The sequence below is a fragment of the Amia ocellicauda genome, chromosome 2 (genome assembly GCF_036373705.1).
Source record: "Amia ocellicauda isolate fAmiCal2 chromosome 2, fAmiCal2.hap1, whole genome shotgun sequence".
Lineage (NCBI taxonomy): Eukaryota > Metazoa > Chordata > Actinopteri > Amiiformes > Amiidae > Amia > Amia ocellicauda.
In genome coordinates this window covers 11,830,008-11,964,434 of record NC_089851.1, presented here as the reverse complement: position 1 = coordinate 11,964,434, position 134,427 = coordinate 11,830,008, and the positions used below count along the sequence as shown (strand labels likewise).

The 134,427-nt window shown below is 35.7% G+C and overlaps 2 protein-coding genes across 8 annotated transcripts; both read left to right on the top strand.

The window, feature by feature from the left end:
- Positions 1–17,695: 17,695 nt before the first annotated feature.
- Positions 17,696–112,325, top strand: l3mbtl4 (L3MBTL histone methyl-lysine binding protein 4). 6 transcript variants are annotated; one of them, XM_066718703.1, is made up of 20 exons: positions 17,696–17,781; positions 31,029–31,149; positions 32,200–32,293; positions 35,466–35,520; positions 36,771–36,856; positions 38,385–38,489; positions 38,681–38,816; positions 40,107–40,198; positions 40,458–40,609; positions 44,007–44,083; positions 48,649–48,734; positions 49,040–49,150; positions 52,548–52,662; positions 54,915–55,017; positions 72,473–72,643; positions 73,584–73,772; positions 82,958–83,031; positions 105,302–105,471; positions 110,061–110,123; positions 110,642–112,325. In XM_066718703.1, the coding sequence occupies exons 3-20, from the start codon at positions 32,219–32,221 to the stop codon at positions 110,795–110,797; spliced, it is 2,016 nt and encodes a 671-aa protein (XP_066574800.1). In that variant the 5' UTR covers positions 17,696–17,781; positions 31,029–31,149; positions 32,200–32,218; the 3' UTR covers positions 110,798–112,325. The 6 variants fall into 6 exon arrangements, with proteins under 6 accessions (XP_066574800.1, XP_066574809.1, XP_066574791.1 ...); XM_066718712.1 differs by having other exon boundaries at positions 36,768–36,856; positions 73,605–73,772; XM_066718694.1 differs by having other exon boundaries at positions 36,768–36,856.
- A 4,435-nt stretch (positions 112,326–116,760) lies between these two features.
- Positions 116,761–133,189, top strand: tmem200ca (transmembrane protein 200C, genome duplicate a). 2 transcript variants are annotated; one of them, XM_066718682.1, is made up of 2 exons: positions 116,761–116,824; positions 127,366–133,189. In XM_066718682.1, the coding sequence occupies exon 2, from the start codon at positions 127,399–127,401 to the stop codon at positions 129,049–129,051; it is 1,653 nt and encodes a 550-aa protein (XP_066574779.1). In that variant the 5' UTR covers positions 116,761–116,824; positions 127,366–127,398; the 3' UTR covers positions 129,052–133,189. The 2 variants fall into 2 exon arrangements, with proteins under 2 accessions (XP_066574779.1, XP_066574770.1); XM_066718673.1 differs by lacking the exon at positions 116,761–116,824 and adding an exon at positions 116,835–117,796.
- The last annotated feature ends 1,238 nt before the right edge of the window (positions 133,190–134,427 follow it).

Below are 134,427 nucleotides of genomic sequence, written 5' to 3'. Positions count from 1 at the left end.
TGTTCGGATGTAAGATTGGATCCAAGGTTTCGCCGCATGTTACACCAAGAGATGACTAAGTACCATCTCCACAATCTTTTGTGATTTTTTCCCTCTAACTGATTAATGTATTCTCATCGCAACAAAAAGCCTGCCATATTCCCAATCTATGAAAAGCTTTCAGAAGCCCCAAATTCATGCTTGTCTGATATCAATTTGTCCTCAAGCCTCTTCACAGGATTAAAAGTTTGCCCTTTGCTTTGACCCCGTGTGTACAGTTCTACATTTAGTTAATTGTTATCTGACCTTGCGTTCTCTCACACTCACACATACAGTACTTTCTTTGTTCAAGTGCTTATCCGGCCACAGCTTCAAGACTTAGTATAACACAGAGTACAACACACACAAAAATTTAAATGAAGTATTTGCTTTTCTTCTGGATTTAATAATAAAAAGTGCACACACTTAAAAAAAAAAATTAATAAAAAAGTTAACTTGTTAACTACATTCAGCAATTACTATATAGTTTCTGTATAACAGGAGGTTGCACGACTTACAGGATACCTGACACATAAAAACAACCAGGTTTACAAAGCAAAGGTGACTATTTTTTTTGTTTGTTTTTTATGACTTGTTTGTAAATACCTCTACAGGAAGGAAAAACTATAAGGGTGTTTGTGAATGAGGTTTTCTTTCCATTGCAAAATAGTTTGCTTTGGGCAGATATAATCATTGGGATATATGCATCACATTCCTTGTTTAAGCTGACTGAAATCAAAGGACTTAGTAAGAATGAGTTCTCTGTGGCCTAGCTTGATTAAGTGAGCAACAAAATAACTAAAATAAAAAAAAACATAAGAAACCTCACTCCCACTTTAGTTTCAATGTGATGTAAATCCTTCTGGCTTCTGTCTCTAAATCCTGAGTAATTTACTTCGACTTGTGCAAGGCTCTGCTTTTGGTCAAATTACTGGTTTCAATTACCACTCAAAATATACAACATTTAATATAAAATTGCCAAAACAGACAAAGCAACATTCCCTAACCATTTAAAATGTATTATTGTAATAATGAATTTGTCATGTATGTGTCTCATCCTATTACACGTGTGATGTTTTCATTTTACATCAACAAGGAAATGAAAATATGAAAATATTTGGATTTTGGTTAATGATTTAAGAGGTTAGCAATGGAATGGAGATTGATTCTACTCAGATGTTATGTCATCTTCATTGATAGATAAATGAACTACGATTGTTTCCAAAATAGAGGAAGTTTGATACACTTGATAATAAATCAAGGTGCGGGGGAAATTTGGCGGAACAGCTGTGATAATACAGAGACATGACACCCAGACTGCAGTGGATGTCTGTCTAGTTTTCAAAACAATCTTATATTTACAATGTATGTGGATCAGTTCAAGAGGAGTGGCTTTATTTAAGTCTTGAAAATCTCTGAAATGAAAGAAGCCATTTTCATATTGGCACCATTAGGGCCTATACTCCATCTTGACAGCTTTACTGTTTCAGCATTGTGTAGAAGCAGCTTGGCTGTACAGGGCAGATACAAGAACAGCTAATACATATTGTTTGTAAAGCAGCAAGGGGAAAGATAAAGACTACATCTCTGATTTCATTTCTCCCCTGCAACCAGTAATCAGGGAAGTGTAATGGCAGAACATAATGAATGACCTTGACTGAGCTGTCAGAGGATTTTCAGGTCAGGTCGTATGTTTGATTTTTTTTTTGTTTAAATGCCTAGGGTTACTGCAATCACACAAAGAAATCTCTGAGGATATTAATCAGTCCAACATAAATATATACATACCAACCATAGAACCCCCCCAGGCCTCGTATGTTTGTCATCTTCTGCACTGGAATCCTGCACTGTATATATGGAGGAAGAGGTACCAAATGTATAGAGGGGGTATCTGTTTCAGAAGTCACTCAGGTCCATCTGTAGTTGATTAATTTGACTGCAAGTGCAACATGGTTTAATAAGGCTCCAGATGTACGGAGTTAAATTACAGAAAACACAACCTTACCATCTCTTACATGCAACAACTTCCAAATGTTTATAGCCCCCTCTAAGTAGGGAAAGGGCACAGACAGAGCCTTGGAATTAACCCTTTGGGCTGCGCAGGGCAGTTTCCATGCAGGTGAAAATGTTTCAAGGGTTTTACAAAGTGTGTGCCTTGATGTACAACAGTTGTACTGACCCACAATCTGTCACATCCACTCAACTGTAAAATGACCTCCAGGCTGGTCAGCCGGCATTAAATATTAAAGATGAATATAAAACTATAAGAGAAATGACAGCCTTGGTTGAGACACAGACACCATCTGCTCACAGCCATGATATATCCATACAGAAAAGCATGAAGGGCATTAAGGAAGTCAGAGAGAATCTGCACAATGACTTACAAAATGTTGCTGAACGTGCTTTCTCACCCTTATCTTATTGTGAAGACTTGTGTTGAATAATTTTGACTGCATTTTACATGTCAATCTATTCAAATGTGTTACAAATACAAACCCTCAGGAACACATCCTTGTGTGGAAGCATACACATGATGGAAAGTGAATAAAAACTAGTATCAGAAACTCAGACAAACATGTCAACACCTGTTGTGCGGATGGATAAGTGCTTATTTTAATAGCCGAAACATGAAACCTCAGTTTGTTTCATACATGTTTGATTATTTTATTTCAATACATTCTAAAGCAAGTATAAAATATACAGTGAAAGATAATACATATGAGTTGTATTGCTTGGAAATATTGGATGATGACACCGATATGGTTGGGTTGGTTCATAGTAATTACAAAAGAGAACTGCATTTCTTATCAAAACAGAATACAAAAAAGTATTCACACAGGCATTTAATCTTGTCTGTGTGCATAGTTTAAATACTCTAAGATGCCCTTTCATTCAATGTTTATGTTTATTCAATCTATCATTTAAATCACAATTCACTCATGAAAGAAGTCTAATATTTGAATAGTTGATATATTGTTTCATCCAGACACTGTATTTTACTGACATTGGGTGCATAGGGAAATCTTGCAATTAGTTTAGTGCCTTTAAACAAATGGCTCGTGAAGCTGAAAAATAACTTGCTGTAATTTTACCCCGGCCTTGCTAGTGTCCCTGAAAGCTGATCCCCTAGATCCCCATTAATGTGTCTCTGGGGAGTTAGAAATTTAATTCTGTGCCAATGCCATCCCTTTGAGGTAGGCCAGAGCAAATTCTCACTACGGCATTGAAGCCACCGTATCCTCACTTCCCCATGTGAGATCCCCAGCAGTCAAAACAGCGCTCGGCCAGTCTCCTTCTCAAGGTTACCGTGCAGATTTCCTCTCCTGCACCGAGCAGGATGTGGGGCTGTGGAGCTCAGGCAGGTTGCCACATCACGCTTATCTCTCCAAATGGAAAAATCACATACAGTTCGAAGCCTAAGAATGTTATGAATTATTTTCTCAAACTCTAAATGGTTGGAGAATGGGGTCTTCTTGAACCACAGAAAGAAAACATGTAATGTCTGAAGTCAAAGTATGTTACTCTTAAAGCTTTCCTGGTCACGTTTACCTTTTCTTGGGTTTACAGGACTTGTATTATTATTATTATTATTATTATTATTATTATTATTATTATTATTTTATTTACCAATAGCAGTTGTATTCTATGTTGTTCCATGCAACAGCTTATGTTTAGACAAGAATACGATTGTGTTTTGTTAAGTTTTAAATATGGAGTTTCACTTCACTACAATCAAGTGAAATAAATGCCATGTTTTGAAGGTTTCATAAGGCTTTGCTGGGATCCTGCTGTTTGTGTAAGCTTTTCATTTTGAACATTGTGTTGCGCGGAACATATCAAATGCCTTTATTGTGGAACATTGCATCCTGTTTCAGAAAAAAACATTCATAGCATTACTAGCATTATTGTTTTCAAATGCTCGCTGCAAAAGTCACCATTGTGCCACTGTGTTTGTTTGGTTATGGTTTATTTTCTCAAGCAAGCAAACACACCGTATCAGCCAGGCAGACATGGGCTGTATTTGAGGGATTATGGAGAGCAGTTTTAGTTATTACTGTAACATATGGCAGCAATGAGATTTTATCTTTTTTTTCCAGTATAAAATATCACCTTCTCTGCCAGGTCTTAATCATGAAAGAGATTTTTTTATCTCACCATGGATCTACTTGTTGGATCTGAAAATACATTACATTTACATTTAAATGTATAGTTTTATTTGAGAGTTTTTTTCTTGGTTTGTTTATTTCTCTTTTTAAGAATTGTAGACTTGCAATGTACTATATATAGATAATAGCTTGTGACCATAAAATTGTGTGAGGAAACACACTAAAGATATATTTTAAACTAGGAATATCAAAGTTTAGAAGAGTTTTATTATTCTTGTAATCCAACAAGGAAATAATTCACATGCAAATGGGATAAAAGGGTCATTTTCCCTTTGCTCAAGATGCTAGTATAATTTTAATCGTCCGTTTTCTTTGCCAGGAAGAACAAAAACAAAATAAAAATAAAAACAAACTGATGCAAGACCAACTGCTTGCCAAAAAACTAAGATTCAACCAAAGATTTAACTGCTTTCACAGAATGAGCATTTCCAAACTCAAATGACGAGATATGTGTTACTCTTTAAACCCATAATCAATATAGTCTCCTCCTGTGTATTCACCACTGGCTGTCCTCAACTGATGAAATTAGGTTTCTTATGTGTAAGCTTGGGAATCACCAAGATCATTGATCAGGCATTCCTCCAGAAGGTCAGAAATCTGAAATAATGGCATTGCTCTGTCTGACGGTCTGGGTTCAAAATATGGATGTATTGCATTGCTCTCAGTTCTTACATTTTTTATCCATATGATCATTGCACATGCAGTGAGTATTTGGGGAAATAGTTAATATTCATGTGAAATATTCTGAAAAGAAAGATATGCACAACAATTAGGTCAACACTTAGGTAGACTGTAAGATTAAGTCATTTATGTATGTCTTGAAGACACAAACTCATCTACCTCCATTAAAACACTGTCCTCAAATGAACTGTCGCTTAAGTGATTTTTTTTCACAGGCAATCAATACCAGGACTTAGTATATAAAGGTCAATGGGTCACACTTTGTCTCCTAATGAGGGGGATAAAAGGAAGTTTGTTGCAATATGTCAAAAGGTCAAACTATGACAGGTCTACTTGCCTCATGGTTAATGGTCCCTCAGTGGCAATGCCAGATTTTTACCCTCTCTATTCAATGTGTATCCAGAAAACAGAAAGGATTTTAAAATGCAAAAATGGAAGCCCTATACCCTCATGTCCTTGAATTGATGACACGTTTAAATTAACTGCCTTTTCTACTAGTCTTTGATATTTCTACCTGTGGTTCGTCTCAGTGGAATAAGCTCTATGTCTCTTCAGCCTGGGAAAGAGCAGGTCATTTGATTGATGTATTCAAATTTCTTGAGTTAACTCAAAAGCTACTTCAAGCCCAACAAGAAAACCATGACTAGAGGCACAGAGAATTGTGTTTGAAGTTATGTTCTGTGCTCGGCTGTTACACATTGAAATAAAGTGAGACATTTATTTTTACACAAAAAAGAAATACAGATAAAATAAATGAGGATTCAAAAAGGTCAGCTGTTTCACCAAAGATTAAATGGAAGACTTAATTCAGACCTACATTTTTCATGGAAAGCAAAATCCATTACCATCACTTCATCCTTTTTTCTGCATCCCCAAGAGACTGAGTAAGCTATTTTGTAGACCTCACAATCAATTTGCCATTCCCTCCGGATATTTTCTTTTAGGCTCCCCAATGTTAGCATGGAAATGACCAGTACAGATGCAATGCAACTCAAACGAGGATTACATTTGTATTCATACACTTTGTATAACAGAAACCTTACCAACATAAATCAGAAATCAATCATTCAATTTGCAACTCTGTAATGGTCATTACTTAGAAACAAACTGTTATCCAAAGAATAGAACACTATAAACTATTACAAATAATTTAAAAAAATACATCAGATGTTTTTAGATGTTACAATGCATCAATACAGCAACATACATCACCACATACCAGAAAATACATACAAGTCAGAGAAGTGCAGTCACTGTACATGCATGTTTGAAACAACATTAACAATATTAATAAGACTGAAAAATATATTTCAGTGTCTTCTTTGTGCAGTTTTTACTTCATTCTGTCACCACTGCAGCAATATAAAATACTACTTGAAAAGATTCCACAACAGGCAGTTAAGGACAAACCCAATTATAGCTTTTATTTAATTTAATTCCCTTAATTTTTAAGGGAAAATAAGAATGGTAGTGAGAGCAGAGTTTTATTTAATGCTTCTCTTCCTGCAGAAGATGTGTAATTTGCAGCTGGAAAAATTGATGCCCACCGGACTCTGCATCACTGTATGTCCTGCTGTCACTCTCAGGAAGCCCCGACTCAGCACTAAACAATGTTTCATGTTTATCCCAAGCTTCTCCTATCGCTTGCTTTCAATGTTGCCCTGTTTGCTGATTCTGGAAGGAGAAATTACTGCTATCTGCTATCCAAAGTCTGATTTTTTGATTTGCAACTGAAACACTTTGTTATGTTTACACTGAGGTTGTCAAAAAAACTACTTGACCAGACAAGTCTTTGGGTTTAAAAGATATATCACAGTATTGAAAACGTTATGCTGTGAAGAACTGCAGAATTCCTGTCAGTCCTAACCGGATTCCAGCTCCTCAAGGGCGCATACTTCAGGAACATAAACAATCCACATTTGACATAAATCTCTCAACATATCAGTAGGCTGTTGTGGTCAGGAATAAAGCCCAAATCCTAAATATTTTGACTCATCTATATCAAAGTATTAAACTGTGACAGCTCTACTGATAGAAGCTGAACATTAAAGAAAACAAAAATGCCCAATGCCAAAAAAGGTCTCCAGCATAGACATTTCCAGACACTTTGCACAAGTAAATGGAATAAAAAGACAGTTGTTTTTGGCAAGGAAGCACAGCTACAGGTTCTCATATGAGAACAAAAGACACACGTGACTTTGGACCTCGAAGTTCATCTGGAATAAACATTAATAAGACTTTTTTTTTTTTAAGGATTTTTTCCCCCATACAGATTTTCACAATAAACACTTCAATGCCTGTAATTAAGAAAAGCTTCACAAGGGGCTGGTAAAGTTTCTTTACCCATGATTGTCATGTCACTGATGAATGCAGGAGGAACAGCTGAGGAGAAACTCATGCCAATGTAGATTTTAAATAATGAATTACTGGTTCGTATTTAATCGTGCATTGGACTGGATGTGAAGGGGTTTTTGAGAATTAAATGAAATCTTCAGAATTTAAAAGTCAGTCACATTGTTAACCAATATGGGATAATTTTATCTACAACTTAAATATTCACGATAAAGAAATAATATGTATAGATATTTTTTACCACTTTTATCAACATAAAAAGTAACTGTGATTTGCTTTGCTGCAATCAAGACTGTATCAATATCAACAAACATGGATATTGTTTAAAGTGTCATATCCACTTTTATATTTTCTTTTCAATAAAATGTAATTGTTTTTTCAAAAGCCACATATAACTATTATTTTATGCTATATTTAATAAAGAAAATCAATTACGGTTCCCCATTTGCACTTTCCACGGATTTGTGTGCTTATCTCTTATTAATATGAGGCTCTCTCTAATGATCTGTCTGGAAGGTGCTGGACATGTGACCATTCTGCACTACTGTGAACCTTATTAGAATTTAATAAGAGGTGATTCTTTGCTTTCTTCTTCCTATACTTTTATTAATCAGCACATGCTTAATTGTGTAATAATTCTGAATACCACTATTGAAGAATCCTTTGGTAGGGTTACCACACATTACACTAAAACTATGATCAACCCACATTTATACGTATGGATACTATGTGACACACTGCACTCTCTGCCAGAGCTTTCAGATATATATATATATATGTCATCCTTTTCGCAGCAGTATTTGTGCAGGGATCACCTGCTGCCATGGACAGTTAAACACATGACTAGTATCATGTATCAGTGTCTATTTTAATTAACTGAAAACCCTATTTTACTGAGCTTATAGTAGATTTTATTTTTCCAAAGCGTGTGGCTCTGAATACTGTACTTGGTCAGAACAATAAAGGTATGCAATGACACACCATGGATAATTTATGACAACATGTTAATGTATGTGTGCCCAATAGGCATGTGGTACTACCAGTCCTCCAGCTTTTTGTCATTGTACCACAGGCTCTGCATGCCTGACTGAGTGACTCACTCATGTTACAAGATGTGTCCAGGACTGCTCTCTTGTTACCTTGCTGCACAGTTGCTAGATCCTCATTAAACAGCCGCTTTTAATGCACAGTATCCCTTAGTAGCTGCTGTTTAGACTTGACAAGCCAGCACGTTGCGAAGTAAACACACACAGTAAACACACACAGAGAATGGGAATTGTGTAAGACTGTCCAGTGCTCTGAAAGGTGATGACATGATCATTATCAGCCCCTTCTTCAAGGAGGTGAGGACCCCATCAACATCAAAGAAACGTACAAATTAAGAACCGGGCAACATCTCAGTGCAGTGCAAACAAAAGGGGTATCATGACTGTCATAATCTGATCTGCCGAAGTCATAATGCAATGCACATGTCAGTTTTTACACAACAATATAATAGGCGCCATGGCTAGAAAAGGTTCTATTTATATCCTTAGCTAAAAATAAACTATTTTGGATTGACAGGTTTTGTGTATAGAGTTCAAGGTTTCTAAACCAGCTTAATTGATGTGTCACAGTAAAAATGCATGGTCTATATGAGTCAGTCTGTACATTCCTGTTCAGTAGGGCATGCAGGTCAGGAAAAACTGTCAAAGAACCCCATCATTCCTGGGACAAGTGATCTAAACTATTTCTTAAATACCATGAGACAACATGACAGCCTATTCATAATTTTAAATGTTTAAAATAATCAAATGTATTATTATTATTATTATTATTATTATTATTATTATTATTATTATTATTATTATTATTATTATTATGTGTGTGAATTTAATATGTCCAGGTTCAGGTTTCAGATTTGAATGAAAAGGATTAAATATTAAGTACGAAATAACTAATACATATTGTCTTAAAATACACATTGAGAGAAATTGTTTTTGGTTGTGTGAGAAATAACATTATTAGTGGTATATACCCCCCACACTGTAATATTTTTGATTGATTTCAATTATTTAAAAAAAAAAAAAAAGAAATGTAAAGCATTTACGTACGTAGACATTTTATCATAGCAGCGCCATCTGCTGGTGTGTTGTTGACAAAGCCCTACAGGTGAATTGTTTATATCATGGATTTGGTCATAAATAAATTATATATAAATACAAAAGTTTAACTTGGGAAAAGTACAAAAAAAAAAAAAATGAAAATAATGACTTTGAAATTTAAATAAAAATAATTGTCTTTAAATCTTGCTTTGTTGCATTATTAACCTGGTCTCTAGTGTATGTATTTAATGTATGTTCTGCAACAACCACAAAATAATAGTTTTGGTTGCCTGCCACCTTTTAATTACAACAGAAATTAGATTGTTTACTAAATATATACCAACATATCTTTAAACATACTGAACACTGATTTCATAAGAATACAACGGTAGATATTGAATATGACTAAATATGAGTAACTGAGATTGCTACAGAATCATTAAATAAACTTTGTTGTTTTTGTTTTAATAAAGGGCTTTTATTTTAAAACATTACAACTTGAAGTTAAATGTATTCTCACATATGTAATTTCCAATTTCCATACTGCCACCTACTGGTTGCTGATCTCTTCCCTTCAACCTCCAAAATGTATGTACAAGTATAGCAAAGTCCACAATCTGCAGACAGCTGGAGAAACCTATGTAATATTATAATGTTCTTTAATAGCTGAATTTTTTATGCCAGCTAACAATCCCATTGAATTAAGCACTTTATAGGGCAATCAAGCCTTATAAGAAGTTTCATGCGGAACTGAAGACGTGTTAAGTTGTGTAATTTCACTTAACTTGGTTACAAATGGCAAACATTGCATTTTAAACTAGGCATATTTTTATTATTTCAGTACTGGAAAGTGTAATAGAACATAAGAACATAAGAAAGTTTATGAACGAGAGCAGGCCATTCGACCCATCGTGCTCATTTGGTATCCATTAATAACTGAGTGATCCAAGGATCCTATCCAGTCTGACACTTTTTTAAATGTTTCAAAATTTTCAGCTTCAGCAACATCGCTGGGGAGTTTGTTCAGATTGTGACGCCTCTCTGTGTGAAGAAGTGTCTCCTGTTTTCCGTCTTGAATGCCTTGAAGCCCAATTTCCATTTGTGTCCCCGGGTCCGTGTGTCCCTGCTGATCTGGAAAAGCTCCTCTGGTTTGATGTGGTCGATGTCTTTCATGATTTGGAAGACTTGGATCAAGTCCCCATGTAGTCTCCTCTGGTTCAGTTCCCTCAGTCTCTCCGAGTAGGACATTCCCTTCAGAATTATGAAGAAGTCTATTCTTGTAATTTGATTGTTTCACTACTACTACACAGAACTGTTAACATGTCGTGAGCCTAGGTGAAAGTGTTTAGGAAAGCTTGGACAGTGTTTGGTGGTTAAACACATTACCTAAACTGTTCTGCTCTCTACTCCTATTTTGCCTGGACTTTTGTATTATTCCAGAATAAGTATGATTCCACAATTGGGACTACAATACATACATAACAAATACAGTCAGTTCATATATATACAGCTTCAAACCGCATCACCTTCCACTCATAACGTTTCCAATGTGAAATAATCAGTCAATGAGCAAACAAATGTAATGTTTCTTTATTTAAAGAATCACAAGTATCTGTTACTAATAGTACAGTACATTGCAGCATGGGTCTCCAGACCTGGGCCACTGGATAATTTAAACCAAATTGATGCAAACTCTGTCACTCTCCTTCATTGAGTTGGAAAACTCCATACTGCCCATAGGCTTTGATTGACAGCTGCATTTTTGTCACATTTTTGTAAAATGAAATAGTGAACAAACATTGAAATGAAAAAGTAAAGTCGGAAAAGAAATACAGAAGTAAGAATGCAAATAACAAAGTATATAAGAAAATGTATAAACGTATAAATATAAAAGGCAAAGTGGCAATATAAACACTGCATGTAACAACAAGTTAACATTTATATAGTTCTTGTTTTAGGAGTGGGATTTATTCTCACCGAAGATGGACGACTGAAATCTCACAGTAAAGGGAGGCAGATAAGAGCTCCATGAATTTGGCCCCTCCAGAAACGGCACAAATGATGAATTTTATATCATAGGATTGGGCCTGTGTGTGCTGTTGAAATGAACATGAACTGGAGTAAAAGAAGGCTCACGCTAAAAATAAACAAGCGTCATGGCATTAAAGAGGATTTATTGTTGACACAATAGTCTGAGCACACAGACAACATAAGAACAATACAGCTTAAAAAGTGGCACCAAAGAAAATTCTATGTAAAGTTCTATTAAACCCCCTAGCATCCCAACTCCAACTGCCCTCCCAAAATCTTGAGCCGTCTGTAGTAAAATGGCGGAGACATGCATAAAAGATAGTGGGAGCATAACTGTAGTATATTGGTTCACTACTGTACTAATATCCTACTTTGTTGAATGTTTTGTACAGTATTTCTCCGATCATAGGTTATGTAACTCCTTATATGTAATGTCTCCATGTACTGTTTCAAAATCTCCTGTTCAACACAAAATTAACCTGAACTTCAATTAAGTTATTATAGGTCTACCATTATGTATACACATTGAAGTACACTGACTTTTGAAGAATTATAAAGAACATAAGAACTTAAGAGAGGAGGCCATTCGACCCACCGTGCTTAATTACTTAATTATGAGTTAATTAAGTAATTAAGAGTCAATTACTTTCGAGAAATATTATGGCATAATAATTCTCTATACACATTCAGTTGCATAACATAACAAAGTAACTTCAATAAGTGAATGTATCATAATGTCTTGGTGTAACACTATGTGATTTCTTAATGTTTTTAAACAATTCTATATTTACTTCCAGCACTTCCAATATAATGTTTGATAATTGCTTGTTTTTTATGATACATTTTGTCTAATTTCCCTGTGCATATTATATTCTTTATTTGACTGTTATTTTTCAAAGCAATGTGTTTTTGTAAAAGCAATGTCTATTCGTTGATTAGATCTATGGATTTAGCCTTATATATAAAATAATCCCTGAGTGTATTTGGATGGTATTTAACCACATGGCTAGGGACTACAAAGCAGTTGTGGCTGGCACCACTTGCGAATTATAATTACGGACTGAAGTATCAACCAGGGTGACAGAATGCGAACGCCAACATCTTGTCCCAACTGCCTGGAGAACAGGAGGGGGCTGGGACTAATCTGGTGCAGGTCACAGTAGTATTTTGGGCGGTAGTGCCCCCTGTGTAAGGGGAGGCTGAGTTCCCCTGGGTGCAGTGGCTAAAGCAGGTACGACAGTGGGTGAGCTGGGGCAGTTACCATCTTCCCCAATCCAGCAGGCAATGCTCCTGGAAGCCAGACAGATCCTGAAGGAATGGCCTTGCTTGTGCCTGGTACGGGATACGGGATACAGGGAAAGGGAGACATGAAAGAGATATATGTAATTACTGAACCACAGTCTACTATAACAGTATTACCATGATTTCACTAGCATTTAATCCAGGGGGAATCTTCAATTCCATCTGTTTGAGTAGAAACCAGGAATAAGCATTGGCTCGAGATAGGATTAGCTTTCTTTTAGCTACTAGAGTAAACACACGTTAGAATCTTTTACTGTGGTATATCTCGCTGTTCCTATGATCATATAATGGCCTAGTTAAGTACAGTGAAGGCATGTTGAATAACTGCTGTTGATTTGACTGTGCTGCATATACAAACATTTTATTGGTAATTCATATCTATAAAATATATACATTCACTTAATCAACATGATCTATTGCAGTTGCATTTTCAAGTTCATTACTACACTTTTGAAATTTATAATTTAAAGTATCCGAAGATGATTTGTGTGCATGTGACAGTACCTTTTACATAATATATTATTGAAATTGTTTCAGTGATAATATGTGATAGTTACTTGTTGTACTTAAGTTAGTATAATTATGTCAGACACAGTGATACTACAGCATGTAAGTTAGAAGTCACAATTGTAGTTTCTAACATACTTTCTAATGTTTTAAAACCAAAGCTTATAGGGCTTCTGTATAATCTTGTGAATTATATGTCTCTTTGGTGTCTTGTTACCGGGCTTGAAGGCCACTCAGGGCAAGATGCTCCTAAAATAATAGTAAATTGGAGACGGATGTGTTTTGACTTTAAACAAGTTAACAACTAGAGATAGGACTGGGCTGGGGTTAACAAGGTTAACAAGGTTGGGGCTACGACTCAGCAGACATGGTCAGCAAGAACACAAGGTCGATGTGCACGTAATACATGCTGCAATGCTTGTAACAAATTGATGAATGTTTTCAGAAATGCATTGCACAGTCCACTCTGCTGTTGCCCAGTGTGGGGGGGCTCTGTGTCCCTTTATCTTTATTACTCTGATTCTGTACAAGCAATGTCATGTAAAGTATTCTGTTTGAACTGGCTGAACCTGATGGAAGCAAGCAGCAGCATTTCTGTACTGTAGGTTCATAGTAGTTCTAGTGTATGTATATTATGTATTTGACTGAACAGAATGGTGGGAGAGTGTGCTGACTTCTGCTTTGTGAATTACGTTTTTAAGAATTTTAAATGGTAATTCATCATTCATTTTGTATGATATCACGAACAAAAGCACAAGCATTTTTACCAGGGTGCATCACACTACATTTCACTGTTTTTACTGTTGAACGGAATAAAATACAAAATACAATAATAATAATAATAATAATAATAATAATAATAATAATAATAATAATATGGATGCTGCAAGAGAACAAGTACACATGATAAGCTACAGAAACAATGTCCTTTGAAGGAAAACAATCAGGGAACAAACATCTATACTATCTTATTCAGCAATTTACTCATGTCAAAAGAAGATAAAAAAAGGTAAAGAAAAATAAAGCTTCCAGTTCTTGTAGATCCAAACTCGTTGTTACTATTTGTCCTTCTCTACAGAATGCTCCAGGCACCATGTGTAGCACAGATGCTCTGATTCCGCTGCTTAGAGAAACATCAATCTGTGTCTCAAGGTTAAAAAATAGCTTAACGTTAAGGTAACCAACTTATCTGGTTTAATGTCAGATGCTGCTTTCAAGCTGCTCCCAGACACATGTTAATTTTAAAGATGTCAGTTTTGGAGATGACATATTTAACACTGCAGCTGGTGGCATTTAATATTCCCTGATGATGCCTTTTTATTATTTTTTTAATCATTATTTTTTCAATCATTGGTATTCCAGGAACCTAGAACGTGGGAAATAAATGAATTTCCCAGTGGGCGCAGGGCAATCAAGGCTTACAATTAAATTAAAACAATTAAGTGATTATGTACATTATGCATGGGAAATGATCATTACAAATTTGCGATTGTTATGGTCCTAACTTCTGCTTAAATATTCTATCTAGAAAATAAATACAAATCACAAGGGAAGAAATAATGTCATTTTGAAGATGATCCAAATGTTTAGGGTGTTTCAATATATTATTCTTATTTACCATACATAATTATCTGCAAAACAAGTGAATGAAGAAATCAAAGAAATAAAGCAAATGTTAACAATTACATTTCCATTTCCAGTTAAAACTACATACAGGTGATATAGAAACTTGAAAGACAACTGTGATTAATATTGTATTTAGAATGTACTAAAACTTTAAGATTCAACCTGATTAGAAGATCATGAAATTACTTTAACAAATTAATTACTGACAGACAGAGCCATTAATCCAATAATGAATAATCTCCAGGCATAGGACTGTAGTGGGTCATATGTGAATAGTCAGGCCAGTCAGGTGACAGCTACATCCAATAATGGGCTTTGAGAATATAAGTATTGGATACAAAATAAGAGCTAAACGCTATAAAATTTGATTAAGTTACTCAAGGCATGACATGACTCAAGTCATTTACTATCTGCATTCTCACACACAAATGACAAGAATTACATTTGTTTCATAAATGTCGTGAAATTGTGGAAATTGTATTCTATTGCTAATGAGGGTCAGAATGTTAGTCCTCGATGTGAAAGGCATGAATGCACTGCATTAAAATGAGCGCAAATGCAGTATATGTTGAAAGAGAAATGATCCTGTGGTCTGTGCCGAAGCTAAAATATTCATGCAAACTGTAGTTGGAAACAAGGTGGCAATTACAGTTGTTATAAGAAGACAAGTGTCAGTAAGGTGGCTATGACACAAAATTAAATCTAGATTAAATGATCAAAGGGTTAACATGATCAGACACCACCCCCACATTTGGCCATTCCTTTACTTTGGTTGAAATCAAGCAAGACTCAATTAAAATATTTTTATAGTTTCCTTTAATTCCTTCATATCAGTTTGAAATGCTAGTATGTACAATTATTAATATTTTTAAATATGTATTTTATTTTAGCAAAATGGTTGTATATCATGTTTAAAATATGTCTGTTAATAGCAATAACAATTCAGTTAATTATTGTGATAAAAGGTAGAATATCATATTCAAAGTTGCTTCATTGCAGTGGCCTAAAAAGTAACAAACACTGATGCAATCTACAGTCAACCCGTACTCTGACAGACATGCAGAGATTTAATTCCACACATTGGATTATGTGACATTCATGGAGTGAAGGGGAGAGATGTAAGGACCCTAGCCAAGGTCTGGAAAGAGGGATAGGATCCATCACACTGGGTAATAGTTCCTTGAAGACAGCTGGGCATATGGCAAGGATGAAATGATTAGCTGACAGAGAAAGATTCTCCTGGATTGCTGCACCTTCCCTTATTATATAAAGCACAGCAGGATCAAGCATTGCACTACAATACATACTGTAAAAATGCATTATAGCAGGCACCGAATTCCAGAGCTCACATGTAATATTTATATGTTTCACAGTGACTGCTAACATTTGCTCCTAGGTGGCCCCTTAAATAATTTGATCTTTTATGAAGGGGTCCTAGTTTGATGTTAGACAGCCTGAAGAATGTGTTTGATCAAAGGAGGAAAAATATAAGGTTTTACAAAAGAGAATAGAATAGAATCTGCATTTTGGAATGCCTTCACTTGCAGTGACAAATATACAGATGTAGAATGTAAAAGGCTTAGTAGATCTCTCTCTCTCTCTCTCTCTCTCTCTCTCTCTATATATATATATAATCAGATTTTGAGATTTTAAACAGCAAATTCAAATCAACTGCCTTTCTGTAAAGTCACAAAATGTAGTAGTAGGATAATAATTTATAGTAGTCTTTTGAAAATTGTATTTGAATACACACAATTATTAATGGTTTTACTCTGGCTACAGTAAGTATTACTTTTAAAGTCACAAACATGTTCTTTGTCCCAAGTCTTGAATAAAATACATTACAAGCAATTCATATTATTCAGTCTACTGTTTAATTTCCAGAATAACTAATTTTAGACCTGGTAGCCTACTTAAACAGTTCCTAGAGCCACTGTTGATGTTGCTGCCACTAACATTGTTCTGTCTATTGACTAAAGTTGTATTTGCCTCAGAAAAAATGAAAGATTATACAGAGTAAAGCCAGGATTAAATAAAACCTTTGACCCATCTGGCAAACGCAAAATACAAAACCAAGACTTTGTTGGTTTTGTATTTGCCACTGGCTCCTTGTTGAATGGAGACTGGCCAACACGTTCTGCGTCTGCAATGTGAAATGAAACCAATATTTTAAATACATAAATCTGGGCCTAATTCTGATCCACTTACATTGTATCCCTTGTAAATGGTCTACCTGCAATTCAGTGTATGTGCTAAATGTGGATCAGAAATATATTTCAAAATTGAAACACAGTTTTAGTATATTAAACATAAAACGGGTTAGTTCTGCAATATGTACCAATGTCACAAATAAATGCTGTTGCTACGTGCTGGAAGGTATGCAGCCTATACCAAACTTGCACGTTTATTATGAATAATGTAGATTGTAAAAATATGTTTTACAGTGTAGAAACATTTATTTAAAAGGTATAGGTAACACATTAAAGACAAATACACTTTTTTTACATATAGTATATTAACAACTTTTGGAGGACCCTGTTGAACTGGTGTCACAGCAGGACTAATCTAGCTTGACTTACTAATGGAGCCAGGAAGAAATCAATCATTTCAAATCTATTCTGAAAACAAGTGGAAAAACCCTGCAGAAATTAAAAGCTATATAGGAGGAAAAAAAAAAAAAAAAAAAAAAGCAAGCACCAGTCATTTCTAGTTAGTGAAAGGAAAAGTGTTACAGAATAGCCAGCACACTAATATGCACCAGATATTAGTCATTATATGTAACCTAACTTAAAATGTAATACAACACACAGGAAATGAAGTGAAATACAACGTTTTTAAGTGATTGCATGGTTATTATAGACCATATCCGACACGCCGCTCTCCCACCTGTTCCGAAACGAGCCGCTGCCGAGCGTCGCCTCCGATAGAGGGCACCCCCCCGCGCATGCGCACTCGGCGCCGAGGACCTCCGCTTCTGCTGTCACAACGAAGGGGGCAAACTGTCTGCCGTGTGGGTAAGAAATTAATAACATTACTTACGACCGCAGGGATAGTGCGCTTTATTTCACAGGGGGAGAAAGTCAATACGGGAGAATAGCGACAATAACATAGCCAGGCGGACAGACGGACATAGTTCTGGGGAAGATGTTGTTGCTGTGCTTTTCCTACGGCGTGCAAATCCGTTTTGAGATTATCTCATGTTTTCTTGTTATCCTAACATATTTATAAGGTGTTCCCCCCCCCCCACCCCCCATACCCGGTGTTGTGCCATTATAAAATAACCAGAAAAACCAGAGAGCAAATATAGTGTTATCGGCGCACAGCATGCTTTTGCCAACCCTTTACATATTAAAGTGTGAGCAAGAGCCTAAAGTGAAACTATTATTTTTTGGTTCTCGGAAATGTTTCCTTTCTATTTGGTCTTTCTGAAACATTTTTGGTACTGAGCAACTCTTCCTGAAAGTGTGTCTTTGCTCTGACAACTGTTTACATCATCATTTATGAAAAGAGATCTGTCTCTTCTGGGACTGGACCTCAGTTGTTCTTCAATATGTGGTGCTTGTGCTAGTAGTAGTAGTGGCGTTGTTGCCAGTTTCCTCTCGCAGTTTAATTTTAATTAGTTTCTTATTCTTTGCTTTACATACCTCCGCCATTTTGATTGTAAATGTGTTTTCTTTTTTAATTTGGGATGAGGTTTATGAGCATCTATCGGAAAGCTAGTTTCTACTCCCGAAATAAGTGACTGATGTGGCTTACACCGAGCATGCAGTATGTTTTCCTCGGCAGTTTTGTCTGTTTCTGTTGGTCGTGTGTGAAAATCAATTCAATTAGGCTCAAGTTTATCCTCAAAAAGTCTGCCAGAGAAATGCAATTAACTGGCTTTCTTTTGTATGTGTGGAAACTCCGTTGATTCCTCTTGATGGGTTGACTGGTTGGAGCTCACGCTGTTGTGACGTTGCGACCTTTAGCTGATTTTTGTTCTTGTGAATTGGAAAGAAAAGTGATATTGTGATAGAAATCCAGAATCCAGAAGTCAATAATTCAGTTAGATAAAACTGAAATAATGTTTGAACTCCAACTTGTTGATATAATCAATCTGAGTTATGCAATATCTTGTTTGCTTTAATACTATCTTACATATCCAAGTTGTGCAATGATGTATTTTTCTTGACCTAACACTGCTTATAAAACATTATTTTTATTTTAGGGCAAAGGTGTCTTATTTGTATTGGATCCTTGTGACACTTACTCTATCATATACTTAAACCAAACATTTCAATTTTAACTTTAGGTTTTTACTTTTTACAGTATTCCCAAAATTAGCATTAGCAATTTCATTTTTATTCTTAAAAGGAATGTGTATTATGCTTAATTATAAATTGCTTACATTGAAAACAAAGTTTTAAGTTATTTTAAGCATGGGAGTTTTAATTCAGTCTTCCTTTAATGCCTTACAGATCACATAAGTTACTTGTTAGTAGCCAGCCATTGGAGGGTTGTGCAGTAGAGTTAACCTTTTAAATGACAGTTTGGGCTTTTCTTTTTCCAACCTATATTTTAGATAAGTCATCAGTTAAAAAAAAACATTTGACTGCATGATTAAATCACTACTGATTATTGATTTTAATTCCAAAACGCATTACTTTATATTAGTGGAAGCTTGAACAAGGTCATTGTCTTAGAAATTATGTTACAAAGGTATTGATAATAAGTTCCCTCAGCACTGAGTTGCCAACCTGAGACAAAAGACAACTTATTTACTGAGGGTAGGCACTACCCTGACTCTGAATAATGGCAGCGTTTTCAGATCCCCTGTAGGTCAGCATCTTCAACACAATATATTATAAAATTGGATATAAAATCGTTTGAAATCTTAGAGGTTCAAAACATGTGAGCTACATTTAATCATAACAGAATCTTTTTGGAATGTGTTTTGTAGCCAATTACAAAATTAAAAATAAATAAATAAATAAATAAATAATATAAGAAACAAATTTAAGATGTTTTGTGACTTTTATTAACCCATTTAGATGGTGTTGTTGGTGGTGTATATAGGAATGTAAAATGTAGCCATGTTGTTTTTCTGTTACTCATAGAGAAGGAATGTAGTGAGAAACATTTGAACTTGTTTAAAGTTATTTTCTTAATAGATCTACATCTAAGGAAAAGATTCAGTAACACCCTTGAAAGTGTTGGTACTATTTAACATTTGTACTTCAGGATTAAACATGTACTTGTTATTATCTCTCTATATCACTAATGAATCTCAGTATTTTCTTTTTTCAGTTTTCTTTGTGTAAATATTTTAACACATTTATTTTGGAGATTTCAGTTATAGAAGCATATCTTTTCAGAAAGCTGTATGCTTCTGAAAGGTTCTAGCACGATTATAAAGCCCTTAAATTGTGATTTTGGATACATGGGATAGATTTTGAACCATTAGTATGGTGTAAATTTCTGATCCAATTTACATGGAATAATGTTAATATAAAACATCCCAGTCATTAGCCATTGTTGATTTAAGGATCACTCTGTTGGACAGTTGCTGTAGCACAAAGGAGCATATTAGCACCAATACACAAAGGGGCATATTTAAAGCTGCTGTACTACACCAGCACACAGTAAAATAAGATGAATTACGTTTATCTTAATGTTTTCTTCAAATATGACATGGCACTAGCAGTTCTAAATTTGAATATGTAAACAGTAAGTTATTGTCCACAAAAAGTAAGTTGCTTAAAACTCAGGATTCAGTGTAGCTGAACATACAATTTGATGATATTATTATTATTATTATTATTATTATTATTATTATTATTATTATTATTATTATTATTCAGTGTCCTTATCCAGCGACAGTGCTCAAGTTTTTCATACTTGGACAGCTCTGATTTGTGTAGGGTTAGATTTTGATTGGTACAAATTAAAGTGTTTTGTTTAGTACATTTGCTGCTTGGTCAGCAATTTGATTAATGTGATAAAGTCCAACAGAGATTAGAATGTACTGTTGTAGAACATCATGCATGAGGATTTAAACATATTTTGAAGATTAAGACATTTCACAGTTGTTAAATGTTAATTCTGGCAAAGTTTTTTAAATTCCAATTCCAGTTCCACCTCAGTTCAGTCTGGTCTGTTACACCCATACATAATCAATTACAATTCAATTACATTTCCAATCCATGAAACAATAGATTGTATTTTTAATTTTAATATAATAACTCAAATTCATATGATATATACATATCTTTTATTGCTTCTTTCCTCCTGAAATATTAATTCTTGGTCCTTAACATTATGATTTACACTCATATTATTGTACTAAAAAACTACGAACTTAATGTTGTCTACAGATGTACATGTGATACATAATTAGTATGAAACAAGTTATTTAACAGCTGAGGTGTTAACTTGACACTATTACTCCAGGCTTCACCAGACATACCACCACACCTAGGCCCAAACCTTTCATAATCAAAGTACACAATGCTTTGCCAATGTAGCAGCGATGCTTTTTTAAGTTTAATATAGACTATATTAAATATATAGGTTGGCCTATTTATAGAATTCAGTACAATGGAAACATGTAACCATTCTACAGAGCTGTAAGGGAATGTGCATTCCTTATCATTATTATTATTGTGGTTGGAAGAAAGTTTAACAAAATGTTTTATTGTAAACCTTTGTTTGATCTATGCCAAAGGTCACAAGGTCACTTCTTATGATGCAGTTGGTACATTAAGGAAGATGTGACAGGCACAGATTTTCTTTTATAACCTGTTTAAAAATGCCCCTAGAATGTAACTTGAGGAAAATGATCTAATCATAAGCAAAGTTTTTGTTTTGCTGTGTTCATATTAAACCTTTCTGTTGAAATCGGTGAAACTGATGTACATTATTTCAGGCAATGCAGTGCAAACTGTTTGTGCAAAAGTGGGTGGAGTTTAATGGAATTGAAAGCTCCAGCTGCAATTCTGTAACTCAGATTGTTCCAATACAATCCCTTCTAGAATTAAATTGGAATTGGACAATTACAATTTAGTTTAGGAATTGATTCCAACTCTATAAAACACATTTCTTTTGAAGCATTGGTATTACCATAACAAGATACACACATTTTAGAATTAATTTTGTTTAGTCCAGCTTTAGCACCAGTTAATTGCAGTTTTAGGTCTAGCTGGGGGATCTGAAACCAATCCTGTTGCTGTTTATTTTTATTTTCTGCTTAATTAAATGCTGTCAGTCCTTCAATTACAATGGTTTGTATCAGTTTTAGTTAATAAGGGTGAGAGACATATCTTTGGCTGATATGCCGTTACGTTAGTACAGTATTCAGTTTGATTCTTGTATTGTCTGATTTATCTGGCGGCATAACCCAAAGTGGCAGAGCTGTGAGCCTTCACAAATTGTGCCTGTGCTGAGCTTTACAGTGGTTAAATGAATTATTAGCCATTTCTGTTGCTTAAAAATAAGCTTGTAAGCTTAAACATAACCTTAAATTAATTCCCTCATTTAAAGCCCTCTTTTGTTTTGCTGTTATTGTAATCATCTTTGGTTACATTGCCCAGGATCAGGAAGGGAAATGGATTGCTTGCAATAGCAAATTGGTGCACAAAGCATGTTATCTGGGATGCAAATTCATTTTTTTTCATTACAGTAATTAGAGAGAAGAATGTTTCTTGTTAATATCAGATCTACATGCAGAGAACAAGACAAATGTGAGTTAAAATGTGATTATGATGCATTCTTTCTATTTTTTTCTAGTCTATTTTCAGGGTATTTAAATAGCAAATCTTGATTGTCTTATTAAATGTGTACAATAGAAACATAATTTGAAATGAATAGCCTGTTTTGTAAGTTTGTTACCTATATTGTTATCTAGCTAAATAGTTGAGTAGAAACATGTTAACACACTACACCTTTGATACTAGGAAAATGAAGAATAGGTCAAAGATAAAACAACTGTACAAAACAAATATTACACCATATTGTTCATTGCTAGTGAATACTTTTATTTTCTATCACTACAATTACTGAACATTTTCACAGCTCATTCTTTCTACATTTATTTAGAATCACTAAAACTTCCTTTTTTCTCTTTAAATACATATGTAATATAGACTACATCAAAAGCATTTTTGGCTGATAGCCAGAGTTAAAACAAAATGTAATAACATTAGATATTATGCAAATATTTACAGATGAGAGTACTTTTTCTTATCAGATGTACACTCACCTAAAGGATTATTAGGAACACCATACTAATACTGTGTTTGACCCCTTTTGCCTTCAGAACTGCCTTAATTCTACGTGGCATTGATTCAACAAGGTCCTGAAAGCATTCTTTAGAAATGTTGGCCCATATTGATAGGATAGCATCTTGCAGTTGATGGAGATTTGTGGGATGCACATCCAGGGCACGAAGCTCCCGTTCCACCACATCCCAAAGATGCTCTATTGGGTTGAGATCTGGTGACTGTGGGGGCCAGTTTAGTACAGTGAACTCATTGTCATGTTCAAGAAACCAATTTGAAATGATTCGACCTTTGTGACATGGTGCATTATCCTGCTGGAAGTAGCCATCAGAGGATGGGTACATGGTGGTCATAAAGGGATGGACATGGTCAGAAACAATGCTCAGGTAGGCCGTGGCATTTAAACGATGCCCAATTGGCACTAAGGGGCCTAAAGTGTGCCAAGAAAACATCCCCCACACCATTACACCACCACCACCAGCCTGCACAGTGGTAACAAGGCATGATGGATCCATGTTCTCCTTCTGTTTACGCCAAATTCTGACTCTACCATCTGAATGTCTCAACAGAAATCGAGACTCATCAGACCAGGCAACATTTTTCCAGTCTTCAACTGTCCAATTTTGGTGAGCTTGTTCAAATTGTAGCCTCTTTTTCCTATTTGTAGTGGAGATGAGTGGTACCCGGTGGGGTCTTCTGCTGTTGTAGCCCATCCGCCTCAAGGTTGTACGTGTTGTGGCTTCACAAATGCTTTGCTGCATACCTCGGTTGTAACGAGTGGTTATTTCAGTCAAAGTTGCTCTTCTATCAGCTTGAATCAGTCGGCCCATTCTCCTCTGACCTCTAGCATCAACAAGGCATTTTCGCCCACAGGACTGCCGCATACTGGATGTTTTTCCCTTTTCACACCATTCTTTGTAAACCCTAGAAATGGTTGTGCGTGAAAATCCCAGTAACTGAGCAGACTGCCATGTGATTGGTTGGTTAGATAATTGCATTAATGAGAAATTGAACAGGTGTTCCTAATAATCCTTTAGGTGAGTGTATAGTCTTATTTGTATAAAAAACATCAAGTGCCTAGAATGATGCATCCTCAGCATGACATGACAGGTTGTTACAAGCAAATACAACACTGTGTGTGAATAAATGCTTTGTATGTTCATGTCATCAGTGTTTGTCATTAATGTGTGGTACATCATTTAGTACTGAAGAAAAATAAGGAAGTAGAGGCCATTGCACCTACCATGCTTGATTACTCCACTCCAAGAAAATGGTACTCCTCTTATAACCTTTGTTCACCCACATACTTACTACTTTATTGCTTTGCATATAGGAAACATACACCAGCTTAGTTCTTAATATTGATTTCATAACTTTGCAAGTAATAGATACAAGGCTAACTCATCAGTATGATTGTCATTCCCTTGCAAAAAGTCAATTGGATTTTGCCATTATTAGTTTAATCTCTAATGAGTACTATTGTGCAGAAGATGGCTTTTGTGACATTATTAATATGCCTGTAAATTATATGAAATCTACAAATGTAGTGGCACTTTATGAATGGGTTCCTTCATTAACAATTATAATGAAACAGGACTTACTAATTTATCTTTAAAGCCATGGATCTTTAACAGCGTCTTTTTGAGTCACGTGCTTGCACTGTTTACTGCGGGTTCCAATTGCAATAAGATAGCTCCTCTTGTCCACCTTTGAATACGTAGGGTTATTGTATGGATGAATATGAGGAAATTGTATTAGAGACAAAGGGGATTGTTATTTTGGTGCACAGAAAATGCGAACAACTAAAAGAGCCAACATACACACTCGCTTAAAACAAAGTGCAGAATCTCTGAATTTAACTGAGCTGTAGATGCATATCAACTTCCATCCTTCACAGTTTCACCGACACAGTAAAGAACAAAGCATGCAACACAGTTAATTTATTCTTTCACTTTTCCTTTGAGTGGCATTAGGGGATTTCACATAGAATTACCAAAATATTTAGCCTACTCATCATAAATTGTATTTTCTACTTGTTCAGAACAATACAAGACTAATGTGAAATGTACAGAGTATACATTGATTTAACCAAAGGAAAAACTAGACTTGAATAGCAAATCTGTAGTGGAAACAAGATATAGAAGCATGAAATGTGGTTGTGATCTGCTCTTTTGTTGTGGATTTGTTCAGTAGCCCAGAGCAGGTGGTAACAGTTTATGTGCTGCAGAGCAGAGAGTCCGCATGTGCAGTCAGAGATGGTAGTCCTTTGAAGGTGCTAGAAGGTTTTACATTGCAGGATTACAGCATTTGAATATAAAACCGATAAGCCTTCAAAGTGAGACATTCAGTAATATAGAATGGGGTACTTCATGAAGCACTACAGTGTATTGTCTTAACTGTGTACGTTATTCATTTAAGCTGAAGAAACAGATGCATTTTTTTTTAAAACAGCTGGGTTGTGTCTAATGGTTTTTCTTTATCCGTAAGTATACAACACTGTAAGATTGATGTGTTGGTATACAGTGAGAGAGGATTTCCATTAGGATTTTCTTTGTTTTATGAAGAAATCGGTACCACTTAACAATTTCGCTGACATATAATTTGTCTATCTCAAAGAAATGAAAATGGTTTAAACTGGAAGCCAACGCAGCTTGTGTGTATGTCAGTTGTATGACTTGCATCAATAAGAATTCTGCTGGGATACAAGGATAGTTACAAACCTTTTATCTCTGGGCTACGAAACTTGCCCTGCTCTCTGAGTAGATGTTTTCATAAGGTGACCTGCTGAGGAGCTGTAGCTGAAAAAGACAAGAATGTTTTCTAACCCAGAACGTATTATACACATTACACATGAACACTTTTAAACTCACTGATAGCAGTTTGAATTGTACTCAGCATGTGAATTAAGGCATTATTACAAATATTGAAATATTTTTATTTAATTAAAACACTAAAGATATTAAGTCATTAGAGAACAATGCAGATCATTGTTACACATTTAGGTCATACACCTTATGCTTCTTAATTTATTACTGTCCTTCATTTTCTGGCATAAGGCTTATTTTTCGAATAAAAACTACTGTTCATATTTTGGCATCTAAATCGGCTATAAATACCACATTCTGCATTTTCCCTGAAAGTCATCGCAGTTCTGTGGAATGCCGTGTGTGAATATTTGTTGAGACGACTTCTGGCATATTAATTTATCATGAGCTTTATAAAATTAATATTGTATTACAGTGGGCGGTGCAGGAATAATAAACCAGTACATTGGCAAGAAGGTTGAATGAGGAGTAAGGAGAGAAGCATAACCTCAGGGAGACTTATGTAATATACAAATGGTTTTCTAAAGTAATGCCTTTCAGTAAAAGACATTTACTGTATTATCTTGTAATACTGTGCAATGGAGATAGACGGCTGTGCTGAAGTGTAAACGTGTTGGTGTTTTAATTGCAATGAGAGTAAATCTACATGTATATACCTTTAATTTGTGTTTGAATTGCTGATTCCCATGTGCACATTAAGCGCTTTCTGCATTTGTAGCAGCTGGGATTGCTGCCTGATATGATAAATGGATTGCATTGCAGGGATGGAGATTCGACCCCCACTGCTTAGCAGTTTGATTAATCTTCGGCTTTACTGTTAAACACAAGTGAGACTGCGACTTTCAGGGCTTATGTTAGATCAGGTGCATTTAATTAAACTCTGAAAAGAAGATGAGTGGTGTGAATTTCTATGGGAGGACCGTGTTTGTTTTTTAATATTTAAAGCTTCATTTTAGGATTGCAAATGTTCAGTAATATATTTTAATGTAATGCTCAAATGTATAATGTAATTTGTTTTTTTTTCTGACTGTTTGAATCTGTAATTAGTCACTCCATTGTCTAATAATATGGAACTAATCATGAAAGAGTGAAACATTGGTAATGTGTGCATGTGTAACTGTACAATGAGTTTTTTGTGGTCTTGGGATTTTATTTCTTTAGACAATCTTCTTGTATGATTCTTTTGTAAAACATCAGGGGCTTTATTTTGTTGGGTCTTATTACTGAAGTAAGACATCTCTCTAGATACAGCATCATGTGTAAGACATTTACATTTAAAATCTTGCATGGAGAACCCTGAAGGTTTGAAGTGTTCTTATAGCCAAGAGTTTGAGCAGGACCTAGGACTTTACCGCATCATGTCCGCACTTGTTACCTATTAGAACAAGGATATGTGCTTTGTATTTTATATTATCTGTATATTTTTACTTCTAAGCTTCTGTAATATTTAAACTGTACTTGTACTATGCTTTATTTGAATTTTGTACGGTATAACTTCACTTTTGTATTGCTCATGTAACCTGTAAGATGCCCTGGATGGACGTCTCTTAATAGATGAATAATAATAATAACAATAGGACATTTCAACAAAATGCTGGTATTTTCCTTAAATTCATACTGAAAGCCTAATATATAAGTAGACTATTATTATTCCAGATAAACATGGGCCTTTTTCATGTTCAGGGTTCTCCCTAGCAATTTTCTGTAACTGTGCAGCAAAGCAACTGGACAGCAGACCAGAAACAAAAAACAAACAATTTTTTTTTTCTCTTCTCCTGCCTAACAAGGCTCAGTTTGTTCTTTGTATTGTTCGTTTTTTGTTTGTTATAACAGATTCCTGCTTTTCACTTTATAAACTCTCTCTACACGTTTCTGATTAGAACATTTCCAAAGTAGTTTTTATCTGACACCAAAATAAAATAGTTATCTTTAGGCATGCAATGTTTATTTTTATAGGAGTACATACATTACTGTTACAAAATACCCTTCCATAAGTGTGGTATAGATCAGAATTGCAGTAGCATAGGATAAGCACTTTTTTTACTTTGCAGATGGTCTAACACCTATCTTTACACATTAGGCAAGTGGCAGGAATTGATTATCATAAAATGTCATCCCGGATTAACATTAAACTGTAATGTTTGATCATTTAATTATTGCAGTTGCAGCTGAGGTGTGTCTGTTTGTAGTAACTTGAAGTTAAAAAAAATAATAATCAGACAGCAGAGAAATATACTTCAATTTAGAAATATTTTCTTGTCTTTCTATATTGTGTTTTATATTTAGCAATATAAACTAATACTTTCGTGTCATTTTAAACTAATTCTTCCTGCTTTTCTTCTGAATAATGAATCACCATTTTAACAAGGCAGTCGTCCTCTGTGACCCTGTTTAGCTGGTTTATGTTCTTTTTTTTACTCACATTGGCTTTAATAATAGAAAAAAAACAGCTGTTATCTTAAATAGTTTGCTTTACTATTTATTAAAAGACAATTGTATGATATTGTGTTGTCTATAAACATTTTTTTGTAGACATTAATTTCATGAATCTGTCAGTTAACTTTTCTCTATTAAAATTGCAGATTACATTTTTTTTTTAGGTGTGCATAAACCACCTTAAATTGCTTCACCCCTGCCCATAATAACAGTCCGTGAAAACAACAGTGGCAACAGTTAAAGTGGAAAATCATTGGCTCTACATTATGTATTTCTTTACATGTTATAACTAATGTGTTACATTTAAGATATTCTGTGTTTGTTCAATGACAGCCCACTTTTGTGTTTAAATTCACCAAAGCAGAACACAGTAATGTGTTTTTGTACTGTAAACAATGCTTTTTTAATTTGAGAAATATTATAATATTGTTCTGTTGTTCAAACATATTGACTTAAACGTGATTTTCACTAAAGAAAATACCAAACAAATATGAAATGTTCATTTCATTCAGAGGTCATCAGGTATGTATAGTTTGTCACCTGTATAATCATGGTTTAGTATTGAACATTGAAGTTACATCTGACACTTTCTTTAATGGAGTATAGGCCTAAATGACAAGACGTATGTCTCGTTTGATAGGATTGTATAATTTTATAGCTGAATGGATTAAACAATACAATGATGTTTATTCCAGGAATCATTGCTTTACAAGTAGCTGTACCACCATGAAGCTTGTTGTCAGACCTTAGAAAATGACACCTTTAAGACTAAAAGTGGACTGATGCTGCAAACCTCTGGCCTGGCTTGGGCAGTTATTTGTATGTACCTTTGGATGGGATATTAGTAAATGTGTACAGTCTTTTGCCCAAGTAAAAGAAGTTTCATAGCTGAGTAAAATGACAGATGCTGATAATCTAATAAAAAATATATTAATTGTGTCCATTATATTCATATATGCCTAACATTATTTAAAAAAAAAGTATTGATAGCCAGTTTGACTCCAATGGTGCCTGAGAATCTGTAAATATACTTATTTGCTCACCTTTCCATGATCTTACAAATTCTTAAGGTGATTATTTAATGGCAGTTAAGCTTTGGAAACAACTTTCACTGTTTCTTCATTGAGGTCATGTTAAAAAGGCATATTTCAGGGCACAGTGACATTTTTGTATACCTACACATTTCTTTCTTTGTGTTTCTGACTGCTTAATGTAATGTTAAAAAATGAAGAGTTGCAGTTTGTTTTACTAATAAATCCTCAAAATTGCTCAAGACCCTTGAGTAGATTTATATGTCCTCTTGAAGATGGTAAATGTGAAAACTTTCATTTGCTTTCTTGACATGGATTTCATTAGTAAATAAATTCATATTGAGAATTCTAACTGAAAAAATACAGTTTTGAGAATTTTATCTGCTGCACAGAACACATTAATATTCAGTGAGCTATGAAGGTCAAAGAATATGGATTTGAATTAAGATGAAGTTTGACAGCAGTGCAGTTTTTGCCTTCAGAAACATGATTCACATCTTTTTTGGAAAGAATGAGATGCCATTTTTTCTGATGTGCTGGACTTGGAAAGGGTGATGTTAACCAGACTATTTAAAGAAAAACATAGGCCTAACTGTTATAGTTGATAAAAATGTAATTTACAGAAGCTGAATTGTAATGAGATTTTTTTTGGCAAATTGTAGTTTCTCATAACGTATATTTTTATTTGGTAACTACAGAGGTTTCTTTTGGGGAATACAATGGTTATAGTTACTTCTACTTTTGCAAAACTATCAAACCCCTGCGGGAGACTATTTTTTAAATGTATTTTTGTTGACAATGTGTTTCTGGGCATCTTTACAAATGCACACATGCATGATAAAATATTTTGAAATCTTATTCTGAAGCTGTGCTAATGGGATAGATAATTGTCAATCATACAGGTCATGCATGAAACATGGAATTTTGGGCTGTTGTAATTCAGTCTGGTATTAAAAATAGTTCAAAATAATTAAAAAATGAAGAATAACACATTTGCAGGTGTGCTGGCTGAATCTTGATTCAATAAATTGTCCAATAAAAGGTTTATCTTGTGTGCTAAGCATCATTGCATAGCACCATAGCACAGTGTTATTCATGTTGTTAAATTGAATAGATTCAAGTTAAATAACATGATTGTATAACAAGTATCTGCTGACAATTATTGGAGAGATAGAAAGATATATAGAGCCCAATGCCCTCTTGAAATGTTACTCGGACCATGTGAGGTGTTCTCAGAAATGCTTTAATTTACGGAAATGTCGCGTTTGAGGTATATTGGAATACATTTTTCATGTAAGGTGGAATACAAAATGTAAATACAATAAAATGATTAGAGGTGCATACAGTTTTAATGAGAACATGAATAATTCAGTTAAATGTCATGTCTTGTGAGAGTACTTTTCGGTTGCGTCAAAGTTGGAACATTCTGGTTCCAACTGGGATGAAAACTAACAGTCAGTTCTCTGGAGTATTATTTAAAGCCTGCAGAGTAATACTGTATAGGCTTGTAAATGTTTAATAGTATGCCATGGCGTAGGTTTCTGTCCAATTATATATAAGGATATAGTTTTCTGAAGCTAAATTGTACACCTGTGTTTGCATGTAAACAATTTGACAACTAAATATTTTCCATAATCTGTTGTATCTAGAAAAATATTACTAAATTTGTTGAATTTTGGTCATTACTTTTTTTTCTTTTCTTTCTTTCTTCTAGACAATGTCACAGGAGCCATAGAGACTGAGTTTCCTAAAAGAGAAAAATGACTGCCATGGAAGTTGGGCTAATGAGGTCTTTATGTGACTGATAGGTTGCTGTGGAGCCGCAGAAACGGAAGGTGAGGCATTTGGACCCCATTATCAAAGGATTACACTTAGTAATTCATTTAGGATTCATTTATTTGTTGTTGAAAAAGACAGTTAAATTGCTATGAGTTTGTGGATTAAAGAAACTATCATACCATACACTCAGGTGCCATACACTCTTTAATATGATTGTGTTCTGGTAGGAAATATTCATGAAGCAGTTTTAAGAGAAACAACTCCTTGAACTAAATCCTTCATATTCTGTTTGCTTCTCCAAATTGCTGCCTGGGTGGCCTATTAGTTTTTCATCAGCAGTCAGCCCCTGATAATGAAACTAGTCTATGGTTGATGAATTGAAAAAAGTGATGAAAAGAAAGTTATAAAAAGAAAACAAAAACAGAATCATACAAAAGGAGTTATATTCTTAATTTTCCCATACAAATTTGTGCAACGTAATACATTGTTGTTTTTATTTTTTGTTACTGAGGCATTCAGGTAACATCTGCACTATTGAACTAAATTATATGAACTGGCATAATTACATTAATTTGTGCTATACTGTGGATCTAGTAACGATTTCTTATAGATTTCTTATCATTTGTTTGAAAAGCCTTGCTGCTAGGAAATGATGTAAAAGTCTTTTCTGAGCGAGCTTTTCTAAAGAACAGGGGAAACAAATGTGTACTTAGGCTAATGCTTGATTTACTCTTCCAGGAACTCTGTATTGGTAGACATGTTTTAGTATACAAGCTGAATTGTGTTTTTGAAAGGGTCCATTAGAGAAATCATAGGAATACACACTTAAAATTTTACAGAACTGAGGGTGCTGGCTTTGGGAAACCGACATTCATGAAATGGGTGGGAAATATAGCTCTGAGTCAAACAGGTTTGGTATGTAAAAAGCACCTTTAGGGGAGTAAAGCTGGTTATGTAGAAATTCAATGGTAGAAATTACCCTGTTCGGAATGAGATAAATCTTTTCTTTGTTTTTATTTCTTTCTTTTTAAGAGTTTTGGTTCTGTGCTCTCTGTACTGTTTAACTGGAGATCTTGATCTCAGAAACTGTTGATCTTTTTTCGTAGGAATCATTCAGTTATAACAATGCAGAGTGAGGAAAAGAAAAGAAGAAAATTAAGTACGAATTCCAAAGGTCCATCGGATGAATATTGCCTAAGAGTACGTACTGTTGGTAATATTGCATACTAAAATTATGATGTTTTGTAGATGTTGTGATGTTAAAAAAGGGAATCTATTCAGGTCTGCATTTGATTAAGGTCTCTATATGTAAGCAAACAGCTCCATAGATATATGGACTCAATACACTGAGTGTATTCCATTTAATGTCAGATCTGTTAGTATAGGAAATCTGCTTGTTCTTTCGGACTTGGCTACACAGCTTTAGGAAATTCAAGTATTGCGAATAGAATATTCAATTTTTTTTTTCTTTTAGCCTATATGATAAGACTAAGAGACTTATACAGTTGTCACAATAGATGCATATAATCAGCCTCCAGAATATTGCTTTATTTTCTATGAAACAAGCAGTCTGTAAAAAGGCATGTATATTACAGCTGAAAACACAATGCACAAAACATTTTATGTCAGACATGAAATTACTGACATTACATATATTTTGTTCACGAGAAGTGGCTTTGTCAGTTGCAACGGGAGTAGCTAAAAAGATCTCAGATCATCTCATACTCACTCACACAAGTTCCTCTGCATGTTTCCACAGAACAAATGCTTTCACTGAAAAACAATTTAGGATGCCATCAATTATTCCTTGACCCAGTTTTTGAAAAATGTCTCGTGTTGCTGCATGTGATGAATTCTGAACTTTATGGATTGTCAAAGAAAAGAAAAACAAAATAGTGCATCAGTCAAAGGTGGAAGATATCAGGAGTTCTTGGTGTCGTTTGTCAACAAATAATCACATTTCCATAAATGTATGAAACCATTCAAGGACCGACCTGCAAACCATAGTACTCTATTAATTTATTCACAGTGTCCCAGAAATATTAAACATAATAGATGCATTCAGTTGAATGACAAATTTCAGGCATGGAACTTTTTTTGTTTTATGTCAGTGTCAGTTTGACATAATTTGGCTATAGACTAGGGGTTTACATGGATTTTACACATCACATTTTCTGTCATTTAATCCTCTTTTGAAAAGAGGACAACTTAGTCTCCACAGTAAGCAACTGAATTGGCAGCAATTAAACAATCATCCTGTGACTTTCATTCAACATTAAGTACAGTTATCCTGCCATAATTACAATTTACATTTTAATAACTGCTACTTGTCCTCCAGGCTACTGCCACTTACAGGCCTGTAAATACACATTGAATGTTTTGTTTTTAGTATGTATTTTAATCAATTTTGTATCAGTGATCCTAATTAATATAGTCAGTTTTAGGCATGTTAATGTCACTCTAAAAAATAATTCAGACGTTTTGTTTATATATGTATGTATATTATACATTACATACTTGGTTAAATCCATTTCATTACATGTTTTCTTTAGTAGTTGTATTTTATTTCTGGTTTACAGCAGGCATTGAAGCATGACTTGGAATCTAATTGGGGACTATTTTCATCCAAACTACAAATGTCATGTGCGTTTGTACATCTGTCATCAAACAGCAAGGGCTAATATAAGAGAATCACAAATGCAATTGAACTTGGAAACTAACTTCAATGAATGACACTGAGCTGTGTTTATTTAATTTACATTGCCTAGCACAAACCCAGTGACATTATTTAAATCTAAAGCATACAAACTGTTTATAGTACCCAGTACTCATCTGATTTGCATGAGGTTGTATACCACATTTACTATATATATTCAGAGGAAGTCATGTATGCTCTCATTAATATATACACTCTTTTTCACAGTGCTATTCATGTAGACAAATAATACTTTAATCGGAAAAGGAATGCATTTACAATTACTTAGCTCTCTGTCCTCTGCTTTTATTGTATGCCTTTAATTGTCTGTGTTGGTTTGCTGTAGTAAATATTTACCTGTCAGTGCATCAGCTGAAGAATGGTTACGGTTGTCCCTTCTCATTTGGCTAGAGATAAGGCAATAAGACAATATTTTCTGTTGTCAGCTTGAGTTGCCTAGAATTTGACTGTGTTTTACTAATTTACAGCTTGAGGTGAGTTTTTTTTTTTTTTGTATTGTCAAAGGAGTTACTAGACTCAGGCACTGATCTGTTTTCAACGATTCATTTGACAGCTGTTTTATGTGCCCATGTATATTAAGCCAGTGATGCTATGTATTCATTTCACTTAATAGGAAACAGACAAGTAGGTGTAGAATGAATATTTGATATTGATGCAGTTTTTTCATCTTATAAAATGTTTTAAACATACAGCTTTTATTTCAAATTTTGTAATCCTGCACCTCATTAATATAACTTGTGTGTGTATATTTTTGTTATACTATACAATATTTACATTTTAGCTGTGCACATTGAAAAGGTGGGAAATAATAAACATAATATGAAAAACTAATATGAATAATCACTCTGATACACACATCTAAACTGTTCAAATTATTTAAACGCTGAAGCATTTATTGCAAATGGTAACGTTAATTTATTTTTATTTTTTTAGTGTACATTCAGCACATTTAGCAGTAGCAATTCAGCTGTTAATTTTTGCAGTTAGCTATGTAATATGTAACAATGATAGTACCACAAATTACTTATTACCAAGGTTCAGAAGTGTTTTACTATGAATTGTCAATGCATAACATCAAACTTAAAACCTTGTATTGATCTTACACATTTACAATATCACAGACTAATTAGTCCCTTATACTATGTGAAGATTTCTTTTTTGTTTATTTACTGCTCCATAGTTGAAAAGAAAAACTCCATCTGAATCACATTGCATAAAAACATCATGCCAATCATAATTTACCTATCCATGTCAATCAGTAGGGGTTGATAAAATGATCAAATATGACATTGATATTCTTACAGTTAGAACTAAAACCTAAAATTGGTTGTGTATCTCCAGGCCTCATGAATACCCTGTAGTTAATGTATTGATTACATATTTATTATTTGGATGAGTTTGACTTGAGTGACTATATTTACATCTTTAGATTGAAGTGCAAGTTTGTCAGATCATTCTTAGTCATACTAGTTATCACATGAGTTTATTATCATTTCTAAACTGGAACTGTTATGAAGATATATTTAATATTCTTTATGCATAAGAGTAATGTTTCCCTTCTGATTGCAACACAGTTTTGACATTTAATTCCCTGTTTGTCACATGAGATGATATATAGTTTCTCTTGCCTTAACTAACAAAGACTGTGTATTGCAGGAGCGGCCTAGAGATGAGGAGGCAAAAATGAAGAATAAAATGTCTAGTTCACATGGTAAGCTGTTTCCTACCAGATGCAATGACCTATGACATCATGGCATTATGTTGCATTAGCTGATAAGATGATTAAATGAATACATTCTGTTTTCAATGCTAGGAGATCATCCTCCAATATAATACACATTTGTTAATGTGGAAAAGGGGGGTTGTGTGGATGACTGGGCAGCATCTTTGTTGTTCCATTGAAGAGATTGCATGTGATGGTGCTTCTCATGGAATGGCCATTGATTACTTCTGGAGGCAACTTCCCTACTAAAGAATAACTGTCCAATAGCTTTTGAAATCTGCACATACAGTCTTTCAGTGGATAGGTCCTTTGTTCTTTGATCTGAATGCATAGGACATTAACATCTAGTTATTCCTTATGATAAGACTTTGTTCTGTCAGCTTAATTATGCATATCACTTGCTTGACACAACTTATCCACCAAGGCCTTGAGGGAAAGGTCTTCACATTTTCCATGATTGCATAAGTTAATCAGAATGCAGTTTTGCTATACATTTCTCCCAGCAACTGCAATTTTCCTCATCATGATTTAGCAAATACTTGCTGAGTAAGGGGCTTTATATAAGCAGGGGAGGGCTGCTTGAGTGACAATGTACAGTAGCCTATAGTAGGCAGCTTTGTTATATAAAAATGTGTTCATTCAGTCCCTGATTACATAGGCTCCTTCCCCTTTGGATAGTATCCTCTTTCTCAGACAACCAGGGTTGCATTCGCAATCTAACAGTCTCTGGTATCCCTGGAGGGATGAGTATCCTGCCAGGAATGCTTGACTGTCACATAGACACATTTTTAACCCAATGGTAATGACTTCTTCAGGGATGTCAATGCAATATATCCAGCATTCAGTGTTGATGTCTGAGTGACTGGTTCTTTTTCAATCCCATTGTGTTTATGAGAGATGCATGGGAACATGCTGTCTTGAAACATAGCTCACTACATCAGTGAATTAGATTCTGGACTATGGGAGTAATGTGATAAAATGGATGTCAACATCTGCCCTCAACAAGATTATGGAATCCATGGTGTTATTTTAAGGAGAGGTTTAGCATTTTGAGTTTGTGAGTATATGCATGAGTATGGAAAGTTAAGAAAGAGCTTAGTGGGGAATTCCATGCTACTATCTTCAATTTTACTGGTACTGTTTAGGTTAAAGACTCAAAAGCTTGAAAGGATCATGTACAACTGAACATTTAAGCATTCTTGTCAAGTCATACTTTTTTTCTGGCTTCATCCAAGCAGTGAATGGGAAAAAGAAAATGTGGTGCTGGGATCAGTATTTAGATGAGGAGAAGGCCATTGCAGCCCCAGTGAAGGTTTTCACAGAGGTAGGCCTCGGTCTGTAGCAATGTCAACATCAACTCGTAGACCGTTGTAGTAAAATGTGATATTTTCCTGTCTATTGCGTTGTTATTTATTGTTTTTATTGTTGTTGACATGTAGAATTGTTTTATGTATTGTTAATTACAACTTTTTGTATATATTCTGCAAAAAATTATAATTAATATAGATAATAATCATCATAATACAAATAATTTCAGTCCAGGTTCCAGTATCAGTAGTTAAGGAGTTAAAAATGTGGGGGAATAAAAAGTATTTTTCTTCTCTTATTTATGATCATGTGTAAACCATAGTTGTTTTGGTACTTTTAATTAAAATCAAACTAGATTAAAAAGTATGTCCTATTATACACTAGTTTCATTATCAGAAGCAAATTTGTTTTTATGTAAATACATTAGCAAGACATTACTTGCATTACTTACAAGACTTTACTTGTCCAGGAGCAATATGGAAAATAGCATTTTCACTTTCCTACTAGATATTTTGGTTAATTGGAAAAGAGATTTGAAATGTCAGTAGCTCTAATGTAGTGTAAAAAATATATAAAGATAATATTACAGTAAATATTCAAAGAGGGAGAATAAGAGAAGTTGCTTAGAGCTGTAACAGAGTTTTATGTATTTAAGTTAAAAAATGCTATCTAAAAATGGTAGGAAGACCATGTATTTTATTAAAACCATAAGATGTAAGTATAAATGTATATTTAGGATTTACTTTCTCATGGTCATTGTGGCAACAATATTTATATAAATTCAATTAATTTAATTGAAATGAAGGGAAGTCATGCTTAATATACCACAATTTTTTAATTTCATTTTGAATCCGTAATGCAGACAAGTAATTGGTATAACTTGAACACCTGTTTCTGGATATCGGATCCAAAGATATATTTCTTCAATAGCTAATAGCCATTATGAGATTTTCATCAGTGCCTGGGATTAAATCAAAACTTTGACACAATCTTGAATTTATTGTGGCTGTTTTTAGTAGTAGAAGAAACATGCAAATTTAATTTCCACCAGGGGAATTTTATCCTGTACACTTTCATTCTCCATATCACCCAGAGATCTGTGAAGAGAATGTCCCTGTTATTTTCTGAATTATCCAGCTACATAGTGCCAGGCATTGCATTTTTTTTTTATTACATTTTTTTTTATAATAATAGTTTTTATTTTTTTTTAATTATAAGTAAGGCCAATGTTAATAGCGAGACGTAAATGTTTCGCTTTTGCATCAGACCTCATTATTTAATGATTGCTGCTTCAATAATTTCTAATTTACATCTAATTTGTGATTTTTTTTTCTATGACAGGATCTGATGATGATATCTGTTCTTTTACAAGCATAAACAGCAGTTTCTATAGCAACCAATCAGCAGAGGCACTGCAGAGTAATTCTGCAGCCTAAGCAAGCACATCGAATATGACATTATTTATACCCTTGAAAATACCCTTTAAAAATAGTCTAACTTCTCTCATGTCCTGTTAACAGCATGTTTCCCCTTTCTCATTACAGCAACAGTCATATCCCATGTACAGAAATGGCTTTAAAGTAGGGATGCGATTAGAAGGCATTGACCCTCTTCACCCATCTATGTTTTGTGTCCTGTCTGTTGCTGAGGTAAGTTGGTGAAAATATATACTGTGCATGTTTGTCCAGAATTTGATGAAGCCACTGGAAAAAAAAAAGAACGCAGCTTTGTAAAGTGGTCAGTAGTGAATTGTTTTTTCTCTCATTAGAGTTTTTATATGTTTTTATATATTATGTTAGCAACCTTGCCTTCAAAGGAATTTGCTGGGATCCCTTTTTAGGTGATTGGCTATCGTCTTCGGCTGCACTTTGATGGCTATTCAGATTGTTACGATTTCTGGGTAAATGCTGACTCCCCTGAAATTCGGCCATCAGGGTGGTGTGAAATGACAGGCCGCAAACTTCAACCGCCAAAAGGTAGGCCTTTAGAAATGCCAAGGCGATGTTTTTCTTTAGAAATCAAAGAAACATTGGGCCACTTTCCGTAAGTGTTTATTTTCATATGAATTGACAATATACCTTTAGGTCTGGGAGCACAGCTTGTGAGAATGCTGTTTGTGGCTAAAGCATAAGTTAAAATTCAAAATCAATGTACATTTCAGGTCGATAGCCTAATTATTTCATGTTATTTTCTATTGAATATGATAACATTTGCAGTGGTACTATAAGGTCTGTTATTACAGTGTAGTGGGAATAGCAATCGAAGCCAAAGTCATTGGCAAATAGAAGATGTTTAGAAGCTCCATCTCCTAAAGCAAACACAGCATCCACTGTTCCCAATCCAGACAGCCTTACAACCTTACATGGAAAGAATTTAGCATAGATATGCAAAACAAATAAATACATTAACCAAAGCATTATTGATTACTAACAACATGCTCACCCACTGTGAAACCTGAGAAACAACGTGGACCACTGCACTAAAAACTAATTATGAAAGAAAACGAACATGAGGCATCTTCACATCACAGTGTCGGTATATAATTAACTGTATAAAAAATACAGTAAGTTATAACATTCATTCACCTGTATGGTGTTTGGAGAACAGTGGGTGTTTCTGGGGAAAACCAACTGTCAGTACAGTGGCCTGGCAGCTGCTTCAATTGGCTTGAGTAAAAATACAGTGCACATGGAAACTAAAAGTGTGATAATTGCTTTCTTCCTTTTAATAATAATCTCATATGATCTTTTTTACAGAAAAAATATACTTGACCATCTGTCTTTTTCTTGAAATGATGGCAATAAATATTTTATACAGATTTCTGAAAAGGATTTCCATGTCAGCTTTTTATGGTCTTTTTTGCCTTTTACCAATTTAACAGTTCTAACTTATTGATGCTTAAAGATTAGACTTCCATCTCAGTGTCACAAATAATAATACATTAAATTAACAGATTATACCAATTAAGAAAAGCAATGATACAGCGCATTTATATGATTTGCCATCCTAAAGCAATGTAGAAAGTCAGATTCCAAAAGAACAAGCATGTAAAAGATGTGTGCGTGTATAGTTATAATCTGATGCATAAATTATGATGTTTTTAATTAAATAATTCAAAGTTAAAGGTTTCAAACCATTAATTATAAAGTAAACAAGTTAAGTTCAAACCACATAGCACCCTGAAAACCCAGTTATTTGTGTATCCATATAGATAATAAATATTATAGTAATAATAACAATTTTTGTATGTGCACCATTTATTTCAGGGTATAAGGAAGATGAATTTAACTGGTCAAAGTACCTAGAGGCTTGTAAAGCTCAAGCTGCACCAAATAATCTGTTTAAGAACCAAAATAATGTAAGTCTTCTGTTCTGTTTGTTTCAGATTGTGTCCATGCTTACACTGCACCATAGTTCACAGTTAATTATACCCTCTGTTTCAATTTGATTTAAAATGACTAATACACACTCATATAAACCAATGGTTTAAGTCAATTCTTCCTTTCTTTGCTATATGTCAGTGCCTTGCTGTGTGTATCCTTGTACACATTTACTCTTGCAAACATACATAGTCGTTACTCTCCCCAAATAATCTGTCCCATACAATCTCTCAACAGACTGTGATTCCATCAAGAGTTCAAGTTGGCATGAAGCTGGAAGCTGTTGATAGAAAGAATCCATATTTGGTCTGTGTTGCATCTATAGCAGACATCATAGACCATCGCTTTCTAGTTCACTTTGATAACTGGGATGATACATACGATTACTGGTGAGATATTTATTTACATTGTACCATCAAGACTTCAAGAACATTTTCAAGAACACCTCTATTTAAATAAGCATCTAAAACATGGCCACCTTTAAAAGCATATTAAGCAAACGTCCCAAATTAAGCATAATGCTGCGTTGGATTGTGATATCACTACAAAATAATGAAACTTTAAAACTGTAATTCCAAGTGTACCAAGATATTAATATGGTGTACAAATAACTAATTGCAACTACTTGTGTTCAGGTGAGTTTAATGTGGACGTGAGGGAGGGTTATAACTGAGTTTGTGTGACAGTGACTGCAGACTTGTGTTTTGTTACAGTGATCATTTTGTGATTCATAGTGTATGGTTTTGATTGCAGTGCAGCGCAATGTGCAAGCAATAATAATGTTATTTTAATTATATAATTTCACTTAATGAACTTGTCAACATCAATAATCTGGCCTTAGGAATGTTTTTATGTGTGAATTTGTGCTTAATGGATTAACTTGGATATGGCCAGTAATTTAATATGGATGTGATAGGATAAGGATGTTGTCTGTTTGATCTCTGCAGGGAGCTCTTTGCAGTAGCTCTCCCTGTGGGTCTTTCTTCCTATCATCTATCAATCTATCATCATCCCTGTCTCTCTCTCTATCTCTCTCTCATTTATTACAAAATATAAATTCACAATATTACTCAAATTTTCCATGCCCTTTTTTAGTCTTCGGATTTAAATTCTCTGCTGTACTAAGAATATTAAGTAGTGTCTACATTGAGTTTTAAAACCAGTTCCTCAGTTTGAAAAAGTGCAAGAATGATTAGAACCACATGTTCAAAAAGTATTTAATTATCCTATCGCTTGAAAATAACTTCTATTCCATATAATTGTTTTCCAGGGATCCATAAGAGCATCAGTAAAGTTGCAAAAGATCTTGTTTACTTGCTTCTTAAAAGCGTATTAATCTTAGAATCTCAACACGAGTTTCTTTGAAGAATCCCAGGAGGGATCATATATTTTATGTGTTTGTTTTATGTTCTAAATTTCATACAGTTTACAATGAGAATGATATTCATCTTGTGGGATTTGCTCTTGATACTTGCTGTAAGTCCATGTAACATGCATTAAATGAAAAACAAATGTGTTTCTTAGAAAGACGTAGAATTTAAAGAAAGGTTAATTTCTAAGGAGTCTGCAGTCCAATTTGGTGCTCGGCATTTTCCTTGATATGTGTTCAGACTAATTGGGCAAGGCAACTGTAGACACATTTGTGAAAAATGTCAGTGCTGTGTGTAGGCAGAAGTAATCCACATTCAACTGAGAAGTCTAAAATAATGTGTTAGAGGAGCTGCATTTATTGGAGTCTTATTCAAATAGCTGAAGTTATAGTCACATATATACATGGTCTTAAACTGATATTTAAAGTTGAACCAAGAAAGGCAATGTACAGTGACATAGCTGTATAATTTAAAAGCACAGTGTGCCCTTATTAAACTGGAAGTTTGCAGGAATAGACACTAAGCAGCAGCCATATGATAACTGCTCTGAACAGATTGATATCATAATTGTCTGTGGTGGAACTGGCAAAAACACACCACACATTATTCAGTATGGCAGAGGTAGTTTATAATACCTTAAACGATCAATCAATTAAATCATTACATTTAGTTTTAATGAAATAACTTTATTATGATACTGCCTTATTTATGTGAAATTAATAAATGTTACTGATCGATTCATTATAACTTAGAAAGGCATGTGTGTAAGACATGTCAACCACTGCCACGCCATTACCGCATAGTGATTTTTATCACCGAAGTTAATAGAATCAGTACTGTGGGCCATTGAAGGAAATATAGGAAAATAGTAATGTCTCCCTGTCCTAATGTAGAAATCGCCAAGACCTATAATGGGTTACAGCACTGTCATTGCAGTCTGTCTAAGACCAGTTAATGCAGCTGATTGCCTGTGTAGCCTCTGTGCATGATGCCAGTGCAGGACAGGTCGAACAAATCACAGTATTTATCTCTTGAGATCTGGTTAGTTTCCTTTGTTCAGCAAAATATGTAAGTAGTGCAAGGATAATTAAAGCTGATTCACTTGCTTTATCAGACTTTACTTATGTTTCAGGTATGTTAATTATATCGTTGTGTGCTTACTGCGACTAATGTAACACCAGGTATCACAAGTGATGGCTATAATTATGTCTATATACCCATAAGATACATACTAATCTCACACAAGTGTGTGGAGTGCTTTCTCAAATCAGCATTTCTCAAATAATATCCGTTTGCTGTAGTGTACCAAATTCCTGAAAAAATACCATCTGTCGGGTTTTCCTTACGGCCAAACTATGGGGAATTTGATCATGTAATTAATTTACTATGAATCGGACAGTTTGCCCAAACGTTTGCCCACAGGGAAAACAGGGACTTATCACACTTCCTTCAAAATCATGTGTTGTTGTTGCGACAGAGGGTTTGCTTTAATACTAAAAGAGAAGCACTTAAGGAGAGTGCTTTGTAAGCAAGGGATACATTACAGTGTTTGTAAATGGGTTCATTGTAAAGTGATGAACTATAGTTTGATATTTTTGTTTAATTGAACAAGGTGTATTTTTTGTATTTCTCAGAAACTTTGGGTACAAAAAGTCAACTTGATCATTCTGAGACTTCATATTTTGCAAGTTTATATTTTAGCTATTACTTAATGCTTTTTTCAGGAACAAATATTGCATTTAATTTCACTGGATATATTTATTGAAAAGTTGTCATAATATATGCATGCACATGCTTTAGGATGTGTTATCTGTATTTGCTGCTGTTATCACTCAGTGCCATACTGACATTATCCAGCAGGTGAAGCTCGTATTCCTGCTGCTAGTGTGAGGGGGTAGTCCTAAGAGTATATTATTAGTATTTGCTTTTAATCATGAGTGAAAAAAAGCAGTGGAATACATCAAGTGCTCTCCCATAAGAGATTCACTAACAGGTTGGCTAAAGGACCGTGCCATTTTGAGTCTGGATATCTGTCCAGTTGTGTAGAGTCTCCTCTCTTCAATAAGTAGGGAACTGAAGCTCCACTGCCATCTGTGCTGTGAAAATGAACAACAGCAGAGACGATAAAGAAAGAGACGTCCATATAGTTGGGAATGCCATTCCGTTCATTCCAGTTCAATCAAATGGAATCTGTAACTTTCTCTAGTGTCAATCAGCCTTACTCAAATTATGAAAATATATCAAGGCGAATAAGTATAGTTTGATGATCAATTTGAAAAAAACAACAACTGAAAAACATGTTTCTACAGACAGATGTTACTTGAATCAACTGTATGAGTGGAGAATGTTATAGGAGTGTTATATGAAGTTGATATCAGTTCAGTTGCTTGTTTGATGCTGATTTGATGTGTTTTAGGTGTGATGCCAGCAGTCCTCATATTCATCCTGTGGGGTGGTGTCAAGATAATGGACGCCCTCTTACTGCACCTCAGGGTAGGTGAAAGAGCCGTTTCTCTTACAGTGCAGTTTGGCCTGATGTTTTCTGTGTTTTCTCTTTCCCCTCATTTAACAGATTGCATTGACTTTGAAAAGTTATATATGTAAACAATAATGTAGAATAGAGAATAAGACTGCAATCAGAGTCTTGTGTTGTTCCCTGCTTGACATTGCCTCAGTGCACTCCTTTGTAATAATGCCAGGCTAGTCCTGTTGCCATGTTCTGTCAGCTTTATCACTTCACCCTTGCTGTTTGGCATTGGTTTTTCATTAGACCTTTTGCTTAAAACCCATGCATTATATTCGGTTTATATGAGATGATATGGATTTCTATTCAGGTCTCTAAAACTGCGACCATTGATCCACAATGCAACCTTTTAAATATAGTTTCCCAGCTACAGCAAAACCTATAATCAATCCCGATGTAAAGTCTGCGAGCAGTATTATCTTCTCATGTAAGCAATTAACTTTGATCTAATTGTTGAATAATTACCGTATACTGTATTTTTTATCATCCCCGGTAAACTTCCTGGCACCTTTTTATAGTTGTGCATTGCAATCCTGCTATAGTGTTTTAATGAATGCATTGTTTATGGCATGCTAAACAGTAACAATTATATTTCAGTTATGTAGGCTATGCAGCATCGAGTTTGTTCAGTTTCAGTAACAATTGCTGAATCTTGTGGTTTATTGATTGATTCATTTTGTTGGATCCCTTTTTTAAGCTGTTGCTGGTGGTTGTATGGTGTTCAGGATGTGGTTCAATACCTGACAGATCACTCAGTAAACAGAGTGCAAGTGATTCGTGGTTGTCAGGGACTAGAATATTGAAAAGATTGTTCTACGTTGTTTCCCAGAATTGCTCAAAACTGATCAGGGCTATAATGCATGTGCATAATTTTGTTTGATGTTTTGTGAAATCAATCAGAATATAAATCTGGTGCAATGAAATGTGTTTAATGCCTTGTGTTCTATAATATGTATCTTAATATTCTTATGACACCTGAAAATGTATCCTGGAAATCTAGGTTAGGTTGGTCTTTTACCTACTTATGAATTTAGTTGCTTCTTCAGTTATTGAAATGAGCATACAGATACAAAATGACTAGAACCTGAATAGAGAATTGAGGAATACAAAGGTGATTGCTGAGTGGATGTTTGTTTAAAACAAGGTTTTCTTGCATCACATGCAAAAGACCACGTTTGCAGAAGTGAATTAGTTTGTTTATTATTGATTTTGTTTATGTATGAAGCCTTTGGTTTTCATATCAAATGTCGTATCAGATGTTGTGGTGAGGGTGAAAATGGAAGGCACCTGTATTAGAGTAGAACACAAGCAGACCTTTTTTACCTGAGAAAGGGCAGAATTAAATGAAATTGGATATCCCCGTTTCATCAGCATAGCTGCAGATGTAAATGAACAACACAGGCATTTACTGTATTGTAGATGATTTATCGTTGCAATGTGTTCTTTAAACTCTAAACTCATATTGGCAAGCAGTGCTATGTGAGGTCGCAGAAGGCAGTGTAGCTGGTTCCCAGGGCTAGGATTATATTTGGCATCCTTTGTTTGGAATCGCTGGCTGCTGCTTCCTGGAAACATTCGCTTGTTGACATGAAAATTTGCTGCAAGAAGGCAAAGTTTAAGAACCTATTAGAAATCACATGACACAAGAATGCATGTCTGTAAGTTTGTGGATTGTGTTTTCATGTTTGTCGAATACTGTGCTTTTATATGATTTTTGAATGAGTTATCCAACCACTGTTTTTGCTTAATTCGCAGAGGTGGTTACCAATGTGTGATATTATAGCCTATGTTGTACAAGTATCCCTTATAGTGACTAATAATGACTGCAGTCACGTTTTATTTAGATTAATTTGCAGTTCTACTAACCAATCTTTGGTAGATCCTTTTTGTGAAATTACCAAAATGTATGAAAACACAAAACACTTACAGCCTTACACATTGTAGTTATTCTGTTACACAATGTAAGCACTTTTCTGCTGCCTATTATTGTGCATTTTATCAAAATCAGCACTTAATCAGGATAGATAAAGCCAGCTGCAGTACACTTCATCCTAGCAGCATGGATTTTGAATTCAGGACATGTAATACAGTTCATTAGTTTCAATGATTTGCTACTCTGGGCAATTCAGATATTCCATGAGATGTGTAAATCTCATAATGATTAAACTCCTGTAAAGAATAATGATGCCAAAACATCATGCCTCTTCTGATTGTAATCTAACATTGTCATTAAACCTGTCAAAACCATTTTTTCACTTCATATAGTGTGTGATATAAGGGGAAAAAAAACAACAGCTTGTAATTTAAGATGGTGGTAAACATTTATGAGTGTTTTTTAATCTGTGTCTAATGCTGCCTTCATGCTCAGCAAGCTGGTAACACCAACCTTCCTGGTGGGATAATGGAAAATTCATCACATTAAACATTGTTAATGTGGGTGGTTTGTTAAACATCCAAAGATTTTGGTGAGTCCATATAAGTATATTGGAATCTCACCCTTCTAGTTCATCACACTCAATTTAACTGAATTTAGTCTCCTCCTCTCCGTGTTAATACTTGTGTGTGTGATGCTTTTGTCACAAGCATCTGCTTTTCTTTTTAGCATGCACAGGCTGCAAAATTAATTTTGTAGTAGAAGCTTTATGCGATCAATCATTTGCAGAAAAAACAACAACATTGTATTGTACTTGTGGTATCTGAGAATACTCCAGTATGGATTATACTGCGTATGTAATTAATATTCTGCAGTAGCGGGTGAAAGTATATTTCTTTCAAGCGAAGATTCCTTAGTCATGAAAATGTGGAAGCTTGCATAAGGAGGCATACACGGTACATTTTTAAAGGTTATAGAATTAAACAAACAGCCTAAAAGTATCATCGTCTGAAGCTAAATGTATGGACATTAAAAAAAACTAGCCGTCAAACTTTGAACCGGCTGGTTTCACTTACCTTGATTTGCACTAGTCTAGGACTACTCTACCTAAAATAACAGTAGTCCATTACTTGTGCTAATCTGGGGCTGTGAAACCAGCCCTTTATGCAACCTCTTAACTATCCTTCTAGCTATCCAGCATATTTTTACACCTATATACTTTACCTCCAAAACTTCTGCAGAATACACTGATTCTCAAGATGTGAGAGTCAGGTTCAATAAATGTCCAAACAACAATTCAGATGTGGAGATCTTCAGATCATTCTATAATTTAGCTAGGTGCTTATAATAGTTTATTTATGATTTAATTGACTGTATCATTATGGATACACCATCTTCTTGTTTTGAATATGAATCATTCAGCTATACATTCAGAAAGGAAACATCAAAGCAGCATCATTTATTTACTACAGTACCTAACCTTAATAGACCGACAGTTAATTATAGTTATTATATTCATTGCAATAGTAATATAACTATCCTCCTGAATAATTAAACCAAATGCCAACCAAAAATATTAATAACTTTTCAATCAGAAAGTTCAATGACATACAGTACAGTTTTGGGCAATTTGCCAACTATCAACACTTTAATTGATTAAATTAAATTGGTCTATGATGCATAAAATTGCCTAATTTTCCCAAGCTGGTATGGATTTACTAATGAAAAGGACAGTACATATATTCTAGGTACTGTAACATATTTATAGCTAATATATTCACACAAAACAGTTGCAAAATCCCTCCTATATTGCTTTAATTAAAAAAACTGCAAAATGTAAAAGATTGTATTAAAACTGCTGAGTAAATCTTTTACAGATTTTTGGAAAACCAGGCCCAATCAGGACTTGCTTTCACACATTGCATTCCACTTATTTTGGCATTGTGCAAAAAACTCCCACACAGCAGAGGGTTTACAAGCTATTTTGTTACAGCTGCAGTTTAACTTCTGTTTCAGTGATATGCTATTCCACTGGGAAAACACATTAATACATTAATTTTGCCTCAGGAAAACACAAGCTGGTGGGGGTGTTCAATGCATTATAGTTCCCTTTGCTTCTGTTGTGAAAGTATAAGCTGATAAAATCGATTTTTATAGATCAATATTTATTACACTATAACACATCTCTTAGTCTGTAATGTCTTGTACAGTATATGTATTTTTTAATGTCAGCAGTGCCCCTCTCATAGATATACCCCTCCAGCATGCAGCATAATAGTCTGCTCCAGATTGTGACGCACAAGGCAGCATTTTGAGGTTTTAGTAGGGGGACAAAAAGTATTGAATTTCAATGTAGCAACTTTAGTAGTAATTGTTATTAAACAAATCAGAAGATTGGATTTCTCTTGTTAATGGACACCAATAGATCTGAAATTGTGTAGGTTTAATAAATCACTTTAATAAATTTTCATTTTCTGATTCACACTGCAATATTAGAAATACAGCTTCTGTTATACCAATTTAAACAAACAAAGAAATGCACAGATGCATTAATACATTCCACCCGTGTTATGTATTCACACACAAAACAGGAAATTAAAGTCCCTGTTACTGAATCCGTTTTTGATTGTTTTTATTACATTATTTTGAAAACATTTTTAGGACATCCCAATCCAGAGAAGTTCTTCTGGGAGGAATATTTAGAAGATACCATCTCCACTGCAGTTCCTAACAAGGCATTTAACGTAGTAAGTATTATGTCCTAAGATTTTTGAAAAGCTGAGCTTCCACCTCTTATCTTCATTGTTATAAAATGTTTTAATGGAAAGAAAGCAAGCAACATTCGTTTCTGATAATGAAAGACTTGATTTCACACCTTCTTGGAAATCGTAATTGTATTCATGCAGTTTACATTGCATTCTTTAGTACAGTACAATGTAATATTGTGTCAATATAATGCTAGTAATCTTTAGTAAGGTCAGGAGGGGGGCATCCAAATATAGGAAGACCACACAGACATAAACTGCAACATGCTGAATATTTCTTGTTTTAGAGACCACCTCATAAGTTCCAAGTGAATATGAAATTGGAAGCTGTGGATAAGCGTAATCCTATGTTGATGCGGGTTGCTACTATAATCGACACTGAAGACTACAGGATAAAGGTAAGCAGATTAAAGTACTGAGTAATGCAAGCCAAGTACAATTATGAACACTTAAGTGAATTTAAGTGCAAAATACCCATCTTATAATATATCCATTTTATATGGAAGTTTCCTGGCAACTGGAGTTAAAGGAAAATTATAATTGCCAGTTCTCTTTTTCCATAGCATTCTAACATCTACTTTCATAGAACAAGGTAAACTCCGCCAGTCTAGTGTACAATGAATACAATAGGTCTTTTCACTGCTGTATAGTTGGAGAGTCCATTTGAAGTCCACATTTCAGACTGGGTCCAAAATTCATGTTTCTTTAAATAAAGCACTTAATTTACTTTAACTCCAAGCTGACTCTATTTATGTGTGTATTCAAAGCACGTTTTAAACCAGTACTTAGGCCTAAGTATCAATGTGTTTGACGTCATTTCGATTTTCAATGTGAATATATGTCTTTCCCCCATCGTTTTTCTTCTGCAACAATTATTTGTTCCAGATCCTGAATGCTAGAATACCAGCTAGATAGCTTTGCTTATAAACACTGTCTGTCAGTTGTTGGTGTACTAGTATTGCTCTTTGCTGTATTTCTTCATTTTTTGCAGTTGTGATTTATGTTTAAACCAGTCTTGTCAAGGATGCATTTTCTTATAAATGTTAAGAATCTTGCTTTAGTCAGATACTCTCAGATCTCCTTGTGGTAAGGTGCAATTAATCCTGAAAAATAAAAGACAGAAAAGAGATTTGCAGTGTTTCTCTGACATGTCAAATTGGGAGGTGGAGTGGTTTTGTATTATGGAACAGGGTAAATCATCTAGTGCATACTAATAGGAACCATTTCAGAAAAAGGTCAGAGAAACCTCCAATGTGACATTTAAATACAGAGGAACTTATCAAAATGTGTATTCTGTGATTTGGGTGCATGGTCACATTTTGTAATAAGATCGTTAATTTTGCTGGGTTTGCACATTACTGGATTTGTCAACAGATTAAAAAATCCTAGAATAATTATTTTGATTCTGCTATTTTAACTGAAATAGGCAACCCATTAACTCTGAAAGCATTAACAATGTTGCATTGATTGATTTAATACAATTGATTAACTAATGATATAATGGCAGAAAGCAATGTATTTTAAATAATTTGATTGGTGACTTTGGGATGATCTAAGAAGGTTTTTATCTAAACAAACGAAAAAAAGCATCAAAAAATTTAAGCGAAACAGCAATTTAATTAATTGATAAAGAAAATTTAAACAACAAAAATAAAAACTCTCAACTTTGCTCTTAACTTAAACTTTGTATATATATACACTCACCTAAAGGATTATTAGGAACACCTGTTCAATTTCTCATTAATGCAATTATCTAACCAACCAATCACATGGCAGTTGCTTCAATGCATTTAGGGGTGTGGTCCTGGTCAAGACAATCTCCTGAACTCCAAACTGAATGTCTGAATGGGAAAGAAAGGTGATTTAAGCAATTTTGAGCGTGGCATGGTTGTTGGTGCCAGACGGGCCGGTCTGAGTATTTCACAATCTGCTCAGTTACTGGGATTTTCACGCACAACCATTTCTAGGGTTTACAAAGAATGGTGTGAAAAGGGAAAAACATCCAGTATGCGGCAGTCCTGTGGGCGAAAATGCCTTGTTGATGCTAGAGGTCAGAGGAGAATGGGCCGACTGATTCAAGCTGATAGAAGAGCAACTTTGACTGAAATAACCACTCGTTACAACCGAGGTATGCAGCAAAGCATTTGTGAAGCCACAACACGTACAACCTTGAGGCGGATGGGCTACAACAGCAGAAGACCCCACCGGGTACCACTCATCTCCACTACAAATAGGAAAAAGAGGCTACAATTTGCACAAGCTCACCAAAATTGGACAGTTGAAGACTGGAAAAATGTTGCCTGGTCTGATGAGTCTCGATTTCTGTTGAGACATTCAGATGGTAGAGTCAGAATTTGGCGTAAACAGAATGAGAACATGGATCCATCATGCCTTGTTACCACTGTGCAGGCTGGTGGTGGTGGTGTAATGGTGTGGGGGATGTTTTCTTGGCACACTTTAGGCCCCTTAGTGCCAATTGGGCATCGTTTAAATGCCACGGCCTACCTGAGCATTGTTTCTGACCATGTCCATCCCTTTATGACCACCATTTACCCATCCTCTGATGGCTACTTCCAGCAGGATAATGCACCATGTCACAAAGGTCGAATCATTTCAAATTGGTTTCTTGAACATGACAATGAGTTCACTGTACTAAACTGGCCCCCACAGTCACCAGATCTCAACCCAATAGAGCATCTTTGGGATGTGGTGGAACGGGAGCTTCGTGCCCTGGATGTGCATCCCACAAATCTCCATCAACTGCAAGATGCTATCCTCTCAATATGGGCCAACATTTCTAAAGAATGCTTTCAGGACCTTGTTGAATCAATGCCACGTAGAATTAAGGCAGTTCTGAAGGCGAAAGGGGGTCAAACACAATATTAGTATGGTGTTCCTAATAATCCTTTAGGTGAGTGTATATATATTTCCACATTCCACTGAGTTTAATAAATTGTACAATGTAAGTCCAACAGAATCATTTTCAAAATGTCAGCTGCCAGTTATACAGTATGAGTCCTCAAGGCTGCTGTCTGTCAGACGTTGCTGTGAAAACAGCTACTGCAGGCACTCTAAGTACATCATTGATTTGGAGAAAAGCCTTTCTCTAGCAGCTAAGATATTTCAGACAGATCGCAACCTCGAGTATACAGTACACCCCCAGAACAAATGAGAACTGACGTCTTGAAAGAGTTTGTGTAAAATATATAAAAATGGGACAGTACAGATGAAAACAAAACGTTTTTCTGTTAGGCAGTCAGTAATGGCATTATTAAGGGCATGGAAAGTGAATAATTTTGGGGGGTGAAACATTTCATGTTAATTAATGTAAACACATTTTATTAACGAGGAATATTGCGCAAAAAACAAGAAACTATGATCTTTAACTCTTCACATTTGCTTTTTCCTTCTTGCATGATGTTGTATATATAATACACACACATATATATGCGTGTGTGTGTTTATATGTATGTGTGTGTGTGTGTGTGTGTGTGTGTGTGTATATATATATATATATATATATATATATATATATATATATATATATATATATATATATATATATATATATATATATATATATATAATTTGTGTGTTTTTGCATCTGTGTGTGTATGTATACATTTTATTTTTCTTGTGCTTGCTTGAAATGTTTATGTTGAGGTTTTGCTCCTGTTGCCTTGGATTAAATTACAAATTTGACACAGCACAGATGCACAAGGACAATCTAATAACTGGGAATCTGCAATGCTGGTCTTTAATCATGCTCAGAGTGCACATGTCTTGCCCATACAGGTTCATTTTGATGGCTGGCACCACAAATTTGATTTCTGGATAGATTCTGACATGCCGGATATTCACCCCGCTGGGTGGTGTGCCCGCACTGGCCACCCTCTGGAAATGCCCCTCAGTGAGTAAAGGTTATGTAGTGCCTTGTGGGTGCATCCTTGATCAAATATCAATGTCAGTTTAATGGAAAAATAGATACTCTCCAACCTCTTGGACCTTTCTTTTAATTGTATTACTGGATTGATTTTCCATTTGATTCTCGTTTAACAATAAATCTCCTCCGTGCATTTAGTACATTCATTTAATAGAGCTTTTCAAGCACCTAATCCTTTTTTAGACCACCACACCAGTTGGAGGAAACCAGAAAATAAATGAATGACACAAAAAAACAATTCAGAATAAAGTGGAAAAAAAAAATATATATATATATATATATATATACAGACTTTTGTACCATATTCATGCATAATTCAGAATTAACAAAGCATGCCAAAGAGCAAATTATCAAGAATCAATAATTATTTGCAATACTTTTTTCATCTGAATGGTTTATTTAAATTATATAACTGACATTTCATTGTGTAAATGGTTGTGTTTGCTGTTACCAAATACACAATAAGGAATTATAGATCTGAGAAACTTTGTTGATTTGTGGTGTTTACACTCGTGGGTATTTCTTTATCATTATCATTGCTCAGACATCTTGCTTTTGGACATATGTGGCAGACATATTTGCATTTATTCAAAGGCAATCTAGAAACCAGTTATTATGCAGTTATTAAATATATGCATTATACATTTAAATAGTAGCAATAATATATCCTATCGAGTCTCAAAATCATGTAGTAACAATACCCATGAGAATCAATCTACTCTAAAGTGATGTGCAGTCAAAACCATGCCAGAACTGCTAACTTTCACATGATCATTCGTCTTTCAGTTATCAAATATGTATTTTCACAGATATCCAAACCCTGTTTATTGTCACTACATTTTAAACATGTCTGGGTTGCTGTTGCAGTATCATGTCTGGCCTGTTTTCACTAAATTATTTGAAATATGGTGATCTAAATAGTTTCCCTAATATTGATACCTTGTTTTTTAAAAGCTAGTCCGTGGGCCCTGAGAACCTCCACATATAAAAGCCTCTGTTCAAATTTAGGGACGAACCCTATTGTCCAGCCATCAGTGGTCAACTCTGTCTTCAGGCATTGTGACCCTGATCCTCCATGGGGTGGCATGCAGTTGGCCGAACCCTGCCTGGGCTGGATGGGCTTCAACTCAGTCAGGGTCTCCTCCACAGCTTGCCGCTCCTGTGAACGGGCAGTAGTACAGTAGTACTCGCCTCATACTATATCTCTGTGCTGTTGCAATGTGCTCATAGAGTGAACAGAAGCATGTGGCTTGGCTGCACATGTTTCAGAGGTTGCATATTAGATGCCTACACCTCTCCTGTGATAACACGAGAGCATAAGTGGTGACAAGTACAAGTCATTATTTCAAGGAACTGTATATGATAGCACTGAAAGATAATTACTTATTCACTATTGATTTGCACATGATATTGAAAAGTGAAGGTTTAAAATACATGACAAAAAGTGTCCAAGATCTGTTGTTGTAGGAATAAAGATTTTAATGTATATGGATTATTAAAGCATTTCCGTTAATTATTTCATTTTTGTTTGTTTCTTCGTAGCTTACACGTATTTCAGTTTATCGTGATAGATTTGTATGATGCTTGTAATTTAATCATTTTAAAGTAGCAATGCTTTGAGAGGTAATTTGTCAGATGGATTCATAGTATTTTGGGAATTGAATAGAGTGTTTCTGTGTCGGTCAGCAAAAAATACATTATTGTGAAGCTTGACCTACTTTAGGATAACCAAATTGAATCTTGGTAAAACACAAAGGAAAGTAATACAGATAGATGAACTGACAAGATCAGCAGAAATAAGGTATCCAGAGTCATTAAAATGTGATTAAAGTACTGTAATAACAGTAATCTAAAAGTATTGCAATATCAATAACCTAATGAGAAATTGTATTTAAAAATATTAGGGGTACATTACAAAAATGCTTTCAAGCTGAAGAAAGTAAAAGAAAATAACATCATCAAGAATTGCATTACAGCAGTACCTAGAAAAAGTATAATGGTGGATTACATCAAAAGAGGGAAAAAGTTCCACTAAATGAGTTATAGGTTTGCAGCACACTCAATCTATTGTTTTTTGGCTTTTATTGCTTTCAAGTTCAAATGCAGAAGTTTGAGTACTGGCTTCTGTAACTTGCTTATTTGGCAGTCTTCCCTGACTCGTAAATAATTAGATTCTCATGAAGACTCCTACTTCTGCTTTTATGTATAAAAACAATTAGGGCCAGCAGACCTCAAGACGACAACAAACCAGGGAGTCTGTCCAACACCTGGATGTAGGGGGGTTGGCCACATCAAAGGGGCACGATACACTGGACACCATAGGTAAGTGTTTGACCAACAACTATTGAATTGCAATATTGCATGCAATGTGCCACAGCATAGATAAATCATGCATATTTTTAAAATATGGAATCACATTGTGAGCAGATTCACTCTCTATTAAATCAGCTAAGAGCATTAGCTTTTGGTTAGAGGTTACACACACAAAAGCACACATTCATGGAATAAAAAAAATAAAATAAATCACTAGGTAAATACACTAATTTGTGCGGAAGTGTATTAGCGCCACAGAGGAAAAATAAATTGCCTTAATATGAGATGACATTGTGTTAATATCGCATTATAATGAAATAACTCCTGCTGACATTAACACCATTGCTGTATATAACAAGCCAAAATGACCATCAATTCATTCCCGCATGGATTAGTACTGCAGTACAGAAGGGGTCATTTACAATAGGAGCAGTGCTGGTGTTACAAACATATATACCTACATTTGTAAATGAGGAATGGGTTGCATCTGTTTTCAAAGTTACAGAAGCTGATTCTGGACATGGGTTGTCTTTAAATACTCGCCTAACACAAGACCAATGTACAGCACCATTCATTTTAATTTCATCTGCTCTTTTCCCATGGCTGTCCAAATTCTTTCTTCTAGGATCTCTGTTTAAACTGTGGTATAAGTCCTAAAACAAAGTAACCATCATATGTATAGATGCATGTGTATACTGGCCTGCAGCACTGTGACATTGGATAAGGTTTAGCCTACCACAGGGGATTTGGTGTGGTGTTTGGTGACAAATGAAGGAAACAAATGTTTCAATGCTTTACTCCTGTTGTTCACAATGAGTCAGGATATTTCACTTCGCATGGTTTCTAAATCCATCACCAGTTATCTTGTAAGAATGATTTTTTTGGGATATTCCTAGTACTAGAGTGATCACCTAATTACAGTGGGAACCTTTTTTCTGTTGTTGTATTATTCTGAGGAGATTGATTCCCTAGTGAGAATATGTATAATTATTTTTTAATTAGTTTCACAGCAGGTGATAGTGCCCCCTACAATGACTATTAAAGAGTATAAAAATATGATATTTATTATTATATATATAAAATCTAAAAATAAGATAATTGTTTTGGGTAATGACTAAGTATTTTTAAAAAGTATAAGGTTAAATGATAATGTTTTAAAGTACTTATTATTCTGGAGATATGTGCTTTCAAAGCATGAGAGTAAGCATGGTCAGTTGAGTTGAGATGGATTTGCCAGAGCGCAGCTGTCCAGATGTTGAAGAGGAAGCATCAGAACACAAAGTGGTAGATTCACAAATGCAAGGACACTAAATAAGTCACCAGGAAAAATTGGAAGAAAACAGTGAAATAAATAATTTACAGTAATATTATGTTGCTGTTCCTTTACCACTAAGTTTTTTTTAAACATCAGCATATTATGTACTTCAACTTGAGGTTGCTAAAGCCAGTGTTGTTGTGCTCTTGGTATAGGTAGTTGCCTATAACTGTATAACATTCAATTTGCATCTACATGGCATGAATAGGTCTGCTGGAAATGGGGAGTACAAGTATCTCTCTGATATATAATACTCTATAAAAAGAAGATTGATATTTTTTTCTGGCATTTCAATGTAGTGATCTATTTATTAGGTGACCTTTACAGAGCTGTCTTTTCAGGCCACACTGGAAATATACTTCAGAAGTGTAGCCACCTTTTTCTGGCATTTTTGTCCTATGTGAAAATCAATAGCACATGAGCGATGGACCTGTAAAGACACAATGGTTTTGATACACTCTTAACCTTTGGGTCTGTAGATAGAGGCTCATCTCCTAACACATATTGGAAACAGGCAAGGGTCAAGCGGTCAATCCATTTAGCCAAGCAGCCATCTTTCTGAAAATATATATTTTTTCTGTTAATGTTTTATAGTCTAGCCTAGAAACTCTTCAACATCTTGTCTCAGTTACCTATACTGAAAACAGAAACTCCATCTTTTTTATTGGGCTATAATATCTAAAGACAATTTTAACCCTTTGAGCTGTCAAGGTTCCCTACTGATAATGTGACTGTTAGTCTTGCTGGATATGTGTCTTGAACTCATATAAGAAGTGAAGTCAAATAAGAAGTGTTTATCTATTTATTTTTTACAAATACCATGTATTCTTCCAAGATATACTTGTATTTTGTTTGAAGAAACAAATACAATGAGCTTGATCTTCTGTTTACAACCTAGTTTAGTTTGTAATAATTTTTAATTTGACAAATCCAATGTCAAGTTATGGTTGTAAAAACATGGAGGAAAGATAGACTTGCAAATTGGAAATGTAAGCTTTTTTTCCACAAAATAATTAGTACCTTATACATTTGCATTTGCTTTTGAGAACAAAGGCCACATTTACACATTCATTTCAGAAGCACAGTGCCAAAATTAAAGATCATTCTTATCTACATCAGTACATTCAAATTTGCAAAACACAGTAGGAGAGTATTTATGCAAAGATGAATGCATGGCGATGCAAGCTATGGATATAAAATTAAATGTATAGGCAAACAGCCCCAGGTTAAATACCCATGTTAGAAAAAATATATGGATTATTTGAATGACTTTCCCTTAGAGGTAAGATTGCAGGCATATGTTTCAATACGAACATTTGATTATTGTGTGTTGATTGTATTCTCCAGTAATACAGAAACGAGCAGATTGTTGCAGTTTGAAATTATTTGAATGTATAAGTGTGTGTGTGCGTGTATGCGTGTGTGTGTATTGAACACTAAGGTGCTTTATAAATATGTTTTATATTTACATATAAAAAAACATTGGTTTTAATTTAAATGAGTTTCATATATTATCCTGACTTGGCTACCTGTTAGTTTAATCTTCGAGAATCCCAAAGTGGAGAAAGATGCAGAGATTCCAACACATGCAGAATCTGTCCCAAAACCTGGGCTCAATTTAAAATGATTACCCTGACATTATTCTACAGAAAACAATAAGTATAGATTTGAATAATTGAATAATTGATGGTATTTTGTTGATGATTATCTTAGTGATATTATTTTTGTCTGCATTTAAAAAATATGAAAGTGGAACAACCCCCAGCTCAGTGTGACAGTCCTGCAGTGACAGAATTAGATTACTGACTGCTGTGAATTCACCTGACTTTTTCATCAACTGCACACCTGGTGTGTTCACACTGTCAATCCAGTTTAATTCTGTTTAATCGTCTCATACACAACTGTGCTGGCACAACACTGAATTGAAAAATAAGACCGATGCAGCAAAACCGAAGCCTTAAAACAAACATACGCATCTTCCATTGTTCAAAATATGCAAGGCTTTACCCTCCACTTCTCCTTTAGGACATTTTCCTTACATACTATATTTTCAGAAACTATACCTCCCCCGCCCCCCCACCTTGAGAACAAATGCAAAAATCAATAAAATGTTATTCCATTCTTTTGTATGCTTTGGTGTTGCAGATGGTCAGTGATCTGCTTTCCACTTGTGTGTAGGACAATCAAGGGGGAGAAAATACATTTGAAATGCAACCATTCTTTGATTATGCGATGCTAAATTAGGCTGATGAATTATCCCTGTATGTACAAACACGGTCCTCTCCTAATTATTGCTCAGGGATGTAGATATAATTATAGGGGAATCTGGATATAGGATTGTTTTTCTCATTCTTTTCTCACCAGAGATCTAATCGGTATTAAATTGATCGGTTTATGGTAGTCCTATAAAACGAATACGTTAATCATTCTCAATAGAGAGCGCCGTTGTAATACCTGGGAATATATGTACCATAGGAAGTGCTGCTGCAGTGATTTGTATGCTCTTAAGAAATAGAACATCCTGAACTTAATTATCATATAATTTGCATTATATTTACATATATTTACAAGCATTAACTTTGAGCAATACTGCTTTTTTAAGTATAGATATGAAGAAGTCTTTTTCATGAGAGCCTTGAGGAAAACGGTAATAGTATGGCTGCTAAATTCTGAATTGTTTTCAAGAATGTATATTTAATTTGGATTTTCGTGTAATGTACATGCATGCTTTAATGACCCATGTCTAATTATTTGATGGCTAAGGGGCTCTTCTGGAGTTAAACCTGCCACAGATAAGCATGAAACAAACCATACAGCGACTGCACTATTCAAATTCAAATTAAACTAAATATAATTATGGCAATTAACAATTTCCATAGCTGTAAGGAGTATAAGCACAACTTTGCAGGTTATGCCTTTAGCTCTTAGTATTTTTTTTTTATGTGCCATTAGTCATTTTACCTTTCATTTTTAGATTTAGAACATTTTGTATTTTTTCTTTACTCACTTGACATCAAAGGTAATACATTAATATAGTGATCTTTAGCATAAAAGGAAACTGTTTGTTGATTTAATTGATCAATTATCTACTTTGCCTGTGTGTGTTATCTTTGTTATAGATATACATATAAAGACATTAGTGTGTGTGTGTGTGTGTGTAAATAATATACACACTAATATATCTATATATATATATAGCTCTGGAAAAAATTAAGAGACCACTCCAAGTTTAGAAATCAATTTTAAGTGGTCTCTTAATTTTTTCCAGAGCTGTATATGACCATTTTCTGGAATTTTATGTCAGTGTACTTTCGCTCTTTCTGATACATGAAGCTACTGTAACATCATCCTAAATTGCAGGATCTGAGTGCTCAGTCTCTACCTACTTACTACCTTCTCCTCTCCAAATATAGTCCTTCTCCTTGTTTTGCATCACAGTCCCACCTCCATGCTTCACACTCTGCAGTGGCAGTAACCCATCACCACTAGCTGTTGTGATTCAGTCATTTCACCAGCTGGTTTCAATAATCTGTAAAGCACACTGGAACCGTTAACACCCTTAAGTCAATATAGCTTACTGATCAGATACCTGTCATGTGATAATATGTGACACATTTTGCCTAATGTTCCCATCCAACTTATAGTCTATTTTATTTAAATTACCTAAATGCATTACTGTCAACACACTTGTTTCCATGCACTAGGTTGCCCATCCCTAGTTAATTAATACAGCAGATGCATAAAGTATGCACAAGACTTTACTGCTGTTAATTAAATGTGGCACGGTATGTTTAGTTTAATTGTTTCTTTAAAAATATATTTGGAAATATCTAACTAAAATAATAAAAAAAAATAGGGTTTTGTGAATGTAGCTAAATGGTGCATTGTGACTGAGCAACAGTGCATGATGTATTATTTGGATAAATTACTATAGTAAGCCACTTCTCAAGATAAATCACAACGGCTTCATCATTTTGACATTGCACGCTTGCTTTAAGGGCATATTCTCATGTGCCAGATGTCAAATATCTCATTTTGCAGTTGTTAAACATTTTGGCTTTTCATCTAATGTGTATTTCAACACATAAAACGCAGTCATAAACAATATAGTCGAGTAATGATTAAATGATGCTGAATGTAGCATGTCTCACGAATGTGAGAATATCATGTTGAATAAAGCTTCTCTCATGAATCTTGTTTGATCAGTTTAGGTTTGGATGGTTGAAATTCAACTATGATTTATGGTGGAAGATAACTCATGTGACTGTGTGTATCCATCAGTAAAACGTTGACAAATGTGTTATTGATGTATCTGGAGACAAGTTTTAAGAGTAGAGAAATTGCAATAATGGGCATTTACAATCAGTTCTGCAAACATTTATTATTGAAACCTTGTGAGGTATGTGATGTGTTTGAAAGCAGCATTACTTCATTTTAGCTGATTAAGAGGTTTATTGAAGAATGTCAGCAATCAGAATGCAGAGGGATTTGTCTCTTGCCATCATAATTAGGGCTCAAGCAACCTACTGAATTAATGAAGGTTATTTTTCAATATATTTGAAAACTAAATGACTCAATTTGTACACAGTAAAACTGCACCCACCCCTGCCCTCATATTACAGCTGATCTTTATGTTCAGTTTCACTAGTTTAATGCAACAGCAATACATATTAAATTTAATGCAACCATTGTGTCATCATAATACATGCTTAACATATATATATATATATGTGTGTGTGTGTGTGTTAAACATCCTCTCTCTCCCCTTTGCTCTAATATATATGTAAAACATCTCTCTCTCCCTATATATAATGAGAGAGATGTGTGTGTGTGTGTATGTGTATAATATAATACATATATATACAACTTACACAATATGTGCAGATTGCTTACTAAGAGGGTGTATTCTGATGAGAAAAGCTGGTAGTACAGTGCCCCAGAAAGCATGTTTTCTGTTGATTTTCCTTTGGGGGAGTGATACATTCGAATCGTAGGAATCAATAGTGTATGCTGGTTGTTCCTTTTGTAAAGTTGATTTAATGTAATAAAATAATATTATGAATAATGTAAAATATATAGTGTCAGATGGAGTGATATAGTAACTGGGTTGTGGCTGGAATCAGGATACTACCACCTTGTGCTTGTTTATATAAATTTCATTAAGTAAGATCAAAATAAATAAATAAAATAAACCTTCACATTATTTAATTGAATCTGCTCTATAACATTTCAGATATCTGCCTTTTAATAATAATAATGAATAGTAAATATACATTCAAAAATACTTATTGTTAAAAGAAAAGGTACCGGTATTACATTAATTGGAATGAATTATAGCATGATTACTTTGATAAATAAAAAGAGGAGAGAGAAAGATACAAATAGCCAAATATGTTGAATATGAAGTTATGTTTGGATTTCATTCTTCTAGATAGACCCTGTTTAGAATAGTGGATACTTAAGGCATTATAGCACATGAGAAGTTAAAGAAAAGTGAAACACAGCTAATCCTTGGGTTTAGAAGTGTTAGGTTAAAACAATATCCTCATTGCAGTCTATAACAAAAGCTGTCCAGGGACGATTTGATTGAAATGGCAAAGATTAGGTAAACCTAAACACCCTGTTTTTGCTTCCAGAGATGATTATATTCTTTTGAAACAGCAATGATCCTGTTAGACCAGTGAACATCAGTCAGCTGCTTTTTGTCTGTGTCTCATGTACTGGAATGGAATTAGAGGCTCTGCTTTCAATATTGGTCTTTTTTGTTGTTGTTATTTTAAGCATCACTTGAAGACATCTAGACAGACATCTCTGTATTAGTTTTTTGTCCACTTTTACAGCCAGATTTTTGGAGCAAATTGAAAAAAGTAGCTGCAGACTGACTCTACCTTTATCCTCGTGTTAACTTTTTTATTCCTAGAAACATTTTCAAAGGCAATAGATCTGCTACAGGGTGGAGCTCGAAGACAAAGTGAGAATTCTGAAGGTTATACCTTTAAGCTGTAGTCTATTATTTGTCAGGCTTAATCTTGTTAAACCTTGATTGCCATGTCCGCCACATACACAGCCATGCACGAGAATCTCCCCCGGGAGAGAAGACCTTCCAATGATATTAATAGAATTCTGTTTTATTTAATACTTGCCTCAACACTTGCACTTGGCAAATTAGATGCATAATTAATTAGGTACACTCTGCAGTTCAGAGAATGTGTCTTATTTGCTTAGGTTCCTGTAATTGCTCTGAAAGCCACACGGAGATTCTCTGTATGCTGGTATCTGCAGGGTGTTTGCAAGAATTGCTTTTTCTTTCACTTTGCCTGAGTATTATCACTACTTAAAACTGGAGGATAATAGGTTAAAGATAGTTCTTATAAGTCAATCCTTTAAGGATAGACATGCACATGGAGCTCCTTAAACTGTCTCTGCTTAACCCAGTCAGTCATCTTTCCTTCCTGAACCATTAATTCTTCTCTTTGAAAACGTTTTTTTTTTTTTTTTTTTTAAGTTTTTGTATTTCAGATGTATTGTTATTAATGTATTTGAAATAATTTAATTTAACTTATATTATCATTTTGGTTGTGCAGTAAATGTGTATCTAGAAAAACATTTTAAAGTTGCAAACCTTTAAAATTGCTGGTGAGATAGATAACCTTTACATCCTGGTAAATGTCATTTGACTTTAATTTATTCCTTCTGGGTTTTTCCCTTGTATGATTGACCTCTTTAACAAAGTGGACGATACTATTTGTACAGAAGCCATCATCAGGATTATAGTATATAAGTAAGTGCTTACTGTTTGACAACAAATCTCTGTTTCTGGACAACTGTGTATTCTATGGGGATTTCTAGGCAGTCAGTTGCCAGTGTATTCACTTTTACTAATTGGAAATGTATTTAACACACACACACACACACACACACACCATTATGAAACATAGGCCTACATATCAACAAAACTAAAACATTTCTATAGATTTTTGCTAACGTATATAGTGGTTATTTTACACTGGCATGGAGGATATATGTAAGTAAAACTAATTCATCATTGATCAGTAGAAGTTTTATTCTTATGGTGGTGTATGAATATAATTATATTTTTGATCCAGGAGGGTAAAGTCCAATGTAGATGCTGAATTTTTTTTTAATTTCTTGTGCAGCCACTTTCAAGTGTGTTCCACAGTGTTGTAATCATGAGCTTTCACAACTCCAGGATCCTCGATTAACACAAACTGCAATAACAATCCTTTATATTATAGAACACATTTATTTATATTTCATGCAAGTGTTACTCATTGGCACACTGCCTTAGAATGCTTCCTATGCTTGGCATGTACAAAACTAACTGATATATTTAATTTTTTGGCATAACTGTCAGCAGGTGGTAGATTGCTTCGAAGCTACAGGAGCATTAGCATGTTGTTTCTTTTGGTTTTAAATCTTTTTTTGTTTAAACACCCAGGACTTTTACCAGTGCAATGACATTTATTTTTATCCAGTCCAAAGTCTAACACAGGTAATGAGTGCACAAGTAAATAAAGAGCACATCATTTGTCATGCCACGAAAAATAAAAAAAACAAGGTTTCTGTCTTGAATTTTCAGAAAAAACTCACTGGCCAACCTGAATGCTTTTTTGATGCTGCTGCTGCTGATAAATCAAACAGGATAAAAGTATTTTCTGTATAATATAGTCAGATAGACTTAAAGGAAAGAGAACATGTGGATGTTTGCTCTTTGGTCAGGTAAAATTAAGTAATATTTTCTATGTATCCACAGAACAGATACAAAATCAATGTAAGTTTGCCTTTGCAGCTCATCTAACATGTATATGACAATTCTGTTTCCAGTGGCATTAATCATCTGGTACATTATCAATGCAACTATTATGCTATCAGTAGTGCTATTATGTTGACATTACAAAAGACTGTGCTGTGTTGGCTTTACAATTTTCTACCAGCCTTTTGCCCTTGCAACAAAATTGTGATACATGCCTGTAAAAGGTCTTTAGGATGAGAAATTGGGTTTTTGGTATATATTTGTTGTTCATATTCCTCCTCTAAAGAGAAGTGTTGATCAGTAATTCATGGTGTTGTGGAAGGCATGGCCTTTAGATGGACAATACGGAGTTCATATACTTAATACCATCAGTGTTTTCAAATTGTATTGTTTTTTTTCATCGTTTTCATTCAAAATGTAAGGGGTATTCAGTCGTTCTGTGAGTATCATGTGAAGGCATTTAATTAGTCAAAATATGATCAATAGACATTCATTGTTAGATAAAATAAATATGTTGGTTGCTCATGAGACTAATGCTTTAAGAGTCTTACATTCCCAGGGAACATTAGCTCTGTAATGGAGCATTATAATGGGAAACTCTGCCTATTGAAGAATCTAATTGATATTTGACATTGTGGCCCCAAAGTAGCTTCTTTTATAGTCACGCATTGTTACCTGCTCTTCAGCCGCCCACATGCAGGGACTATCATCCATAATCAAGGGTTATTTTTTCCACGTTTAATGTCATGCACAGAAGGGGGGTCTTCACTTGTCATTGGTTTAAAGGTCTGTGTCAGCCAGAATCGCACCTCTTCAGGCAGGGTAATTTAACCAATCTGTTGCTAATCTCCAAACGAGCTGGATCCTGTTTAGCCTGCATAGCCCACATGGAAAACTGTGATGATTTTATAAGCAAAATATGTAGTAGATATTCCTTGTGAATATTTAATTATACAGTCAGTAAAAAAAGCCAAAAATGGCATTAAAACAGTATGCATTACAGTTCCTTTAACAATAACTTTGTGGAATGCATGCGGTACTGTTTCATTATGATTGACTGGTGCAATATTCAATCTTGGGTAAAACTCACACTTGTTAGATTTTTAACATTGAGGTTTTTGAGGGGAAATTCTGAAGTAACAAATAACAGTATCAAAATATCACAACAGAATTAATTGAACAGATAATATTTTTACAGAGCCTTTTGTTTACCAAAGACATACAAATGATGGTCACCTAGAAACAAAATATTAACCATGTGACATTTTCATCAGTATTTGTTTTAATACTTTCGTTACTAGAAATATTATTATTATTATTATTATTATTATTATTATTATTATTATTATTATTATTAACAATAATAATAATCAGAAGAAAATGTCAATAGTAATTCACATTGCAAGAATTCTGATATGATGGACCTTGATCTTCAGTGTTGCATAACAAGCCATTTTGCTTCTGGAGCTTAATACATTTTTCACAACTCTTCTCCTGGATTTTAATATTCACAGTTTGAATATTCACAGTTTGAAGAAAATTTACATTTTTTTTTCACAATCATTGTCTTAATTTATTGATTCAAGTTAATCAGAGAGCACTTCCACAACTCCCTTTGAGGAACAAGCAGCATCTATGAACATACGGCAAACTATTTCAGTTTTTTCGGCATTAACCAACAAAAAATTAACAAAAATCATATTTTAGACATCTGCTTGCAATGATTTAGAGAACTGCAGGCAAGGGAATAGTCTTTAAAGACAAATAGCAAATACAACCCCAATTCTGAAAAAGTTGAGACAGTATAGAAAATACTAATAAATACAAAGAGGAGTGATTTGTAAATGTACTTTGACTTGTATTTAAACAAAAAACTTATAAAGACAAGGTATTTGATGTTTTACCTAATCAACTGCATAGTTTTTTGAAGGTAAACGTTTATTTTGAAATTGATGCATGCAACACGTTCCAAAAAAGTTGGGAGGGGCAATTTAGGACTAATAGTGATGTGACAAGTTGAAATAAGAAGGTGATGTGAAACAGGTGAGGCAATCGTGTAATCATAGTATATAAGGAGCCTCCAAAAAAGGCCTAGTCCTTCAAGAGCAAGGATGGGTCGAGGCTCGCCAATCTGCCAACAGATGCGTCCGCGAATAATCCAACACTTTGAGAACAACATTCCCCAAAGACAAATCGGATTTCACCTTCTCCAGTGCACAAAATACTTCAAAGATTCAAGGAATTCGGTTAAATCTTGTGCGTAAAGGGCAATGCCGAAAACCACTTCTGAATGCGTGTGATCTCTGATCCCTCAGACGTCACTGTTTAAAAACCGCCATGAGTTTGTAATGGATATCCTGGGAATACTTTGATAAATCTTTGTCAGTCAACACCATTCGCCTTCTTCTCTGGGCTCGGTCTCATCTGAGATGGACAGTAGCACAGTGGTATCGTGTTTTGTGGTCTGATGAGTCAACTTTTGTTTTTGGACAAAAAAGCCGTCGTGGACAAAAAAGGACCATCCAAGCTGTTATCAGCGTCAGGTCCAAAAGCCAGCGTCTGTCATGGTATGGGGGTGTGTCAGTGCCCATGGCATGGGTAACTTGCACATCTGTGAGGGCACCATTAATGCAGAAAGATACGTACACATTTTGGAGCAACATATGCTGCCATATGTCTTCTTTTCCAGGGACGTCCCTGCATTTTTCAGCAGGACAACGGCAAACCACATTCTGCCCAGATTACAAGCACATGGTTGCGTAAGCAGAGAGTGCGGGTGCAAGCATGGCCTGCCTGCAGTCTTGACCTGTCTCCAATTGAGAATGTGTGGCACATTATGAAGTGCAAAATAAGGCAACGAAGGCCCCATACAGTTGCTCAGCTGAAGGAATGCGTAATGGATGAATGGGGAAAACTTCCACTTGCTAAACTTAACCAACTGGTGTCTTCAGTACCCAAATGCTTAATAGGTGTTATTAAAAGAAAAGGTGATGTTACACAATGGTAAACAGTTGACTGTCCCAACTTTTTTGGAGGGTGTTACAGTCATCAGATTTGAAATGAGTGTATATTTTCAAAAATAAATTAAATTCTCAAAGTAAAACATCAAATAATGTCAATATAGTACAGGGTGAATTGAATTTTCAAATGACTTTTTTTTTTTTTTTTTTAGCATTTTCCATACTGTCCCAACATTTTCAGAATTGGGGTTGTATGTATATTCAATATTAACAGTGAAAGTTTCTTGTGACTCTGCATTATTCAAAGATATAAACATATTATGTATTTATTCATTTATGTTTCATACATATGTAGTATAACTCCAACAGACAATAAAGTACATTTTTTATTGCAGACATTATAGAAATTACCTGGTGTACAACTGAACTTCACTTCACCGCTGTTCCTTTAAATAAACTGAAGAAAAGGAAGCCATTACATATTTTGTCCGTCAAAAGCCCACATAACCATGTGATAACAAGGAAGCACTCTGTAGTTTCTGCACTTATGTAATTTTAAGGTGCAGTGGGCACACAAGATATGTTGCAGGATAAACATGCCCCAAAGCACATTTATTTATAGTTGCTCACTGGAAAAATCTTTAAATAAATTATATGGTTTCATGGTTCAGGTAGAATTTGTAATCCTTTCTCTCATGACTGGCTCTCCATTATTCTTAACTAATATTTATTCAGCTTGCATGATATAGAAACTGAAGTGTCATCACTTTTCTTTTTGAACAATTTCCGAGAGATACAATTTGCATACGCCATTCCAAATCTATTTTGAAACGATACTAAAACTGAAGGGTTACGTCAAAAAAAAAAAATGTAAAGTGAGATTTGCATTTTGTTATTATTATTTTGTTTTTGCGAAATGTATTATTTAAAAATGTTCTGCTATTGTGTGTTGGACAGGGCAAGGGTGTATCACTCTGTGGAAGGCCAGTATAAATTGATCTAGCCACACATTTTAATTAAGGGTATAAACACCTATAAGATACATCTTCTCAAGGCTTGTCTAAGATTAACTACAGTCATAAAGAAGTAGGATATTTGCTGCCAGCTGTTCATAAGCCTAATGTTTCAGGTTGTAAGTGTAAACACTTTATTTGCTACATTGTGTAAAGTAAATGTACACAATGTAAAGAAAACAACATTTTTTTACATGTATTTTCTGTTTTCATTTACATGTGAAAATGTGCTTTTCTTCTGAAAGCTGGTGCCTGTTTATTAATTTAAAGAGTAAATCTAATTTAATAGTTTGATATATTTTTTTATTAAATCAAATGGTGATACCTGCACAATTGTGCACACTTAAAGTAACAGAAATCCGGTAGTAAGGTAGTCCTCACTGGGGAATTGTCTTCTGTGCTCCTACTAGTTTGGATGGAGGTGCATAATGACAGATTACTAGGTATTCTTTCATTTGGCTCAGTAAGAAAATTGCATGTTTTTTACTCCACCTCAGTAAACACATGTGCCTATTCTCTATGATAGCTGCCAGATCAAAAGGAAAGTGATGTAGTAATGGTACCCATATATCTACTGTTCCTCAACCCCTTACTCCTGCAGTTCTCCTTTTCAGGAGCACTTTAAAGTTTCAGTTTACCTCTGTCTGACAGATGGTGATTTCTCTTTGTTTTATCAGAATACACTTTCTGGCAACAACTATACACGTTCTCATCAGTTTCAGCAGAACAACTAATATTTATTACTTTAGCTGACATATCCATTTTTATTTTTTTAAAACATTACAAAATAGAGTGCTTGGTCTAAATCAGCAGGAGTCCGTATTACATTTAGAACAGGTGGGTAAGATTTGAAACTTCACTGTATAAATAATAAAGAGTATGAATGTGATACTAAGCCTTGTATTGTACCTTCTTTATATTATGAACTAATACATGGAGCACAGTACTTTTAGCTTCATTAGGTTCCACCAGTCCCTTTTCCAAGATGTAAAGAGAGCATTAATCTAATCTATGTAAATCGGTTAAAGCCATTTGACTGCCATATTGCCTATTGGCATAGCCCCTGATTTATTGTAATTATCTGTCACCAGAGAAAGAACCAAATCCATTGATGAGGGTAGTTTAACCTGGAAGTGAGGTGTGAGATTGTGATGGTCAGTAATATGTGCTGAATTGCTGTTTTAGTTATTCTGAATTGCTGTTTTAGCTAAATTGAATTTGTAATGATTGATGCCTTGTACTTCACTGTATTTTTGCACTTATGTTGTAAGTCGCCCTGGATAAGGGCGTCTGCCAAGAAATAAAAAGAATAATAATAAAAATAATAATAATAAATACAGCTTCATTAAAAGTTACGTACAGCCACTTTACCTCAAAATTATTCATAATCTCTTTTACATGGGATTTAAATTGTAATGTGTATTAAAAAATAGTATTTTACTTCCACCCAAGGAAAATGCTGGGAAGTTGAAATGTAAAATTGTCTAATTTCTTTATCATATTTATTTCCATATTTGAAGTCCTCCCCATAACTTTTGACCGTCGGATATCTGAAAGATAACTAGATTGTAAAGCTACTTTACAAGATTAATGTGTTTTACAAAGAATAATGTTACAGTTCATTTGTCTGCAGTTATTTTGCCTTTTAGAGGTATTTAAAGATTTGACCCATTGTTTTATGTCTGAGTAATTCCAAAATGTAATTTAAATTTAAATGAAAACCATAAATGTGGAACTCTATTATTATTATTATGATTATTATACTCTGTTATTTCAAAGGAAGATACAAAACTACATTTTACTTTGCACAGTAAACTGATATAGGACAAGAATAAATTCACATTTTGATCCACCTGCTAATAGCAAATTAAAAACATGTTCTTAATATTAAATAACCTTGATAATTGTACAAGAAAGAAGCATCTGACAGTAAAATGAAGATGCCACTGAGTTCATATTTCATATAGTTTATAAAAAAAAATGTTTAAAAATACACTTTTTCATGAAGACATGTTTTATAAAGACATTTACATACATATTTCTTATGCATACTTTTAAAATTTATGTTTATCTCTGTTAGGCAGAGATATTTGTTTAAACAAAAACTAAAACTAGTTTGAGGTCAGGACTATACCACCACGCAGTATCACTTCAGTATGTGGACAATAAAGAGTTGTTTAAATATTATGTCAGGACATAGGTACATAAATGTAAATTAAACTCACAGGCTGTTTCAATGCATATGTCACTAACACCCTCATCTTTGGTTTATCGCCTCTCAAATGTAGAAAGCAAATGTCTTTTGGCATGCAGTATCCACACACATTGATGTAAACATTGATTAAGATTCATCATCTTTATTGGCTCCAAGAGATTCAGAGAGTAGCAGGATTATACATCCTGTCACTTTGCTAACAGCAGTCTCCCATGTCTTTCTGTCACCTATAAAAGAACAAAGGATTATTTAAAAGGCTGTAGTATATATTGAAATACAATTAAGAGAGGACCATTTATATTGTTTTATATTCCTAACCCTTTATTTTCAAACATGCTGAATACGATGCATCTTGTGGGAACAGAAACACTTTCTTTACAAAAAAATTTTGAACCAATGATGGAAAATGAGGAAGGGTTTATTGCATCAAGCCATTTATGAGCCTCCTAGATGTTTGCTTACAATTTGATCTTTAATGAACAGTTGAACAGATTGAACAAGTTGGTGATTGCAGTAGGGGATAATGGAGAGAATAAACCACATGTGTTGCAGCTTGTTTTAATGGGTTTAATTCACTCACAGAGTTCTATGAGACTATTCTTATTGCTACATTGATGTGTTTTATTGTATTATATATAATTGTAATGGCTCTATAAGAACTGAAAAAGTAAATTTCTCTATCTGAAAATGCATGTCTCATTTGATTTGTGATATTGACAGCCACTTTAAGGAGCCAAGAAAAATCAATATAACTAGTAATGGGCACAATGAATGAATGGCTTATAATGGAAAGTTTTGCTTTTTATTGTCCTGTATAGTGTTTAAGAAAGTGAATAGATTGTGTCTCAGACTATTCAATCTTGTTGATAAAGCAAGGGCAATATATACCTTTTATTTTGTGTGTATGTTTTGAAACCAGTTTAATATATATATATATATATATATATAGTACTGTGCAAAAGTTTTAGGCAGGTGTGAAGTAAGCATTCTTACTTTACAGTATTTTTTCACACCTGCCTAAAACTTTTGCACAGTATATATATATATGTCTCACACATTGGAATTTGGTGAATGTATTTTTCAAAAGTCTCAAACAAAATATTTTCCATTTCTGTAGGATTTCGAGGTGACCACCAGTCTATGTGTAAATACACCGAACAGCCATAACATTATGACCACTGACAGGTGAAGTGAATAACACTGATAATCTCGTTATCATGGCACCTGTCAGTGGGTGGGATATATTAGGCAGCAAGTGAACATTTTGTCCTCAAAGTTGATGTGTTAGAAGCAGGAAAAATGAGCAAGTGTAAGGATCTGAGCGACTTTGACAAGGGCCAAATTGTGATGGCTAGACGACTGGGTCAGAGCATCTCCAAAACTGCAGCTCTTGTGGGGTGTTCCCAGTCTGCAGTGGTCAGTACCTATCAAAAGTGGTCCAAGGAATGAAAAGTGGTGAACTGGCGACAGGGTCGTGGGCGGCCAAGGCTCATTGATGCACATGGGGAGCGAAGGCTGGCCCGTGTGGTCCGATCCAACAGACGAGCTACTGTAGCTCAAATTGCTGAAAAAGTGAATGCTGGTTCTGATAGAAAGGTGTCAGAACACACAGTGCATCGCAGTTTGTTGCGTATGGGGCTGCGTAGCCGCAGACCAGTCAGGGTGCCCATGCTGACCCCTGTCCACTGCCGAAAGCGCCTACAATGGGCACGTGAACATCAGAACTGGACCACGGAGCAATGGAAGAAGGTGGCCTGGTCTGATGAATCACGAGTTCAAGGTGTTGACTTGGCCTCCAAATTCCCCAGATCTCAATCCAATTGAGCATCTGTGGGATGTGCTGGACAAACAAGTCCGATCCATGGAGGCCCCACCTCGCAACTTACAGGACTTAAAGGATCTGCTGCTAACGTCTTGGTGCCAGATACCACAGCACACCTTCAGAGGTCTAGTGGAGTCCATGCCTCGTCGAGTCAGGGCTGTTTTGGCGGCAAAAGGGGGACCTACACAATATTAGGCAGGAGGTCATAATGTTATGGCTGATCGGTGTATATTTAAGTAGGCACTCAAAAACATGTTATATAATGTAGTGCGTGTGTTTTATTCATGCAAAGTCAACTTTCAAGTGGCGTTTCCACACTGATTTGCTGATGAATACACTGTGTTTTCTCTTCTTTTGGTAAACAGTGCCTTCGGCTGTCCTTATTCTGAGATTAACATGAAGAAGGAGGTGACGCTTCAGGACCGCCTTGGAGGAGAGAAACAAATTACCTTCGTCCCTGTACATTTCGCTCCAAAAACAAAGCGTCTGTGCTCTGCGGATGAGCACGAAAAGCCAGAGGAATATATGGAAACTAGGTAAGAGTGGAAGCTCATTAAGTTCTTTTAACTCAGCAATCTGTGAATAAACTTATCTACTTTTGGTTTTAGGCTTTTGTTTCTGATTTGGGTTTTAGCATCTGATACAAGAGCAGTTAAAATTTGAAATTGCCTTGTTTTACTTTGTTTTCAATGTATCGCTCCCAGTAAGAAGCGCCTCCTGGTAAAACTAGACCTATAAATACAATAAGTATCTATTTTATCAAGTCTATAAATGTCACTTACAGTGACCTACAGAGCTTTATACCTCATGTGAGTATCCAGGGTATGTCAACATTTAAGCAGTGGTTTGAAACAGCAAGCTGTTTAAAATGAATACCATATTTGGGCATATTAAGAACAGGGAATTAAACACTTGAAGATTCATGCTCTCAATAAAGTCCTGAGGATCTACCTCAGGTACAAACACAATCCAGATCTGTAAACTGCAATGCAAACAATTTGCGCATAACAGTAATTACAACATCCTTTTAGGGAAGTTGTCAACTGTATGTGAGTTCAAATAAAACCGTTTATGTCTGCTGTATCTCTGGATCACATGGAGAGTCAATCATTTTGATTAAAAAAAACACCATACACACACACACACACAGTACATAGGTAACTGTCATGACCCAATTACTTTAATGCTTTCAAAATTAAGTTAACAGAAATTCCATAAACATGCAATAATTAATTTAATTTCAGTATTTAAAGCTATCTATTAAACCTTATATCGTTATCTAGGTGAACATGTAACTACCTATATTTACCTATATTATATTTTCTCAGCATTCTTAAATGTCAGATGTTTTTTTAAATGTTTAGTGATATGTAATAATAGCAATACTAACATACGTTTTATTTAAAAATTATACCATTTGTTGTTGTGTTGGTTAACTACATTGATCAACCTAACTGTATTGTTATTTTAATCCAGTTCCTCTGAAATGACAAACAGGTGCTCGCTGACAGGGTATGAAGGCTCAGGTCGTTTAAGAGGACGGTACGCCTCTCATCAGCGGCACACCGGATATCAGCTGGTCAAGAGAGAGCACAGTGACGATCCTCCTGCTCAGGGAAACAAACCATTCACTCCTGCTGTCAAAAAGGCCAAGCTTCAAAGCAGGTACGCAACAGTCCACACATTAAACACTGCTTGACCTGAAATAAGGGTGTTAAAGACCTTGCATGTCCCCTGAAGAAGCAGCTTGTCTGTCTTGGTTATGGCCAATGCTTACATCTTACTCCAGAAATAGAGCCTTCTGTAAGGAAATTGCCCAGTTATTTTTGACAAGATCAGGAAGTCGAATGTCAGCTTCTCGATAGCTTATGTTTTTCGGCTATGAAGAACAACTTGTAACATGTAAGGGTCGAGATTTTACTGACAAATAATATTTTGTGTCTCGTTTTTACCTTTTTTCTTGTTAATATATATTTGCCCACATTTACAAGTAGACACTGGGCTCCTCTCTTAAAATGCTCTATGTAAATAATTACTTACCATAGAAGTGCCATTGCCTCATATTTGGCATAGTGGTTATTCCTTAAGAAAACAGACGACTAAGATTTAGGATCACAGACAGTCTGTGCTCTTCAAATCAGTGCCAAGTTTAGCCCTGTAATCTCTCTCTATCAGGTTCAGCACCTACTACCACTACTGTTTAATCCACAATGAGCTCATTGTTATAGGAAGCATGAGAGCCCTTTAAAAAGTATTTTCATCCCAAGCACCACAAGCTGTTCTGTGTCTTGTCTTCACATGCAGATGCTGCAGAATATCTCGTTCATGTTTCCTTAAAGATCTATAAACCTTTGTGGAAATGAAGTCCTGGGTGTTAAAGAGCAGCCTCTCAGCAGATGAAAACTCCTTTGATTTCTATTTATCTGACTGGAAATTTAATTACCTAGCATTTGACAAGGATCAATAAAGGATTTCACAACTGCTGCTCAATGAAGTGAATGTGTTAATAGCGAACTATATAATGTGTATCTAAAAGACACAGAGGCACTTTTCTTGGTTTCAGAGAAAATGTTAGAAGGTGGTTAAGAATGTTGTGTTACTAAATCTATTTTTTTATAAATGGGCACGACAAACCAGATTTAGCTTTACACCTGCTTAATTTATAGAAAAATGTTCTTGCTTAGGTGTATTGTTTATTTCAATTCATGAGTTGACCCATGCATGTTTTACATTGACAATTCATTGTTCACTTTGAGCTCATCAAGCAGCAACCCATGTAGCCTATTTCAAGGAAGCCTTTCTCTCCACAGGCTACATTTACAGCTTTGATCTGTACCTATACAAGTGTTTGAGACAGGGAAATGTCAAACTCCAAGCTTTTAGAACTCCCTGGAGGTTTTTTACCTTCGTTTGGCTGTAAAATTGATGCAAGCTTACTGATCCAGATAGACTTAAGGACGCCCCATTATAAAAGAGCCAGTGCATTAGAAATGTATTTGGAATGACTGGAATCTTAAACATTTGCCATTTACTCAGCAAGTAATTGGTCTTAAAGTTTTGTATATATGTAAAATACCTGTAACATCAATATCTTTTAGGTAGTAAATTCTTGGTTACAAAGAACACCTTTCCTCTGATGTGAGCTCAGAGATTCCTCTTAGGGAAAAGGTGCCAGATTCCCAGGTTGAAATTTCTTCAAGTATTTCATTATGGATCAAATGTAAAGTGTTACCTTGATGTGTATTTGACATTCAGTATAGGGTTGAACAGAAGTAATGCCTAATATTAAAACTTGAAGCCATAATTCAGCTCAGTCGCTCAAGAGTATCATCAAAACACGCCTTAGGGCACAGCAGGTCACAAACCCCTGAACAAAAATGACGTTTAAAAAGACAATGAATCAGGTATGAATTATTTATGCTACTCTTTGGATCGAGTTGCTAAAAATACATGTTATGTAAAAATGGCATAGCTTGATGCTAAAGATACTTAATTTACTAGTGTAGACTGCACATACATATACCGAGTACTTATATAATATAAATAAATAGATTAATTAACTAACACAAAATTATAGAGATTGTTGTAAACAGATTGATATTTAACTTTTAATGCAGTTTATGCTATATTAATAGTAAATATGCATAACTATAGATAATTATATATCTATTATTATTATTATTATTATGTTTTTTTTTGTTTGTTTTTGGTAAAATTACATTATATTAAATACTATTTAAAATGCAATGGTTGAATCCATAGACTGTTAACCTCAAAATAAAACTGAAACAATATTGTTTTATCTTGATTGATGATTGCTCAGAACTCTTAGTTGCTCATGTGACCTTGTACCAGGAAATACAAAATATTTAACATATAAGCATAAATATCATAGCAATGTGCACTTCACAAGGAAAATCTGAATGCTGTGGAAACTCTATGAGCTAGTTTGGATGTGTTTGGAAATATAATTTGCTAATATTTAACTAACAACCATTATATGAATGCTTCAGGAAGGAAACATTGACTTTCACATTTAGAAATAATTTGCAAATAATCTCCCGCAATCATACTAAGTTATCCTTGGGTTTCATTAGACCTAAAATACTTTCTACATTACCATGTAATTCTCTTCTGCTAATATTTAATGTTTTGTTTTTTTCTCGATGATGATCCATTAAGTGTTATCTGTGTGGGTGGATTTGTTTAGTCCATTGAGTGTTTTGTACAGCCTTCTGTATATTCAAGATTATCCAACATTTTACATAAAAAAATAATATGAAAAACACCATAAAAAATGAATGATTGACATTACAAAAACATGGAAAATGTATTAACCATCAAAAAAGAAAATGCAATAAAGGACTTTTGTTTTGTATTTTCCTGCAAGTATTTTGCATAAAAATATTCTACCCTTGTCAGCAATCATAGCTACATAGAATGTGTCACACAACTTAAGTAGTGTACTGCTGTGTATTGTTGTCTATTCAGTAACGATTGAATTTAGGTTCTCATATTGGGAAAGAAACAACCTTAACCCACATGTCAATGGTCTGAGGATGTTACACGAATTAAATGGTATATAGCAATCAATGGAAAGCTTTCGAAACACTCACTGAGTGGGCACTGAACCATAAGAAATCTTTGTAAAGACCAATGGAGAAGTGTGTTGTGCACAGATGAAATAATGGTTGAACTATTAACCACCAAACGTTAAATCATGAAACTAAAACCAGATTGACAAAATGTGGCATTATTTGTAAGGCTTTAACAACATATTACAGGCCTAAATCGTCCCTATCTTATTTCTTGTGGGAGATTTAAATGTGTGAAAACTGGAAGTCTTGCACTTTAGTCTTTAGTTTAAAGGATTCTTCACAGCAATATTTATTGAATGATTGCCTCATGTTAATCTGTTCTTCTGTGTGGCTAACACATAAGTACTTGCTTACCCAGAACATTGTTAGCTGATTTTAATATTCACTTCAAACATAAATAAAGACCTGTGATTGCTTTGTTGGTTGACCTTCATCATGGCTTTGTGTGCTGCTTCCTGGCAGCCTTGTTTTCATAATATAATCTCTATACTTTGGGCAGGATTGAATCAAACCTGTTTGCATTGGGAGTCGCTCGCAGAAGCATAAGTGGCATGTCTGCGAATGGAAATCGCGCTGCTAAACTATCACGGTATTAAATCTAACCTGATTTGCACCGCAAAACGACCTTCTTGCAGCTCCTTTCTTGCACAACACGAGAGAATAAAACACAACTTTCACACAGCCGCTACTACAACACTACACCACTGTACTTTCATGTTTAGTTAGATGCTACTTTCTTCATATTTTTATGTAAATCCCATGATGTAGTTATGTACTTTGCTATTAGCGGCTGTTTAAAGTTGTATTTAATTCCACTCAACAATACAATGGGAGTGGACCCATTTTTACTGTATTAAATCAAGAAAATAACTGCGAGAAAACAACCAGAAAATGCAGGTCCTCTACTTTTAGACAACTTCAAAGTTGTCTGAAGCCTCTCGCGGTTAAGGCACAGTGGAAATGCCTGTCTGGCACAGGTTTGTGCAGGCACAGCTCTGGGTTTATTCACAGCCTCCGTGGCTCTGTGTGTTCAGTGGAAATAACTGATTATTGCTACAGTAACTGCAATACAGGTGTAAAGTGCGGATAACAAATTAGATGTTGTGCCCAACATCCACACAAATGAAATGTTGCCTATTGTTCGTGCACAGAGAGAAAATATGTTATTGAATGTCATTTTATATTATGTTTTGTACAGTAATGTGTCAGTGTTCGTTTCGGTTATGTCTTTTACCTATCTGTTCGTGACTTGTTTAATTCACTCGTTCATTTATTCTGCACTTGCATTTGTTTGTTTTTCTGTAACCTCTTTTATGTCTTAAAAATTGTTTCCTTCTTAACGCATCTTTCGGTGGAGTAGTGCCTAGTACTATTGAGTAAATATTCATACTCTCATACTCTCAACACCATCATGTATATTCAGCCTATATCATATATAAGGGGGATGTTTCCATGCATGATACATTTGGCATTAGCTTAAAGTTTTACAAGAAATATAAAAGGTGGGATGTTCCTTTCAATTTTAAAATGAGAAAATACACTCAGCAGTGAGAAACAGCTTATTCCAGATGGGTATATCCAACAGAAGGGCAAATTTAATGCTGGCCAGTATCTGTTTATATTAGGTTAGCATACATATTCTTGTTAAAATATATCGGCATTACAGCAGTTCTCAAGCTGCGCATTCACTGTTGTCACATTCAGATACAGCCTAGAAATCTGTGTAAGTGTACTTACTTACAGTGTATCTGTACCCTAGAACCACGTGCAGTAACACACTCACCATGGATTCAATGTGTATTCTGATATATGTATTTTGTAACCGAAGTTCAGATCAGGTTTTCAATAATTCATGCATCTCTCTCTCTGCATCGACACTGCCGTCAAAGTGACTGTAGCATAAATATAATATTTACCCAAATAGGTAGAGCATGGAGACGTCTGGATGATATTTATGGAATATTGCTACAGTCATATATGGATGCGTAACTTACAAGCCAACACATACAGTGTATGAGGTTTGTGCACTGCACATTGGGGGGATTAAATGAATAAATAAATACATGATTAAATAACCAGGCAAGTTTGCACAACGTAGCCGATACATTTAGGATTGGAAAAAATATATAATCTTAGTTCTTATTTTACTATCTGAACAGATAATCTTGTAGGGATGGTCAACGTTTTGCCTTTATCCCAGGCACAGTATACAAAGTGGAAGTGATAACTATACATTGACACACACACAGTACATGAAGCAGGCTCGTGGGTGGTCGGATCCCACACAAACACAGAGACACACACATATTACAAGGTATACGGTGTAACAGGGCTCATTCGGTATATAATGAGCACGTTACAAAGTGATGTAACCCCTCAGTAAAAGTAGTATAGTGTTAAACCTCCCGAGGTGGGAGACCCGGTATTTTGATATAGAGGGCTTAACACTGTACTGCGCTGTAGCCGCTGCAGGAGGGGCGCTGGTGGTGGGCGGTTCGAATCCCGGGCAGGGAGATCCGACTTCAGACGGCTACAACTGTAAAGAGTATTTATGTATGGAAATGCAATTTAGACAATGGTACAAGTGTAAATATATCTGTGTAACACGATCATATATTAAACATGTATGTGTAAACATTGAACACTACATATTCATTACATATTTTGTCAGTGTGCACAGTGCACACATTCTTTGGAGAGAGATGGCGAGTGCGCAGGTGTGCTGCACCGCAGGGTCCACCTTGAGACACCGAGCGTAAAGTTTGTTATTGCCTTTTACAGTAGATGGCATCGAGTGATATTAAAATTATGTACTGTGTACTAATGTACACATCACTGTTCAGTTTCAAGTGATGATGATACAAATTGCAATAGACATTTATATCACAACACCGTGTCCAGCAGTGGTGTATATACGAAGTCTAGGCTTGTAGATTTGTGTCAGCGGAGAGATTAATGCTGTGGATTTACAGCACGAAGTGCCAGATCGCTGTGTTTCTGTGCTTAATTGACTGATCGCGGCTTCTCGTAGGCCCGTCCTGCTCTTCCGCCCCCAGTTTCACTTCCATTTCAGACACTGTGATTGGCTCGCGGTGCCTCTCGCACTGCTCGCCTATTTTGGAAGCCAAGATTCTGCAAGATTCCCTCCTGCAACTATTACACAACTGTTCGCGTTCGCACCTTGCGAACATTTATTATTTAAACCTGCCCTTTGTCTTACTAAGAAATTCCTGGTTGTGCATGCCACAGAGCATGATAGGATGTTAATTGCTTAATTGTATCATGCAGGACACCTCTTTGGAGGCATCTGCATTCGTTATGTTCCTCCACTATTGTTTATTTAGGTTTTTCCTTTAATTTGTCACCCGTCTGTGTGTGTGTGTGTGTGTGTGTGTGTGTATATATATACATATATATACATATATATACATATATATATATATATATATATATATATATATATATATATATATATATATATATATATATATATATATAGATATATACATACATAGATATATATATATAGATATATACATATACATAGATATATATATACATATACACTCACCTAAAGGATTATTAGGAACACCTGTTCAATTTCTCATTAATGCAATTATCTAACCAACCAATCACATGGCAGTTGCTTCAATGCATTTAGGGGTGTGGTCCTGGTCAAGACAATCTCCTGAACTCCAAACTGAATGTCTGAATGGGAAAGAAAGGTGATTTAAGCAATTTTGAGCATGGCATGGTTGTTGGTGCCAGACGGGCCGGTCTGAGTATTTCACAATCTGCTCAGTTACTGGGATTATCACGCACAACCATTTCTAGGGTTTACAAAGAATGGTGTGAAAAGGGAAAAACATCCAGTATGCTGCAGTCCTGTGGGCGAAAATGCCTTGTTGATGCTAGAGGTCAGAGGAGAATGGCCCGACTGATTCAAGCTGATAGAAGAGCAACTTTGACTGAAATAACCACTCGTTACAACCGAGGTATGCAGCAAAGCATTTGTGAAGCCACAACACGTACAACCTTGAGGCGGATGGGTTACAACAGCAGAAGACCCCACCGGGTACCACTCATCTCCACTACAAATAGGAAAAAGAGGCTACAATTTGCACAAGCTCACCAAAATTGGACAGTTGAAGACTGGAAAAATGTTGCCTGGTCTGATGAGTCTTGATTTCTGTTGAGACATTCAGATGGTAGAGTCAGAATTTGGCGTAAACAGAATGAGAACATGGATCCATCATGCCTTGTTACCACTGTGCGGGCTGGTGGTGGTGGTGTAATGGTGTGGGGGATGTTTTCTTGGCACACTTTAGGCCCCTTAGTGCCAATTGGGCATCGTTTAAATGCCACGGCCTACCTGAGCATTGTTTCTGACCATGTCCATCCCTTTATGACCACCATGTACCCATCCTCTGATGGCTACTTCCAGCAGGATAATGCACCATGTCACAAAGGTCGAATCATTTCAAATTGGTTTCTTGAACATGACAATCAGTTCACTGTACTAAACTGGCCCCCACAGTCACCAGATCTCAACCCAATAGAGCATCTTTGGGATGTGGTGGAACGGGAGCTTCGTGCCCTGGATGTGCATCCCACAAATCTCCATCAACTGCAAGATGCTATCCTATCAATATGGGCCAACATTTCTAAAGAATGCTTTCAGCACCTTATTGAATCAATGCCACGTAGAATTAAGGCAGTTCTGAAGGCGAAAGTGGGTCAAACACAGTATTAGTATGGTGTTCCTAATAATACTTTAGGTGAGTGTATATAGATATATATATAGATATATAGATATATAGATATACACCGATCAGCCATAGCATTAATACCACTGACAGGTGAAGTGAATAACACTGATAATCTCGTTATCATGGCACCTGTCAGTGGGTGGGATATATTAGGCAGCAAGTGAACATTTTGTCCTCAAAGTTGATGTGTTAGAAGCAGGGAAAATGGGCAAGCGTAAGGATCTGAGCGACTTTGACAAGGGCCAAATTGTGATGGCTAGACAACTGGGTCAGAGCATCTCCAAAACTGCAGCTCTTGTGGGGTGTTCCCGGTCTGCAGTGGTCAGTACCTATCAAAAGTGGTCCAAGGAAGGAAAAGCGGTGAACCGGCGACAGGGTCATGGGCGGCCAAGGCTCATTAATGCACATGGAGAGCGAAGGCTGGCTCGTGTGGTCCGATCCAACAGATGAGCTACTGAAGCTCAAATTGCTGAAAAAGTTCATGCTGGTCCTGATAGAAAGGTGTCAGAACACACAGTGCATCGCAATTTGTTGCGTATGGGGCTGTGTAGCCACAGACTAGTCAGGGTGCCCATGCTGACCCCTGTCCACTGCCGAAAGCGCCTACAATGGGCACGTGAGCATCAGAACTGGACCACGGAGTAATGGAAGAAGGTGGCCTGGTCTGATGAATCACGAGTTCAAGGTGTTGACTTGGCCTCCAAATTCCCCAGATCTCAATCCAATCGAGCATCTTGGTGTCAGATACCACAGCACACCTTCAGAGGTCTAGTGGAGTCCATGCCTCGACGGGTCAGGGCTGTTTTGGTGGCAAAAGGGGGACCTACACAATATTAGGCAGGTGGTCATAATGTTATGGCTGATCGGTGTATATATTTATATATACAGCTCTGGAAAAAATTAAGACGCCACTGCAAATTTATAAGTTAGTATAAGGTATGTGTTTGGGTAACATTAACATTTTTGTTTTATTCTATAAATTACTGACAACATTTCTCCCAAATTCCAAATTAAAATATAAATGGAATGGAATGGCTGCCATACATGTAGAGATGCTGATTTAAGAAAAATGTGTAGTGGTCTCTCAATTTTGCCTTTGGCTTCTCTTATTAGAAGGATAAAGTATTTGATCTTCCTTATCGCAACTCTGACAGATATAGTTGGCAACATGTAATTACATAGGATATTACTGTTTTTAACAAAAAATACAGGAATGGATATTTTAAAGAGGAGGTATTTGGACATGCTGTGGCTCCTGGTGTTAGATCTTTGTAGCATGAAATATGATTCGCATTACCCATGTTTTCTTTATGGATTTAGATAATACACTGTCTTTTTATATTTTCTTAAATTTAACATCTAATTTGTCTTCTGCTTCTGTGTTGTTTATCCCATTCTGTGCAGTCGAATTATGGCTGCTATAGTGATTTAGTTCCAGTTCACATGATAATCGGGCTGTATCTTTTTTCTTCTGTTTTCTCAGGCTTGCTCAGTCAACGAAATATCTGAAAATCAAAGATGAGGAAGAAGATATTGACCTGCACAGTTTGTTCAGAGGTAATGGATTCTGTAGTTGTAATTTGCTACTATAATTCCTTTGATTCGACTGCTATGAATAAAATAATAAAATATGAATAACATGTTGATGAAAGCGGCATCTTTAGGTGTAAAATTATTTAGATTTTTTTAAACATTGCAGAAGCATTGTCTCACTCTGCCTCTTCCCTCTGGAGAATGTGAACTGTTATCATAATTGAAAAGCAGTGAGTCATGCAAATTTCCTTAAATGGTTCGCAGTGTCTTGAGACTTTTATCATGTATTGGCCCAGACATCTTTAAAATAACTCTGACATGATTAGATTCTTACTTCATAATTGTGTTGTAGTCTTTTAATAATCTAACATTTCAGCTAGGGATCCTCATATGCCCATGTGTTTTTTTTTTTTATCAGGTACTTTTGCAAAACGCATTCAGTCCTTCATACTAAAATGTGTCTATTGTAGTTCATTTAGGCAAATAAAGGACCTATATAAAAAAGTCTATATCATTTTAGATTTTTTGAGGTAGATAGACACAAAAAAGTTGTATCTACATGTCAGAAACCGATTACCAGTTGTGGGTTTTATATATTTTTTTTGCCTTTGGCTTCTCTTATTAGAAGGATAAAGTCTTTGATCTTCCTTATCTTTTTTATTATTCTTTATCTTTATCTTTATTAATTCATAAAAATGTATTTGTGCAAAACACAGTGTATACAAAAGCAGTGCAGCCATTAATCTGATATTTTCTTATTACAATTTAAAAAATGAAAGATACCACATAAAGTATTAAGGGATTCTTTATAATTAAGTATGGAATCCTTACACAGATTATTTCAGATAATTCTAAATACTTTTATTTACTGTACTGTGATGCTATGGGCAACACATATTCCTCAGACAAGCAAAGTAGTGAGTAATGAGGTTTAAATTAAATATTTATAGCAGGTATCTCTGATTATCCTATGATTGATTAATCAATGAGTGTTTTGTGGGGGACCTTTTCATCAACTTAATCCTGTCTTCCTGTGAGAGTTCATTTCTAGCAAAAACCTATATTTTTGTGAAGTTGTGCTGTGTTCCCAAACAAACAAGCATCATAAAAAAGAGAACTGTTACCATTGCGGGCTCTGTGCATTTGTTAACAATTCACCCAAGTGAAAAACTAATTTTAGCACTGTGCCTCAAACAATCACCTCAGAATGCGAGGCTGATAAGAAGGAACGAAGGAGAAAGAGGTGTGATGACAAAACATATTACTTACATTCTGAAGGCAGTCCTCAAGGAAGAAACTGGCTTCACAAACCATGACAACCTTGCATTTCACTGTCTTGTCGATAATTCTTTTTTCTGGGCCGGGGATCTGCTTTATGCAATTGATTTGTATTTTCTTCTTTGTAGGTTACATAACTGTGGTCATGTTGTGTTGCATTTCTTTAATGATGTTTTGTTGTTGTTGTTAGAGACCATCATTATAAATGAAAGTTGATATTATGGGCTTGAATCGCCCATTAACAGTTAGAGTGATCGATCAATGACATCAATGCATATTACAGCAGCTGTATGTGATAAATATATCCACAGTTCACAGTAGTTCCAAGTGTATATATAGTAAATAAGAAAACGTGCAATATGTGTTTTATTTCAAGCTTCCCTGTATGTGCCAACATGTTACTTACTATATCAGTCCAGCAGCTTTGAAAAAAAATATCGTTTTTAAATATCTGGCTTAGCTGTTCTTTACACACACATCCCGAGAAATATTTTAATGTCATGAATATTCATCCATGCCATATCTATTTTGCCAGAGCAACACAACTTGCTACCGTATGTTGAATCATCAAGAATGTGAAGAAATTCTCATGTTCTTCCAACTGCAGTGAAAACAGATGGGCAAGATTAGTGCCTAGCTTGAAAAGAAGCATTCTGGTCAATGTAATTCATTCTTCAGTGTAGAGTGCAAGAAAACCATCTGGCCTGTAGTATTCATGTCGTATAAAAAAAGCTCAGAATCACTAGGAAAAATAATTCTGCAGAAAGCGAGACTTTACTTGCTGATAAAGATTACACTGTTGACGTCTTAACAAAAATATATAAATACGGAAATGACCACACAAGGCAGTCATCAATACAGGTTCTGGCCTTCATTAATACGTTTGTTTCGGCTCACAAGTAATAATTGTGGTGTGTGTGTGTTTAATTTAGTTTTAAATAGATGAGTAATTAAAAGTTATCTGTTAAATTAATTATTGAATAATAAAAAAAATTAAAATCCTCTACCATAGTGTGGCAGTAACAGTTTTTCTGCGTATAATCTGTCTGTTACCATAGCAGCCAAACGGAGATTTCTTGCCAGTACACCAGCAACAGTAATCTGCCTGTAACTAGGGCAAAACAACAGTGCTCACCTTTCCATAAAAAACCAGGTCTTCATCGGTTGCTATGGAAGCGTATTAGTCATGTGCTGCATGTTATTTATGAAATACTCGCTGCTTCTTTCTTTAGTTAGCAAGAATATAAAATAAGCAGAATATTTTCTTTATACCTCAACCATCCTCTTAACATGCAGAATGTTGATTCATAATGAATGTGTCAGATTATGTTGACTCGATGTAAATGAAAACAAATTGCAACAGACTTGCGACACATCTTCGTCTTCAGTAGTCTAGTGACTTTTTTTTCTTTCTTTCTTTCTTTTTCTTTCATGCTTAGAAGACGTCATAGTTAAATATAGGTTACATGTTTGTTTGAAAAATCAGTAATTACAAAAATATATATTATCTCAGAGCAAGCCTCTTTGGGACAACTGGAATCTTTGTCTAGTTTTTAAATAATTAAATAATAATGGCATTGAAAACTAAAAATATAGGCGATCAGTTAACAATTAAACAATCTTGAATTTGCCCATGCATGTTGTTTTGTTTTCCTACATAGATGGTAATTATATGTTTTTGTGTGCTTGTGCATGGATGTGATGTTGTATACTGTAGTATAATAATTTTTTTGTGATATTAGTATTTTAATTACATCGTCCTTACAATGTTTCCTGTTCCCTGTTGTTATACTTTTATTTTTGTTTTAATATGTATAATAATTATTGATACTTTGCCCATTTACCCTATTATTGGTCTGGATAAGTGGAGTATGTAGATAGACTGGGCAAAATTAGGTGCTTGGAGACTTATTAACATCTGAGAGTTGGGGAATTTGGGTATATTGTAATTCATTTTTCATGAATATACTTCTGTATTGATGAGTTTCACTGTGTATATCTATAAATGTGTATTTGTTTAGGGGGTTTGGCTCTATCAGCCCACATCTTGTAGTCTAGGCTTTGACCACTTTGTCACTATTTCTATTACATGGATTCACTAAGAACACCATTATAATGAATAATGACATTCACCCTTTTTTATTAATTATTTTATTAAAGTATTTGCAGGAGGTGCAAAGTGGTAGAGTTTATGGTGATTCTGTACACAGATTTAGTTATTTAAAATGAAGTTGGTGCTTCTTTTGAAGGAAAACTGATATTTTGCATAATGCAGTGGGCAGGAGTGTTATTTGCTGTTTATTTATTTTTATATAAAAATGGCAGTTTGATTAACTGAACAATGCTAATTATTTAAAAGTATACACTTTCAATTTGATTTAGTGCCAGCTTTAGTAAACTGAGATTCCGTGCTTTAGACAGAACCACAGAAGACTTTTTTTTTCGAAGACAGTGTCATAGAAATCTGTCTTAGAAGAAAAAAAACATGAAAAAAATAAGTGAAATGTAAAACATATTTATAGTCACTGTCTGCAGACACTGCAAAACAGAACATAATGAAAGCATAAGGAGCGAAGGAAAAGTCATTAGTTTCAAATCTGAAATAATGCAATTCGAAAAACACTTTCAAATGGTTTCTGTGCGACGTAGGAGGGTTTGAAATGCCATAAGTGCCATACAATTGTGTTCCCTATCATTCCTCTGCGCTGCTGTGTTTATTTACAGCCATCCTCTTGCTTCACAATATTTACTGTTGTGAGCATGGCTGATGGCTGATGGACGTTTACTGCTTATAAACGTTACCACATTATTAGAGGTGCCAAAAGTGTGACGCATCCAAATGTCTTTAATTACACATATAAATATTCTGATATGATGTCATTTTCTAAAGAAAGATTCTTAAAGCAGTATGTTTGTTTTTCCATGAACTAATATACCTATGTTGCTTTCTATAGATTAAAAGTGAGTATTGTCGAGGAATAAAATAGTCAGCTGATACGTATATCTTGCTAATATAGAATGTGCAAAAAAGGTTCATGCAGTTACAGAAAAAAAAATTGAACAGCTCTGGAAAATCATCCACAGACCTCCTTTCACTGGAAAGCTTTTATTGAACGGAAAGATTAGAAGCTCTTGCCAGGAGGCAACATCACTTACAGTACATCCTAGCAGGTTGAGTGTTTCACTTGACAAAAAGCCACAATGCTTCCATGTTTCTAGCTGTATACATCTGAACCGCACACTGGCACCCTGCAGTCTCCTTAGGGTAGATTTCTGGACCAGTGCATGTATTAATATGTATACCAATATGTCCCATGACAATTCAATCAGACACTTTTCTCTGAAACAAATAGGAATTATGAGACGTTGATAGTTGTGAAATGCATTATAAAAAGTATCGGTAGTTTATAAAGTTGAATCCCCTGAAAACCAAAAATCCACTGACCACCATTTTTCTACAGATAACAAATAAAATGACAAGCATATTTTCTTAAATAGACATGGTTCTGCTGTAGGAAACACAGCATTCACAAATTACCTACTGTATTTGGGCTACTGTAATGTTTTTTCTTTGTGTTCAGGCTGAATATTGAGCTTAAAAATGTAGCATCATATCTATATTTGGGAGTTAAGTCGGTTCCCTCACCAAAAATGTTCTTTCTCAAAGTGGATTATCATGGGGTGTCCTGTTTCTTATATATGCTACAATAATGGTGACATCTTTCTACTTATGGATTCTAAGCAACATTAATCAAAGCTTTTGCTTGGTAATTTGTGAGTTACCTAAGGGCTCTCTCTTACAAGTAGAAAAATAGAACACATTTTTTAAACTCACTTACTTCTGATGCGTTACTTGGCAATTTAATGGGTATGATTGATCAGGGGGTTAATGATGGTATCTGTTATGAATTATCACTGATAAAACTGGGTTAGCAAGTTCCAATAATATGTCTCACAATATTACACACTGTGGCATTAGTCTTGCCTACTGATGATATTTTTGGAAATATTTATACAAATGTCAGCCTAATAAAGCAGTATGTTCAGCCTGTTAATTAAGCTGGGGTTGCTGAGAGAGAGAGAGAGAGAGAGAGAGAGAGAGAGAGAAAATATTCAGGTCTTCAGTAGCAGTGAATGAAAAAGTACATTACGGGTTGCAGCTGCTTTCAGATCTTCATAATGTATTCAGCTTCCCTTTTCTTCAAATGACCCCTGTATCTATTGAATGGATTCAGAAAAGAGGTGTAAGGTCTTTGTGATATTCCTATTCACTCATCCCTCTGGCAAATTGCAACAGAGAGAGGAAAGCAAGGGCATTAAACAAGAATCCATGATGTTAACTTAATTTAAAAACTCTGACGCAACAAATACCATTACAATAACATAACCTTGATGTGAAAGGAACTCATTTTGAAAAACTGAAGTGCAGCATACACACTGCAAAATGTTGTCATACATTTAAGGCTTTTCCAGGTCTTTCTGTGTCTTTGATGTATAAAGGATGGTTACCAAAGAAGACCATGTAGAGAAGGTAAATAGTGCCACAGTGACAGCAATGTTCAACAGTCTGGATTTGGAATAACAACCTTGCCAGCTGAGAGGAATGATTCATTTGAAAAACAGGGCCATTAGCCAATTGGACTGAATTCATTTTAATCATTTTGTTTGTCTGATGAGAAAGATTTCTAAGTTGGCTCTATTTAGGATGGGATCAAATCTAAACAGGTCCAATGAGTGATGCCAGCTCTGTGATAGAGGATCCTTGCTTCTAAATATTGCTGATTCCACATCAGATTTAACTTTGGAACTCAAAAATGGGTGCAGGTTTGGTTTTCATCAAGAAATTGGATTTCCAAGATTTTAGGCTATTATTACAGAGCTGATATTGATGTTTCCCAAATTCAAATGTGCTTTACTGGCATTATGACTGCGCAGGCTTTGCCAGAGCTGCTACACTGTCACACAAGGGAAAAGAGAAATCCTATTCCAGGCAAATGACAAACTCAGATCAGTAATATCAGAAGAACAGATACGCTTGTGCCCTTGCCTTTGAACAGTTCACCTCCTTCCCTTACAAGATTGTAACTCCTATAATATGGTTCTGTACAGATGTGACTAAATTTGTTGGTACCCTTGCAGCTCATTGAAGTAATAATGCTTCAATCCTCCTGAAAAGTGATTAAATTAAAAGCTATTGCATCATGTATACTTGCATGCCTTTGGTATGTCATAGAATAAAGCAAAGAAGCTGTGAAAAGAGATGAATTATTACTCATTCTACAAAGATATTTTCTTAAATGGCCTGAACACATTTGTTGGTACCCCTTAGAAAAGATAATAAATAATTGGATTACAGTGATATTCCAAACTATTTAGTTTAATTAGTATCACACATCTCCAATCTTGTAATCAGTCATTCAGCCTATTTAAATGGAGGAAAGTAGTCACTGTGCCGTTTGGTATCATTGTGTGCGTCACACTGAACATGGAGCAGAGAAAGCAAAGGAGAGAGTTGTCTGAGGAGATCAGAGAAAATAATCGACAAGCATGGTAAAGGTAAAGGCTACAAGACCATCTCCAAGCAGCTTGATGTTCCTGTGACAACAGTTGCAAATATTAAGAAGTCCAAGGTCCATGGAACTGTAGCCAACCTCCCTGGGTTAAATATTAAATATGGAATAAACAATGATGGATGCCAAGTTTCAAGTTATTTCAGAGGAAATTGTGCATTCTTTGTTTTTTGTGGAGGGGTACCAACAAATTTGAGCATGCCTGTACATGAGTGTTCAGAGATATGCATCAGGTAGAGACTCCTGTGGAAGGAAGACCTGTTTAGATGTATTTATATTTGCTAGTTTGTGAGTTTGATTTATCAGTGAATATTCCAACGTAACGCTTTTATCTGTTTATTAATGTACTATTGAATATTTTAGTATTATATCCATACTTATGTATTATGTGTTTGTGTATGTATGTAACACGCTATTATTTTCAACATAGAGTTCATGAAGTTAGAATATCACACTTTTTTTTACCTGAATCATATCATTTGACTAACAATATTCTCTGCCATGTTGATGTTATCAGATGGTATTCTTCAATTCAATAATAATAAATGGAAATATAATCCTGATTCCTTCAGACAGCAAAGTAGAGGAAATATTTGGTGCATAAAATTATCTTTTTGTAACTGTCTTGAGTGACATGTAAACACACACTAGAATATTAAACATGTTTTTTTGAAGTGCACTCCCAACTTCCATAGTAGAAAATGTTAAATGATGGATTTTCTAGGCATTGTCTATAACAGGGAGTTTAGTTGAGCATTAAGAGCTCATTAATTGCAGCTCTCCACTATTAATTTAATGATTTGGCTTCCTAATCCAAATAGTAGAATTGTGATTTATTTTGTAAATATTTAATAAGAAGGCATGTTGTACAGGGATTCTTTTTAATGATACATTGGTACAATAATATTAGTATATGGTACATTTTTGCAGTTAATGTTACATCTACACGAGCATTACAAAAGTGCAACAATACAAATCCGCACAAAATTCAATTTAAGCATTACAAAATTGCTGAACTGTAATTCATATAAAATACAAAGCATGGATCCAAGTTCAAAGAGGTAACAAGTGCAGACATGATGCAGTTCTGCTGTGCTGACCTCTGTGGGAAGGTCTTTCCACCACTTAGGGGCAAGGGTTGAAAAGGAGCAGCTCAGGAGGAGGGGTAGCGGAGTAATTAGTCTTCTGGTGCAGGAGGACCAGAGAGGTCTGGAGGGAGTGTGAAGAGAGATGAAGGTCTGAAGGTAACTAGGTGCAATCCTGTCAACTTGAACTGGATGCGAGTCGAGGGTAACTTCAAGATTTGTAGAGGAAGAAGAGAAGGAGAGGGAGCAGAGTTGAGGGGGTCAGTGACCGCTAGGAGAGCAGTTTCAGTGAAGTGAACTGATTGCAGAGCTGATGTGTTTTCGACAGGAGGGGAAGAAGGGAGACAGAGTAATTCGGGGTCAATGGGGGTAATTAGGGGTTTACAAACTGTGTTTTTTTCACTTTAAAATTGAGAGATTTGTTATGGAAGCGGAGTACTTGTAAAAACAGATTAGATCTGTTCTTAATTATGTTTATTTTGTTATTGATTGACAGCGGTCTACATTGCATTAAGCAAAATGTATCTTGTGTGTTCCCCCAAAAGGATGATATCATAATCTAGTACATAATCCCCCCAAAAAATAACACTTTTTTGAAGGTAATGCATGTAAAATGTCAGTAAGCTATCTCAACCATTACCTTCTTAAATGGATTCTGAAATTGACTACAAACATTTACAACAGTTAAAATATAGTTGTCCTTTCTTAAGATATCCATAAAATAATCAGAATATTGTATATGTATTGCTATGGTTGGTTATTTAAATATTCCTTGAGCTATCTTTAACCTTGAGTCTCAAAAAGGTTAGAAAGCATTTGAAACTGTAAGTGTAAAATATCATCTCAGTCAGATTGATAAGCGTGCTCAATTCATCTAAACCCCTGTGCTGACAGTGTTATCTCGCTGCCTGTGAGCACTAGCAGTGGGAATAGATGAGTTTAGAAGTGGAAGCTTGATTAGATTGTATAATAGGGTTTAGATATAAAGCTACATATGGATGGCTGATTTCATTACAGTAGCTTCAAATGTCCCCTGAGGTCAAGTCAGAAAGAGAAGGGAAAAAAGCTTTCTTCTGATCCTCTGTTCCAATTAATACCAGATTGTTCCTACAACAAAGCCTCAAGAATTCACATTTTTTTCTGACCCATTTTAAGAATGATCTAGTAAAGTTTATTTCTTTTTTTTCACAAATATTTATTTATTTTTTGGGGAAAAGCAATTAGTTTCCCATACTTTCAGTTTTATGTGACATCCTTTGCTGGCAACTGGCTCAATTCTCTTAAAAAGTGTTTTGTCAGATTCACATTTTCGGAAGTAAGCTAATCCATTTCCTCATTGTGCAAAAATGGAGGATATCACATCACATTACCACAAAGTCTAATTAAAAGTATGCTGACTTTGATATCCCCCCCCTCCTTGGGATATGTCTCAGTGAGTTATCGACCTTAAATACATATTGACAAGAACAAAAGACCATCAAAGGACTTGTCCTGGAGGGAAAGGGCTCACCCCACAGCCTTATTGTATACCTAGTTAAATCTATGTATATATATATATATAAGTGAATGCTTGCCAGTAATACAAAATAGTCAGAGTATCATACTGGCATCGCAGGAACATGCCCACAGATTTCTGTGTTAAGTCGAACCTTTGAATGATCAATTACTACTAAGTGCAAAGTTAACATAAAATCTCCTCTTGGTTGAGTGGGAGACCCTAATGATGGCTTATACAACGGAGATGTTTTAATTAATAAACTAATTTAGTATAAAATATATTTTTATAATGCACAGGATAGTACTTTTTGATTATCTTTTGTAGTTAAACCTATTTTAAGTTTTACTATTGATTGTCCACTATCATAAGAAGATACTCTTTATTCTACATTGTGTCTGTCCATTGTTGTTATATTCATTATTCAATCCGATTCTCCTGTTCAAAGTGTTTTCAAATGATTTATCGTTGGCCGAGTTTTGTGTAGATACATCATCTAAAGGTGTTGTTAAGTTCCATTTTATTTCCCTTTGATTTCTTTGTGTGGGGCTGCAATACCCATAGTCTGGCCTGAGGGCTGAGTATTTGTCCCATTTTAAGTCCTCTAATGGTTTCTGAAATGATCATCCAAACAATACTGCAAAATGTATTGCATTACCATTTAGCAGTGTACACCTGAAAGAATGATTTTGAGTTTTTACTGTAGGAAAATAATTCATTTCTGGAACAGGCAAGCAGCTGTATATAATAATTTAACATGTTAGGTACATTATATAACATGTTTTAATATACAAGTATTGCTTTACTAAGATAATATTGTAGAATAAAAATGTTTTTTTAGAGAAATTATGGTGAAAGTCATAAACGTTTTGTCCCACAGTTTGATACATTACCAATTAATTAAAGAAGTTTGAATGAATGATTCATATTTTCCTTACAGAGGAAATATTTCCACATAGATATAGTTACCAGTAGTTCTCGCTGCTTCAGAAAGTACTATCAAGTGCAAGCATTAAGAACCAATTCATTTAATTTAGGAATGAATACCATATTCACGGATAATATTACATTTTGAAAAGTTTATTTATGATTCAGATCATTTAGTTATTGTCATAAAGATTACACCCTTAAAAACTGAAATATTACTCCTACCTTGGAAACAGATAGTAAAAGTGTCCAAGCAATACAGAATTACAGTACAGTCTGGAGAGCAATGACTCACACTGCTCTTTCTGCCAGATGGGCTCCCAGTGGCACTGGCCCCTGCATGGGTGGTCTTCACATCTCCCATGTTTTCCATTTCAGTGTGGAGCTGCAGTAGTGGGTGAGGTTTAGTAACAGTCACCTACTCGATCTCTATTATATATTTTTTAAATCTACTGTACATTTTAATTAAAAACCTTAAGCTTTGCATCTTCAGAATGGCATTAAGACATGATGCTCCCAAGTTATTTATTTATAGGATCCTTGGATCACTCAGTTATTAATGGACACCAAACGAAGACGATGGGTCGAATGGCCTCGTCTCATTTGTAAACTTTCTTATGTTATTTATTTTAAATCAAGGGCTGTTTTTATTTGCATAGTTTTTTCATTTAGACCACATTTCCCAGCACAACCTCTGCCTTTTGGTTGTTGTTGATTGTTTTGTTCTAAAGGTGTGTGTGTGTATATACACTCACCTAAAGGATTATTAGGAACACCATACTAATACTGTGTTTGACCCCCTTTCGCCTTCAGAACTGCCTTAATTCTATGTGGCATTGATTCAACAAGGTGCTGAAAGCATTCTTTAGAAATGTTGGCCCATATTGATAGGATAGCATCTTGCAGTTGATGGAGATTTGTGGGATGCACATCCAGGGCACGAAGCTCCCGTTCCACCACATCCCAAAGATGCTCTATTGGGTTGAGATCTGGTGACTGTGGGCGCCAGTTTAGTACAGTGAACTCATTGTCATGTTCAAGAAACCAATTTGAAATGATTCGACCTTTGTGACATGGTGCATTATCCTGCTGGAAGTAGCCATCAGAGGATGGGTACATGGTGGTCATAAAGGGATGGACATGGTCAGAAACAATGCTCAGGTAGGCCGTGGCATTTAAACGATGCCCAATTGGCAATAAGGGGCCTAAAGTGTGCCAAGAAAATATCCCCCACACCATTACACCACCACCACCAGCCTGCACAGTGGTAACAAGACATGATGGATCCATGTTCTCATTCTGTTTACGCCAAATTCTGACTCTACCATCTGAATGTCTCAACAGAAATCGAGACTCATCAGACCAGGCAACATTTTTCCAGTCTTCAACTGTCCAATTTTGGTGAGCTTGTGCAAATTGTAGCCTCTTTTTCCTATTTGTAGTGGAGATGAGTGGTACCCGGTGGGGTCTTCTGCTGTTGTAGCCCATCCGCCTCAAGGTTGTACGTGTTGTGGCTTCACAAATGCTTTGCTGCATACCTCGGTTGTAACGAGTGGTTATTTCAGTCAAAGTTGCTCTTCTATCAGCTTGAATCAGTCGGCCCATTCTCCTCTGACCTCTAGCATCAACAAGGCATTTTCGCCCACAGGACTGCCGCATACTGGATGTTTTTCCCTTTTCACACCATTCTTTGTAAACCCTAGAAATGGTTGTGCGTGAAAATCCCAGTAACTGAGCAGATTGTGAAATACTCAGACCGGCCCGTCCGGCACCAACAACCATGCCACGCTCAAAATTGCTTAAATCACCTTTCTTTCCCATTCAGACATTCAGTTTGGAGTTCAGGAGATTGTCTTGACCAGGACCACACCCCTAAATGCATTGAAGCAACTGCCATGTGATTGGTTGGTTAGATAATTGCATTAATGAGAAATTGAGCAGGTGTTCCTAATAATCCTTTAGGTGAGTGTATATATATAATGTATTTATATGCATTTTGCATTCACATCTGGTTTGCTTTCTGTTGCCTGGCAGTCCTGTTCCTTCACTCTCCCACTGGGCCCCCTGGAGACCTTATTGGCTTACTGTCAAGCTGTCCGCAGCCAGAGCATATTTAGACATTTCTACCCTAAAAGTATCTACACTGGGAAATAACTCTTAGGTCAATTGTATAACTTCTTTATAAGATACTTCTGACTTTCATGTTATCTAAGTCAAATTAGTGTTTAACTGGATATATTTTCATGGGGATTGCTGATTTCCATCACTTGCCTGTAGTCACACAAATATCTCTGTGTATTTTAATCATTCAAAATGCATGCATTGCAACTTACATATCCTGAAATATCCAGTGCTATGTATTGATTTCAAAATGACTTAATATCTCACCAGTCAAGTATTCTTTATGTGGGGTGAATTTTTGTAACTGTAATACATAATGATGTTACTGTGTTCACTAATTGAACAGAATTCTTTTGTTACTGTGGAATTAGGCGTTAGATGATAATTCCGCTTCCTAAAAATATGTGATTTTCCTTTTATGATGAGACTCTTTGTTTAACAGGCCCTCATACGTTTATCCCACTGCTGTGTAAATCTGCTGAAGAGGATTTACAACCTCCTAAAAATAACAGAAAGCAGGAAAAATACTCAAACAATACCCTGTCTGAAGCAAAAACCACTTCTGTACCCTTTGGGTGTTCAGGTAATATAATTTGACTCCTGGAGTTATTGCTAACCCTGGTGGTGTAGCTCTGCTGCCCTAACTGATTTGTAGCATGTTGTCAGCACTTGGCATAACCCTTTTGTGGTCTTGGTGGACAGGAGGCCCTTTTACAAACAAGCCCATTGCCCAGGAGATTTGCCGTATTAAGAGTGACAGGGCTCTCTCCTGTGGGGCCTGTTGTCAGACTGAGTTCACTGTGGCAACTGGCATGTTGTTACCATAATATCTCTCCATCTTATTTGCCCTATGGACATTTGCAGCAGTCCTGCTCAGCGTAGTGTACAGCTGCACAGTGTGTGTATTGCTGATCTTGAAAAGGATGCCAAGATATTGGTGGGATATTTCTTTGCTTTTTTATTTATAGAAGTAATTGGAAGTAAAGTTTTTTTTTTTTTTTAATCTTAGTTAAAACTGCTATAGCATCATTATCTGCATCAAAGGCTTTTTATTTAATGGACTAGAAAATTGATATAACAGATTCAAATGCTTTTTGCTTTTTGTCTACATATATTTGTTTTGCATTTCAGACCAGAAACGAAAATAACATCAGAAAATAAAAATCATTTGAAATATTTACAGACTAAAGAGTTATTTAAATGATCTCAAAGAAGATCAAAAGTGACAAAATATATATACTGTATAAATTAATGTTATCATTCTAACAGGCTGTGATGCTATCAATCACATACTACCTTTAGGAAATGTTATACAGATTTGTTTTAATTCCTAATCCAAGCACATGGTTGAGAATAGAGGTAATAAATGAACTTTTTGAAGAAGAAAAGGTCATTTTGCCCATTGAGAGCATCCCTGCTTTGCTAGTCTGCAGCTGCAGGACTCGGTGGTGAAAAATGTCTAACAGAAAGAGCTGTTCTAATGTACAGTTGAGTTCTTTCAAACTTGCATTCAGCATTCATCTTCCAGTATCAATAAGCTCTCGTGTAATGCTTTGTGTTTTAGGTACACTGCCAAATGTGTTCCTGTGATAGATCAAGGCTAGTTCTTCCAATCCTGAACTCAGAGATTGATTGCAGTGTTTTTTTTCCTCAGAGCATCCATTGTTTGTTTGAAGTGCAGTCTTACCATGCATGCATTACTGTACAACACTGAATTCATTAGTGCAGCAATAACTTATAAAAACATAATTGTTAATGTTTTGCATTGATTTGGTGGTTGCAGTGTACTTGCAAGATTGCAGAGGATGTCACTTCAAATGATCACATGAGATAAACCAGCAATTCAGCTATTAGCTATTTTAAGCACAGAAACAGGAATTTAAAGAATAAATACATTTCCTACAGAAATTGATACAATCAGGTAGTTGTAGTTTCAGGTACATTTTTACAGACTAGTTTATGAGGCAAGATATTTATGTACATAATCCAAGACAAAAACTAAACTAAAATATTCTATATAATGCAATTTTGTCTGTAAAGGTGTGTTTGTGTTTGAAGGTATGACTGGAGGTATGGAATTAATTATAAGTAAACATTATATCTTATTTGCAAATGTAAGATATATATGTCTGCTGTCTTCTAGAAAGTCAGCTGCTACCTGTTCTGACTGGACTGAAACACACCAGAAGTTTGTAACAGCAGCCTAAATTACCACTTAGTGGCCACTCTTTCACACAGAGTTGTCACAATCTGGAACAAACTCCCCAGCGATGTGGTTGAAGCTGAAAATTTGGGAACATTTAAAAATAGAGTGGATAGGATCCTTGGATCACTTAGTTATTAATGGACACCAAATGAGCACGATGGGTCGAATGGCCTCCTCTCGTTCGTAAACTTTCTTATGTTCTTATAAAACTGCACAACTCAACGCTTCTTGGAATGCTCTTTATTTAAGAGCAAAACCCTTGTCAAGGTTTTATTAAATGCACATCTTAATATGTTATGTCTTCAGCACTACTTACTACCATTTAAATAGTCACACATGGTTCTCTGTGCTAGTGCAAAATTTTAGTTATTATATGTTTAATTTTAAACTAATGTAATTTAAATAATTATTTGGTTAAATTAAATACACTATATGCACTTTAAAGCAAAATACAGTATTTTCTAACCATAACAAAATCACCTGCTTCTCAGAGTTAATAGTCTACACACTAGATCATTACATTTTCATGTTCCCTACATTTTGTTTTTGCAAACAAATCCAATTTGTCTGTCAGAAGGACACTTATATTGTTGTCACTGTTCCATTAGCGTTATTTTACAATAGTATTATCTGGCTCTGTATGCTCTAATGAAATGATAAAAGCCAAACGTTATCACATATACTAAGTTTAGGATGGTAGTATGGTTTGCTTCCAAGTTATTGGATGGATTGCATTGCTTAATAAAAAAATAAAAACTTTAAACATTCAATGATTTTGTTATATCAGCAGGTTTTAGCCTACTTTGTATTCCACATCCCACTTTAGAATGTTTTATAGTTACACTTTCAAGTGCTTGTTTTAATCATTCAAAGTAAATTTTAAGAAAATGTACTCCTGCTTCTGTATTATTTATTAAATCCTCAAGGTATGATTTTAGTTGCATATAAAATATGAGCCAAATTGAAAAACTACATTCTAAATGAGCTCTTTGATGATGGTAGTTGCAGGGAAATGCAGAAGTAGCTTGTTTATTATACGCTGTAATTGTATACCAGCATTTAGCTCCATGTCCCCTGGTGCTGTGAGTTGTCTTTATATTATATTATTTGTATTATATTGCATCATATTTAGTTTTAAGTGGATGGCATAGGAATTATGATTCAAATATTGTTGAAGTGTGATTATCCAAAAATGTGGGCAGAAGACTGTTAAATAAGAGTGGATGTTTTATCCTTCCTTATAGACGCATCTTAAAATACATTTGCTGTAGTATTTCAGATACCCGCAGTAGTGTGATTGCTGTCTAACTACTTTTCATAGCCATTTCTTTCTCTAAACTGTCTCTGACTATAAGGATGATGAGAAAATCAAAGCAGAACAAAATAAGCACAATTTCTAAGTGGTGCATTCAGACAACCAGTCAGAAACAGTTGTCAGAGAGCATAGACAATAGGTATAGACAATGAATAAGAAAGAAAAAAAAAAAAAAGCTTTTTAAATACAATGGAGAGTCTACTTTTACATGTGTTTAAATGCATCAATTTTATCTCTAAAATTCCAGATTCAGAGATCATACTATTGGAGAGCTGTTTCTCGTATACAAGTTAATTTACTGATTTGAAAGTAATTGACTTCAAGTGTTGGGACTCTCATTTCACACAGTTACTTCAGTCAATAATTTAGCTTAGGTTTCAGTGCGGTGGTATGGAAAACCAAAACTCAGCCATTGACCTGGCACTTCTCCTTTAGATTATATTTCAGCAATCATTTGTTTTGTCATCATCCTTGCCATTAGCATTAGCATTAACACCAGAGTCCACACTTTCTTTTGCTGGATAAACTTATTTACAGCTTCCTCAAAGAGCAGGTGCTGTTTTGTCTATTGATTTATACAATTTGATGAGTAATGAAATTGTAGATGTGTGTGTGTGTGTGTGTGTATATATATATATATATATATATGTATATATGTATGTATATATGTGTATATATATATATATATATATATATGTATGTATATATGTGTATATATATATATATATATATATATGTATATATATATAATTCATATTTGTATTTGGAATGGAAGGTATTCTGTTTCTGATACTCATTACTAAAATCAGGCAAGATTTAATAAGACATTAGTATTTGTTTTTTTTTAAGCAAAACAAAAAGGAGTCATTCTTTATCCCGCTACTTTTTAAAAATATAGTAATTAAAAAGGGAAATGAAGGCATGGAAAGAGTAGGCAGGGTGTTGAAATCGAGTAAGATGATCTCTGGTACGCATCCAGGCAGCAACAAGAATAAATACATCAGGGAAAATTGAACATGTACAGGAGCTTGCTGTTGTGGGAAAATAAATGTTTCAATTAAAAACCTCTTCTGGGAAAATATGGAAAATGCCAGAAGGGTTCATGTTGGTTCAGATGCCATGAGAATCTCATGGATGAGCACATCGCACACAGTTTAATGCAAAGTGATGCATTCTGTCCATAGCAGAGATCTTAACACACTCAGCTGAAAAATGTTCAGGGGGAGCTATTGTTATTTGTTTACAAAATATGTACGTCCTTCTACATGAGACTGTGTCCTACCTCTGTATGTTTTCAAAGTGGCCTGATTCAGGACTGACAGACTCATTCAGTCGACTAAAGTGGGATTCAGAATATATTCTGTAACATTTGCATGTAAAATGTAAAATATGTCAATATTATTCAAATTAACTATATTATCTTAACATCTGTAAAGGTGACATACAGTAGTGTTCATCAATAGTGCTTTCAAGGTTACAGAGTTAAAAAATCACAAAATGATGGACTTCAGCAGCTACAAGATATAGGTATGAAGTCCATAAAAACAATTAACATAAAGATGTCATATGTTTTAATTTCAGGGCATGGGAGGGAATGTTTACCAGACATTGAAGATAAGAAGTTAGAAGTCTGACCATAAAACTGTAGCTGAAACTTAAGCAGTAGGCAACAATGACTGTGGGCAACACATTCCCATTAATCATAATAGCCAGGATCCCAACTGCACAGCTGGAATATGAAACATTAAAACTTGTTTGGTGTTATTGTGCTGCTTTTACAAGATGTTCTGTAGGCAAACGGCTGTCAAAGTGAGTGTACTCCACATCCACAAGTACAGTACTTGCTTTACTGTGTCACTCTTACTTTTCCATCTAGTTTCTCTAAAGAACGAAGCACCATATTCCACTGCATGCCTGCCAGCCAAGCAGTCACTCAAGAGTGTGGTCTGTCTGGTGAATTTTTGTCAGCAGATCTCTACAGACAAAACCAAGGCAGCTTTGCCAGAGAAAGGACAAGCTAGCAGAATAAATCAAGCCAGCTCTACATGCATAACTTAAATCCACTGGCATTTGGTATATCTGACAGCCAGTGTACAGTTATCTGAAAGCATAACAAATGCTTGCCATCAACCATTGTGTGCAATCTTGACTTTGAAAATTCAGGCTTCATTGCCACTGATGTATTTTCACAATAATGTTTGGTTTCTTTCTTGAATGCCCTTTGTAGCAATTGAAGTATTATAATTCAACAAAGCATCATAGTGCGCAGCCTTCACTGCATTATACCTCATAAAACATATTCTGTACCCTGGCTGGAAGGTTTACCATGCATAATGAAAGTATTGCCATGGTAACTTATCAGATAGAATGTTATGCATCTGATAGAGACCGCAAAATACAAAATGACTGGTTCATTATTTGATCCTTCCAAAATAAATGCATTTTGTGTCCCTTACATGTTTTGCACGTATTTGTTCTCAAATAACCTTTAGAAAAAAATGTATTATTATTACGTTTCTATGCCAGAAACAGCCAATATGAAAACATCTTTGTTCTAAAATGTTTCTTACATTGGTATTTTTCACACACACACACACACACACACACACACACACAGACACACACGCGCACACACACACACACAGATGGATAGGTACAAATAGATCATTTCATGTCAGTCATTTCATCCTGTCTAATTTTTCTTCAGTTTTTGTTTTAGTATTGTCCAGATTCTGAGCTGAATTTCCTCTCTAAATGATCAAAGATGCAGTGATCAAAGCTGATCTGTCTCAGTTCAGCTCTATATAAAAGCTGCAGTATCCTTTAAATTCTTCTTTTCATGGATGTAGATGGCCCGTCTTTCTAATTCATATGTAGAAAAGGGTTATTCAGCTTGTAGTAACAATATGATTGAAGTTAAAATGCAAGGCAATCCTGCAGTCATCAGGCAGTTTTCAATGAGGACAGAATGGGCTGACAGCTGGAAAATGCACTTGATTAAATGCTGGAGGGGGAGGCGGTGAAGGTAAATTTAGCAGGACACCAGATCACAGCACATTAAGATGCTCAAAATACAGCAGTATTTTTGAATAAATTCTTATAGATTGTTTTATTGATAGTTTCAATACTTGTATTGTGTATCAAATCATGTCTTAGAGGCGCTCAAGTGGCTGAAATAATGCGCTGTGTACATGCAGTGTGAAAAGAAGCTCATGGCCTAGGAGGGCACCCTTGGAGGCTGTCTATATCTCTAGATCTCTCCCATGTTGGTAGCAAGTCGTAGCTTTGAGCCGAGTTGAATAACAATTAATGATTTCAAATGAGAAGAATATTAAAGAAAATCTGGGATTACTGGTAGTTCATCCATGTCACCGATTTAACTCCATTGAGTTAAAAACAATAAAAATAACTAAAAATAACAAAAACGGGCTAGTATGAACTCTCTCTATTTTGTGTCTCGCTTCCTTTAGTTTAACTGGCCCATTGATCAACCACTGAGGAGCCACACTCATCGAGTTTCCTTGCAGACTTATTACACAAGCCAGGCACTAATCAGGCCGACAGTGCAGGGCAATCACTGCCATCCGTTTGTTTCAGACAGCTGACGCTCCAGCACGCCTCGCATCCCTTTGTGTTTCTGAAGGATCCCTGAAAGCCTTTGCACCAGATTAGATCAGAGTTATTGCAGCTGCACTGCCGTGCTAAAATATAGCTCTCACAGTGCACTGACTCTTTATTTAACGTATTTTGTTATGTAATGACTCGTTCGGGTTTGATGAAGCTACAGTTCCTGCTGGATTTAAGATTTTAAAAAGTTGCAAGAATTTAAGGAGGAGAATGGTGCCTTGAAATGAACATGAAACCTGCATGGCTGTGATCGTAGATAAGCGCTACTCATGTGAATTTTTTGGAAGGCACTGACCTCTTATCTATTACAGATTTGTGAGGAATGCACTTTGGGTAATTTCCAGGGCCATATTTGCACCGATATATTTGCCCTGTCACTTATAAGTGATGACATTCCATATGTCTTTGTTTTCTGCCCCCAATACTGTTTTGTTTGTTTTAGATTTCTTAAACAAGAAGGGGTCATTAGTCTGTATCTTTATAAATATTGATTGATTACTACTTTGGCTCTTGCTGAGTTTTCCTTTGCTTTTTAACCAAGAGTAAATATAACTGTTCAGCAGGACGCCATTCTTGCCCAGACATGTGGATGCATGTGTCTGTGCTCCTGTCCGGCCTGCTGCTGTGAATTTTCAATTACTATCCTTTGTCTCATTTAGTGTGCTTGCAGAAAAAGTATTTTTAGTACTCTTTAATGATGTCAAAGATGCATTATAATGGCTCCAGAAATATACTGGAGGATGGTGCTTACTATACTTATTTTGTGATATGCGTGGTTGGTACATCCCGTTTCACAACTCCTCTTTATAAAGAGCTGCTGCCCTGGAGAAAGTGGAGAGTCTCTATAAGGATTAGGTGGTAATGTGGGTTGATCTGGAATGATTAATAGTAATTTCTTTACACATATAGTGACACATATAGTGGCTCCAGTAAGTGTGTATACACCTGGAGCCACTGAGCTACAGGAGAGTACTCCCAGTGGTCCGAGGAAGAGAACTTAATAAATGTAGTGTATGTACCTGCAGTGTCTGTACCCATCTTTCAAATGCACAGTTTTCATATCACCTTTCAAACTATTTCAAATTGCATCACCCTAGTGCAGCTCCAAACACTCTGATCACATTATGTAAAGAAACTCCATTATTCAAAAACAATACGTGCAAGATCACACGAATTCATTGTGTATCTCTAAGTGACGTTATTATATTATATTTGACAAACCCTGCAGAAAAAGTCCAAGAATAATTAAAATCATTATCGATAACAGAACTGAATAATCCCCATTGGACAGACACACATTTTTCCATCTCCTACAGCATTCATAGTTTTTGTAGTTAAAGATGAGATACTTCCAAAAAGCACAGCACATTTTCTTAGGGAGAAACAAATCAATCTATCTCCTGTATTATTCAACACATCATTGTGCTAAACTGATTTCCTTCATGGGCTGCCCTCGCCTGATCCCTGCAAGCAGATCTACATGCCACGGTTTCCTCACACGATTGTGTGTTTGGAAGGAACTGAAATCCTGCTGCAAACCGGGATTGCTGACCTTGGCCTGCATTCAATCAAAACTTTGAACCAACCTGCCAATCACAAATACAATTCCCAGTATCAACGGCCTGGTTTATGTTAGGCAGAAGAAAGGAGCCTTTTGCAGAATGAATGCTGAAAACAAGAGCTTGGTTTTTAATTTGCAGTTTTGTGGGTGGGTCTAAATATTGATTTAATCCAGGTCCTTCTCCACAAACAAATGCATATTAGGCTATGTATTTTATAACTTAATTTATCATCACATTTAAATTCCTTGAAGTCATCCTTGAGGGGGACGACAATATTGTTAGTGGAAGGGACAGCTGATTATGTTGAACTCTTAATCACAGTAAATTAATCAGTGTAGAGCTTAATATACTGGTAGTTGTTTTCTCTTTCAAGTTAATGTTGTTCATGGAGACATGAATTCAGTATGGACAGTAAACAATACTAAAAGCTAGAAGAAGCATGTTGGTGTACAATTCTGTGAAGTCTTCATCTTTATGAAGATTTATGTCTGCCATAAAATGTAATGCTTATAAGAAACAAGGAAGTTTCTAAAGCATTTGGTTTGAAAGACATAAAAAAACAAGATTAATTTAAAAACCAAAACACTATATAGCTTGAAATATTATAAACTCATCCACTTCATGAAAATGAGACATGATTGATGTTTTCATAACTGAAAGCGGAAGCAAAAGTTTTAAGTGAAATATTTTTGAATATTGAAACCCCACAGAAAATGGTTTACTTCTGTACAATATAAAGCTGACTGGTGCACAGTACGCACTAGTTCTTTTAAATAAATTAAGTGGTGAGGTGAGGTCGTTTTGATCAATACTGGCAGTATGTGGAGTAAAAGAAAGCAACAACTAGAGTAAGTGCGTTAGGATGTGAAGGACATTTAGATTAAATGAAATACCTGAAAGAAACGTGCAAGAATGACCTCAGAAAAGTCACACATTGAAGCAGACTCCAGAGGACAAAAACCCGACTGCACCGATCAATGGCAGCTGTTCTCACAATGTGATTAACTCAGAAAACTGAGCCTTATAAATGCGTACTGACCCTGGTTTATAAATATTTCTTGCATAAGGCCTGTCAGTATCAATGGTGAGCTCCTGTGTCCTCTTGCAGATTGCAATGCTGACAGCATGCAGCAGGCCCTTCACCAGTCTGTCTTCCTGTCAGCCATGTCTACCCACCCCAGCCGTGACCTTCCTCTCTGCTGGGAGCAGCACTGCAAACTCCTGCCTGGAGTGGCAGGTGTACAAGCCAGCCGGGTGGCACACTGGACTGTTGATGAGGTAGGGCTGATATTTTGCAAAACTTATCATAAACTGCCTGGTTGAGAATAGTTTTGGTTTGTCCCCCTACTGCAGCACCGCGTAGAAATGTATGGCCCCCCTAATATTACGGCAGGCCCAGCCAGGCCCCCCCAGCTGAAATGCTCTAGAACCACCACTGGGTTTGTCATCATAGATGCCTGCAGTACATGGCTTTCATTATTTCACTTATACACAGCATTTCCATTAAATGTTTAAATGAACAAATAACTCACTATCTTTAGCATGGAACAGAGGAAACTTTGTAGAGGATTGAGTAATGTATTACAAACCTTTGCCTAATTCTGGATTTAAGTACTTAAAACATTGAGGAAGTTGACTCATTAGTATCCTTCAAAAAGTATAAAAGAATTGTTGCATTCCTCACATCATTAAGTTATCTCAAAATTAAGCAGGTGACATCCTCTAGTTCTTTTATATTTCTTATGTTCCTTAAGGCCAATCCACATTGGCACATTTCTCTGCGATCCGTTTCAGAGTAAGATTCAAAATGTTTGGCCTTCAGGGTAAAACCTCCAAGCGTTCTGAAAAAATACTGCTACTAATTGTACCAAGAACACATAAGCGTACTCAGTGTGACACGACCCTCGGATAAATGTATCCGATTTCCTCAGTACAAATTCTACTACCATGACATCATAACTGAAGGTGGAGCTCCTTTTCATCATATGATGGCTCCATAGCATCCAAGTTAATCATCAAACAGTACAAGGGAGAACTGAATGACCACTGTATGTTTTAGACATGTTATGTATTGAACATAATATTCTCTGTAAAGCTTCAATACATTACAGCATGCTAGTTAACATCATGTATTTATTTTTCATTATTTTTTAAATATAATATAAATATAATTGTACCTGGAAATGCTAATTCTGTAAAAATGCCGGCCTTTTACCGTGCATAGCTTTCCTGTGTTCTAAAACATGCTTGAGTCTTCTTTCTCTTAATATCTCTTACTTTTGCAACCCATGACGGTTTGCAGCTAATTCATCAAGCTGCTCGTGAAATGCTGCTGGCATTGATTCTGCAGTAAAGCATCCCTGCCAAATTGCAGATACACTGTTTGTTTTGACTGGTGTCTGCAGGTGCACATCTGATCAGCTAGATAAGCTCCCAACAAACACGACTGAGTTCTAGTGTAACGGTCAAATATGAAAGCACTTCTGTTTTAATAGATTCATTCTAGAATATGTTTTGTTCAATGGACATCATTTAGACAATATAACTTATATTTAATATATTTTAATATTAAGCACAATGAATACAAATTCTAATATGAATATGAATAACAAGAGACTTCCAGGTGAAAGCTAGTTTGATTAAACCACTTTTGTGTATTAAATATGTTTTAAAGATGTTAACCCACCCCCAACACCCCCTTAATAAACACATTAATTAATTAATCTACACTAATAATATCAATCATTTGAAATGGTTCCGTTATGTATGTATTTGACTTAGACTGACAGTCTAAATTAGAAGTAATTATAATGCATGATTAATTAATTGGTGCTGTTTTGTTACATAAAGCAGGCCTCATGGATTTGGACCTTATAGATTGTCAGGTTTTTACAAATTTTGACATAAAATGCAATGAATACTATTTTTATGTGAGGGGTTGGCAGATATAAAGAGCTCCAGCTTTATTCTAGGCTACTTTTGTGCATGTGTTTGTCAAGCGTCTTGCTGAAAGGTTTTATGTAAACCAGGAATTACATCAGCAGAAATAGTTGTGGCCTCTTTGGATGCTGTGGGTCAGTCAACACATTGATGTGCTGCTGAGCACCCTGAGACAGGCAAAGGAAATCAATACAAAATCAATAGTGCGTCAGTAGATTAAAGTATTACGGTAAAAAACTTAAATATGAAATGAGTGTAAGACCACCTAGACCAAGATATGGTGCTATTGATGCCGCAACTCGTTAAGTGTTGAAGACTCGATAATGTACTGATACATTATGTGGATTAATGTGAATGCTTTCAATGACAGTTATGCATTCTTAGTAGCAGTGCAGTTAGTTGACACACAATTCAAGTTTTATTATAGTAAAAAATAAAAAGTTTTCGGAGAAGTGGCCAATGGCAGCTTTGATAGAGTGACATTTTTGATCGGGTTCTTACAGAAGTGGGCAGAAACACCTCCCCCTTGGGCAGTGCTTCCGACTTGAAAGATAACTAAAGTTTCAGTGAGGGTCCTCTGTGACCAATTATGCAGCACAGTGTTGTGGCAGTGTGTGAATATCAGTGCGGTCGCAGGGTCTTTCTTATTGTTCTCTGCTCCAAAGAAAGCCCTTGGAGATGATCATCAAGCCCTTCGGGAAATTTTCAGTTACACTGTGCACTAACCTTACTGGTGTTTGGGGTAGCTGTTGCTAACGCTCATTATATGGTATATTTCACATCCCTACAAAAGGTTTAAAGAAATACATATTGGGCTAAAACATCTTAAATATACAGACATAGGTGGTGTGGTGTGCAGATTAAAATAAAACTAGTGCTTAAAATGGGGAACCTCACATTCTGTCACCTGTGATGCTCAGGCCACATCTTTCTTCTCTCTTTTTGCATATTGATGCTCATTGCTATAGTTCTCGATTTCAATCCAAAAGTATTATTTTTGTCTTAGCTATAGCTGATATATTGTGGTGTCATGTAACACCAAATTGAACAGATCTCACACCAGTCCATGTCTCAGGATGTCAAAAAGAGACATCATTTTTATATTAGTCTAAAAACAAAACCACTTGGAAATGTATTTTTTAGTGGTCTATTATGTAGATGGTATTCAGTAGCGTTGCACTGCAATGCAGTGGAGTATAACATTTTTTAAATGCTTTCTCTAGCATACTGTAACAGCCAGCATTAAAATATGATTTCAGATTTATAACACATATTTAAACTGACAATCAGCTTCCAGGCCTTCTTCACTGGACAAAAATAAAATGCTACAGAATAACTGATGATGCAGTGTTGAAGTATTCAAACCCTTTGCTGTGGCACAAAAATATGCACAAAATGACCTTAACATGCCACACAATTAGTTGCATGGCCTCTGTCTGTGTGCAATAAGAGTGGTTCTCATGATTTGAGAATAAAAAACCCTGTCTCTGTGAAGTTCCTTGGTCAGGTTGTGAATTTCAAGCAAAGACTCAACCATGAAGACCAAGGAGCTGGCAAAGCAAGGCAGGGACAAAACCATTGAAAAGCACAGGTCAGCAGAAAACATCACAGTCTCTGAATAACCCTGTGAGCACAGGCTACTCAATCAGTAGGAACTGGAAGGCACGTTGTACCACCCAGATTCTTTTTTTAGCACAGTTTAAAAATGTATTGACAAACGTATAAATCAGAGCAAGCTTACCTTCTGTTCCTCCGGATGATACTGATACAGGTCTAAACTTGCTTTGTCTTGTAGTTGCTCTTATTTGAGTGACAGGCTTCACACCAGCCTTTTCTTATGAAGTCCCTTGTTTGTTATTACACACAGAGTTCAACAGCACTCTTGAGAAGCAGCATGAAAAAAAAAATGTTGTTGCTCATTTAATATATTTCCCCACCATGACCAGAGAGGTGTATTTACAGTGAAACAAACGGTCTTGTTTACAGGAACCAAGTGATGCTATAACCTCAAGTTCAGAGTTATAAATTGTTAATGCTTGAGAGGGAGTTCTTCTCCTTTGATTAGTTTTGATTCTGATGTCAAAGTGTTTGCGATTCTCATACTTTATAGGGCAGAAAGAGAGATGACAGGCCTATCTGAATTGAAGCACAGACCCTTGAGTATTAGAGAGAGAGAGAGAGAGAGAGAGAGAGAGAGAGAGAGAGAGAGAGAGAGAGAGAGAGAGAGAGATATGTGATATCTTGGCAGAACATGAATCAATTTACAAAATAAATATATAATCGTAGCAAGTAGGATCTCCATTGTTTAGGAAAATTATGTAAGAATATATCTAAGTGCTGTCAGATACAGTAGGATACCGCAATTCTTGTAATGTTTTAGTGATTGTAACAAATAATATTCAACAAACCTCTGTAATGACACACAGCACAGTTCAATTTTGAAAGACAAAAACCTTGTATATTCTTTGCAAAGGCAGTGCATATTTAAAAACCTGTTATGCAGCAGTGCTGGCCTTTACAAAATGTAGTTGAAGATGAAGTGTCCCCTTGTCCTTTCATAAGCCCCCCACCGTGCAGATGGCGAAGGCATAGGTGGGAGGTTTGATGCAGTTTCCCGCAGTTCTCCCACTGCAGGCACTGAGCAAACCACAGGGGTCACTATTGTGTAGCCAGCCAAGAAAACACTGATAAACTTTGAATCCAACCAAACACTGCAGTGCCTGGCCAGCAGTGAGACCTGGGGAGTCCTGGTCTCGGGGTGGTAAGAGTATAGCCTAGATTCAGACAAGTAATCTTTGGCCAATATGAGGCAGCTGTGCCGAGAGCAGAGGTCCCTGCTGGATGAATCTCTTGGAGGCTCTGGAAAAAGCTAGATTTACACTTTCCTGTTTTTATAAGTAATAATGAGGTGCTCTCATTCTGTATAGGTGGCGGGTTTTGTGCATTCTCTCCCTGGCTGTGAGGAGCAAGCTAAGCAATTTAAAGATGAGGTAAGTGAAGTTAAAATTGCTAGAAGGCTCCCTAGTGTCACATATTCCACATAATGAGTTTTAAGTCTATAGTAACCAGTTAATGAAGTGGAACGTGTGCAGTGCAGCCTTTAATGCAGATTATAGAATATATTTGCAAGTGTTAAACATTACGACATCCAGGACTGGAATATTCTAAGAGCAATTATGTGAATGCCTGAGAAATTATTGCAACAAAGAGATGCTTCATTGTTTATATGACAGAGCTCAGGTGAGGGAGCTTGGAATTAATTTAGTTGAAAAATAAAAATCTGACATTAAGACTTCAATACGAACTACTTGAAATTGGGTTTTTAGTGCAATTACAATATATAGTTGTCACAGAATTGCCATGCAGATGTTCATATTAAAGGGAAATGATCTTATGTTATTTTTTTACAATTATTATTCAACATTTTTAGGTTGCATTACTCTTTTGGTATGTATGCCAGTTTCACCCTGTAGTCCCTGTAGCTGCTGACCGGTATATTTTCTTCCAGCAAATAGACGGGGAGGCCTTCTTGCTGCTGACGCAAACTGACATAGTAAAGATAATGTGTGTGAAGCTGGGGCCCGCTCTGAAGATCTACAACTCCATCCTGATGTTTAAGAACGCCGAAGACTCGCAGTCAGGAAACAGTGAGCTGAATACCTGACGCGAAACCAGTCTCTGCTTACCAAGAAGCCAATATACATTCAGTGCAACACATTTGGCATTGACAATAATAAAGAAACCATAAAAATGTGTATCTTTACTGTTACTGAATAACCTGTCACTGAGCGGGTGTAGGTTCCAGTGGCTTTATTTCCCTAGTGCAATGTTCACTTGAGTCACTGGAAATAGCCTCCAATTGTGATTTGCCTTTAATGCCATTAGGGCTTACTTAACTGCAAAGAGGATGCATTGTTGATAGATCTGATTTGCTCGTGTATTTTTTGAAAGGACTTCAAAGTTGACAATCACCAAACTCAAGTTTATTACAGATGTTTAGCTGTTATCTGCTGAACCATCAAGGTGCTATGTGTACTCACAATACAACAGGAAAAATAATTGATGAAACTTTGACTTCATATAAAGTGTGTGATCTTGTCTACTGAAAAATAACCAGGAAATACCTGAAGTTGTTTTTTGTTATTTTTTGGTTTTGTTTAATTTAATTGTATTCTGTAATGTATCATTTGACCGTACCTAATGATTCACTCTATTTATTGTGAACTAGTAAAGAATTTAGAAGTATTCACTGAATTTAATAATATGTTTCTTGAATACACAAAAGGTTTGTTTTATTGTGAAAGATTTTATTTTATGATATAATACATATGAAAAAAGTTATTTTAAAATGAATAATTTCCATAAATGCAAACTGTGGTTGTTCAATTTTGAAAGAGGCTTTAATTGTATTATGGTTTTAATATAAGATTTTTTCATATTTTACAGTAAAATACATTTTATTCAGTGTCATTCAATATGTAGCCTGACAACAATCCTACAATTTCTCAACTTTCCTTCTTTTCCTAACTTGAGAAACATTATAATAATTACATATAATTAACAAGTATATACTTGTGTAAACAAAAAACTAAACAAAATAACACATTTTGTCCATATCTACACAAAAGCCTTCAAAAACTGCATGGATTGGAGGAGCTGAGTTTCTATACTCTGTTATTGTTTTATACTAAACAAAAAAATGTTGTAATACAGTATGAAGTTAAATTATATATATATATATATATATATATATATATATATATATATAATATTTGTTATATTTTAAAAGTTTACATAAATTATGTAAAATGTATGTGGGAAAAACAAAATTCTAAATGTTTTAGACAAGTCTACATAATCTGATCTGTACTGAACACTATTGGGTTTAAAGGAATGTATCAGTTTGAAATATCTGTATTCCTGGTATGGGGTCCACTGTCACCCAAAGCTTTAACGATACAGACATGATTTACAGTTGCTGGTTTTGCTTTTGTCTTAAACTGCAGGTTAAAGTGTGAACCTCATGTCATCAGCTCTATGTAGAGCATGGTATACACCAGAGCACAACAAGAATTGCCACATCAAGTGTACATATTTGTAAACTTTCTTTTCTTTTTATCTGTTGGCTTTACACTTTCTACAATACATGCATTTGGATCACAACAATAACTTAATAAACCAGAATGATTCAGGTTTTTGTCATGTCATTATTTTTATATTAAACTGCTGCAGGTCTTTGTTTTCCTTTGTAAATACATTAGAAATGCATGAACGCATAAATACATGCCCATTCTTTTATCTATACAGTGACTGTATTTCTAAAGCAATCTAATGCACATGTAATTAGATACATAATACATATTAAATCTTGCAATAGAAACAACAGATGCATCACACCTGTATGTATCACCTATGTCAGCATCGTGAAGGCCGGAACAGTGTAGAGCAAGAGGCCTTGGTATGTGTTATAATTTGTGTCACATCACTTGCCGAATCAATCATTGCCACTGCAGCTCAACAAGGTATTCTTCATAGTGAATCATTCTGTTTTCAGGGACACCACACCTCATTAGTTCAAAACCTGTTGGGTCCCATTAGGACACCCTGCTGCTACACAATATATCCTGAGTTCCTACAAAATAAGGATATATTGAGGTGTCAGTATCTCGGTGAAGGGAGACATTAGATTTGGGGATGCCAAGATATGTTCATCCTAGGTACAGCAGGCCGTATACTATCCAGGGCATTCCTCCGTAATATAATGTGTCTGGATACAGAGTGAGTTGTTAGCATTAATCAAAATGACACCATGATGTAATTCCACTCCTGAACTGGATGGCTCCTCAACACAACACAGCACAGGGTACCTGTAGAGTTTGTAATCGCATGGTTTGTTATGTGTAATATAATATTCACATATTGAATTCTGTTGTGCAGAATTCGGAACAAATCTACGCTTACATATCGATATACATTTTCAATTTTGAATAATGAAATATCAATTAACTTAAAAAAATAGGACTCTACACAATTCAGAAACTGATGAGACGTCAAGCCATTGAATAATGACTTCCGCTACCATTATTACTATGACCACAATCTAGGAACAGGCAGATATGAGTTTGTAAACCATTTCCCACACTTCAGCCAATATTAAACATTTTAATAACAACAGAAAGGGAGGTATGATGGGGGGGATATCGGTAGGAACCATTACTTCCAGATTAATCACTTGTGTGTGTCCAAGAACAATTGGAGCAATCATGCTATAGCGACAAATATTCTTCAAAAAAAAAAGTGCTCTGAGAGGCAAAGAGAAGCAACTGTGTCTGGCACCCCAGGGGAGATTCCAGTGACGGCAGTACAGACTCACTAAAAAGTATTTAACTGATATTTATCAACTTTCTTGCCTTTTGTTACTTCTCACTACAGGTCCCCATACTAATTCCTACCCTTAATTGATTTAAATGAGTTTCAAGCCTTGAAGACAAATGTGTTTATATTGGCATCATAAACAGGATTTCCAAAATATGAGTGGTGTTAATTGTTAGTTGCGCAATATGCAGCAACATGTTTACCCATTGTGAGGGAGAGATTAGCAATCACGGTCTGTGGGAGTACAATCAATTCTTGTCAGATAATATAAATTAGAGCCTATTATAGTTTGAGTGGTAGTGATATGCCTGAGGAAAATGTTACAGCTCTTATGCTTTTTGCACTCCTTGTTACCTCCTGAGTATGAAATGACAGAAAGTGTGACTTTGCATGTGACAAGCAACGTATCTTTGTGGGTCCACATGCAGTGGTGATGTCTGCCTTCATAAAAGAGTGCTGGCTCATTGACAGGGAGAAGGGATTGTACTGGATTGTACTGTAGGGATTGTGCTGGTAGTGATATCAACACACCCTGTACTTCAGGAAACAACTATAATCAACCCACATCTGACCAACCATGTGAAACAACCAGATACCATACAATAAATGAATGGATCCGAGAACAAACTCAAATGTGACATCATCAAAGAGTGAAAATGTTAAAATGCCAATGGAGTGGACACATTGCAAGAACAGAGCAAAGATTTACAATGGAAGCTATTGAATGGATCCTAAAAGATACATATACTGGATGATCGTCAGTCTTCATGGCATCAGTTTATGAAGCAATAACACTGCCTAATTACATTTACCATTGGTTTTATCTACAATCATTTGATTTTAAAAGCTATTGCTAATGTGTTTAATAGTCCCATATTATATCTTAGAGGGGTTTAAAATGTAATGTTCCACTGATGGGGAAGGGCATTAATCATTTATGGGAAGGGAAGAGAACCGCTTACCAAATATCAGCACTGAAAAGTTGAGAAGTGCTGCCGGGGGAATGTGTGATAGCCGAGCAAAGATAAATCACCGTAAAAAGGTTCTTGGTGTCAGTAAAAGTGGGGCAAGTCAGCTCCCTTAAGGATCTCCAAGATATACGATATTATAAAGACCATTTTTCAAAGAAATGAACTTGTTAAGAAAATATATGAAATAGCGGACAGTATTTTCTTATTTTTTTGTTCTAAAACTTATGCCTAATCTGATAACTTCAGTGCAAATAATATATCACACCCTGACCCAGTTGTGCAACTTCATTTGCCACTGTTTACTACAATTAATTCCTTTGCCTCTCATGTGGAGAAAGTTGAAATGTATGGCGACTATGCCATGCCAAAATGGAAAATACATGTTGAAATATAAATAATGTGGAAATAAATAAATATGGGAATACATAAATAAATGTAGTAATGTATTCATTAATTTACTTATTTATTTTAACATGTATTTATTACATTACTTATTTCAACATGTATTTATGTCTATATATCCGTTTTCTATTCACAGTTCAACATGCCTTTTTACATTTCAGCGATGTTGTCATCTATGGTTTTTATACAGACTGAATTATGTTCTGTCAATGTTAATTGTGTAGAAAGTCCCCTGTCCCCGTACTGTACCCCTTTCCTATTCATAGGTCATACAATGATATAGATTACATTAATACACAGGCCAGCAATCTTCACAAATTACCTCTTTGCTATAATTGTTATTCCACAATGGATTAACACACACTCCTTCCATTCACCCTTTGCGAGCAGCTCACCCTTCATGGCAATATATTAAATCCTAGTCAACGATAAGATAAAAGCTTCTTATCCATTTTAAATTAAACTCTGCAATTATAAATGTACACTATCTTATGAGTGCATTTTAAATTAACCTAATCTTGAAGGCTGAGAAGTCAAAGTCACTACATTATTATAGTACGTTGGAATCCTGGGGAGTACATTTGAAAACTGCTTCTCTCTATTACAAACAGTGTTAGTTTGAACATGTATACCTAGATGGTGTGTACAGAAAAAGCAATAAGACAATTGTGTTGTTTTGTTTGTAATAAATATAGTACCAAAAATATCAAACAACACATAACCCACAAAAAGTGAGTCTGCGGTCCTTACTCTTTAGTAAGTCGCTGCAGTAGAACTTGTGCAGCATGTGACGGATGAATAGTGTGAGATTTGTAGTGAAGAGAAGAGAGTACTCCTCTGAGAGGACTGAAGTCTGACGTGCTATTAGTGCCGAAGTGAAGGACTAGACATGCTGTACAGAGCATAAGTAAAGCAAAATGGTTGCCAGGTTGTAAAAGGTTCTTTCTTCATGGCCAGAATAAGAGCACTTTGACAATTTATTAATTTTTGGGGAAGGAAGAGCGTAGTAATGACTGTTTGGGCCGGAAGAGTATTTTGTGCCAAGCTGAACCTATCAAAAGGCAGTACTTTGTGATCTGTTCACAGGAGGATGCATGATTGAGACAGGTTGTCTGCCATCAAATCCTTATGTCAGAATATAAGACTTCAGAGTGCTGAGGGTGGGCTGAAAACTGCTTCTAATTAAAATTATTTCAAGAAGAGTATTGGGGATCCCCCTGGAATCCTTATCTTAAACCTTTGTTGTGGATCTATCAGAGCTATTGTGTTTTCACCATCAGCAGGACTCTGTGAAAATCACACATGCTGTCTCTATCCACAAATATAACCCCAGCCTACCCATATTGCAAGCATATTTCATACAATTCTGGGTAGATGAAAGCTTTGTGTCTTATATTCAATTTGTGGTCAGAAATTGCATTACACATTAGTTTGCACAATGCTGTTTTAACGAAGTGCCTATGAAGAATTACCCTGGAATGAATGCCAGTTACCATTATTCTAGGGATCTGTTTTCACTGTATATGCATTGCTGTAAATAATGACACCGATATTCAATTTGTGTTTGGGTGCTTGGTTTGTTTTGATCAGGGGCTGCATCTGTAAACGAATATGCAATTGAATCTGTTATCTAGGTAGTCTCCAATTAGAAAAGTACTCATTCAAGGAAAAGAAAAAAACACATGCAACATATCTCCGATGTGTATCGCTGACAGTACTGTTGGGTTATATGAAAGTTGTCGGTGCAGCTGTAGGGGATGGTTCACACGATTGCCCTCCGAGCGGAAATGTGCATTGCCGCCTCCCCCCCCCCACCCCCCAGTGGGATATGGTCAAAGCCCACGCAGTTGGCAGGTTTATTTCCAGATCCAGCTTCACATCCAGTGGAAATAATCGCAGTGTAGCTTTTGGAGGCAGCGTGGTCGCTCTTGGAGCTGTTTCGGGTAAGACACTCACTCCAACCGATTTCATTATCCATGTGGCTGTTTAACACTAGATGAGCCAAGTTTGTCGCCATGTCATCATTTAGGAGAACCAACTTTGTGTATATCCTTCTGTATGGTTAGAAAGCGTTTCGGGTAATGGATTATGCTTTGCCTTACAGTTTAGACTCCTCAAACAGGGATGCCTGAAATATTTTTACGCAATTATTAGTTCTGGTTATATAGCCTCTAGTATGACTGGAAAGAGGCGATATACTCGGGAAGGACCCAGGTGAAAGCAAATGTAGTTTTTTTTTCCATTGAGTAATGCAGTTGCCATGCAGATTGCTCAATACGTCTGTATGATTTCCACACCTGCGCTCTCAGTTTGGGAAGCCCTGCTTTCCGCTGCCGGAGGAGCGTTCACCCAGACTTGGACAAAGAAGAGGGGGCTTCGCTACTAAAGGAGAGTTAAGAAAGCAATTATTCACATCCTGCAGCCATTTCTGCCTGTCACTGCTGTGGTGTCATAGCAACAGTCGGGATTCAGGGTAACATCACCATCAGCACCATCAGCACCATCAGCACCATCAGCACCCCTGCCTGCCGCCGCCGCCGCCGCTGCCGCTCAACACAACTCTCCACCGCGCACTCCGCGCACAGCGACGCCGGGCAGCGGGACCGGGGCGCCGCGGAGAAGCCACAGCATCCCCGGGAGAGTCGGGCACCGGGGCCATGAGGGTCCACCGATGGGAACTACAACTTGCAGCCTGGCCTCAGCACTAGAGAGCTGGATGGTTCCTGCTTTAGGGAAGGCTACAGCTCAGGGCACTGGAGTTATGGGAGGTCCACCACCCCAGCGCAGAGTTGTCTTCAGCTGCATGCCATGTCCGCGCTGGAAGGAGGAAACTTTCTGCTGATCACTGCAATCCCAGGGATACCTGTATTTTTTTTTTCTTTCCCACGATCGTTGACTTGTTCGCGTCTTCCTCGGTAAGTTTATTCATTCATTGTAATGTAAGTGCTGCCATTTCAAGAGTAATGGAGACTGACAACAGCCCTTGGCTTTTTTTTGTTGTTTTGTCCTGAGGACCAGTTGGAACTGTTGTCTGATGCTAAAACCGGAATAAACGAGTTTTGATATTATATTTGTGTATTTCTACACTGATTCATTTTCATAAATGGGATGGGTTCTTGCTAAGAGTCAATGAATAGACATACTTCAGACACAATGGAGCACGACGTTACGTAATTACATGTGTGAATTTCCTTCAATTAATCCATCAGTCTTAAATGGGCAGATGGCTATATGTATGCATAGTATACATATAGACATACATTCATACATATGGATAGATAGATAAGAAAGAGCTAGATAGAGAGAGAGAAAAGACAGGTTGTTGTAAGTGCATATCAGCTTTGTTAATGTAAGCGTTATGATTGTATGTATACATGCATATATCTATTTATATAGAAATGTGCTCTTGTCTTCATCAATCCTCCACAAGTGCTCTAAATCGCATTCCTGTTCAATCTGTAAGGCCCACATGTTAGTTTAAATACATAATCCCCATTCAACTTGTCAATGTTGTGTCTTCACAAAACACCAAGCAATATTTTTTAATTATGGGACTCGTTCCTTTGTGGAAAAAGGGGAGCAAAAAAAAAAAAAAAGTACAGCATTTATTTCCCAAAACTACATTGCACATGAAGATACTTACTGGAGAATTTGTATCAATGTGTCCAGAAACAACATCATTTTGCCTTCTCGTTTTTAAAGGACTGATCACATTTATTTATCTTTTGCATTTGGCTAAAAACAAAACAGCAGAAGATGTAGCAGCAAATGCACATCTGGTTTATCGTGTATTTTGTAATAATATATAAGTTCTAATAATATGTTTGTAATAATATATAAGTCAACACTACCGGTTCTGGCAGCGTCAGCTACGTTATAATTGACTGCGAATTAATTGCTTTTAAAGTCATGCAATATCAGGCTTTTTTTCATGACTTTGAGTACATTCACAATTATATAAAAACAAATTGTGCAGTTTGAAATGATCTCTAACGTGCCTGTCTTTTCCCCCCCATCGTTTTTATACTGTCTAGTTTATTTTAAAGTACAATATAGAAACGACTGTACCTCGAGTGCTAGAAACGCATTGCCATGGAAAGCGATAAGATTATATACTCCCTGTTTTACCCCTTTCACCTAAAACTTGTTTTTAAATGGATTACTAATTAGTTATGAATCATACTGCACAGAGATATTGCCTTGTACACATGTCCCACGGATATGCTATACACAGTTGGTCATTGTCGTAAATTCATTATTTATATACAGTAGGCCTATAACATTACCAATCCAATGGATACATGTATGTAATGTCAATATTCACCAAATGATTTATGATAATATTAGTCACTGCAGTACACACTAAACAATATCTTGCAGGAAAAATGCAGATGCAATTAATATGAATAATTGATTGTACAAATGTTTGTCACTTATTCATTCTGTAAATGGACTATGCTTTGTTACTTGAAGTCAAATGAGTATCTATTGCTGCAAATATGTTTGAAATATAACACCTTTTTCCCCCAAAGGGATACATGTTCAGAGTTTGTTCTTTTGCAGTGGTTTCCTCTCAGGAGTTGAGTGATATATGGTATCTAAGCCAAGTGTCTGATTCATAGATTTGGAAAATAGGCTCGCCCTGATATTCAAGTATGGCAAGCATGAGCCTTCAGATCAAGTACAAGGAAAATTCAGTTACAAACAACCATGCAACGACTGGAGGATTATGAAATGTGATAGATTGAAGGTAGAAACATAATTGTCCAAAGGGTTGATGGTGGAAATTACCAGAAAGCATACTGTGATTAAAGTCACATTAAAGAGATAATGTGATAATTAAATCATCATTAAAGTGATTCCAAGCGGCAGTCATTCATGTACATATTTTACAGCCTCAGTTAACAAAATAAACATGTTGTGCTTTAAAAATTAGCATGGAAACTGAGCCCTGAAACTGACACAAATGTGGCAGAACATGTGATCATGTCCACAAGAACCGCAAGATAATGTCCCCTTAACATAACAGAAAGCACATTGCAACTTTGCCAAGGCCCAGCTAATCAATTGATACGAACCCAACTGAAGACTGAAGACAAGGCTGAAATTGACTGGTACCCATGGAAGTTTCCCAGAAAACTCACTTTCCAGAAAACACTGATACAGAACCAAGAAATATGCCAACACTCTGTGTAAGCATGTTTCTGTGTATTGTTTGGCACCAGAAAAATATTTACTGCAGAATACACAGGCATTCTTTCTTACGTACATATCTGTTTACTTGTGTAATGTTATGTCTCTGTGTGTGTGTGTTTTTTTTAACATCTTTGTGTTTTAATATATGTTATTGCACTGTGGTACATTCATTTTTGCATCTCTTGGAAATCAGTTAATTCTCTGGAGATTAAGAACCTAAATCCCCATTCACTGACCCCTATTCCATAAAGATTGAATCATAAAAGTGTCAGCAGATAAATACACAAAAAGAGGAATGTGACTTTAGCCTTTAGCACCATTTTTTAAGCAACTAAAAGATGAGTGTGATGAATGCATTTACTCTAAGAATGTGGATCTGGAGATCATCTAAACATACCCCCTAGCCTTTGCCCCTTGCAAGAAACAGCTGTCAGATGTCCTGCAGTGGAGTCAAGCTGTGTGGGGGAATAAATAGGTCCCTGTGATGATAATAAGAGCTTTCACCAGGTTTATTCTGTAACTTGAAAAGGACTATGTTTCAAACTTGAAATTTGTTATTTGAGGGATGTTGAAAATCAGTCTTTTTCACATTGGTTATTTGAAACACAGCAGTAATAAGCTTAGATTTGACAAAGGAATACATTGCAACAAGGCTTTTAACTCTTTATGCAGTCATACAACCCAGTAAGAACTGCTTGACAATGTTATGGTGATATTGGAATAATTGAATTGTAACTAATGCAGTGCATGGATGTTATTGGTGCAAAACCAACACAAAACAATGACAGTAGTATTTGGGTTCTATTGGTGGACATGCCTTCAAAGGTGCTCAACAAAGAGTTCAGCACCATGGACAGAAACATATTGCCCTATAGCTGCCAATGTCAAACAGCAGTCCATTGTGAAACAGTTCCAAACGCCAACCAGTCTGCAACAGAGAATGTGTAGATGTTCAGAGCAAAGATTTAATGCTGCTATAGTTGCTATGTGCATTCAACATTTCAATAGTTGAAGATACATAATTATCTGGTAGTATAGGGACATTATGTTTTCATGCTACCAGTGCATTTTACAGAGGAATAGCCCAAAGCACACTTCCACTGTGACTACTTGTATAAATATTGGATATTATTAATATTTAATTCAATAAAAGTTTTATTTGGTATAGCACATTCCTAACAGATTACCCCAGAGTGCTTTCCAGAGTCAGAGAAAGGTATAAACACTGAGAAGTGTTTAAGCAGCACAAAGGTTGAGGACTGCCAAAAACGGTTGCATGATAGAGTTAATAGCAGTAATGGTAATTGTATATGAACACACATGTTTCAATGATAAAGCATATGTTACAAGATCCAAGTGTGTAAACATTAATTCTATGCATATTTAAATTCTAGTTGGATGGTGAAGTGAAATTCTGTCTAAATGCTGTATTATACAAGTTTTGCAAAGTTTGCACGTAATTCTTCTCACAATTATTTGTCCTTAAGACTAAGAGATCCATTATGGTTTAAAATGGAATGGAATGTAGTTCTGACTGAGCAGCACTGATAAATGGATTATGTATGGAAATGGTCCTGCTTAAATCAGCAGTCTTTGAACATTTTCCTTCTTTGTTAAATACATATCAATTTTTAGTTGAAATGGTATAATTAATACATGATTTATGCAAGGACAGTAAAACAAATATGTTTTTTGTTTGTAGAGCTGGGCAATTTTAAAAGTAGTATTTATTTATCTTTCACAGGGAGCAGAAGACAGAATCTGCTCACTGATTAAACTTGTGAATAGAGTTGTTCCATTAACCCAAACATGCTGCCTTTGACAGTTGTAAGGTATAGGTGTAGCAGTGCAATGAGATTTAATGTACTCCCGTGATATAGACGTCTCATTGTCATTGATACGTTTCTGCTCTGTAGTGGTCACAACTCACCAGATAACCCTTTGACTATATCTGATAGTATCACAGACTGTGATTTATTTAATTCCACACCAAGGTTTACACAATGGGTTACTGAACCAGCACAGTTGTGAGACTCTGATAATACAGTCATGAAACAGGAGATTGTTAACTATTTCATGACACCTATACTTTACAACTGCTGAACTAACAACAAAGATTTGAAATATTATACCAATATCAGAATCTAGTGAAGCATTCCTTATACATGAATTATAGCTTCTAGAGTGAATTGAAATGTTCACATAGACAGCCAGTCTTTACTACTTTTTCTGAAAAGTCAAAGAGTCACTGGAATTATTTTCAAACGTGAAGACAGCAATGCAGTGAGCAGAGATCTAATCTGACCTGGATCATAAAGTGTAACTCCCTACACGCAACATTTGTGATAATGAAAGGCATTCATCAAAGGTTACTATTGCCTCAGGTAGGCTTTGCAATAGCAATAGCAGCACCAGATGTTTGCTTAAATGTTACCATTGTCAGAGCAAGTTGGTAGAATATAGATCATGTTCCTTTCTGTTGCTTTCCGGTTTATAACTAAATCATTAATATTTTCAGACATACACCATTCCTTGACCAGAATCTTGATCAAATAGCGATGGAATATATTTAGACATGGATGTATTCAATTGTGTGAATTATTATTGTAGTTCAGGTATATAAGGCTTGTGAATGATAGGAAATAGGTCAAAGTGTAGAATTGAGAACAAGGGCAATAATGTTCAGACTGTACAATGCACTAGTTAGAGCTCATCTGGATACTGTGGGCAGTTCTGGGCTCCACACTTCAAGAAAGATATCGCGGCTCTAGAGGCAGTTCAGAGGAGAGCAACCAGACTTATTCCAGGTTTGAAGGGAAAGTCCTACTGAGAGACTGAGGGAACTGAACCTTTTCACCCTGGAACAGAGGAGACTACGTGGGGACTTGATTAAAGTCTTCAAAATCATGAAAGTCATGGACCACATCAAACCAGAGGAGCTTTTCCAGATCAGCAGGGACACACGCACCCAGGGACACAAATGGAAATTGGGCTTCAAGGCATTCTAGAAAACAGGAGACACTTCTTCACACAGAAAGTCATCACAATCTGGAACAAACTCCTCAGCGATGTGGCTGAAACTGAAAATTTAAGAACATTAAAAAAAAAAAAAAAAAATGGATAGGATCCTTGGATCACTCAGTTATTAATGGACACCAAAGGAGCACGATGGGAATGGCCTCCTCTCATTCGTAAACTTTATGTTCTTAAGTTAAATCTTCTGATTTAATGTTATTTGTCCTTTATATTTGCATCAGTATCTATCTATAATCTAAACCCAATATTTCAACATCGCTGTATAGCAATCAAAAAGTAATGTACCAAGGAGTGAGTTAATCCATTAACAACGTCAAGACAATCCAGCATTACAAGAGAAATGATAAGACACTTTCAAAACAATGTGACACAGTTATATTTACTTACTATAATTATTTATCATGGGTGTAAACATGTCATTGCAAATTAAGAAAAACAGAAACATCTTCAATGGTGGACAAACTGTTTAAGACAGTGGAGCAATAACCTCTCACTTCCTGTGATCACAGCACAGTACACATTTAATTTCATATTACAGTGGGGTAGCAGCTCGCAGTGGACACAACTATGTTTGTAATGGGCTATGGATCACTCACACATGACTGGAACATGTACTTGTCTTCTAATAATGAAAGAGAATACTAATGTATTAGTATTGATTACAAAAACAAATAATAGGGTTTGTAAAGAACAATCAAAACCAATTAGAGAATAACTTGCAGTTTTACAGATAAAATTACAAAAACTGTATTCATCAGTTCTGTTTGTCTGGTTTTTGACTGGATTCAAAAGCCTGTGGGAATTTCCAACACAAAGATTACATGCTGGGTGCCTCATAAACCATTTCCATTTCCATCTCAGCTAACATGGCTGCATGTAGACTGTGCCAAAATTGTCTAAGGCCATATCTCCTGAACAATATCACCACCACGATCGTTTTCAGAAGACAGCTTCTTTGTTTCCATGGTCTATTCACAGACCATATGCTACTTGTTTGACAGAAAGGTGCAAATCTGCTTTGATCACTCCTTGTTACCTTCAAGTTGTGGGATTGTCTTTTCATTAGACAAAACACCAGGTGCTGAGTAATCACGGCTTTCCAAGATGCCTTTTAGAAATGCCAGTTTTCACCTAATGTCCACAGCTGTTCATACATTCACAGAGCTTCTACTAAAGTTGCCTTGGGTATCTGTGAACTGTGCTTTCTGCCTTGTCTGACTGAGAACCCTTGTCACAATGAGAAACTAAGTGCAGGCAGCCTTGATGAGTTGTTTTCGTTGTGGATGTTTGTTTTTTTGTGGTTGTTGTTTAACAGCAGTCGCGGCAGATGCTTTATCATAATTTTATGCACAGACGAATTTCTCTTGGCACTCGTGTACAGTCACAGTGGTAATGCCAGCCAAGATACAATACAGCAACTATCACTATATATACAGAACCCATTTTTCATCACATTTCAGGTACTGCCAATGTAGATAAACCTGGCTCCTCCTCGTTCATTGCAACAGGAATACACTGTTTATAAATGAATAAAATATGAGGTGCCAAGCTTGCCCTAGTGCCTTAGCTCCCTGTTTGACTTAATTTAGCATTTTGTAGAATACATTTGTACAGGGTTTGACATTTTTATATCACTTGTCTGTTTCAGTAGACATCACTTTATATGGTGGCTCCAATTATTGTAATTTTGCCGTTTTCATGTATTGTTTATTTTTTAAGAAGTGTTTAAGTCTGACATTACTTGCAATAACATGCAATGCAATGCAAATGGTCTCATACAACAGTCTTTTAACTTGCAATTGTCAACTGGGTGGACTGCCTTAGAATGGTCTCTTTCACTTGACTGTCACCTGTATTTATACTCTATAACCATAAGGCATGACTAGATTGTTTCATCATTATATTAGTCATTCTGCTATCCCTGGCAGGGAAGCCTCTGGTCTCATACATCTCTCTTCAATGTACTGCATTATTAACCATGTTGTGCTTTTGTAGTGAAACCCAGTCACAGAGAATTAAGTAAATCCTCTTATCAGAGCTCTTTTTCAGTTTTGTACTGTCAGTATGTAAAAGTAATTTCAAAATGTTGCATTGCTCCCAAAAACTGTTGTGCAAATGTGCAGTATAATGTTTTTATTTGTTGTTAAGTCCCATTAAGTTGGTATTTGATATCAGGCATAGCGTTAATAATTCAGTATAGTGCATTTTAAGATCTGCTTTGGAATAATTTGCATGCTTAGATTATTGTAGGCTTTGATGTAGATGGGGAAAATGTTCCAATGCAGTAAAGGTTGTACATTCAAAACATAATTGTGGTTTAGCTTGCCATTATTGTGAAATGGTTTGTCATTGCTGAGTGTTATGAAAGACACTGTAAAGATGCATTGTATGATTAATACATTCATATCCATTCTTACAAAGCAGCACTTACTGAAATCAATCGCTGTTAGTACTCAAAGATTAAGTCAGGGGTGAGTCAACTACAGATAAATATATCCCTGTGTCCATTTTGAAATGTAATCATTTCCCCCTTAGTTCTGATAATTAATTTAACATGCACATATAACCTTTTTCATTATCAAATCTAATTGATCTGGCTTGATAATAGGTGCAACACTGGTTCAGCCAATGAAGTCTATTTTATGTGAAAGATATAGGAAACAGGATATTAGTACCATTATAAGAAATAGAATGATATTATTATACACTGCTCAGAAAAATTAAGGGAACACTTCAAGTTCAGAAATCAATGTTAAGTGTTCCCTTAATTTTTTTGAGCAGTATATTTCCACAATGCCAATGATGTTATGAAAATGCTTTCTAAAATTTAAGACACGTTGATTCTATCTTTAGGAATTAGAGTGCCACATTAAGGTTTCTTACCTACGAAAATACCATTATTTCAGTTTTCTCCACATGCAAAAACACCCACATAAAAAGAAGTGCTGACATTTTTTCTTTAAGCCTTCTCTTGCATGCATCCAAAGGGAATCTAAAGAATGAAAGTTGTACAGATTTGAAAATAATCCCTCCTTAGTTGACACGGCACGGTCTGTTAATTAATCTAGCATAATTCCTTCTAGTCTAACAATGTTATTGCATCACAACATTCTTGAGAAGCTACCAGATGTTATTTTACAGGGCTTCCTCAGAGAAGTGAGAATCAGACCACTACACATAATAATAATTTAACTTGGTAACAGAAAATATATGCAGACACTTGATAATCATGTTAACAGAGCATACAATGTACATACTGTATTATGTTTAACCATTTTAAATCAAGCCTCTTTAAGCATAAATAAGTGTACTACCAGTAATCAAACCTCATCATACAATTATTAAGTTTGAAAATAGGACTGGGTGCATTGGGTATGCTTTTTAATGTCATGCATCTTTTGTGTTTGTATAGAACGGTAAAATAGACTTGCCTCTCCTAAGATGCATTGCAGATGCTCAAAAGCAGTCTTCCACTGTCCTGTTAGAAACTGACTGCTGTTCAGTCACATGAGGAAACATGTGGTTTCAAGGCTGTCTGTAATGGATGTCTCTCTTCTATGTGTTACCAGACATGTTTGTGAAAGTGACATTGCTTTTACCATGCATTAATAAATAAGCAAATTAAATAAACAAGTCAGAGTGAGAGTGCAGCATTTGAGACTGTGCTATTTATAGAAATCTGCATTCTTCAAGAAGAGCAGGACAGATCCAATTAAGGAGGAACATGCTCAGTCCTCACTGCGTCTCCAGTGAAATTAATATTTGGTTGGTACTTGAAATCACACTTACATTGTCTGTGTGTCATTTAATTTCTTATTTAATGCAAATCCTCTCATTTGCTGCTATTTCAAATATGATAAATAATTTGGTAACTATTCAAACATACAATCTGTAAAGACCTCCCAAACCAGAGTCAGTGGGAATGGCATTGCAAATGATTCTTAAGAAGTGACATAAAATGGTCTTGCTAACTCACTAACCGTGTTCACTTCTTGGCTATGAGCTTTGATAAGTGTCTTCAAAAGCTATTCTTGCTGAGATCATTAGTTAGAGTGTCTACAAACAGTCTAAGTGAAAAAGGTTTCCCCACAGATATAATGACAGCTCCACGACTGAAATGTAAAAACACAGATGGTATCAGCACACTTCTTTTCAACACAATTAATTGAAATTGATGCTGCAGTACATTAAATGTGACATAGATATTGCTGTAATAGGGAAAATCTAAAATGTTCTGTTTTCCCTGTTCCAGGATGAGTGACTGCTGTGCTGTGAAACACTGATCATGATAGCAACTGGAGGTCTGCTTCGGATTTCAGCCAGAAGACAGGATTCCCTCAGATCCAAAAACCGAGCCCAGAACAAGCGGAAAAGAAAAGCCAAAAAGAAAAGGAAGAACGATGTGGTTGTGGTTAAGGGAAAACTGAAGCTCTGTTCAATCTCTGGATTGATTGCTGCCATTGGAATACTAGTGCTGCTTGTGGGAATAGCCATGGCTGTGATGGGATACTGGCCTAAACATAGCCCAGTTTTTCAAGATGTTCAACTGCCTAAGAACTTACCAAGTAACAAAAACATGCATGACAAGTTATTGTCAAAATCTAATAATCAGACAAGCAAAAGACTTGATGTGTACCACATTGACAAAGATTTACCGAATAACAGTCACTCCAACAGCACCTCCACTAATCCATCAGTAAGTTTGTTCGCAGAATTTCTGGCAGCATATTTGTATTCGGACAAGTTGAAAGTATTTGGCCCATTGATAATGGGCATAGGCATTTTCCTTTTCATTTGTGCCAATGCTGTGCTTCATGAAAATAGAGACAAAAAGACTAAAATCATCAACCTAAGAGACATTTACTCCACAGTCATAGATATTCACAGTTTACGGACTAAAGACTGTACACCACTCAATGGTTTTGTCAACTATGTGCAGTCAAGAAGTGCTGAACGGAAATCTAGTGGATCTTACAGTACTGCCATGCTAGCCAAGACCTCTTGGCCTTCTACAGTGTCGGGGACAGTCAAGCAACAAGATCAGGGAGGCAGTATTCAAGCAATGAGACGCCAATCCATAGCAAGTCGACGGAGCCTTTCAAGAGAGAGGCAGAGTTTTACAGAGACAGTCTATAGCATTTACAGGGACCAAACCAGGACAACTGAAAGGGCACCTGTGCCAAAAAAGTGGGAAACTAGATCAATTGTCACTTCTTCCATCAACGCTTTTACTCTTCCAGTGATCAAACTGAACAACTGTGTTTTAGAGGAAAACAACCGGCAGTCGGTGAGCACTGACAAAGAGACGCAAGAAGCTAAAAACAAAACAGCCCCTTGTGACTCTGAAGAGGCTAAAATGGATTGCACCAACAGTGACAGCACTGAAACCAAAGCGGAGACTTCTAAAACCAGTGCGTTTCCTTCAGAAGATCCATCAGCTAGTTTTAAGAGCACAGTTAACCTGCAGGGGGCTCAGCGGACATCTCCACAAGGATCACAAGTCCAGTTGCTTCCTCCATCTCCCAGCCGACGGGAAATGGGCTCCAACCTTTCCCTCAGCGCCCTTTCTGATTATTCCAAGTCCATAGACCTTGGCGATTGTCCATCGACAGCTAGCGAGCAGCAGGGGGAGAGGTGCAGACGGCTCAGCTGTCCCCGTCTGGAGCGGTCAAACAGTAAGGGCTACATAAAACTTGGGGAGTTAGGAGGAGAATCCTTTGAGTCTTCTGATCTTGCAGCATCCAGTAGTGAAGTCACCAAGGAAGCTTTAGGAAATGAACAGGAGAGCAGCATTGTCCCAGACCTGCAAGACAGTGCTGATAAACCACATAGGGGGATAACCAGGCAATATACTAACAGGGAAAAACTCGTAATGATCTCCAAGTCCGATTCCAACTTGAGCTTGGATAATGAAGAACTTGAAAGCACTGGTATTTAAGATATGCCCTCATGAAGATTATTAGCACAGTACAAGTATGTAATATTCCTATTGATGGTGAAAATACCTAGAAGAAAAAGTCATAACCCAAAGAAACTCAGAATGTTGCAGACATGCTTACTGTTTACTGTAGAAGACTTAAAGCAAAAACATAGAAAGACTACAAACAAAAACAATGTTACCTTGTGTTGTGATTGTACGTCTCCAAAAATCTAAGAGTGTATATTGACATTAACAATTACAAATCTATGGCAGTTACATGTAATTGATTAGTTTATGAAATTTAGGCAATCCAGTTAGGGGTTGCTGCCTCTACAAAGCATTGTTGTTTACTTGTTTTCCTGTTTTTTTTGTCTTTTCAGTGTGATATAAATGCAGTTATTTTCTACTGGCAGAAAAACACTGATTTTACGTTTGCAACCAGACTTAGCAATATTATCCGTAACAAGTTCTGACTGCTTGTGAAAAAAAAATGTTATTTGTATTTTTGTCTTAACACAAATATAAGTCAAATTGTATACATAGATTGTCAGTTTAATTTTTAACATGCCTGACTTTCTTATCTATAAATGTATCTAAATAATGAGACCTTGTTACAAGATTTTTAATGTATGACAGTTTAGGGTGCTATACTGATTTACCAGTATTGAAAAAATCTGTAAAATTTTCATCTAATGCACAAAGAAGAAAACACAATTTGGAATAATCTGGACCATTTAGCTAATACTGTATAGTCAAAAATAATATTCATACAAATAAAATGAAAACAGATTATAGCTGCTAATATAAAATACACATTTTTCAGACGTAAGTCACTATAGCACAGATACATTTATAATGGGAATGATCTATAAATACAGTATTAATGCTTCCAAAATTAACCTCAATTGGATTAGATTTTTAAAATATTACTTTCGAAATGACCTACTACAGTATTATAGCATGAGGGGGAAAAACATTCAGAACATTTTGAATCAATGTGCTCTTTCTAAGGCTTTGTATTGTAACATGCTATATTTTAACCCCATGATACTAGAATGAAAAAAAACAATCTTTATATAAATCTAAACTCTTTGTCTGCAGTATATTAAAGAAAACAATATTTGAAATGTGAATTTACTAGTATTTACAAAAATAGCATTTAAGCAGCTACAAAACTTCACTTGTGTATTATCTACTTCATTGTCTACCTAGTGGAATACTTGATAGATTATCTAGTTTGTTTATTAAAGACCCATAATATGAGGAAACAGAGGTATAATAATGGTTCTGACATATGTGTCATCACAATGCGCCATATTGGTGAAATCAATGCAACGCTAATGTCAATAGAGATCTATGGTAGCAAACAAAAACATGGCTCGAGATGGAAGTGAAATTTGACCTCTTTCAAACGTTAGCTTACATGGAAAACAAACCCTGTGCAGTACAATGATTTTATCTCCACATCAGATAAAACAGTGGTCAGCCAACCCCATTTCAGGTACAGGTCTAAGTATATTATACAGTGTGTCACTGTGACTGCCAGTGTGTTCTAATTTACACATTACATATTTCCATCATGAAGTTTTTAAAGAGAAGCAAGCAAAAGGACTTTGAATGGTACGTTTATGAATAATTTATATTTATCCCTGAAATTGTTCCAGAATCTGCCAATAGTAACTTTCAAAGAGTATACACTGAATAATCATCCCTAAGTCCAGTAGGGGGAAAAGTATGTGCAATATTAAAACTGAAAAATCTAAGGAACGTCAGATTACATTGAGCTTGTTTAGGGCTTAGTGATGGCTTTTTAGGAACACACTGCAGGTTTCTAGAAAACATTACTATTTAACGACTTGTGGTGTAAGCAGTTTTCTACTGCCTATAATTCCCAAGGGTAGACTTCAGTGATTCTTGCAAATAATGGTATTCTGTGGGATGTTTCACTGTACCTTCTTTCTCAAACCTTTAGTACATGCTGTATGTTTTAGTGTTTTCCCTTAGTAGGCAACTTGTCAATATGCCAGGTTGTAATACATGTTTACTGACCTGAAGCCAAATGTACTTCACGTCACCACTCCGTTTAATTGGAGAGAAAACCATGTCAATGTTAACGAAATTCAGGTTTATTTGCCATGTAAGCATAAATCATCTACAATGGGAACCACGCCAGGGGGAATTATAACCCCTGCTACTTGCTTTTTAGTTGTTTTCAAGGACAATCCAAATCCTCCCCCCAATGACCACATTCAGGATCACATAAGGCACCGTGCAGCACATGTTGTGTGCCATGTCACAGCGGTATGATGTCACAGGCAATTCAACCGGATGACTTAGGCAAAAAATGATAAGGTTAAGAAGTTTAAAACTTTATATTAAGGTGTATAGCAGGTAGCAGAGAATACAATGCAAGTGGCTACAGAATTATGGATAATTTTATATTAATAATTATATCAATAATGATGCAACTGAACTACCTAATAAATATGGAAAGGTATAGTGAACAGGACACCTACAATTACATTTTATTGTTTATTTATCTAACAACGGAATATATCCTTTTTTACAAACAAACTAAAAAATGTTTTTCAGATGATTCAGGGAAAAATATTAAGTACAGTATTTTTCCCCCAAAACAAATTCTATAGAATACAAAAATATGCTTGTGTTTACAAAAGATGTGCTTCCTGAGAATTTGAGAAAATATTGGTATCTGACAATCAGATAACCTTTGTAAAAATCAAAACTTGACTCCACCTGCTCACAGCAAAATAAAAACCCAGGCATGATGGCAGGTTGACTGGTCAAAGCTTATTATAAACACAAAGCTTCTCTACACAGTTTTGGAATTGTGACTTGGCAGCTATGTCACAAACATTTCAATTTGTCTCAGGCCTAGGTTAGATCATACATTTTCACAAAGTAATTTGATTTGCAGTTACTCTGTCCTGTAAAGCTGACGTATGTTAATCATTACCTTAAGGCTTGATGAGAAAAGAGTAAAACGGAGATCTTTACCCGACTGTGCAGAGCTCCCCCAGGACTCAGTGGGAGAAGTCAGTTGGTTCGTCCCCAGCATGAAAAGCACAGTTGACCCCTGTTAATGATCATTTGTGGAGGGAGGGCGGGTGGGTTTGTCAAAGATTGATAAGACCTGTGTGTGTCCTCTGACTGACAGTAAACGCTCTGTTTTTGCAGAATGAGAAGAAGCTGCATTGCTGAAGGTGCATCTCACAGGATGTGTGTGTTCTGGGTTTCTCTCATCAGACTAGTGCAGAGGTTTGGACCCATCAAGTTATGGGATAATAATGAAATATGCCAAATTATAATAATTTTGTCTACCACAAGGTAAACTATAGCTGACCAGAACCTTTTACAGTACAATTTCAGCTGCGTGAGAGAACAGATGCCATGAAGAAATAATATATGTATTTAAATAAAACCTAACAGTAATAAGATCACTATATGCCTAGGTTAATTTGGTGTACTCAGCTGATGCATTTGTTAGAATTAAGAAGATATTATGGATGTGTTTGCTGATGTTTCTGCCCACCATGCTAGGTGATTATACTGGGCTATTAAAAACACAGGAGCAAAAGCACAGGCATGGGTAATTATCATAAAGTGCTACATTATTCCACCACTGTCTAAATTGTAGGAAAAGTTTAATGTTCTGAATGAAGATGAACTTCAAATGTAAATTTAATTAAAGTTAAAGAGTTCTGGGGAAAAAAATCCTGTCTGTCTAAATATTTAACTATGTTTCCAGCACTTTCTGTGCCTTCTGGAGTCATCTTTGGTTTAATGTGATGCCTTAAAATCTTACTTAATATCCCATCTGCTCAGCTTAGGATAGATATCATGATGCATGCTATTTTATATCTTTCAATTATTTTTTGACAACTGTAAAAACACTGTATAACAGTTAAGACTTCATGTTTTTCCTTTTATTTATGTATGTATTGGTAGCAGCTTATTGCTGCACCAGATTGGTTTTTGAATAGTTTTGTCAGGTTTTGGGGGATTACCAAAAACACATTTTCTCGTAAAATAATTAAGAATTTAACATGATTAAAGCAAAAAGTCCATGTATCACAACATTGCACAACTTTGTCAAGATGTTTTAAAGTAATTAAACTCACAAACTTAAATTTAAGCTGACAAATGTCAAAGTCCATTCTACTTATATTGAAATGTTTGACATTGCTCCTGAATGCTATCCAGCTGCCACATCCACTTCATATCTCAAGAGATACATACTAGAGAATTCACAGCCTAATTTATTATACCATCAGATTATACTTTGACTGGATATGTACCTCCAAGTTGTCAGGAATGCTTCTTTGCAATGACATGCCTGGGCAAGAAATTGTATTCTCTTCATTTCTGTGTACTGAACATGATCTAAAGAACTGTTGTTCTTCATTAATCAATATTTATGTAACAGTGTAGTTCCCCAATATACACTGATCAGCCATAACATTATGACCACCTGCCTAATATTATGTAGGTCCCCCTTTTGCCGCCAAAACAGCCGAGCCGTCGTGGCATGGACTCCACTAGACCTCTGAAGGTGTGCTGTGGTATCTGGCACCAAGACGTTAGCAGCAGATCCTTTAAGTCCTGTAAGTTGCGAGGTGGGGCCTCCAAGGATCAGACTTATTTGCCCAGCACATCCCACAGATGCTCGATTGGATTGAGATCTGAGGAATTTGGAGGCCAAGTCAACACCTTGAACTCATTGTTGTGTTCCTCAAACCATTCCTGAACCATTTTTGCTTTGTGGCAGGGCGCATTATCCTGCTGAAAGAGGCCAATGCCATCAGGGAATACTGTTGCCATGAAAGGGTGTATGTGGTCTGCAACAATGCTTAGGTAGGTGGTACGTGTCAAAGTAACATCCACATGAATGGCAGGACCCAAGGTTTGCCAGCAGAACATTGCCCAAAGCATCACACTGCCTCCGCTGGCTTGCCTTCTTCCCATAGTGCATCCTGTTGCCATGTGTTCTCCAGGTAAGCATCGCACACGCACCCGGCCATCCACGTGATGTAAAAGAAAACGTGATTAATCAGACCAGGCCACCTTCTTCCATTGCTCCGTGGTCCAGTTCTGATGCTCACGTGCCCATTGTAGGCGCTTTCGGCAGTGGACAAGGGTCAGCATGGGCACCCTGACTGGTCTGTGGCTACGCAGCCCCATACGCAGCAAACTGCGATGCACTGTGTGTTCTGACACCTTTCTATCAGAACCAGCATTCACTTCTTCAACATTTTGAGCTACAATAGCTCGTCTGTTGGATCAGACCACATGGGCCAGCCTTCGCTCCCCACGTGCATCAATGAGCCTTGGCCGCCCATGACCCTATCACCAGTTCACCGCTTTCCTTCCTTG

Excerpts from the sequence above, each read along its gene's own strand:
- tmem200ca (XM_066718682.1), top strand. The coding sequence starts at position 127,399 with ATGATAGCAACTGGAGGTCTGCTTCGGATTTCAGCCAGAAGACAGGAT.
- l3mbtl4 (XM_066718694.1), top strand. The coding sequence starts at position 32,219 with ATGCAGAGTGAGGAAAAGAAAAGAAGAAAATTAAGTACGAATTCCAAA. Across the intron at positions 38,817-40,106 it reads CAAACTTCAACCGCCAAAAG|GGTATAAGGAAGATGAATTT; the intron begins GTAGGCCTTTAG and ends CATTTATTTCAG. Across the intron at positions 72,644-73,583 it reads GAGGAATATATGGAAACTAG|TTCCTCTGAAATGACAAACA; the intron begins GTAAGAGTGGAA and ends ATTTTAATCCAG.